This window comes from Lissotriton vulgaris, chromosome 3_2 (genome assembly GCF_964263255.1).
Source record: "Lissotriton vulgaris chromosome 3_2, aLisVul1.2, whole genome shotgun sequence".
In the NCBI taxonomy this organism is placed as follows: Eukaryota; Metazoa; Chordata; class Amphibia; order Caudata; family Salamandridae; genus Lissotriton; species Lissotriton vulgaris.
Genome location: NC_141690.1, coordinates 296,395,221 through 296,539,399, shown reverse-complemented (window position 1 = coordinate 296,539,399; position 144,179 = coordinate 296,395,221). Strand labels below are relative to the sequence as shown.

The 144,179-nt window shown below is 46.1% G+C and overlaps 1 protein-coding gene across 1 annotated transcript; it reads left to right on the top strand.

Moving 5' to 3' along the window:
- The first annotated feature begins 44,299 nt into the window (after nucleotides 1–44,299).
- Nucleotides 44,300–140,307, top strand: LOC147725746 (extracellular calcium-sensing receptor-like). The gene is made up of 3 exons (XM_086964490.1): nucleotides 44,300–44,352; nucleotides 124,951–125,242; nucleotides 139,402–140,307. Exons 1-3 carry the CDS (start codon nucleotides 44,300–44,302, stop codon nucleotides 140,305–140,307), a joined length of 1,251 nt encoding a protein of 416 aa, XP_086820616.1.
- The last annotated feature ends 3,872 nt before the right edge of the window (nucleotides 140,308–144,179 follow it).

Genomic DNA, 144,179 nt, shown 5'->3' with positions numbered 1-144,179 from the left:
GCTGATGTTGAAGGATGAGATAAGTTCAATCAGGGGGGTCATATAAAGGTTAAACAGAACCGGGCTTAGACTTGAGCCTTGTGGTACCCCTGTTTTTATGATTTTTTCATCCGAGCAGTAGTTTCCTAACATGGTGACTTGTCTCCTATGGCTTAGGAAGTTTTTAAGCCATTCGAGGGCAGTTCCTGCTAGTCCTGACTCTGTCAGGCGGCCTATCAACACGGGGTGTGAGACCGTGTCGAAGGCCGCCGACAGGTCGAGCAGGATCAGGACGGCCTTTTTCCCCTGGTCCAGTGCCATCTTGAGGGTCTCTACAGTATGTAGGAGGGCTGACTCCGTGAAGTGTTTGGCCCTAAAACCAGCCTGGTTTGGATGAAATAGGTGGTTTTCCTCTAGGTGTTTAGTCAACTGTTTATTTACTGCAGCTTTGGTCAGTTTAAACAGTAGTGGGAGCAACGAGATGGGACGAAGGTTGGAGAGCGTAGTGGGGTCAGGAAGGGGTTTTTTCTGCAGAGGTCTAACTGCAGCGAGCTTCCACTCAGCCGGAATGGTTGCGGTGGCCAGAGAGGAGTTGATGATGGAATTTATGGCTGGATTTACCGTGTCCACCAGAGCGTGGAGCAGCATAGGGGGGCATGGGTCAAACGGGGAGCCTGACTTGCTGGAGAGAATTGCTTGCTGGGATTCGTCGAGACTGATGTGAGTAAAATTTTTCAGCTGGGGGTTGTTGTCGGATGGTCGTATTGCGTCGTAGGGAGGGGGTTCAGGGAGGTCCGGGAAGTCTGTGGTAAGTTTTAGTATTTTCTGTTCGAAATAGTCAGCTATATCGTTACAGAGAGCCAGTGAGGGTGGTATTTCTTGCCTTAGGATTCTGGGGTTCATGAACTCATCGACAATTTTAAAGATCTGTTTTTGATTATTGTTGGACCGATTAATTTTTTGGAGGAAATGGTCTTTTTTGGCGTTTTTTATCATGGAGTGATAAATTTTCCTAGCGATTCTGTAAGCAAGGGCTTCCTTTGGATCATAATTTTGACGCCATTTCTTTTCGAGAGTTCTGATCTCTGTACGTTTGGTTTTTAGCTCGGGGGAGAACCAGGGTGCGGATTTTCTGTTCTGTTTTTTCCTTACTTTGTCTGAGTTGGCCGGACCGCAGCACTCAGAGATCCAATTACAAAATGTTTTATAGTCGGATTCAGTGTCTCCAGATAACGATGGTTTAGATTTCTCTGCAGTGAGCAGGAAATTTGGTGAGCTGGCAAGCTTTTTCCAGTCTTTTTGCATTGGGACTTCGATTTTTTGGTTGGCAGTATTTGACATTTTCTTGTTGGTGGAGAGACTAAACGGAATTAGCCAGTGGTCGGTCCATGTTTGGATCAGCGGGTCTTCGACCGTTAGGGTTTTGGTATTGGTGCAAATGCAGTCCAGTATGTGGCCTGCTTTGTGCGTGGGCATTTTGGTCAGTATTTCCAGACCTAGGATATTGGTTAAGTCCTTAAGCCATATGGTATTGGGGTCGTTGGGTTTGTCTAGGTGGAAATTTAGGTCACCCATAACTGTGAAATTTGCGTATTTTAGTGTTAAGGTGCTGAGAGCATCTTCGAAGCTTTCGAAGAAGCCATTTTGGGGTCCTGGGGGGCGGTAGATGAGGCCTCCCGCGAAGGTATTTTCCTCATTTAGTTGGATGCAGAAACCCATACTTTCTGCCCCTTTTATGTCTGAGAGTTCGGTGGTAGTACATTTTAGTGAATCTCGATGGATGATGGCTAGGCCACCTCCTCTGAGTTCTTGTCTGTCGATCCTCTGAATGAGATATCCTTGGGGGACAGTTTGGGCTATGATTGGGTTGCACCATGGTTTAAGCCAAGTTTCGGTTATAAAGAGCAGGTCAATGTCGTTCTCCGTAATGAGGTCAAGAATGTGCTCCCCATTTTTGCAAATAGACCTCGCATTAATCAAGGCTCCTCGAAGCGAGGTTGCGTTGTTAATGTTGAGTGTCTGTTTTTCCGGAGTGAGTAGAGTTCTGCAATGGAGGCAGCATATGGGTCCCAACCATGTCTCGACATTGATAGTGTTCAGACAATGATTTTTATTGTGGTTTAGTGCAAGTAGATCAGCTCGGGTATAAGTGAGTAATTGATTGGTACGTACCGTAGGTTGGGCAGCGTGACCAGCCCTGGGCCCGGCCGTGGCACGGACGGGCACAGACGGGCTTGCCTTAGGCGCTCCCGCTGCGCTCCCGCTGCGCTCGTCCGCTGCGCTTCCTGTGCATGCACATTTATAGGGCGGGGGGGCGTGGCCTCTAGTGGGCGTGTCCGGCGAGCGCGCCTGCTCTAATGGCGGCCGCTTTGTGAATGAGGAAAGCACAACAGCGTATGCACCGCTGTGTACCACAAGAGGTCGTTGGCAATGTTTTAAAAGCAATATACAGTGCAGGTAAGAAAGTGACACCACACAAAGTTTTAAAAGTTCGATTTGCCAATGTTTGAAGAGAGTACCTCCAGCTCCCGGCTTCCGCCTCAGGACTGGGTCAGTGGTCGGTCGTTGCGCTGAGGATCAGCGTTTAAGTAGTGAAAAGGGGCGTGGCCTCTAGTGGGCGTGTCCGGCGAGCGCGCCTGCTCTAATGGCGGCCGCTTTGTGAATGAGGAAAGCACAACAGCGTATGCACCGCTGTGTACCACAAGAGGTCGTTGGCAATGTTTTAAAAGCAATATACAGTGCAGGTAAGAAAGTGACACCACACAAAGTTTTAAAAGTTGGATTTGCCAATGTTTGAAGAGAGTACCTCCAGCTCCCGGCTTCCGCCTCAGGACTGGGTCAGTGGTCGGTCTTTGCGCTGAGGATCAGCGTTTAAGTAGTGAAAAGGGGCGTGGCCTCTAGTGGGCGTGTCCGGCGAGCGCGCCTGCTCTAATGGCGGCCGCTTTGTGAATGAGGAAAGCACAACAGCGTATGCACCGCTGTGTACCACAAGAGGTCGTTGGCAATGTTTTAAAAGCAATATACAGTGCAGGTAAGAAAGTGACACCACACAAAGTTTTAAAAGTTCGATTTGCCAATGTTTGAAGAGAGTACCTCCAGCTCCCGGCTTCCGCCTCAGGACTGGGTCAGTGGTCGGTCGTTGCGCTGAGGATCAGCGTTTAAGTAGTGAAAAGGGGCGTGCCTCTAGTGGGCGTGTCCGGCGAGCGCGCCTGCTCTAATGGCGGCCGCTTTGTGAATGAGGAAAGCACAACAGCGTATGCACCGCTGTGTACCACAAGAGGTCGTTGGCAATGTTTTAAAAGCAATATACAGTGCAGGTAAGAAAGTGACACCACACAAAGTTTTAAAAGTTCGATTTGCCAATGTTTGAAGAGAGTACCTCCAGCTCCCGGCTTCCGCCTCAGGACTGGGTCAGTGGTCGGTCGTTGCGCTGAGGATCAGCGTTTAAGTAGTGAAAAGGGGCGTGGCCTCTAGTGGGCGTGTCCGGCGAGCGCGCCTGCTCTAATGGCGGCCGCTTTGTGAATGAGGAAAGCACAACAGCGTATGCACCGCTGTGTACCACAAGAGGTCGTTGGCAATGTTTTAAAAGCAATATACAGTGCAGGTAAGAAAGTGACACCACACAAAGTTTTAAAAGTTCGATTTGCCAATGTTTGAAGAGAGTACCTCCAGCTCACGGCTTCCGCCTCAGGACTGGGTCAGTGGTCCTGTTCCTATACTATTCCTGTTACTAACATTGATGAGCTGACCTATGCAGATCCTGCTGATTTATCTATGTCCGATTTACAAGCTCGTTTGGCTAACCAGTCCAGATTCTCTTTTGACTCTGATTCAGAACTTTCAAAGAAACCATTGACTATTGCAAAATATACCACGTTATTTAAAAAACATTTTTTAATTCCACCTTGGACATACGTTTGGCTGATACTATTTTCATTTTATCTTTTTATGTCAATTGGTTTTGTGTTTTATTTTTTCCGCCTGATCGATGGCCATTATGTGAAAGAAAGAACAGGAATTCGGTACCTTAATGGAACATCGGCCCCTCTTTCCTCCTCACATTCAGCACACAGGCTAAAAAGAGACTTAAATACAGTAGAGATTACTGCTTGGCCTGTCCTTGATGGGATTGTGTGGGATGCGGTTAGGTTTCAGATACATGGCCCCACAGAAGTTCTTAATGTTCCTAATGTGCTTAGAGTAAACATGGGAGATGTGATTAAGCAAAATATTCGTTCTGATGATTGGGATCTTCAGGCCGTAGAAGCATTGTTCTCTGATTTGAAATATTATGCGGCCTTTGATGCTGAGGATTTGTACTTAGATTCTGTCAATTATGGTGATTTGTTTTGTTATCAACATTATGGAAATCATTTCTTACACAATACAAGTTCCAGGAGGGTTCTTGTGAACTACACACAGTGGGAACATTGTCCTGCTCCTTTGCAGGGGAGCTCAAGTACATTTCTGGGAAAATACTCTTATTTTACAGATTTTAATCAATCAAATCCTGAGTCGTTTTATTTTAAAGTGAAACAGAAATTCATGTCCAAAGTTAGACTTACCGATACAAAATTGCTGTATTCGAAGTCCTTTCTAGACAGGTTAGCTATAGATGGCTATGAGTTATGGAAGGAGGCTATTGACCTTAAATCGGTTTGGGGTACCAAAGATTGGCAGGTACAAGGCACTGAGGCTTTGCATCGTGCATGTCTCATCCCGAATCACATGTTGTTTTTAAATTATACTATTTCCCAAACAACATGCTTTGGATTGGCTACATCTAAAAAATTGAATACACCTACTATCCCTGATTTGGAAGAATATTCAGGTTGGAGTAATTTCTCTACATTGTCCATCAGTGGGATACAAGCACTTTTGCACAATTCCTCCTTTAATATTTCCAGTTTTGATCCGGAGGGGTGGCTTTTGTGGCAAAGAAGCTCTGATTCTTGCCAACGTCGTTTTTTGGGTTTGTCTGAAGGTTTTACACACATCAGGCCAGATCCCCATTTTGAAACAGATCACACTGTTACTACTTATTCAGTAGGCAAATTGTGTCAGAACTGGTTACAACATTCCACTTTGGCTGCAGTTAAACTGCATCTGTCCCAGTTGAATGAGAATATAGAACTGAATGATTTTATAAAAGGCCCGGCTAGGGGTAGATCTAAACGCTGGCTTTCTGCTGTGTACAATGAAATTTGGAAATTTTCACAGATTGAGGCAGCTAAACGCCTGAGAGCTATTGATCAAGCAAATTTGGAAAAAGTGCTTGCAGTGGTCGATAACAGTATTAACATGCTTTCTTCCAGGATTTACACGTTGGATAATATTGTTTCTTCTGTTGTTGATATTGTACATGATGAAGTGTCCACGTTATACCATGGTCAAAATCAATTACGTTCTGTAATGCAGTTTGCATGGACCCTACAGACACTTAAGGCTGGTCGAGTTCCCTGGAACTCATTGAACGTTTCGTCCCTTTTCGCCCCTTTTAATCTGACTGAAAAGCAGCGCATGCTTTCAATGCGTGATGCTTCATTTTCTATGTTACATATTGAGAAGCTAGAATCCTTGCCATTCTCTGTTGCTGAAACCACTACTGCCACGTGGCTTATTCATGGATTAATTACATTACCATTTCCCTTATACAAATTTACTAATTGTATGCGATATATTGCTATAGGACGATATGAACCACTAGGCAATTCATTCCTCCATGAGGCATGGTCGTTACCATACACATACAGATGTCTGAAGGATGGAAAAGAAGTAAATCTTAATGGTGAGGAATGCACACAGTCACCTGACCATTCATTAATATGCAGACACATTCAGTTACACAGTTCTTGTAATCAGGACCGGCCAAATTTAGCATGTGTTTTAAAAGGCACGCCAGTTCCAGCTGTGGTTCCCACATTTACATTATTGACTAATGGTAGTTATTTGCTTTTAAACAACGAAGTATGTTGTGGGTTATTAATTGGTGTGGCTTATGTGGTAACTGTATCAGAGCGTGTGGTGTGTTGCAAAAATGTTCTATACCCACCCACGCATGGGTCTCCAGATGTCTCCATTTGGCCACGGATACCAACCTTGAAGGCGAAGTTCAATGGTTTAAGCAGAATAAGGGCCCTTTTGTCTCAAAAACAAGTGACCCTGAGTTCGGCATGGGAAAATTATGTCCTTCACATAGCTAACACACGCACAGAGGTGCAGGCGCTTTTAAATACTGACTTGCCGTTTCATTTCTGTGAGCTGGTGCACCAGATCTTTAATGCATCTTCCACGACTGGGCTCGCACATTTTTTTAAATTGGTTAGCAGTGGCCTTGTGACTACATTTGAGAAAATCTTTGGTATCATTCCCACGTTTTTCCATTCTATTTTTTCAAGTTTGTTTGGTGGACTACCTGTTTTACTGGCTGTGGCTGCGAGCTTTTTGTTATTGTTTTTCTTTATAAAACATGGATGCCCATCCTGCGCAAGAAGCCGTTCAACACCTCCTGACACTGTGCCGTAATCGGATGCTCAATTACTATGGAACATTGCCGCTTGCAGCATTAAGCACGGCTTATAGATTGTCATTTCGGTTCACTGACTTCACGTGTGTCCAACCTGTGTTTCACTGCCTGAGCTGCGAGTTCGATTGGGCCATTGATTTGTGCCTATGCTTGAGGACTGCTCCTGACGTCGATTTTGATCAGCTAATGCGTCCCGTAGTGGCTCACGAGCTGATTTGTTCTGGCGAAAGAGTTATGGCCTTGGCAGCGATAAATGGAGTACTGGGTCAATGGGAGATCTCTGCAGCGGCGCATGCCTTTCTGACACACAGCGTTCTGGTGAACCCACCGAGTTGTCCTCTGACGTTACAGGAGGATCCGATGCTGGAGGAGCACGTATGTTCTTTCCCATTGCTGAATTGGATTGCTGAACTATTTTCGGATGATGGCAGTGATTTCATACTGGAGGCTGTTGCAACTTACTTTGCATATACTGTCCAATCGTGAGATGCCTGGGAGGATTGCTTTGTTATGGAATATGACTTTCCCCTTGCTGGATTGGAGGGATGAACTGTGCTCAGATGATGGAGAGTTCAATCATGTGATGTCGCTGAAAATAACGTCAATGTGGCACATGACTTTGGATATCGGATAAGTGCCTTGCTTTTTCTCTTACAGACATTTGAATTAATGCGTCCTGGCCCTACATTTCATGTTTTGGAGACCTGGCGGATAACTTTTGGTTCGAAGGTTTTGTTTTTATTTTTAGATTTGAGGCCACTGTAGGCATTCATACATATTCATTCATACATATTTTTTAGCTTATTTTAGCTCAAAATTATTGAACTTTGCTTTCATTTTATGTATCTGATTTAGTATTGCCTTTTCCCTTATGTTTGACGGTGCTCGGATCATTGGGGGGGTGTCATTTGGATAATTCGTTACATATATTGTGTTAAGTTAGCATGAGTGTATTACATGTTTAAACAGCCATTTTTCCTTCGGCTTCAGTTTTGCACACGACACCTACTTGTTGTTGTAGCTTTCACCCTAGAAGCGGTGATGTGATTTATTTGAGAATAATATGTTATTACTATGCTATCAGCTTTGCCTGGTACACTTGGTACAACTGTCTGCACACTGAGAGCTGCACACTCTAAGAATAACCTAACACAAGGTTGCTGGGAGGCCTGATCCTCGCACCACATTAGACATAACACAAATAATGTTGATGCCAACATTTTGGGCTCTACGCGGGTTTAAGATAGAGTTACAGGGAATGAACGTAGACACTTGGTGCTGCGCATGAAGAGAGCTGGTAGCTGTTGATGTGATCTACTCCTACTGACATTTAGAGGTATGGCTCCGCCCTGCTAAAGCCCGAATGAGACCTTCTTAGATATAAAATAATATGCTAAATAGGGTGCGCGAAATATAGGTGATATAGATTTCTATAGATTTTGCATTGTAACATGCTATCACCTTTTGCTTATTATGGATTAGTGACTATGCTGCTAACTCTGATTTTTATAATCTGCATTTTGGTATTATACAAGATACTGCGTTTGAGAACCTTGCATTGAATAATAAATATTTCAAACTTGCACGTGTGTTCTTTGACTCTCAGTTTTGGTTTGAAATGATTATATAACGAAAGAGTGTTCATGTGTTCCACGATTCCTGAGGTATTCTAAAGATCATGTTCTGGATTGTCTAAGACATGGATCATTTCATAATGATCCATGAGACACTGTAGCTAGCTAGGTAAGGGGATTTCTGACACTGAGATGGGTTTTGGATCATCCTAACTCACTGAGGTTCTAGATCTCTATGCACAGTTCTGTGGGAGAACGGAAACCCTGCTACAAGACACCTCTTTACGTATTCCCCATGGCCTTTGGTGGCCCAACTGATGGTGTCCAGGCATCCTCCGAGACCCAAACTTACCTCTACAACCAGTGTCTACCTCCAGGAAGTCTCCCTGCCTGAGCCTACAACGTATTTTCCAAACCTAGGATTTCTATTGGAATCCACAGGGCTCCCAACGTCTACTTGGCACACTGCAACTGGCTGCCCCAGTACTGGTGGTGGTGCAGCTTCTGTGCTGATTGTTGGCCCCTGCAGCTCTGGTCCTAACCCCAGGAGCTTGGCTCCCCCTTGTTGAGTAGTCTGCTCGTAAGCAGACCCTTACCGAAGGCCCCCTTAGGCATTGGCTAACATTTGGTCCCTGAACTCTTCACCTGGCTGCCCTAGTGCTGCTGGTGGTGCAATTTGAGTGTCTATATGAACCTTGCGGATCTTGGTTCTATCCCCCAAAAGCAATTCTTAGAGGTCGTTTACTTACCTGCAAATGGATAACCTTCTTTTGCCCAATAGTAAGCAATGTTATGAGTTTTTGCTCCTAAACATGTTTTAAGTGTGGAACTGAGGTTTTGTATGGTGAACAGCAATTGTGTCTTGCACTAAGAAAAGTATTACTCACCATGTATTGCGGGACCTATGGTGTGGTATCTAGGCATACCACCCAAGAAGTAACGGTAACTAAAAAGTTATCTGTAAGTAGTCAAAAATGTTTAAAAATTACTCTGAACCATTTTAAAGCTATTAAAAACCTTTAAGAACTCCAATTTTCACTTCAATTGCATTCCTGTGTACAGCCTCTGAGTGTGTGGCATCAGTCTTGAGTGAGTGAATACAATAAATGCTTAGCACCCCCTCTGGATAAGTTTAACTGCTAGCTCACACTACCATAAAGAGAGATGTTGGTACTTACCTAATTTAGCCTCTGCTAAACCTCAGGGGATTCACTGGACTCTGTGCACACTATGCCTTACTTTGGTATACTATATACAAAGCCTGCTTGCTACACCTGCGGAACTGCAAACACTCACCTGTCCAGAAGAGGTTCCCCAGCGGTCCTGAGCCTGAATCCATTTAGGGGGACCCACCTCCCAGTCTTTTTGATGACACCTGATGCTCCTGCACCAACACCCCCATGACCGCGACCTGCCCGGTGAGGAGAAACCAGATGTCCAAAGACCCATTAGCTAACATTGGCGTCCTGCACTCAGTACCCGGCCGCCCTAGAGCTGCTGGTGGTGCACCTTGAATGCCAACTTGAACCTTGGGGTACCTTGGTTCTATCCCACAAAACTCTATCCCTAAAACCGTTTACTTACCTGTAAACTTAACACTTTGGGGCATATTTACAAGCCCCTAGCACCACAGGAACGTCACTTCCTGTGGCGATATGGGCTTTGCCTTATTTACAAGGCAGTATTAAGCCACTTCATGTGGCTTTACGCTGCTTTGCAAATAAAGCACCCTTTCACTGTATAGATAGCGTGAAAGAGGTGGGCAATGAGTTTTGCAGTGGGCGTTCTGCCACAGCACCCACTAGTTTTGACGCTGCCCCCTAGTTACAAGGGTGGCATAAATATGTGCAGCGCCAAAATAATACCAGGGAAAATTTAGTCAAACAGGAGCAACGAGGAGACATTTTTTATTTCTCCTTTTTTTTGCTGATTCTATGTGTGCTGCATGTTGCAGCACAAGCAGAAACATCAAAATCACCAGGAATGATTGTTTATGTGCAGGAAAGGGACACCTTCCTGCACATAAACAATAATTTAAAAAATGATGATTTGAAACTTCTATGTGTGTTACAAATCACCGTTTTAGATTGTTTACGTGCAGGAAGGGGCACCTTCCTGCACATAAACAATCATTCCTCCCAACACTGGCACCCTTGCAGTACAGTGCAGCACAGGGGGAAACGCAGGACTTCACCAGATTGTTGTAAATACAGTACAGCCCTGAGTTTCAGAAGTGGCGGTGCTTGGCGTTAAGCCATGAAGGCTAATGCTGCGCTCTGTCACTTCCTTGTAAATATGTCCTATCATGTGTTGCTTAGTCTGTCTCATGCTCAACTAGAAGTGTAATTACAAAGTCATTTAATGTGTTTCCCAATGGGCTACAAACCCCATTCTTAATTCCAAAATGAATCTAAATGTTCCCTGTCTTTTGAAAAGTAACACTGTATGGAAAGTATCACTTACCTGCTACTAAGTATACCTGGTTCTAGAAATAAGACAACAAAATAAATAACAACTTGTAATACAAACAATTGGTTTAGATTCAGTCTTTGAGTGGGTGACATCATTTCTTGTCTGAGTGTGTGCAACAAATGCTTAACACTACTCTCTGATAAGCCTGACTGCTCAACCACACTACCGAAAAAGAGAGTAAGGTGTTATCTACCTTAGCCTCTGCTATACCTTTGGGATCCACTGGACTCTGTACACACTATACCTTACTTAGGTATAGGATATAGAGAGCCGGCTTCCCACAGCGGTTGTCTCTTGAACTAGCAGACCCTGCAACAGGCACACAGCTCTGCCCTTTGACCCCAGACTTCATATTCTGTAGTTGAAATGTCAGTTCTTTCTCGCACAAGGGTGCTTCGGCAGGAAATTCTAAAAATCCTCATATATTTCCCTTTTACTCCACCAGTGACAACAGGTACTAATAGCTGATTTCAACACCTGGCACATATCTTCATTTTTGCAGATTAGAGGCAGCTTGAGGACGCCAGGGAGGTAGAAAAGCTGCATTAACCCTCTGTGACCCAAGGCTAAGGACATCCTGAACAAAGCCCCTCGGGATGAGGCACATTCTGTTTTTCGCTGTGGTCTCAATGCTTCTTCAATGCACTGGCGGAGGTGCTTCTAAGCACACAAACATGTGTATCCTGAGAGCCAGCAAACAATCAATGATGTACAAGGCTGGAGACCTCATGATTGGAGGGGTCATACAGCGTCATTTGCAAAATCACAACTTTCAAAAAGATTTAAGTGAGCTTAAAAGTCCTTGGAAATGTTACTGGTGAGTGCTTTATAGTCAACCCCCTTGTAAAAACTGCTCTGCTTATAATATATGTTAATGAATATTCATATTTGTATCCTCGCTCTGTCGTGTCACATGGAATAGCAGCAAAGATGGAGGCACATTTATGAGCCCCCTTAGTCACTTGAGCGATTCTCTTTGTGACGACCAATCGGAGCAGACCTTGAACTCATATCTATGAGGCCACGCGAAGCCACCCTGCATGGCGTTGAAATGCCTCAGAGATAAGGTGTAAGGCAAGGCAGCGGAAATCACTCCGTTGCTTTACTCTGCGCATGCATGGGAGGCGTTCCATGGGTGTTGTGGTGGGTGTTCCCTCGCAACACCCATCGGGTCTCATTTACAAGAACTGATGCCTTGGCAGCGATGCGCCTGATTTCTTGCGCCTGCCACAAATGCCCTATGATGCCATGGATGCGCTATTTAAAATGCAGGGCTGCATGGCACAAGAATTCATGGATGCTTCAGAAATCCTGAAGCATTTGTAGGCGCATAAGTGCTGCATCGCTGGAGTTGGTCATAAGACTGACGCAATGCCAGCAATGCCTCTGGCAGCAGAGGCGAGTTCCATGTTTATTTATTTAATTTTTTTATTACGAGTTTTATAGAGCGCTAGCCAGACCCAAAGGTATAGGAGCACTTTACAACATGAATCACTCGTAGGATACATTAAGCAATTTAGTATAAACAATGTCCCAAGACGCATCGCATAATATCGACATGGAGTGCAAAATGTCACTCGTGAAGTAAGTTATCGCAGTAGAATGTACAGGGAGCATATGACGCCTTGCTAAGGTAGACATAGAGAACCCAGTGACTCACGGAGGGGTCGACCGGTAACTGTAAGGGGAGGCGGGAGGTAGTCATGCGGAGAGTGAGGTAGAGGTCATTGGTGACCAAGTGTCCATGTGCTATTGGGTTTTGTCTTTGGCGACTGGTTTGCAGCTATCCGTTTGGGGGAGATCGGTTGAGGAGGAAGTCCTTGAGTTGTTTTTTGAATTTTATGTACGAGGGGTTAGTCCTGCTATGGACTGGAAGGGAGTTCCACATTTTCAGCGCACTTCCGGCAAAGGCTTGAGGTGCTTTTTTTTGTCTGCGAGATTTCAGGGGGATAAGGAGCAGAGTGTTTGTACTCCTTAGGGTTCTTGACTGACCGCCCTCTGGAGTTTAGCAGCCAGGTAGGCGGGTTTCCCTGTGTGCAACACTGTGTGCGTGAGGCAGGCAGTTCTGAAGTTGGCAGGCATTTCCACAGGAAGCCATTTTGGCTCTCTGAGTGCAGGCGAGATGTGATCATATTTCTTTACTCCGGTGACCATTCTGGCTGCTGCGTTTAGAGTTAAACTGAGTGGAGCAAGATGGGATTTTGCTGCGCCTGTGAGGGTTGCAAACCGTAGTCCAGTCTGGACAGTACCAGGGATTGTGTAGCTTGTTTGAGGTCACTCGGAGGGATGAAGGGTTTGATTTAATTGAGTAGTTTAAGGTTGAGGAAGGCACTCTTTGCAGTGTTTTTGATGTGTTTATTAATGTCTGGTTTGGGGTCCAGAGTGATTCCCAACGATTTTGCAGAATCTGCTAGCGTGAGGATGTGGTTAATCTGAGGAGTTGGCCTGGCATATGCTGTCCACTATTCTAGTGGGCACCTTGCAACAGTCCAAACGGCCCATATTGATTGTAGGTTTAGACAACCTTTATAGAAAGTTATCCTAGTGGTAGCTATGGAGAGCAGCCTTCAGGCGAAGTCTTGAAGGAATGTAAAGAAGCTTGTTTTACCAGTCTATAATCTTGTGAATGACCAAATGAAAGGAGAACCACACCAGGTATATATAATATATATATGTATTTATTCTAAACACACCCTACTAGTCTCTTTATGAGGCTAGAGGCAAAAGTAAAAACAGTAAACTTAAATAGCACACGGTAAATTAGCACAGTATACGTTTTGATCTAGGGGCCTCACAAACCATGTACTAAGAAAGTGGTATAACTACCGCCGTGAACATAGAGACAAGGCCTAGGGCCTGTAGAACTGCTGGGGCAACCAGGAACCACCCAAGGTAGGGACGCAGGGGACTCACGGGGGACGTGTGCAGTGTCTAAACACAGCCGCGAATCACCATTGACTCCTATGGAGAAAGTTGTGATTAGATTTTTAAAGAATAAGGATACTTAGTAGTGGACTAGGAGCAAACCCCTTCAGTACTGGACACTTCAAGAGTCTAGACCCATGGGAGCACCGAAGTACTTGTGTTACCTCACCCAAGGAAGCCGGGTGCATAGGTTTCTTTTCGTGTCGGGTTTCGGCGTCGTTTCCCATGGAGAGCTGCAAAGAAGTGCTGCAGGCGACCAGATGAAAAGTGTCCGGATGGATCAAAGATCTGAAGAACCTGAAAGCAGAGGGGACAGAGTGTGGGTCACTAGCCAGTAACCAGGAAGACGACAAGAAGATGCCAGCTGATGTGGGGTGATTTCAGGTGATGGAGGTGAAGCTTGACTCTTCAGCCATGAGGACCAGGAGGCATCGACGACAACCAGGAGCTGGATTCGAGCTGGCCCATGTCGGATGTTGAGTGCTACGGTGTCGGTATCCGGATTGGTCCCAACAAGCCATGGTAATAGCAACCCACGCACAATGGAAAGATTGGCCTCGGTGCGGAACAGCAAGGTCTGAGGGACTCACAATTTTGAAGGGGAGTTGTAACGACCGGGTTCTCGAACCAGATGGGATCAGCTCCTTGGAGCACCTCCAACCCAGCCAGAACGTAACCACCTCCCTCCTCAGGACCCATCTATCCAGGCACCTGGGTACCTACCTGAGGATGGGGAACTCGCAATATACAAGCTCATATCATCAGAAACACCACTAAATCTATAGGGATTACTAGGAATACTCACTGATTACTAAGGACATTCATGCCCTACACCACACTCATACCTCATAGTCTCGCGACCACATGGGTCCAGACTAATCTACCCTTGGGCAGTTCTGATTATGTACCATTACACACTGCTCACCCTCATTGCTCACTCGACACGCAATCTGGCGTGCCATAAACACTGGGCTGCAGCCCCAGTGCTCTCTCTCTCTTTATCCGGTCCACAATCCGGCAGACCTAAACACTGGTCTCCCTCCCAGTGCTCGCTCACTTACAACCCGATCCGCAATCCGGCGAATCTACACACCAGTCTCCTACCTGGTGTTCTCATTAACGCCACTTACCAATGATGACCACTTTCCTATGAATACCTTCAGCTCTCTCTCTATGTTGGGAAGTCTCTCTCACTATTCACTAAGGGTTCGCTACTACAATAATATTATGGGATGGCCGAATCTCTTAGTGTCAATAATTCCCTAGCTCAAGGGCTCCTCTCTCTCCCTGATTATTCAGTGGCTACTTACCGGATCAGGGGCAGCATCTGTTCTGGCTGTAACACCTGACTAGAAGGAAAGGTTACCTGTGCTTTAAGAACAATAGACACACACTATATGCAAGAGTAAAAACGCTCTCTATCAGAACAACACATGCACACTAGTTCACTAAGAACTGGGGTATCTTTATTACAATAACAATAGAATACACATACACAGATCTGCGGGGTCTCTATAACTAACAGGAACTTTAACACACCGCTGAAAGACAAGGATTAGACATACAATATAACAGGGACAATGTTATCTGTGGGGTCTCTGTGACTAACAGGAACTTTTAACACACCGCTGAAAGAAAAGGGATTATGCATACAATATAACAGGGACAATGTTATCTGCGGGGTCTCTGTGACTAACAGGAACTTTTAACACACCGCTGAAAGAAAAGGGATTCGACATACAATAGCCTAGGGAATAAAGACAAGATTAAGGTGTAAGTGTAAAGTAAGCTAATTTAGACTACCTCACCTATTAGAGGGAATATCTCTCTCTCTGGTAGGATCAGGGCTCTCTGTCTCTCCCTCCGTCACCACAGCTCCACGCCTCTGGCTCAACTGCTTCAGCTGACAGCCTCAACTCCTCCATCTGCTTTAATGCTCTCTTCAGCTTCAGCAATTATCTGCCTTCTTTCTCCATTCCAGAAAACAAATAGAACTGCACTGCATTCTGCAGCTCCAGCAGACATCCTACTCTCCACTCTTCAAGAACCAAACTGACCACTATTCCTCTCCTGCAATTCGCTAATATGGATTCCTCTCCTCTAGTGGAAATTTCCAACAGAGGGCTGCCTCCCACCGAATTCCTGTGCTAGCTCCAGAGCTCTCTGCGCAACCGCAGTGGCCAACTGCATGTTACGTCTGGGCCCAAGAGACAAACACATTCTTCCGATAAGAACCAGTCCTGGCTGGTTTTCCCCTAGCACACAACAGGCTTAACTATAAACATTACCTTTCCCCTTCAAGCATCTCAGCTCTGCAGGGATAGAAAGCAAAATGGAGTCTCTCTAGTTCTGGGCCTTGTAGGCCTGACAAGGATGAAATAACCCTTAGCTCCGTCAGAGTACCTACACAAACCATACCAATATGTAATATAAAGTCAGGACCACAGGATCCACCCTCTACTATAGGCAAAATAATGAAAGAACACATAACTATGCTAAAGCCAATAGGAAATAGATGGATTAGAGTCAGGAATAAGGGATCTATCATCATATAAAGCAGCTATCCTCTTCTAGGTCTGGAAAAAGGGCTTAAAAGGGCCAACACAAGGTAAGAATACAGATCCTAGATGTGAGCAAGCTTAAAGTCTTTATCACTCCGAAATAGAGCCAAAAAGCCTGTCAAGACATTCCACCCTAGACTTTATCTTGCGAACATCTATAAACAACAACAAACAAATAAACAAACATCAACATAATCTATCAACAAAACCAAAAACCAAAAGACTCTCTAAAATAAATGACAACCGAAGGAAATTTCACCTAAAACTTGATGTAGGGAATACAAATCTAACAACCAACTGAAAACAAATCAAAGCACCCTTGACCTGAATGCTGAAACATAACTAAGATTGATCTGATAACAACAGAAACTAACCAAAGCACCCTCAAACTAAATGTGCCTCAACTTCTAGTGATAACTGATGAAATCTATTGATGTAGGGACTTGTTTGTAGAATGAAAACAGCAAGGGGCCTAAATGGGGCCTACCTACTTCGGTCAACATAAGAACTAAATGTACCTCAACTTCTAATGATAAAACAACAAAGGGCCTAAATGAGGCCTACCTACTTTGGTCAACTTAAGAACTAAATGTGCTTCAACTTCTAATGATAACTCATGAAATCTATTGGTGAAGGGCCATGTGTGTGGAAAAAAAATAACAATGGGCCTAAATGAGGCCTGCCTACTTTAGTCAACTTAAGAAAGAATTTGGTGAAATCTGACAAATAAACATGACAAAGGGTCCTCAAGGTCTGGGCAAACATTACTAATAGATGTAGGACATAACCTGACTAAAAGACACACCTCCCAGGACAACTTAAAGTCTAGGGTAACCACCCTTGGAACTAATCCCACTGTTCTAATTATGGGTTGATGAATCAAAGTGAAAGTGTAATAACAGGAAAATAAGGATAACCCCATTCCTACAAAATAGCTGGTGTAGCACTATGCATATCAAGCAATAAGTCAAAGAAAATTATCTAAGTGTGGTGCATATCTAAAAGATAAATTTGAACCATGCCAAAGGCAATAGGTAAAGGACACACTATCACAAAGCAGTTAGCACCTAGTTCCTCACTGTATCACACTGTGGAACACATGTGTGCACCATCATTTTTTTTATCCTTCCATTGGCAAGACTGTTTTGCAGAAAACAGGAAAACTATGGAATAGGTGAAAGATAAACCAGTGTATCAATAATGAAATGGCATAGCATACTAAACGCAAAATATATATGATTCATGTGGAACTCCATACACATCAAAACCATGAACAGGACTGTGAAACTCTTTTGTAAGTGGGGCCTGTATATGGTAACTGCAAAAGTGGCATAATGTCCATCTGAAATAAAAACATGGGAAAAATGCAAGGCTCAATAATGCAGCCAAGTAATTACTTTTCCGCATTTCATCATTAGGGATCATAGCACATGACTCGTGCAATATTGTAATTTAATGTTCAAGGCAGTCAATTGTGGAAAGACAGTCTGTTGATTCATCAGTGTAGGTCACCACCCTTCATCTTCATCTGTATCCGGTGCCAAGGAAGCACTTCCTCCGATCTGGTCATTAGTCACCAGCTTCCGCCGCCGTTCATCCGCCACCAATCCGGTCTGGTCCGGTTCCATATTCCAAAAACAACAAACTAACATAAAAAAAATGAAAACAATAAAGTAAAATAACAAAGGGAGTGGGAGGGGGGTGGGCCGACGCACACACCAAACACCACAACCCAACAACCTGAAACGAAAAAACAAGTATCATTAATCTAGCAAAAATAAATTTTCCATTTAAAAAGCACTCCAAGTGCTTTTTATTGTCGAAAGAAACCTCCTAATTAATAAAAGTAAGTCTTCTAAATTCAAGGAATGATTTAAATCATATTCTTTTAAATTTGTTTGGGCAAAATCCAATTTTGTCATACACAGCCAGAAGGGCTGGGGCCTAGCTACTCCTAACTCATCTGAGAAACAGCCCCTCCCTTAAGAAAGATGTTCGCGCTCAGAGTTTTGAATCCGATGCAATCAAAATAAGCAGAAGCCAGGCTACAGTGCGATGTCATTTTGAATCACTGCCAAGTGCTGATCTCATTGCAGGAGCAAGGCTACTGCCAACCATTCTGTCTAAGCATCTCTAATCTCTAGTCAGGGAAGCTCACTTAGGCCTATTGTATTTATCTAACTCCAAGGGCCATGCGTCTGCCAATTATTCTGCAAGGATCCCTTATCTGAAGTCAATGAAGCTGTCTGCGCCGACAGCAAGGAAGAGCGACTTGACACCCCCTTACATAAACATTTCTCCGCGGAAAGAAATTGGAATATAGCCAAGAATAACAAGCTGGCTCTCTCTGCTCTCAGAAGTTACCCATCTTCTACCCTTTCAAAAGTCAGAGCGTGAACAGATGCAGGGCTCATATCAGTCAAGGTCAAAAGCAGTTGCCTTGAAACTGAAAACATTACAGCTTTTCCCAGGCCAGAAGCACTGAATATTATTTTCTAACTAAGTGAAGCAGATTGAAACGTGGTAAAAAGCAAATTAATACAGACATATTTTTTGTAACTAAGTCACATGCTAGCATTTTAAAATAAATCTATCATAAAAACAGCTACTGGCTGAAAGGGAAAAATATTAGAACAACATTGCATGCAAACACATTTAATTGTCCTTTTGAAAATAACATGTGAAATTAGAGGAGGGGCAACATGTAATTTTGCATTGCAGAACCAAGAATTCATAATTTAGTGTGCAAGCATTTCTACTCTACTTATTAAAAAGGGCCAGATTCAACATCATTTATTTTTCAAATAGCCAGTTTTTCAAACTGAGTGGGTTATTTTTCACACGCTATTCTAAGGGGCAGCTTGCATTGGAAGTGAAAAAAAAAATAATCATGTATAATTTCTAGCACACATTTTTTTTTAAAGCACACAGTTGCATTTCACTAATTAAAAGCACATTCTATGATGGGTCTGTTTAACATTTTCTTCTCCACAACCATTAACGCACTAATTCTAAAACACTGGTTCGTGTGCCATCCACAGCTGAAAACCCTTATCTCAATCCGACTGGTTGATTTATAACTTTCCGACCTCTGAGTCAGACACATTAAATCATGTGTTCCAAGGCAAACCCACACAAATTCGTGGACGCATTTCAAATAAAATGTTAAACGAACACTGCTTATTTCTCCATGCAAGATGTAACCATTCTGTCAGCAAGCTGACAAAGCACATAGGCAAAACCCAGCAACCAATGAAAGTGAAATCTAAGACCATTCATCTAAACACTCACTGACTTTTAGTGTCAGCTCACATAACCATGCATGTTAAACAGCATGTTAAAATAAATACTGCTGCCACAATTCAAGATATTAACCCTTCGGCAGCTCAAACACAATCATTCCCCAAAGTCTGCAGTACATGGGAAATTCAAGTACTTATCACTCCACGTTTTCAAATAACACATGCGCACATCTACAAAACAATTTCCCCAAGCATTTGAAAGAGATCCAGCTCTCTCCTGCCTAACGCAACAATAACATGCACTGTACAAGTCATATCCACATGGCGCTATTCACAAGCCATATTTACAAGAAAGTCAACAAGTCATAAAAAATGACACGCTCTTCACAAGGAATATATTCAAGGCGCAATTCACAAGGAACACAGCAAGTCAAAATGAGAACATATACCTCACAAGCCACATTTACATGGCGCTATTCACAAGCCATATTTACAAGAAAGTCAACAAGTCCAAAAAATGACATGCTCTTCACAAGGCATATATACAAGGCGCAATTCACGAGGAACACAGCAAGTCAAAATGAGAACATGCACCTCACAAGCCATAATTACATGGCGCTATTTACAAGGAACTCCACAAGTCATATTACATTGAACACATTTCACATTGCACAGCGTAAGCAAACGCAGCAAGCAATTTAATGGGCAATTTATAAGCATTTTTCACACACATTTGTACAATTGGACCATCACAAAGATGTAATTGGCTCCCTCATGTAATGTCACCCTTCAAGCCTGACAGTTCAAACACCAAGATGAAAAGCATTTATCCACCCTGCATGAGTCAAATGCCATGATGTACTGCAATCTCCTTACACTCCAACTGTTCAAGCCCATAGGCCAATTTTCGTGCCAAGTGCAAACCATCAAGATAAAAACCAATACAGCGCACACAGGCTTCGTAAACGGTTCGTTGACGCCAGATGTAACTGGCGATTAGGGCACTCCCCCACAACTTATGGGAAACTATCCAAAGACATGACTAGGGCTCCCTCCTCTGCGCAACATGTGCGAAGCTGCCGACTACGCCAGATGTAACGACCGGGTTCTCGAACCAGAAGGGATCAGCTCCTTGGAGCACCTCCAACCCAGCCGGAACGTAACCACCTCCCTCCTCAGGACCATCTATCCAGGCACCTGGGTACCTACCTGAGGATGGGGAACTCATAATATACAAGCTCATATCATCAGAAACACCACTAAATCTATAGGGATTACTAGGAATACTCACTGATTACTAAGGACATTCATGCCCTACACCACACTCATACCTCATAGTCTCGCGACCACATGGGTCCAGACTTATCGACCCTGGGGCAGTTCTGATTATGTACCATTACACACTGATCACCCTCGGTGCTCACTCGACACGCAATCTGGCGTGCCATACACACTGCTCACCCTCATTGCTCACTCGACACGCAATCCGGCGTGCCATAAACACTGGGCTGCAGCCCCAGTGCTCTCTCTCTCTTTATCCGGTCCACAATCCGGCAGACCTAAACACTGGTCTCCCTCCCAGTGCTCGCTCACTTACAACCCGATCCGCAATCCGGCGAATCTACACACCAGTCTCCTACCTGGTGTTCTCATTAACGCCACTTACCAATGACGACCACTTTCCTATGAATACCTTCAGCTCTCTCTCTATGTTGGGAAGTCTCTCTCACTATTCACTAAGGGTTCGCTACTACAATAATATTATGGGATGGCCGAATCTCTTAGTGTCAATAATTCCCTAGCTCAAGGGCTCCTCTCTCTCCCTGATTATTCAGTGGCTACTTACCGGATCAGGGGCAGCATCTGTTCTGGCTGTAACACCTGACTAGAAGGAAAGGTTACCTGTGCTTTAAGAACAATAGACACACACTATATGCAAGAGTAAAAACGCTCTCTATCCACACCACAGCTCCACGCCTCTGGCTCAACTGCTTCAGCTGACAGCCTCAACTCCTCCATCTGCTTTAATGCTCTCTTCAGCTTCAGCAATTATCTGCCTTCTTTCTCCATTCCAGAAAACCAATAGAACTGCACTGCATTCTGCAGCTCCAGCAGACATCCTACTCTCCAGTCTTCAAGAACCAAACTGACCACTATTCCTCTCCTGCAATTCGCTAATATGGATTCCTCTCCTCTAGTGGAAATTTCCAACAGAGGGCTGCCTCCCACCAAATTCCTGTGCTAGCTCCAGAGCTCTCTGCGCAACCGCAGTGGCCATCTGCATGTTACGTCTGGGCCCAAGAGACAAACACATTCTTCCGATAAGAACCAGTCCTGGCTGGTTTTCCCCTAGCACACAACAGGCTTAACTATAAACATTACCTTTCCCCTTCAAGCATCTCAGCTCTGCAGGGATAGAAAGCAAAATGGAGTCTCTCTAGTTCTGGGCCTTGTAGGCCTGACAAGGATGAAATAACCCTTAGCTCTGTCAGAGTACCTACACAAACCATACCAATATGTAATATAAAGTCAGGACCACAGGAACCACCCTCTACTATAGGCAAAATAATGAAAGAACACATAACTATGCTAAAGCCAATGGGAAATAGATGGATTAGAGTCAAGAATAAGGGATCTATCATCATATAAAGCAGCTATCCTCTTCTAGGTCTGGAAAAAAGGGCTTAAAAGGGCCAACACAAGGTAAGAATACAGATCCTAGATGTGAGCAAGCTTAAAGTCTTTATCACTCCGAAATAGAGCCAAAAAGCCTGTCAAGACATTCCACCCTAGACTTTATCTTGCGAACATCTATGAACAACAACATAATCTATCAACAAAACCAAAAACCAAAAGACTCTCTAAAATAAATGACAACTGAAGGAAATTTCACCTAAAACTTGATGTAGGGAATACAAATCTAACAACCAACTGAAAACAAATCAAAGCACCCTTGACCTGAATGCTGAAACATAACTAAGATTGATCTGATAACAACAGAAACTAACCAAAGCACCCTCAAACTAAATGTGCCTCAACTTCTAGTGATAACTGATGAAATCTATTGATGTAGGGACTTGTTTGTAGAATGAAAACAGCAAGGAGCCTAAATGGGGCCTACCTACTTCGGTCAACATAAGAACTAAATGTACCTCAACTTCTAATGATAAAACAACAAAGGGCCTAAATGAGGCCTACCTACTTTGGTCAACTTAAGAACTAAATGTGCTTCAACTTCTAATGATAACTCATGAAATCTATTGGTGAAGGGCCATGTGTGTGGAATAAAAATAACAATGGGCCTAAATGAGGCCTACCTACTTTAGTCAACTTAAGAAAGAATTTGGTGAAATCTGACAAATAAACATGACAAAGGGTCCTCAAGGTCTGGGCAAATATTACTAATAGATGTAGGACATAACCTGACTAAAAGACACACCTCCCAGGACAACTTAAAGTCTAGGGTAACCACCCTTGGAACTAATCCCACTGTTCTAATTAGGAGTTGATGAATCAAAGTGAAAGTGTAATAACAGGAAAATAAGGATAACCCCATTCCTACAAAATAGCTGGTGTAGCACTATGCATATCAAGCAATAAGTCAAAGAAAATTATCTAAGTGTGGTGCATATCTAAAAGATAAATTTGAACCATGCCAAAGGCAATAGGTAAAGGACACACTATCACAAAACAGTTAGCACCTAGTTCCTCACTGTATCACACTGTGGAACACATGTGTGCACCATCATTTTTTTATCCTTCCATTGGCAAGACTGTTTTGCAGAAAACAGGAAAACTATGGAATAGGTGAAAGATAAACCAGTGTATCAATAATGAAATGGCATAGCATACTAAAGGCAAAATATATATGATTCATGTGGAACTCCATACACATCAAAACCATGAACAGGACTGTGAAACTCTTTTGTAAGTGGGGCCTGTATATGGTAACTGCAAAAGTGGCATAATGTCCATCTGAAATAAAAACATGGGAAAAATGCAAGGCTAAATAATGCAGCCAAGTAATTACTTTTCCGCATTTCATCATTAGGGATCATAGCACATGACTTGTGCAATATTGTAATTTAATGTTCAAGGCAGTCAATTGTGGAAGGACAGTCTGTTGATTCATCAGTGTAGGTCACCACCCTTCATCTTCATCTGTATCCGGTGCCAAGGAAGCACTTCCTCCGATCTGGTCATTAGTCACCAGCTTCCGCCGTTCATCCGCCACCAATCCGGTCTGGTCTGGTTCCATATTCCAAAAACAACAAACTAACATAAAAAAAATGAAAACAATAAAGTAAAATAACAAAGGGAGTGGGAGGGGGGTGGGCCGACGCACACACCAAACACCACAACCCAACAACCTGAAAAAAAAAACAAGTATCATTAATCTAGCAAAAATACATTTTCAATTTAAAAAGCACTCCAAGTGCTTTTTATTGTCGAAAGAAACCTCCTAATTAATAAAAGTAAGTCTTCTAAATTCAAGGAATAATTTAAATCATATTCTTTTAAATTTGTTTGGGCAAAATCCAATTTTGTCATACACAGCCAGAAGGGCTGGGGCCTAGCTACTCCTAACTCATCTGAGAAACAGCCCCTCCCTTCAGAAAGATGTTCGCGCTCAGAGTTTTGAATCCGATCCAATCAAAATAAGCAGAAGCCAGGCTACAGTGCGATGTAATTTTGAATCACTGCCAAATGCTGATCTCATTGCAAGAGCAAGGCTACTGCCAACCATTCTGTCTAAGCATCTCTAATCTCTAGTCAGGGAAGCTCACTTAGGCCTATTGTATTTATCTAACTCCAAGGGCCAAGCGTCTGCCAATTATTCTGCAAGGATCCCTTATCTGAAGTCAATGAAGCTGTCTGCGCCGACAGCAAGGAAGAGCGACTTGACCCCCCCCTTACATAAACATTTCTCCGCGGAAAGAAATTGGAATATAGCCAAGAATAACAAGCTGGCTCTCTCTGCTCTCAGAAGTTACCCATCTTCTACCCTTTCAAAAGTCAGAGCGTGAACAGATGCAGGGCTCATATCAGTCAAGGTCAAAAGCAGATGCCTTGAAACTGAAAACATTACAGCTTTTCCCAGGCCAGAAGCACTGAATATTATTTTCTAACTAAGTGAAGCAGATTGAAACGTGGTAAAAAGCAAATTAATACAGACATATTTTTTGCAACTAAGTCACATGCTAGCATTTTAAAATAAATCTATCATAAAAACAGCTACTGGCTGAAAGGGAAAAATATTAGAACAACATTGCATGCAAACACATTTAATTGTCCTTTTGAAAATAACATGTGAAATTAGAGGAGGGGCAACATGTAATTTTGCATTGCAGAACCAAGAATTCATAATTTAGTGTGCAAGCATTTCTACTCTACTTATTAAAAAGGGCCAGATTCAACATCATTTATTTTTCAAATAGCCAGTTTTTCAAACTGAGTGGGTTATTTTTCACACGCTATTCTAAGGGGCAGCTTGCATTGGAAGTGAAAAAAAAAATTAATCATGTATAATTTCTAGCACACATTTTTTTTAAAAGCACACGGTTGCATTTCACTAATTAAAAGCACATTCTATGATGGGTCTGTTTAATATTTTCTTCTCCACAACCATTAACGCACTAATTCTAAAACACTGGTTCGTGTGCCATCCACAGCTGAAAACCCTTATCTCAATCCGACTGGTTGATTTATAACTTTCCGACCTCTGAGTCAGACACATTAAATCATGTGTTCCAAGGCAAACCCACACAAATTCGTGGACGCATTTCAAATAAAATGTTAAATGAACACTGCTTATTTCTCCATGCAAGATGTAACCATTCTGTCAGCAAGCTGACAAAGCACATAGGCAGAACCCAGCAACCAATGAAAGTGAAATCTAACCACCATTCATCTAAACACTCACTGACTTTTAGTGTCAGCTCACATAACCATGCATGTTATACAGCATGTTAAAATAAATACTGCTGTCACAATTCAAGATTTTAACCCTTCGGCAGCTCAAACACAATCATTCCCCAATGTCTGCAGTACATGGGAAATTCAAGAACTTATCACTCCACGTTTTCAAATAACACGTGCGCACATCTACAAAACAATTTCCCCAAGCATTTGAAAGAGATCCAGCTCTCTCCTGCCTAACGCAACAATAACATGCACTGTACAAGCCATATCCACATGGCGCTATTCACAAGCCATATTTACAAGAAAGTCAACAGTCCAAAAAATGACACGCTATTCACAAGGAATATATTCAAGGCGCAATTCACAAGGAACACAGCAAGTCAAAATGAGAACATATACCTCACAAGCCCCATTTACATGGCGCTATTCACAAGCCATATTTACAAGAAAGTCAACAAGTCCAAAAAATGACATGCTCTTCACAAGGCATATATACAAGGCGCAATTCACAAGGAACACAGCGAATCAAAATGAGAACATGCACCTCACAAGCCATAATTACATGGCGCTATTTACAAGGAACTCCACAAGTCATATTACATTGAACACATTTCACATTGCACAGCGTAAGCAAACGCAGCAAGCAATTTAATGGGCAATTTATAAGCATTTTTCACACACATTTGTACAATTGGACCATCACAAAGATGTAATTGGCTCCCTCATGTAATGTCACCCTTCAAGCCTGACAGTTCAAACACCAAGATGAAAAGCATTTGTCCACCCTGCATAAGTCAAATGCCATGATGTGCTGCAATCTCCTTACACTCCAAATGTTCAAGCCCATAGGCAAATTTTCGTGCCAAGTGCAAACCATCAAGATAAAAACCAATACAGCGCACACAGGCTTCGTAAACGGTTCGTTGACGCCAGATGTAACTGGCGATTAGGGCACTCCCCCACAACTTATGGGAAACTATCCAAAGACATGACCAGGGCTCCCTCCTCTGCGCAACATGTGCGAAGCTGCCGACTACGCCAGACGTAACGACCGGGTTCTCGAACCAGATGGGATCAGCTCCTTGGAGCACCTCCAACCCAGCCGGAACGTAACCACCTCCCTCCTCAGGACCCATCTATCCAGGCACCTGGGTACCTACCTGAGGATGGGGAACTCGCAATATACAAGCTCATATCATCAGAAACACCAATAAATCTATAGGGATTACTAGGAATACTCACTGATTACTAAGGAAATTCATGCCCTACACCACACTCATACCTCATAGTCTCGCGACCACATGGGTCCAGACTAATCTACCCTTGGGCAGTTCTGATTATGTACCATTACACACTGATCACCCTCAGTGCTCACTCGACACGCAATCTGGCGTGCCATACACACTGCTCACCCTCAGTGCTCACTCGACACGCAATCCGGCGTGCCATAAACACTGGGCTGCAGCCCCAGTGCTCTCTCTCTCTTTATCCGGTCCACAATCCGGCAGACCTAAACACTGGTCTCCCTCCCAGTGCTCGCTCACTTACAACCCGATCCGCAATCCGGCGAATCTACACGCCAGTCTCCTACCTGGTGTTCTCATTAACACCACTTACCAATGACAACCACTTTCCTATGAATACCTTCATTTCTCTCTCTATGTTGGGAAGTCTCTCTCACTATTCACTAAGGGTTCGCTACTACAATAATATTATGGGATGGCCGAATCACTTAGTGTCAATAATACCCTATCTCAAGGGCTCCTCTCTCTCCCTAATTATTCAGTGGCTACTTACCGGATCAGGGGCAGCATCTGTTCTGGCTGTAACACCTGACTAGAAGGAAAGGTTACCTGTGCTTTAAGAACAATAGACACACACTATATGCAAGAGTAAAAACGCTCTCTATCATAAGAACAACACATGCACACTAGTTCACTAAGAACTGGGGTATCTTTATTACAATAACAATAGAATACACATACACAGATCTGCGGGGTCTCTATAACTAACAGGAACTTTAACACACCGCTGAAAGAAAAGGATTAGACATACAATATAACAGGGACAATGTTATCTGCGGGGTCTCTGTGACTAACAGGAACTTTTAACACCCCGCTGAAAGAAAAGGGATTAGGCATACAATATAACAGGGACAATGTTATCTGCGGGGTCTCTGTGACAAACAGGAACTTTTAACACACCACTGAAAGAAACGGGATTAGTCATACAATAGCCTAGGGAATAAAGACAAGATTAAGGTGTAAGTGTAAAGTAAGCTAATTAAGACTACCTCACCTATTAGAGGGAATATCTCTCTCTCTGGTAGGATCAGGGCTCTCTGTCTCTCCCTCCGTCACCACAGCTCCACGCCTCTGGCTCAACTGCTTCAGCTGACAGCCTCAACTCCTCCATCTGCTTTAATGCTCTCTTCAGCTTCAACAATCATCTGCCTTCTTTCTCCATTCCAGAAAACCAATAGAACTGCACTGCATTCTGCAGCTCCAGCAGACATCCTACTCTCCACTCTTCAAGAACCAAACTGACCTTTCCTCCTCTCCTGCAATTCGCTAATATGGATTCCTCTCCTCTAGTGGAAATTTCCAACAGAGGGCTGCCTCCCACCAAATTCCTGTGCTAGCTCCAGAGCTCTCTGCGCAACCGCAGTGGCCATCTGCATGTTACGTCTGGGCCCAAGAGACAAACACATTCTTCCGATAAGAACCAGTCCTGGCTGGTTTTCCCCTAGCACACAACAGGCTTAACTATAAACATTACCTTTCCCCTTCAAGCATCTCAGCTCTGCAGGGATAGAAAGCAAAATGGAGTATCTCTAGTTCTGGGCCTTGTAGGCCTGACAAGGATGAAATAACCCTTAGCTCTGTCAGAGTACCTACACAAACCATAACAATGTGTAATATAAAGTCAGGACCACAGGATCCACCCTCTACTATAGGCAAAATAATGAAAGAACACATAACTATGCTAAAGCCAATAGGAAATAGATGGATTAGAGTCAAGAATAAGGGATCTATCATCATATAAAGCAGCTATCCTCTTCTAGGTCTGGAAAAAAGGGCTTAAAAGGGCCAGCACAAGGTAAGAATACAGATCCTAGATGTGAGCAAGCTTAAAGTCTTTATCACTCCGAAATAGAGCCAAAAAGCCTGTCAAGACAGGAGTCAGGGCACATCTAAAGCAACCAGGAAAGCCCAAGAAACAAAGGATTTACCTTCGAGCCGCGAGCAGGAATGCCAAAAGCAGGCCCAGGGAACACTCGTGGAGTGTAGGCCCACAGTCTTAAGTGAAAAAGATGCTCAGGGCTTGGACTAGAAGTAGTCCAATGCACAACTTCTGGAAAGCTCGGGAAGTCATTGCACCAGCAAATGTGCTGATTGTCCAGTATTTCTGGTCCCACGTCTCTCGTGATGGCTACAGGTCTCAGCTTTGCTGGGGACTGGTGACGGCCTTTGAGATGTCTGGAAGTCCATGTCCTATGTCACAGATTCTTCGGGACCTGGCTGGAGCCTCGAAAATGCAGACCGGCAAGATGCTTCTTTGGTGCCTGTTTGAACAGGGGAGTCACTCCTTGACCCCAAGGGAGATTTCTTTCATCTTCTAGTCGATATAGAATGTCCAAGGTCCAAGATATATGTTGCAGAAATTCGTCCAGGGTAATATAAAGTCCTAGTGACTGGGTTCCTATACTTATACCAAGTTTAGGGTTTGATCTAACTCTAAGGTCCCAGCTATGGGAGGACCTGGGGAGGGGAGGTTACAACCCTTCCCCTTTGTCCAGATTCATGCCAGAGCAGGGGTTTGGTGCCCTGCAACCGGTTTGAACTGGGGTATGCACAGGGACATCTTGTGTGCCCTAGGCAGTGTCTGAAAAGCAGTCACTGAATGCACCCACCCTGCCCCAATACACTAAAGCCTGTCTGGGGAGGTGGTTACACCTCCCTGGATAGGAAACCTATTGTCCAGGCCTCCCCTGCCGGAGTTTCGTCTAGCAGCAGGAGGTCAGACTCATGTCTGTAGCAGCAGCATCCATTTTTTGATGCTGGGGCTCTTTTAAACTTCTACCGGTTAGACCAGTGTGTACATGTCTTCTCCCTCTAGAAGGGTGGAATGCTACCCCCGCCCCCAGAACTAGTGGGGGTGGGGTAGTATTCTAAAGTGTTTGACACCAAACACGACATGTTTTGATGCAGCCATTCCAAAGCTGACATTAACCGCGAGGTTATAATGCACTTAAGAGTATATGGCATGGCTGTATCACAGAACAGCTCTAAGGAAGGGATTCCGAAAGCTGCCGAGGGGCTCAGCTCATGCTTGGGCACCCTCTCACACAAAATCAAGAACTCTGCCTTCAGGATTGTCAATGCCTGCCATAGGAGTGACTTATAGGTTTATATGTGTCTGTTTTAAAGGGTAGATATAGGTATACTATATCTACCACCTTACCCAGGCTGCAGGTGCAGACCTGTGGTGCCATTTTGGAAGGCTTACCAGGGGTGGCATAATATATGCTTCAGCCCCTGGTAGGCCTCTGGGGTACCTATGCCCTTGGTACCTAAGGTACCATATACTAGTGACTCACAAGGGTAATCCAATAACCAATCTGGAGTGCACCTAATGTACATGCAATACATTTAGAGAGAGAACAGGTAGGCTGGGGTCCTGGTTATCAGGGCCCCAGCCAGACTAAAGTCGATAAATCAGTGAAACACCAGCAAAAAGTGGGGATAACCATTGGAAGTCGATCCTACTCTCCTAGAGTTGAGAGCCTCAATGTTTTTTATCCATTCTGTGATTTGGGGGTTCTCCTCTTTGTTGGAGATGAGGAGGATTACCATCTTGTCCTGATTTAGTTTAAGTGGTTGCGTGAGAGCCATTGTTGGACTTCTCATAGAGTGGCGTTCAGTCTCTGGATGTCTTCGCTGGAGGAGGTTTCCAGATAAATTTGGGTAGCTTCTGTATAGAGGTGTAAAGGAATTTTGGTTTTTTTGAGTGTGGAGGTAAGGGGCTCCATATGAATGTTGAAAAGTTGTGGGGAGAGAACCGATCTTTGGGGGACACCCCTCCACACGTGGAGTGGGTCAGACGAGAAGTTCTCGATTTTATACTTTGGGCGCGGTTCTGTAGGAAAGAGGTGAACCACTATAGGACCACCTCCTCTGCTCCCGCCCTTTCTCGAAGTACTTTGATGAGTAGTTTTTGGTCAACCGTTTCGAAGGCTGCCGATAGATCCAAGAGTATGAGTAGGCAGCATTGGCCATTATACCGAGATTTGTGCATATTGTCTATTACATTTAGAATCCCTGACTCTGTACTGTATCCTTTTCCGAACCCCGATTGATGAGGATCAAGATAGTTGGTGCTGTCTAGGTGCTGAGTTGGAGGATAACGTATCTTTACAGAATTTATGCTAGGAGAGGGAGGTTAGAGACGGGTCTGAAGTTGTTCAGATCGTTTGTGTCAGAGCCAGGTTTTTTCAGAAGAGGAGTGACTTGGCCGACAGTCAGGGATGACTCACGTACTCAAGGAGCTGTTTATAATCTTAAGCCAGTGCTGGGCTAGGCATAGTTTGAGCTTTTTGGCCAGTTGGGCAGGTAAGGGATCCATGACATATGCTGAAGGTTTGGTGTTGGAGATCATTTTGATTACCTCTGCTTCGGAGATGGGGTTGAAAGATTTCCATAAGTTAGGAGTGAGAATTTGGCTTGGGTTCACACTCTGCAACTCTGGGCAATAGCTTGCTTAATCTCCACTACGGCCCCACCGCGATGGGATGCCTGGCTTTCACCTTGGGGATGCCCAGTAGGGGTTATCTCGCAGGGAAAAGCCAGGACGGGTTCCCAAAGCAAGCGCCTTGAGACCTTACGGTGAAAGGCGCTATATACGAATGTATGATTTACTATTTTTTATTTATTTTTATCTTGGTGATTTTGTCATTGAAGAAATTGGCAAAGTTGTCACACAGGTCTTAGGAGGCCATAACTTGTGTCATAGGGGGTTTGGAGGTTTATTGCTTGATGAGGCTGAATAGTTCCTTAGGTCTGTCCTTTGCTTTGTCCAGGGAGTTGCAAAAGAAGGACGTTTTTTCATTTTCTATGTGTTTTTTGTATCTCCCTCTTACTGCTTTGAGTCTAGCTCGTAGGATTGTGGATGGGTTGTTTTGCCACAGTCTTCCTGCCACGTTTGGTTCTCTTCTTTCTGAGTTTAAGTCTGTATTGCACCATGATCTGGAAGGAATATTAATGGCTCTTTTTAGTTTCAAGGGGGCTATTTGTCCATAATGGAAGTCATAGTGGTGTTGTACTGAGAAGTGAGTTCTGTTGTTGAGCATTCATACGTGTGGATGGGGAGGAGCTTACCCTCTCCTCCTGTGGTATTGGGTTCTCCAGGCCTACATACTCCGCATAATACCCACTACACCGTAAGAACTGTTGGCACAGAAACTGGAAAATGCAAAAGACAAGTTTATTAAGACCCCAGGGGGTGGTGGTACATTCCTACAGCACCCTTCGGCAATGCAAGAAGTATCACACCGAACATCGGTGCGAGTCCTTCTTTTATACAGTTTTCAAACATAAGAAAGGTAGGCGGTACATGGTTACAGAGTTTTAGGTACATATATGGTCATTTTTGGAACACAGCCAACTCATGGGAGGGGTTACAACACCACTGGTCAGTTTGGCGGAACATTCCTAAGGGGTGACTGGTCAGTCGGAACTGCGCATGTACAGGCTTGACCGTTACTAAAAATAGCCTGTTGCTGGGCAAACTCGAGTGGTCAGTGGCACGGACAAAGGACTAAAGGGCACGCCGGCCACGAGGCGGCTCATTCTCCAAAATGGCCGCCGTAACATACAAAATGGCGTTTTCATGTAAGGCCAAGATAAGGGTAATAACGTGTAGCAAAGCTAAGCGCTAACCCAGCCATCGTCAAATTACGACACTCCAGGTCTGCAAGTGGAATTTGGCTTATATTTCTCACTCATTGCGGAGGGTCCCGTGTGCAGGGTTGGTCTTGGATCCTTTGGTTTAGGTGGAACAGAATGATATGGTGATCCGACCAGTCCACATGCAAGGTGAGGTTGATGGAGACTGTATCTGCATTAGCGATAATGGTGTCGAGAATAGAGCCTTTGATGTGGGTTTTCTCTGCGCAGTGTTGGGTGAGATTGAGGTTGCTTAGGAGATCATTTAGGGTTTTGATTAGCGCAATGTTTTCATCTTTCAAGTTTAAGTTGAGGTCGCTTAGAGTTATGTTGTTTGAGCCATAGAGTGAGGAATGAGTTAATAGGTTGGAGAGGTGTTCTCTGAAGGAGGAGGTGTTTCTTGGCAGATGGTAGAGGAGATGACAAAGTAGTGATTTGGCACTCATCTTAACCACATCGATGCTAGGCATTTTCCCCTGCTGTGCTGGGGATGATCCAAAGTAATGGTTTCATGACGAGCTCAGCTCGTCATCAGTGTACCAGCAGTACACTGCATGACGAGCTTAGCTCGTCATGAGTGTCGAAGGTGTTAATGCTTGTAGTAAGACATTCGAAAGAGTTATATTTGAGGGCATCGGTTTCCGTTACAGAGATGCTGTTCTTATGTATGATTGCTATGCCCCCTCCTCTCTGTTTTTTTTCTGTCTTTGTGTATGATAGCAAAGCCCGGGGGCAGAAGTATGTTCATAATTGGGGGAGAGAACTCGTTTAGCCAGGTTTCGGTGATGAACGTGATGTCAATGTCATGTGTAAGGATGGCCTCTGCCAATTCGGTTGCATGTTTGGAGGCTGACCTATAGTTAATGAGCATGCAGTTGGTGTTGGATCTCTCGGTATTGGGATTTTTCATTAAAGGAGCCCTGGGGATATTATTGAGGAGGCCTGGGGGCGTTGAGGGTCTGGTGGGCGGGCGTTCTCTTCTCATACCAGTGATCACCTGAATCTTAGAGCTAGAGGCGACAGTAGTGGTTGTGTCAAATGTGTAGGCAAGATCGATCGCTTCTTTTGTGGACATGGATGTTCTTGTTCTTTTGGGTCTCTGAGCCTGGTTTGTGAGGGAGGATGTATTCACGTTGGGTCTCGTGAGGCCTTGAGTGATTAGTGCTGGCAGATGGGGGTGTCGGATATGGATGTTGGGCGGGATTCCTGAGTGTGGTCCAGAATGACCATTTCTAGCTGGCTTTTCAGCAGGGCCAGTCGCTGGTTCGTCTTTGTGTAGGGAAGGGAAGAGGCGTCTCGGGCGGGTGTTGCGACTCCTTTGTTTCTGGGTCTCTGAGACTGAGGCGACTTGGGGGTCGTGGTTGAGCTCAGCAGTTGGATTTTTTGGAGCTTTGCATGACTGGTGTCAGTAAAGGAGGGTGTCAGGTATGGGTGTGGGCTGGGCTCTCGGAGTTTGCTTTTGGTGTTGGAGTTTCCCCAATTATCTCTATGGAAAGTCCTGTTTTTTGAGGGTGGGCGGTCTAGGCGGGGTTCCCGCTGCCCTCTCTTGTGTGGCAGTGGAGGGAGAGAGATAGGCATTAAGGGTAGCGCCTTGTGATCGTAGGTTGTTTGTTGAGAGTGGGGGATTAGGGGTAGCGCCTTATGATTGCAGGTTGTTTGTTGAGAGTCCGGGGTTAAGGAAGGTGGGGTGGGTGTTGGCTGGGGGGTTGGAGGTCCTCATCTGTGTCGGGGTTCCGATTAGGTTTGGGGGGTGGGAGAGAATTGGTTGCTGTTGGGGAGGTGTAGACAGAGTGGAGGATGATGTTTGGAGGGAGGAGGCAGGCTTGCATGGCAGAGGTCTTGTGGGGTAGTGGGTTATGGAAGGGGAGGTGGATGTTGGTTGGTAAGGCGCTGGAGAGCCTTGTCTCTGTCGGGGCTCTGTTTTAATAGTGAGGGTGGGAGAGAGTTGAGCCCTCTCTGGGAGGGGTAAACGGAGTGTCGGATGGGTCTGGAGGGAGGAGGTTGTCTTGCATGGCGGAGGTCTTGTGAATTTCCTGTGCAATCGCATGGAGGGGCGGTCTATTAGGGAAGAAGAAGATGGATGGGTGGGAGCTATGTGAATGTGGAGAGGCATTGCTGAGCGAGGGGAAGAGGGAGTCAAAAGCTTTTATGTTGTCGTTATTGGCTTGGATCAAGACTGTGCCGTTGGTTTAGATGGTTACAGAGGTGTTGCTGCTGTTTAGGGCGGTTAGGGAGTGTGATCGTGAGTTTGCAGCTGTGGGTGGTGTTGGGTATTTTGGATATGTGCAGATGTGTCTTGAGGATGTTATTCCAATTAGCAGATCCCATGGTGTTGAAAATGAGGTCCATTTTTATCTGGCCTTTGGAAGAGTAATAGTATGTGTCTGCGGTTAGGTTTTCTGGGTGTTGTCTAATCAGTCGGTGTTTAAGGTTTCTTTGTGCTTTAGGGATGAGGTTGGAGGGGAATGATGGAGAAGGAATTCAGGCCGTGTGGTTTCAGTCCTTTAGGTAAGGGGGGTGGGATGAGGTGGGGGGTGCCACAGTGTCTTCAATCAATTGGTCGAAGTGGATGCGCTTGTAAAGGGTTATGGGTGGGATTAAGCACAGAAGTCTCCCGACTGTGTCAGCTCTAGAACTAAAGAGAAATTATCTTACCTACTGAGACGAAACCCAGGTTAAGTGCCTTGAGGACTGTAAGAAGCTTTTAGAAAAATCTGTATCTTACCTCAGTGGTTGACTAGGGTGTTGCTATCAGCCCACGGTAAAGCCCATGTTAAAGCCCCTGACTCAATCCCTATGCCTGGTTTTAGAAGGTGCAGGGAGGTTGATGCATTCAAGTCTTTGAGTGATGCAGTCAAGGTTTACATTTCACTGTGTAAGTTGTAAGTACATTTCTTTCATGGGAGCACCTACCCTGCATACATTATACGCGGTGCAGGTATGATGCTATGTCGGGCTTTACCGAATGACGCACTAGGCCCCATGCATTAGTTTATAAATATGGAGCAGTGTGGAGCACTGATTGCGCTTCTGCTGCATCAGTGGCACAAGGGGCTTGTAAATAGGCCCCATGGTTGTTAACACTTCCACAGATTCATCGGACTGTGTAAACCTGCGGAAGTGTCGAAACCTTATGACTGCTGAGTTGAGGCGTAACAAGGAGAAATAACTTTATTTCTTCTCATTTATTCCTCTCTCCTTGAATGCTGCATTCTGCAGCACACATAATCAGAGGATTGTTTTTGTGCAGGAATGTGAACCTTCCTGCACAAAAATGATGCTACTTACGATGCAAGCACTCTGGTACCACTCTGGCACCAGGGCATCAGAGCAGGGGGCAAGGACAAGAACGCACCTCATTAGTTAAATACATTGCATTCCTGCCCTTTCTCTTTGGCGACTCGCTGCACTGCCCTGCATCAAATCCTCATAAATGAGGCCCATGGTTTATTGTGGGCAGCCCTGCCATGGTTTCTAGAATTCCAGTATTTTTTTTATTTTTTTTTATTTTTGTAGCAACATTCAGTCAAACAATATAGTAACACAAAATTAACCGACATATTTAACAAATTTCAGAAATATTAAGAATCAGAGCAAGGTAATAATGCCTATTAATCAATATCTACTTCAGCTGTTAGGAGAAAATAGAAAAAAACAAAACAGAAAAATCAACATATCCAAGATTATATACTCAATACCGTATTTTCTACAATATTATCTTAACAAATCAAGATATCGTAATCAGAGTAGGAGACTTCACATTAGAATACCAGTTAGAAATTGGGGCCCAAATCTGGTTCCCGAAAAGTCTAGTTTTTTTACCCCTAGTATTATAAATTGAAATCTCTTGTTTATATGTGGCGAGGAAACGACCAAGCCACATCTGAAATGTGGGTGGCTCCAGATCTTTCCACCGGGCAGCAAGAATGATTCGTAAGATTGCAGTTGCTAAGAACATGGATCTTTGCTCCTCGATGCTATGGCCCAGAGAATCATCATGGCCCATCACATAGAGGGTTACTGAGTCTTTTATATTCCGACCAAAAACCTGGGCCCAAAATTTCATTATCATCGTTTTTAATAGATCTAATTTGGGGCATTCGGCAAACATATGGATTAAATTTGCTTGAGGTTGTTTACATCTTGGGCAATGATCATCGGCTCGTAGGCCCCATGAGAATAATTTGGCTGGTGTATAATACAGGTCATATATAACTCTATAATATTGAGCTTTAAGGTTGGAGGCGATAAACAATTTTGATGATAACGCTAATGAAAGATCAATGTCTATATTTGGATTAGTCAACCTTAGAGCCCAGGCTTGCTCTACTCGCTCCAAATCATCTTTAACATTTTCCATAAGCATTTGATATAGGATGCCTATACTGGTAGATTGTTTCCCAACAATAGAAAAAAAATGAAAGTGGTTTAGTTCAATTTTGGGAGTGCAGTTACGAATATATGTAGAAATTTGAAAATATTTAAGAAAGTCAGTGGCTGGAATGGTGTATTTCTGTTGAAGCCATTCAAAGGTAGTAATACCAACTGGATTTAAGAAATCTGCCACTGTCTGAATACCTATATTCGCCCATCTCCGGGAGGTACTATCGTTAAGGCAAGCCGGAATAATTGAACTATCCCACAAGGGAGTATATTTAGTAAACTTAGGGATCTTCAGTTGTTTTGATGTAAATTTCCAGACCTTCCAGGCATCAACAACCACTTTGAACTTAATTTTTTTTAAATAAGATGGTTCAATCTGCCTCAGAAATAACCCCTGACATTTAGTCCCCAGGCTAAGCTCATAAATAGAAGGGATATTGTAATGTTCATTATTACGTATAGTACGTGAATTTAACAGAGGGACCATGTGTTGGATCAGTGTTGCCCATAAATATAATGTTAAGTTAGGGATAGCCAATCCCCCCCTTTCTAAAGGTAGAGTTAGGTATGGTAGAGCCCTTCTAATTTTACCGTAACTCCAAATAAATTTAGACATGGAGGAGTCAAGAGTCTTTATATAGTTACCTCCGGCCAAGAGTGGTGTTGTTCGAAATAGATAGAGTATTTTTGGGAAGATGTTCATTTTTAAGTAGTTGGCCCTTCCGATAATAGACAGATGTAAGTTGTCCACTCTTCTAAGATCTTCTTTAATCTTCTTATTCAGGGGGGTATAGTTAAGGTGATTAATTTCGCTCACGTTGGAGGATATAATGACCCCTAAATATGTGGCTTGTTTAACTTTATAAGGGCTTTCAAATATCGTATTATTCGTACATAGGACCATTGTTTTATCCCTGTTAAGGGAATAGCCTGAGTAAATACCAAAAGTATAAGTAATTAGTTCAATTTCGCTAATTGCCTCAGTTGGGTTTGTTGTTAGAACAGCCACGTCATCGGCGTAGGCCAAAATTTTTGTTGAGAATCGATCCACCATAACAGGTTTAATAAGAGGTGAGGAAAGAAGTTTTAAAATAAGGGGGTTTATATAAAGGGCAAATAATAACGGGGAACAGGGACAGCCCTGTCTTGTACCTCTTTGTATCTCGATAAACTCCGACTGCGACCCACATATGTTAAGTTTAGCTAGTGGTCCAACATATAGGGCTTTTATAGCATTGATGAATTTGTACCCGATGTTGTTCAACGCCAGTATGTTCCACAGAAATTGCCAGGAAACACGGTCAAATGCCTTTTCGGCATCGAGTAGGATCATCGACATCCTACCCCCCGTGGCGCCCATGATGTCAAAAAGGGCAATGGCTCTGCGGGTATGATCTGTGGTACCCTTCCCCGGGATAAAGCCATGTTGCCACGGGGAGACAAGACGTTCGATGACCCGACTCAACCGATTAGCCAAGACCTTGGCATATAATTTGGAGTCGGAGTTTATAAGAGAAATGGGTCTGTATGATGATGGGAGCTGTGGGGGTTTGCCTTTTTTAGCAAATATTGCTATATTGGTATGTTTCCAAGATTCTGGTGGTATTGAATTACATTGGACCCCTAGAAAAAGATCTAATATGTAGGGTAGTATTTGTTTATTTAATATTTTGTAGAGGTCCAAGGGAATTTTATCAGGACCTGCAGCTTTGCCATTTGCGAGCTCTGCTAGCGCCCATTCCAGTTCTACAATCGAGATGTCCCTATCCAATTCTTCTTTAATTGATTCATCAATCAGTGGGTTGTGGCCTATCTCTAATAGCAAGTTGTTAAGAAAAGTTTTTAATTCTTTGCTAGAGTATTGATCTTCATTTTGATATAATTTTTGGTAGTACCTCTGGAATACTCCTATTATATCCTGTGCGGAGGTATATTGGTGACCCTCGTACTCAATCATTTTTATGTTATTGTATGATTGTTTTTGGCGTGTACGTAAGGCTAACTGCCTGCCAACATTTTCCCCGGACTCATATAGACTTCTTTTGTTTGATTCATATGTTTCTGCAGCTTTCCTACTTAATGAGCTGTTAATTTCAGTTTTCAAAACTGTTATTTTATGAAGAATATCATAGGCTAGGTTTCCTTGATGGACCTGGGTTGCATGTTGAACTTCGAGATTGGACAACTCCAGATTGAGCTCATAGTTGTTGATGTCTTCCCTCTTTTTCCTTTTGGCAACAAAAGAAATAGTTTCACCCCTTAGTGCTGCTTTAAAGCAATCCCATACAATTAATCTAGATGCACTAAATCTATTACAGTAAAAAAAACCCTGAGCCCAGGATGTTATATGGGTTATATATTCCGCATTGACAAGTAACTTTCTGTCAAAGGTCCATTGTGATTTGGGTATATTATGACTAGGCAGATTGATGATAAAGGTAAGTGCATTATGGTCCGATATTGTTCTTGGGGATTTGATTATATCTAATATTTCCGGATCCATCAAGGAGGTCATGATGTAATCGATTCGGACATATTTGTTGTGAGGGTATGAAAAGAAAGTTAAACTAGAGTCATGGTGTTTTTTCAAGTCCCAGACATCTCGCAAATTATGGTTATCCATTAATTGGCGTATGGCCCTATATACCTTAGGCTTACGGCCATTGTAGTTCAGGGGCAATTGATTAAGAACATAACCCCCCACTGAAATATTAAAATCTCCACAGAGGATAAGAGGAGAAGGCCAGGAGGCTAGTTCTAGATCCATATCCCTGAATGTTGTAGGGTCATCTAAGTTTGACCCATAAATTGCACAGATCGTGAGACCCTGTTCTAATTGTACTATAGCCCACCTTCCGTGTTTATCAGCTAATTTGCGTCTAGGATTACCAAGCAGTGGTTTGGCCAGAATTGCAACCCCCCTGGTTTTAGTTGTTTGGGAAGTGGCTACGATCACATTATACCCTGGGATCTTCAAGAGATCTTTGTCTGAATCTGCTATATGAGTTTCTTGCAGGCACAGTATGTCCACTGGATCTTGCTTCAATAGTTGATATAGCTGTGCCCTTTTTTTCCTGTCATTCAAGCCTGCAATATCCCAATTACAAAGTTTTAATCTCCCCATTTAATATGGCAATTCTGAACTTAGACTTAACCGCATGGTAAGGTATATATATACACATGTTTCAATCCACATGTTCCTATTCTGATTTGTCACTTTCCTCCCTTTAGCCATCACATGATCTCGTATTCTAGGCAAAAAGTATGTTTGAAATTGATTTATTTGTCTGAAGTTGCTATTTTTTTTATTTCTCCCCCCCTGCCCCCACCCTCAACTCCCCTCCCCCCACTCACCAATCCATGAGGCATTTAGACTCTGATAGAGTCTATAGTGATGGTGAGATGGTCTCTGACCAGTACCAAAAGCAACCATAAACAATACATGCATAGTTAAACCCATTAGCTTAGAAAAGCATGTACACAAGAAAATAAGAGTGCTCAAATAGTGTATCAAAAAAAAAAAAAAATTAGAGAAATAGGATTATTTTAGAATCTACTGCCCTGTTACATAGCTAACAAGAAATTATTAGAATATATAGCTAAGCTAAGCGCGATGTCTAAATAAAAAGAGACTACAATATATAGGTTTTTCTAGGCTTATGTTAGACTGTCTAGATACTCTTTGGCTTTAATCTCAGACGTGAAGAATTTAGCCTGACCTTTGTAGATAACTTTCAATTTAGCAGGGTTATTAAGATATACTTGGGCGTTTTTGTCCATAAATGGTTTAATCATTTGACGAAGCCGCCATCTTCGCTCCACGGTAGTGTGGCAAAAATCAGGCCTGACAAACTAAGAGATATCATTTCTAGTTCGCCGGGCTTCGGGTTTTGCTTTGTCAGCAATGGCCTGACGGAGGAGAAAGTTACCAAAGTATACCAACACTGCACGGGGATACTTTCCTTGTAATGAAGACGCCATCATCCTAGATGGAACTCTGTGTACTCGCTGCACTTCCAAGTCCCAGTTCCAAGAGGCTAGTTCCGGTAAAGTGTCTTTGAATAGTTGAATAATAAAGGAGCGTATGTCCTCTCCCTCACTTTTTTCCGGAATCCCAAGGACGCGGAGATTATTGCGTCGAAGATGATTCTCCATGTCCTCCAGCTTCCATCTAACGTCTTTCAATTCTTCCTCATGGGATTCAACTTGCTCTTGAGTGGCTGTGGCATTAGCTTCGTTGGCTACTGTACGATCCTCAATCTCCGTCATCCTTGCGTTCGATGCTGCAACAGATTTTGATAGTTTACGAACCACACCTTGTACCTTATGTAGCGCTAATTGCGCTCTTCGACCATCCCTCGAGGTTTGCTCACGATGGGAAGCAATTGCCTGTAAAACTGTATCCATTACTGTATTCAGTGTGGCATTTTGTTGTTCATTAGGTATACTTGGCTCAGTTAGAGATGTAGAAGCATGCTCTTGTGAGTTCAGAACCGGCGCTGTTGATGGAGAATAATCCCACTGTAGATCTGCAGCACCATGGTGGGTCCTTTTTTTCCTCCGTACTGTCCTCTTGCCCTCTCTGGAGCCATTTCGAGCTGGGTCGTGGTCACTCTCTATCGCACTAGTACCAGAGTCAGTGCCAGTGTCAGTGCCTGTATTGATCTCCGATTCCACCTCTGAATTATGTGACCATCTCAGGTCATCGGCCCCTTCAGATATGGAATAGAAATCAGAGGGATCTCTATCTGTGTCCAGTGAATCGGACACAGTATAGTCCTTGCACTCCTTATGTGGTTTTAAAGATTTTGTTGCACTTCCTTTAGGTTTATTTTTCCCCCCTGCATCCTGCCCCTGATGTATAGCCGATTTTGCAGTGTCAGTTTCAATTTCTATCTCACGATCGTGCTCAAGCTCTGGCTCTTGCTCATTACTCACAGTCAAAGTCATAGTGTCTATTAGAGACAAAGACCCATCAGTATCTTCAGTGTTTGTGGGAGCAATGGTGGCACAGGGAGATGTATGTTGGTTATTGTCTTCTGTAAGCTTCAGTTGTTTATTAACAGGTTCAAAAATCGTTTGTTTTGACTTCTCCCCCTCCCGACTAGGTTCACAAGCACCATCTGCTGTCCCGCTCCCCGTCTCACCTGTAGTTTCCAATCCTGGAAAGGAGGGATCATCCATCGCTGTAGTCGTAGATAGGTGAGGGGTAGACGGGGTAGACGGGGCTGGTATTTTTCTTAACAGGTCAACCACTGAAGGGCCAGGTCGGGGTGTAGTTTGATGCTGCTTTAAAGATTTAGCTTGCTTTGACGGTGCCAAATTTTGTATATTTTCAGGGCTAGGGCTAGGGCCAGAGCCCGGAGTACCGCCTAATCCTTGTGTGCCAGTACGTTTCATTGCCAGTTCCCTGTCACGGAGAGCCTGTTTTGCTGCCCGAGTTTTAGAGGAGAATTCCAGTATTTTTAACAAAGTGTTTTGTGGCCCTCCTTGGTGTTGGGTGGTGGTGCTGGTGCTCAGGAAATGACTGCAACAGAAAATCAGCTGGGCACCAAAATAAAAGTGGGTGCCATTATCGAATGGAATAGAACTAAAATGTGTGAATCAGGGCAGTTTTTTTACTTATAAAGAGACACTACCTTGGTGTTTTGCAGAGTAAGAGACACTGCATGTATTTGTGCTCACCACAGACAATGTTTGTGGTAATATCAGTGGAAATAACAGTGAAAACCAGTCCACCAGAGCACAAAGCAGGCCCACAATCAGCCAAATCCAGCCACACACTGACCTGTCCTACCACCCCTTCTAGCACTGCCAGGTTACCCTACTGGGCAGTGTGGCCCTCCTGGTGCCGGTCCATGTGTTTGTGCTGGTGCCGGTCCAGGTGCTGGTGCTGGTGTTAGTGCCAGTGTAGGTGCTGGTCCAGGTGTTGGTGCAGGTTGAGGTGTTAGTGTTGGTGCCGGTCCAGGTGTTCGTGCATCTGTTGGTGTAGATGTTACTGCTGTGTTGGTGCTTGTGCCAGCCGGGCAAGGGTTTAGTGTTGGTGCTGGTGCACATGTTGGTGCAGGTTGAGGTGTTGGTGCTTGAGGAGGTGTTAGTGTTGGTGCCGGTCCAGGTGTTGGTGCAGGTTGAGGTGTTGGTGCACGTGTTGGTGTTGGTGTTGGTGCAGATGTTAGTGCTGTGTTGGTGCTTGTGCCGGCCGGGCAAGTTGTTAGGGTTGGTGCACGTGTTGGTGCTGGTTTTAGTGTGGATGCTGAGCTGGTGCTGGTGCTGGTGTTGGTCCTGGTGCAGGTCCAGGTTTTGGTGCTTGTGTTTGTGCTGTTACTAGTTTTAGTGTGGATGCTGAGTTGGTGCTTGTGTCGTTGCTGGTGCTGGGCCAGGTGTTGGTGCCGGTCCAGGTGTTAATGTCAGTGCAGGGGTTGATGCAGGTGCTGGTGCCATCCCAGGTACTGATGCAGATGTTGGTGCTGGTCCATGTGTTGGTGCTGATGCCGGTCCAGGTGCAGGTGCTGGTGTTGGTGCAGGTGTTAGCACTAGTGCTGGTCGAGGTGCAGGTACCAGTTTTAGTGTGGATGCTGCGGTTGACACTGCTGCCAGACATGGGCCCCACCAGCACTGTACACAGAGGCAGTGTTAAGGGTCCATTGTCTCTGAGTGCACATACCTGAGGGAGGGGTAGAGGGACACATTCCCACTGTGCGTCTAGGGGTCCAATGTCTCTCAGTGCACAGACGTGAGGGAGGGGTAGAGGGACACATTCCTACTGTGCGTCCAGGGGTCCATTGTCACTGAGTGAACATACGTGAGGAAGGGGTATAGGGACACATTCCTACTGTGCCTCCAGGGATCCATTGTCTCTGAGTGCACATACATGAGGGAGTGGTAGAGGGACACATTCCTACTATGCGTCCAGGGTTCCATTGTCTCTGAGTGCGCATACGTGAGGGAGGGGTAGAGGGACACATTCCTACTGTGCGTCCAGGGGTCCATTGTCTCTGAGTGCACATACGTGAGGGAGGGGTAGAGGGACACATTCCTACTGAGCGTCCAGGGGTCCATTGTCTCTGAGTGCACATACGTGAGGGAGGGGTGGAGGGACACATTCCTACTGTGCCTCCAGTGGTCTGGCATATCTCCTTGTCTGTGATGGAGTTGGTGATTTGCACTTCCTGATCTCAAGCCTGGTGTTTTCGTAGATTTGTGGAGCTGTTCTCCTGGGATGCTTCATGTTTCTGCCAGGTAGGGTGGTAGACTGGCTGTTGCTGTCTTGTAGATGATGCAGTGGCCCTTGAAGGTGGTGTAGGCTAGAAACGGATAGTGCAGGTCCAGCAGGGAGGCAGCAATGGCAGGGCCTAGCTTCCATTGGTGCAGCAGGTGCGGTGGCACCGGAGTCCAGATGCCTGAGGGGCCCACTGAACCTTGATTACTGCTGTATTCCACACTTCCGTGGGAGGAGCGCCGGGTCAGCAGTTTAGTCGCTGGGCCAAACGTCAATTTTCTTCGCTACAAAGGCACAATAGACCTGTGTGAGGCGGACCACTCATTTGCACAGAGTAAGTCTCCTGGTCGCTTTCTTTTAAAATAATTGAGAATCCTTTTAAATTCTTTTAAAACTCTATTGCATTGTGTGTTGTGTTTTTACTGTGGGGGCAGAGCTGTGTTCAATGCTCTGGGGAGCATAGGGGGCACAAACACTTCTGTAGGCGGAGCGCTGGGTCAGCAGTCTGGTTGCTGGGCCCAACGTCACTTTTCTCCACTACAAAGGCGCGTGATGACGCGACCGCACAGCGGGCGAGCCGATGGCACACCAAAGGCGCGCCTAAGGCAAGCCTGTCTGCGCCTGTCCTTGCCCGACCGGGCCCCCACACCCGATCAGCATCAGTACTCAAGCACACAGCTTAAACAGCTTAATGAACCCATTGTAACTTCCTGCATCCACTCCGTTGCCCCAGAAAACCTCCCAGATCAATGCCCTCACTGTTAGCCCGATGTGTCTTTGCTGGGTCTCAATATATGAGCTCCAGTGGATTTTGAGAAATTAACGTTTTAAAAAACAGATATATCTGTGACAGCGTCCTGGATAGCGCACTAGTTCGCGTACTATTCGCGTAACGGAGCTTTGCGAAGCGAAGCTGATTGGCTCTCCGGTGTTTGTCAACATTCTAAACAGTCTGTAGCGGCCGCCATCTTGTCTCTCGGTAGGATCGAGAGACAAGAGGAGGCCAGAACGAAGGGGCAAATGCCCATAAGGGGGCATAGTAGATCCTCCTTGACCCCCTAGGTTTGATGTGGAGGCTTTAAAAGGGCCCCGCCGTGAAAAAAAAAAAAAAATGTTTTTTTTCGTGGGGTGCGCTTGGTACGCGTACCCGAAAGCGGTCTGGGGAGCGTACTATAAGGAAACAAGAATGATTGACTTTTAACTTATTGTATGTGTAGGAGAGTAGGGTCTGCTATCCTATGGTCACCCCAAATTTTTGCTTTTTGCTTCACTGGTTTCTGACTTAATGTGGCTGTGGGCCTGCTAATCATACCCACAGCCTGCTGTTCTCTCTCTAAATTGATGCCAATGCACTTTAGGTGCATTACGAATTGGAACTGGTTCACCTTATGAGCCCCTGTAATAGTGCACCCTAGGTGCCCAGGGCATAGGTGTATCCAAGGCCTACCAGGGGCTGCAGCACGTATTGTGCCACCCCTGGCCTGGCCTCCATCTTTGACACAACTGGCTGATCACTCAGCTGGGGTAAGTCGGTGTAACCACCTCTTACTTAGGTACAGTATGTCTGTGCCTAACCCTAAACTGGACACATATGTTCCTATCAGCCACTCCTATGGAAGGCCTCATCAATCCTGGAGGCAGAGTGCTTGGAAATATGTGAGATGGTGCTCTGGCATGAGCTGAGCCTGTCTGCAGCTGTCGGGAACAACTCCCTAAGCTGTTCCGGGATATTGCCATACCATATACTCTTAAGTGCATTATAATCCTCGCGGTTAAATGCTATCTTTGGTTTGGCTTTATCAAAACATGTCGAGTAAGGTGTCATACGAATTGGAATACTATCCCCTCGCCAATTCTGGCGACGGGGATAGCATTCCACCCTTCTAGAGGGACACGACATGTGCGTAGCCTTAACCCCGGTTAAAGTTAAACAGAGCCTCAGCTTCACAAAATGGACGCTGCCACCACAGACACAAGTCTGGCCTCCTGCTGCTGACCGAAACTCGGCAGATGGTGGCCTGGACAAAGGGTTTCCTGCCTTGGGAGGTGCGAGCACCACCCCAGACAGGATTTTGTGTATTAGGTAGGACAGGGCTGAAAAGAATCAGACATGCCCGGGGCACACAAGGTGTCCCCGTGCATAGGCCAGTCCAAACCGGTTCTGGGGCCTTCCAGCTCCAGTCCTGGCGCGGAGCTGGACAAAGGAAAGGGGGTGTAACCGCCCCCCTTCCTGGTTCCTCCCAGAGGAGGGACCTAGTAGGTGATCCACCCCCAGTTTGGGAATAAGAGGGGGAGCAGTGCCATTGCACAGGAGATCATCCCGAAATCAACTTAAAACTAAGAAGAAGACTGGACTTCAACATTCTGCTGCACAGAAGACTGAAGAAGAATCTCCCTTGTGGCCAAGGAGTGACCACCCTGTGAACACAGGTACCAACCAGCGACTCGACGTCTGCTTTGCCGCCGCCTCCCGCCGGAGACCGAGCCCAGAGCCCGACAAGAACCAGACTCCCAGACCTCTCAGAGCCCGATCCACAGTCCCTGCGAAGAAGGGACCCGTGGAGGCACCGAGTGACGTGGGACCGGACCTCTTGGAAGACACTCGACAAGCTGACTGCGCAGCTTCTGAGGTATCCTCGACGTTGTGCTTTGGGGATTGAGAACCCCCACCACCGAGCAGCCCTTGCACCGAAGATCAGCCCTCCAGCATCTCCACGATCTGCGTGGGGCCCTTTTGCATTGTGCCACTCGACGCGCCATCCCGGCCACTAGCCACGTGGCCAGCGGCCATCTTGGCGACGAACCCGAAGATTTAAACAGCAGGTCTGGTTGCTCCAGACCTACCCAAGCTCCTGTGAAAAGGAGCACCCGCTCTGACCTTGCTGGTCCGAGTGAACAGCATCTTTCAACTTCTGCGTGGCTTGCATTTGCCAAGGCCTGTTTGCTCCGATCAGGTCGCCGACACCGCCAACAGCGAGAAGCCTACGTGGGACAGCTCGTGACCGACTCCTGGACGTCCTCGACCCCGGGTATCCACGTGGCTGCAGAAAGAAGCTACCCGACAACGCCTGTTTGCACCCGACATCGCCTGGTTCCAATCTGGTTCCACGGTAGTCACTGGCTAGTGACTTTGAACACTGTCCCCTCTGCTTTCAGGTCTTCAACTCTTCTGATCCACCCTTGGATCCACCGGAACTCTTCTCATCGAGCCGCCTGCAGCATCTTCAGCTCCAAGCACCATCGACCAGCGTGACGAAACCCGACACATCTTCGACCCTGTGCACCCGCTTCCTGTGGGTGAGGTAACTCAGCTCCGCCGGTGCTCCTGCACTGGTACACATCCCAAGGGCCTGTGTTTTAAGTTTCAGCTCCGTAGGTCACTCGGAAGGTTCCTAACTTTCTAACTTTGTGCTTTTTACGCACCATAGACTTTGTATTGAGAAGTGCGTGCACTTTGAACACTGCACCCGAGTCCCGTGGGCCTTTCCCGACTTAGTTAACTCCAGTCTCGAATAGCTCCAGCGATTCCCAAGGCCCTAGGCCTCTTCACTTTCCTCTAGGTATCTCTTATACCACTTTTTTTAGTATATGGTTTAGGTGGCCCCTAGGGCTCATCCATATTGTGCAACTTTTGTGTATTTTAAACTGTCTTGTGATTTTACGCTTGTGCTTCTGTGCTCATAAAGAGTCCAGGGGATTTTAATAGTTAATAAATCAATATATATTTTCAATATATATCTGTGTGGTGTCCCTTTCATTTGGTATTCAAGGGGGTTGTGTATGGTATAACAGCTGGCTTCACATGCCTTTCAGAGTTTAGCCTAAGACTGCTTTGTCCACGTTACCACTAGGATAACTGGTCTACAAGGTTGAATTACAACCATCATCATAAGGGTTGCTTGGCATGGTACAAAGTGATCACTAGAATTAGTGAGCATTATATACCAGGCCAACTTCTCACATTGGTGAGCAGCGGATTGGGATCTGAGCTTGCTGTTGTTTTACCATTACAATCTTTGAGATTATCATTTGAAAGATCATACAGGTACCTGCTAGGTACATATAAAACAAGACTAGTATACATAAGTTCTACTGAACTTAGTTGTTGTAGAGCAAAGGGAGTAGCACACCCTAGCTACAACTACTAGATAGGTTTAGTAGGTAAACACCAGTGTAGGTAGATTGCAACACATCCACCCACACTAGAGCAATGTCTGGAGCAGAGGGGTCCAGTGGACTTACTCCTGTTGAGAGTGACCCTCCAAGGGCACCATCCAAATTTGCTATTTTTTCCTTTAAGGAATTAAGACAGCTTTGTGTCTTAAGGGGTCTGAAGACAGGGCCTTCCCCTACTACAGACCACCTAAGAGAGCTCTTGGACCAGTCTGAGACTCTAAAGCCCTCTAAGGCAAACCCCACAGGGGATGCTGAAGGAGGCCATCCTTCAGAGGATGACACTGTAGACACCCCTACCCCTATCATCCTAGTAGATGAGGAAGCCTCCACCACTGGAGCTCCTCAAGTAGATGTAGAGGAAGAGGAAGAAGAAGAGGAGGAGGAGGTGGAAAGCAGTGAGTCAGATGATGACAGAGATAGTCAGGTGCTGGTCAGTAGACTGAACCAGGCTAACTTAAGTCAACTTGGGAATGAATCAGGTAACAACCCATTCAGACCCCCAGGTGGACTTAACCAGGGCCATGGGAGGAGAAGGCATCACTCAGGTGAATCCAATACCTCCCATGTCTCTAGAGGCTCTCATGGTCACTCCAGAAAGGAGATGACTAGCCCTCAGAGAAGGGAACATGAGGCCAAGATGAGAGAGGCTGAGCTTAGGATCCAGAGGCAAGAGTTAGAAGTTGCCCTGGCTAAGGAGAAACTTGCTAGAGCAAGACAGCCTAGAGAGAGTGGGGTAATAGAACCCACTGGTGGCAGCAATATCCACAAGGATAAAGACAGGTCTTTTGATAATAGAAACCTGAGTAAGATTGTGCCCCCCTACAAAGCTGGGGATGACATCCATAAATGGATTACTGCAATGGAGAGAGCCTGCAGAGTACAGCAGATCCCTCAGGAGCAGTGGGCAGCAATCTTGTGGCTCTCCTTTGAAGGTAGAGGCCGAGACAGACTCCTCACAGTTAGTGATGGGGATTCTAGAAACTACCTGGTCCTGAAGAGTGCTCTGATTGATGGGTTAGGCTTAACCACTGAACAGTACAGGTTAATGTTCAGAGATACCCAGAAGACACAGACTCAGGACTGGTCTGAATTTGTTGAGTGTGCCACTAAGGCTCTGGAGGGATGGTTGCTGGGAAGCAAGGTTACAGACTATGAAGGATTGTACAATTTGCTGATGAGAGAACAAATTTTAAATAATTGTCAGAACCAGCAGTTGCATCAACATTTGGTTGACTCAGATTTGACCTCTCCCCAAGAATTGGGAAAGAGGGCAGATAAATGGGTAAGAACCAGAGTTAAGCAAAAGAACCAGAACCAGAACCAGGGTGGTGACCAGAAGAAAACAGACCAGAAGGGTGGGGAGCAGAAAGCTAAAGACCAGAAGTCTTCAACAGGGCCCCAAACTGAGACAGAGGGTGGGTCCCAAACTTCCAAGAAGAAGAAGAAAGAAGGTCAGAAGAAACCCTGGTGTAAAACTTGTAAGAACACCTCTCACTGGACAAGTGAGTGTAAAAAGGGTGGAGCCCCCAGCACTGCAGCCCCTAAGGCACCTGCACCCACTAGTACAGTTAGCAGTGTTGGTCCTCAAGCCAAGGGTTTAGTGGGAATCACTTTGGGAACTGAAGGAGATTCTGACCTAGTCAGAACCCTTACACAGGCTGTTCTGGTTTGTGAAGGGGACATAGATTTGACCCCTGACATAAGTCCCAGTAACCTGGGCAAATACAGACAGACACCTTTGATTAACAACAAAGTGGCTCAAGCGTACAGGGACACATGTGCCAGTGTCACTATGGTGACACCTAACTTTGTGGACCCTGGACAATACATGCCAGGCGATGATTACCTGGTGACCAATGCCAGCAATGTCACTACTACACATAGTGTGGCACTTGTTAACTTTTCCTGGGGAGGGGTAACTGGCCTAAAGAAAGTTGTGGTTAGTGCTGATCTCCCAGTAGAATGTTTGTTGGGCAATGACCTGGAGAACTCTCTATGGTCAGAAGTTGAGTACAGGACTCATGCAGAGATGTTAGGGATATCATCACATGTCCTTGCTGTGACCAGGTCACAGGCCAAAAAGTGCCTCTCTGAACCTCAGGTCTTGGATCCTGGAACAATGGACCAAGTACCTCCCAAGAAGAAGAACAGGAGGGTTAAGGCTGCGCCTTCCCAACTGCCTACAAGTGAGGATCAGGCTTCACAGGAAACTGATCTTGAGACCCCTGAAGGAACTGTCCCTGAAGAACTTGAACCTGATCAGGTTGAGTTTCTGGGGACAGGGGGACCTTCTAGGGCAGACTTGGGGCAGGCTCAGTTAACCTGTCCTTCTCTTGAACCCCTCAGACAGCAGGCTGCTGCTGAGGCTGCTGGGAATGCTCAAGGTGCCCATAAAGTATATTGGGACGATGGACTCCTTTATTCAGAGGCTAGAGACCCCAAGCCTGGTGCTACCAGGAGGTTGGTTATACCTCTGCAATTTAGGGGCTTCCTACTCACCTTGGCCCATGATATTCCTTTAGCAGGACACCTAGGCCAGAACAAGACTTGGGACAGGCTTGTCCCTCACTTTCACTGGCCTCACATGTCTGAAGACACCAAGGAGTTTTGTCGCTCCTGTGAAACCTGCCAAGCCAGTGGTAAAGCAGGTGGAACAACAAAGGCCCCCCTGATACCACTACCTGTGGTGGGGGTTCCCTTTGAGAGAGTGGGGATTGATATTGTTGGTCCAATGGATCCCCCTACAGCATCTGGGCACAGATTCATACTGGTGGTAGTGGATCATGCCACCAGGTACCCAGAGGCAATTCCCCTTAGGACCACAACAGCTCCTGTTGTGGCCAGGGCCTTACTTGGAGTTTTCTCCAGAGTGGGGTTTCCTAAGGAGGTAATATCAGATAGAGGTACCAACTTCATGTCTGGATATTTGACAGCTATGTGGAAGGAATGTGGTGTAAACTACAAGTTCACCACTCCTTATCACCCACAATGCAATGGGCTTGTTGAGAGATTTAACAAGACCCTAAAGGGCATGATTAAAGGATTACCTGAAAAGCTCAGGCGAAGATGGGACATCCTTCTGCCCTGCCTTTTGTTCGCTTACAGAGAGGTCCCTCAAAAGGGGGTTGGCTTCAGCCCCTTTGAATTGTTGTTTGGGCACCCTGTAAGAGGACCCCTGTGTCTTGTGAAGGAAGGATGGGAGTTACCTCTCAAAAAGCCTAAACAGGACATAGTGGACTATGTACTTGGTCTCCGCTCCAGGATGGCAGAGTACATGGAAAAGGCATCCAAAAACCTTGAGGCTAGCCAAGAATTACAAAAAGCTTGGCATGACCAAAAGGCTGTCCTTGTTGAGTTTCAGCCTGGACAGAAGGTATGGGTGTTGGAGCCAGTGGCCCCAGCAGCACTCCAAGACAAATGGTCTGGACCCCATACAATTCTGGAAAAGAAGGGAGAGGTTACCTACTTGGTGGACCTAGGAACTCCCAGGAGCCCCCACAGGGTGCTCCATGTGAACAGATTGAAGGCATATGTCAGCAGGGCAGACATGGGCTTGCTCATGGCTACAGATGAGGGACAGGAGGAAGAGAGTGACCCTCTCCCAGACCTGCTCACTCAGAACCCTGAGGATGGCTCAGTTGATGGTGTGGCCTTAGGTGGCAGCCTCACTGAACATCAGCAACATGACTGCAGACAAGTTCTACAGGCATACAGGCATATGTTCTCATTGACACCCAGTCAGACTAACTGGTGTACACATGTGGTGGACACTGGTGACAGTCTTCCTGTGAAGAGCAAAATTTACAGGCAACCTGACCACGTCAGGGACTGTATAAAGACTGAGGTGCAAAAGATGCTGGAATTAGGTGTCATTGAGCCTTCAGAGAGCCCCTGGGCTAGCCCAGTGGTTCTGGTCCCCAAACCTCACACCAAAGATGGCAAGAGAGAGATGAGGTTCTGTGTGGATTACAGAGGACTCAATGCTGTCACCAGGACAGATGCACACCCTATTCCAAGGGCAGATGAGCTCATTGACAAGTTGGCTTCTGCCAAATATTTGAGCACATTTGACTTGACAGCTGGCTACTGGCAAATCAGGTTAGCTGAGGAGTCTAAAGCCAAGACAGCATTTTCTACCCCTAGTGGGCATTATCAGTTTGTGGTGATGCCCTTTGGTTTGAAAAATGCACCTGCCACCTTCCAAAGGTTGGTGAACCAAGTCCTCGCTGGGTTGGATGACTTTTGTGCAGCTTATCTGGACGATATTGCTGTCTTTAGCTCCACCTGGGAGGATCACCTGATCCACCTGAAGGAAGTGCTTGAGGCTCTGCAGAAGGCAGGCCTCACTATCAAGGCAACAAAGTGCCAGATAGGGCAGAGCAAGGTTGTATACCTGGGCCACCTTGTAGGTGGAGGCCAAGTTCAACCACTGGAGAGTAAGATCCAGACCATCAAGGACTGGTCCCCTCCAACTACCCAGACTCAGGTCAGAGCTTTCTTGGGCCTGACTGGGTACTACAGGAAGTTTGTTAAGAACTATGGGTCCATTGTGACTCCTCTTAATGATCTGACATCCAAGAAGATGCCCAAAAAGGTTCAGTGGACAGAAATCTGTCAAAAGGCATTTGATGACCTGAAGAAGGCCATGTGCTCTGCACCTATCCTGAAGAGTCCTGACTACTCAAGAGAGTTCATTGTCCAAACAGATGCTTCTGAGTTGGGAGTGGGAGCAGTGGTTTCACAGCTTAATGTAGATGGCCAGGACCAGCCCATTGCTTTCATTAGCAGAAGGCTGACCCCCAGAGAGAAACGTTGGTCAGCTATAGAGAGGGAGGCCTTTGCTGTGGTGTGGGCCCTGAAGAAGTTGAGACCATACTTATTTGGCACTCACTTCAAGATTCAGACCGACCATAAGCCCCTCCTATGGCTTAATCAGATGAAGGGTGAAAACCCCAAACTACTCAGGTGGTCCATTTCCCTACAGGGGATGGACTTTACAGTGGAGCACCGCCCAGGGACTGACCATGGCAACGCAGATGGTCTCTCCAGGTACTTCCACTTAGAACATGAAGACACAACTGGTCAAGGTTAGTCTAATGTCCCTGCGTTTGGGGGGGGGTTATGTAGGAGAGTAGGGTCTGCTATCCTATGGTCACCCCAAATTTTTGCTTTTTGCTTCACTGGTTTCTGACTTAATGTGGCTGTGGGCCTGCTAATCAGACCCACAGCCTGCTGTTCTCTCTCTAAATTGATGCCAATGCACTTTAGGTGCATTACGAATTGGAACTGGTTCACCTTATGAGCCCCTGTAATAGTGCACCCTAGGTGCCCAGGGCATAGGTGTATCCAAGGCCTACCAGGGGCTGCAGCACGTATTGTGCCACCCCTGGCCTGGCCTCCATCTTTGACACAACTGGCTGATCACTCAGCTGGGGTAAGTCGGTGTAACCACCTCTTACTTAGGTACAGTATGTCTGTGCCTAACCCTAAACTGGACACATATGTTCCTATCAGCCACTCCTATGGAAGGCCTCATCAATCCTGGAGGCAGAGTGCTTGGAAATATGTGAGATGGTGCTCTGGCATGAGCTGAGCCTGTCTGCAGCTGTCGGGAACAACTCCCTAAGCTGTTCCGGGATATTGCCATACCATATACTCTTAAATGCATTATAATCCTCGCGGTTAAATGCTATCTTTGGTTTGGCTTTATCAAAACATGTCGAGTAAGGTGTCATACGAATTGGAATACTATCCCCTCGCCAATTCTGGCGACGGGGATAGCATTCCACCCTTCTAGAGGGACACGACATGTGCGTAGCCTTAACCCCGGTTAAAGTTAAACAGAGCCTCAGCTTCACAAAATGGACGCTGCCACCACAGACACAAGTCTGGCCTCCTGCTGCTGACCGAAACTCGGCAGATGGTGGCCTGGACAAAGGGTTTCCTGCCTTGGGAGGTGCGAGCACCACCCCAGACAGGATTTTGTGTATTAGGTAGGACAGGGCTGAAAAGAATCAGACATGCCCGGGGCACACAAGGTGTCCCCGTGCATAGGCCAGTCCAAACCGGTTCTGGGGCCTTCCAGCTCCAGTCCTGGCGCGGAGCTGGACAAAGGAAAGGGGGTGTAACCGCCCCCCTTCCTGGTTCCTCCCAGAGGAGGGACCTAGTAGGTGATCCACCCCCAGTTTGGGAATAAGAGGGGGAGCAGTGCCATTGCACAGGAGATCATCCCGAAATCAACTTAAAACTAAGAAGAAGACTGGACTTCGACATTCTGCTGCACAGAAGACTGAAGAAGAATCTCCCTTGTGGCCAAGGAGTGACCACCCTGTGAACACAGGTACCAACCAGCGACTCGACGTCTGCTTTGCCGCCGCCTCCCGCCGGAGACCGAGCCCAGAGCCCGACAAGAACCAGACTCCCAGACCTCTCAGAGCCCGATCCACAGCGCCTGCGAAGAAGGGACCCGTGGAGGCACCGAGTGACGTGGGACCGGACCTCTTGGAAGACACTCGACAAGCTGACTGCGCAGCTTCTGAGGTATCCTCGACGTTGTGCTTTGGGGATTGAGAACCCCCACCACCGAGCAGCCCTTGCACCGAAGATCAGCCCTCCAGCATCTCCACGATCTGCGTGGGGCCCTTTTGCATTGTGCCACTCGACGCGCCATCCCGGCCACTAGCCACGCGGCCAGCGGCCATCTTGGCGACGAACCCGAAGATTTAAACAGCAGGTCTGGTTGCTCCAGACCTACCCAAGCTCCTGTGAAAAGGAGCACCCGCTCTGACCTTGCTGGTCCGAGTGAACAGCATCTTTCAACTTCTGCGTGGCTTGCATTTGCCAAGGCCTGTTTGCTCCGATCAGGTCGCCGACACCGCCAACAGCGAGAAGCCTACGTGGGACAGCTTGTGACCGACTCCTGGACGTCCTCGACCCCGGGTATCCACGTGGCTGCAGAAAGAAGCTACCCGACAACGCCTGTTTGCACCCGACATCGCCTGGTTCCAATCTGGTTCCACGGTAGTCACTGGCTAGTGACTTTGAACACTGTCCCCTCTGCTTTCAGGTCTTCAACTCTTCTGATCCACCCTTGGATCCACCGGAACTCTTCTCATCGAGCCGCCTGCAGCATCTTCAGCTCCAAGCACCATCGACCAGCGTGACGAAACCCGACACATCTTCGACCCTGTGCACCCGCTTCCTGTGGGTGAGGTAACTCAGCTCCGCCGGTGCTCCTGCACTGGTACACATCCCAAGGGCCTGTGTTTTAAGTTTCAGCTCCGTAGGTCACTCGGAAGGTTCCTAACTTTCTAACTTTGTGCTTTTTACGCACCATAGACTTTGTATTGAGAAGTGCGTGCACTTTGAACACTGCACCCGAGTCCCGTGGGCCTTTCCCGACTTAGTTAACTCCAGTCTCGAATAGCTCCAGCGATTCCCAAGGCCCTAGGCCTCTTCACTTTCCTCTAGGTATCTCTTATACCACTTTTTTTAGTATATGGTTTAGGTGGCCCCTAGGGCTCATCCATATTGTGCAACTTTTGTGTATTTTAAACTGTCTTGTGATTTTACGCTTGTGCTTCTGTGCTCATAAAGAGTCCAGGGGATTTTAATAGTTAATAAATCAATATATATTTTCAATATATATCTGTGTGGTGTCCCTTTCATTTGGTATTCAAGGGGGTTGTGTATGGTATAACAGCTGGCTTCACATGCCTTTCAGAGTTTAGCCTAAGACTGCTTTGTCCACGTTACCACTAGGATAACTGGTCTACAAGGTTGAATTACAACCATCATCATAAGGGTTGCTTGGCATGGTACAAAGTGATCACTAGAATTAGTGAGCATTATATACCAGGCCAACTTCTCACATTGGTGAGCAGCGGATTGGGATCTGAGCTTGCTGTTGTTTTACCATTACAATCTTTGAGATTATCATTTGAAAGATCATACAGGTACCTGCTAGGTACATATAAAACAAGACTAGTATACATAAGTTCTACTGAACTTAGTTGTTGTAGAGCAAAGGGAGTAGCACACCCTAGCTACAACTACTAGATAGGTTTAGTAGGTAAACACCAGTGTAGGTAGATTGCAACACATCCACCCACACTAGAGCAATGTCTGGAGCAGAGGGGTCCAGTGGACTTACTCCTGTTGAGAGTGACCCTCCAAGGGCACCATCCAAATTTGCTATTTTTTCCTTTAAGGAATTAAGACAGCTTTGTGTCTTAAGGGGTCTGAAGACAGGGCCTTCCCCTACTACAGACCACCTAAGAGAGCTCTTGGACCAGTCTGAGACTCTAAAGCCCTCTAAGGCAAACCCCACAGGGGATGCTGAAGGAGGCCATCCTTCAGAGGATGACACTGTAGACACCCCTACCCCTATCATCCTAGTAGATGAGGAAGCCTCCACCACTGGAGCTCCTCAAGTAGATGTAGAGGAAGAGGAAGAAGAAGAGGAGGAGGAGGTGGAAAGCAGTGAGTCAGATGATGACAGAGATAGTCAGGTGCTGGTCAGTAGACTGAACCAGGCTAACTTAAGTCAACTTGGGAATGAATCAGGTAACAACCCATTCAGACCCCCAGGTGGACTTAACCAGGGCCATGGGAGGAGAAGGCATCACTCAGGTGAATCCAATACCTCCCATGTCTCTAGAGGCTCTCATGGTCACTCCAGAAAGGAGATGACTAGCCCTCAGAGAAGGGAACATGAGGCCAAGATGAGAGAGGCTGAGCTTAGGATCCAGAGGCAAGAGTTAGAAGTTGCCCTGGCTAAGGAGAAACTTGCTAGAGCAAGACAGCCTAGAGAGAGTGGGGTAATAGAACCCACTGGTGGCAGCAATATCCACAAGGATAAAGACAGGTCTTTTGATAATAGAAACCTGAGTAAGATTGTGCCCCCCTACAAAGCTGGGGATGACATCCATAAATGGATTACTGCAATGGAGAGAGCCTGCAGAGTACAGCAGATCCCTCAGGAGCAGTGGGCAGCAATCTTGTGGCTCTCCTTTGAAGGTAGAGGCCGAGACAGACTCCTCACAGTTAGTGATGGGGATTCTAGAAACTACCTGGTCCTGAAGAGTGCTCTGATTGATGGGTTAGGCTTAACCACTGAACAGTACAGGTTAATGTTCAGAGATACCCAGAAGACACAGACTCAGGACTGGTCTGAATTTGTTGAGTGTGCCACTAAGGCTCTGGAGGGATGGTTGCTGGGAAGCAAGGTTACAGACTATGAAGGATTGTACAATTTGCTGATGAGAGAACAAATTTTAAATAATTGTCAGAACCAGCAGTTGCATCAACATTTGGTTGACTCAGATTTGACCTCTCCCCAAGAATTGGGAAAGAGGGCAGATAAATGGGTAAGAACCAGAGTTAAGCAAAAGAACCAGAACCAGAACCAGGGTGGTGACCAGAAGAAAACAGACCAGAAGGGTGGGGAGCAGAAAGCTAAAGACCAGAAGTCTTCAACAGGGCCCCAAACTGAGACAGAGGGTGGGTCCCAAACTTCCAAGAAGAAGAAGAAAGAAGGTCAGAAGAAACCCTGGTGTAAAACTTGTAAGAACACCTCTCACTGGACAAGTGAGTGTAAAAAGGGTGGAGCCCCCAGCACTGCAGCCCCTAAGGCACCTGCACCCACTAGTACAGTTAGCAGTGTTGGTCCTCAAGCCAAGGGTTTAGTGGGAATCACTTTGGGAACTGAAGGAGATTCTGACCTAGTCAGAACCCTTACACAGGCTGTTCTGGTTTGTGAAGGGGACATAGATTTGACCCCTGACATAAGTCCCAGTAACCTGGGCAAATACAGACAGACACCTTTGATTAACAACAAAGTGGCTCAAGCGTACAGGGACACATGTGCCAGTGTCACTATGGTGACACCTAACTTTGTGGACCCTGGACAATACATGCCAGGCGATGATTACCTGGTGACCAATGCCAGCAATGTCACTACTACACATAGTGTGGCACTTGTTAACTTTTCCTGGGGAGGGGTAACTGGCCTAAAGAAAGTTGTGGTTAGTGCTGATCTCCCAGTAGAATGTTTGTTGGGCAATGACCTGGAGAACTCTCTATGGTCAGAAGTTGAGTACAGGACTCATGCAGAGATGTTAGGGATATCATCACATGTCCTTGCTGTGACCAGGTCACAGGCCAAAAAGTGCCTCTCTGAACCTCAGGTCTTGGATCCTGGAACAATGGACCAAGTACCTCCCAAGAAGAAGAACAGGAGGGTTAAGGCTGCGCCTTCCCAACTGCCTACAAGTGAGGATCAGGCTTCACAGGAAACTGATCTTGAGACCCCTGAAGGAACTGTCCCTGAAGAACTTGAACCTGATCAGGTTGAGTTTCTGGGGACAGGGGGACCTTCTAGGGCAGACTTGGGGCAGGCTCAGTTAACCTGTCCTTCTCTTGAACCCCTCAGACAGCAGGCTGCTGCTGAGGCTGCTGGGAATGCTCAAGGTGCCCATAAAGTATATTGGGACGATGGACTCCTTTATTCAGAGGCTAGAGACCCCAAGCCTGGTGCTACCAGGAGGTTGGTTATACCTCTGCAATTTAGGGGCTTCCTACTCACCTTGGCCCATGATATTCCTTTAGCAGGACACCTAGGCCAGAACAAGACTTGGGACAGGCTTGTCCCTCACTTTCACTGGCCTCACATGTCTGAAGACACCAAGGAGTTTTGTCGCTCCTGTGAAACCTGCCAAGCCAGTGGTAAAGCAGGTGGAACAACAAAGCCCCCCCTGATACCACTACCTGTGGTGGGGGTTCCCTTTGAGAGAGTGGGGATTGATATTGTTGGTCCAATGGATCCCCCTACAGCATCTGGGCACAGATTCATACTGGTGGTAGTGGATCATGCCACCAGGTACCCAGAGGCAATTCCCCTTAGGACCACAACAGCTCCTGTTGTGGCCAGGGCCTTACTTGGAGTTTTCTCCAGAGTGGGGTTTCCTAAGGAGGTAATATCAGATAGAGGTACCAACTTCATGTCTGGATATTTGACAGCTATGTGGAAGGAATGTGGTGTAAACTACAAGTTCACCACTCCTTATCACCCACAATGCAATGGGCTTGTTGAGAGATTTAACAAGACCCTAAAGGGCATGATTAAAGGATTACCTGAAAAGCTCAGGCGAAGATGGGACATCCTTCTGCCCTGCCTTTTGTTCGCTTACAGAGAGGTCCCTCAAAAGGGGGTTGGCTTCAGCCCCTTTGAATTGTTGTTTGGGCACCCTGTAAGAGGACCCCTGTGTCTTGTGAAGGAAGGATGGGAGTTACCTCTCAAAAAGCCTAAACAGGACATAGTGGACTATGTACTTGGTCTCCGCTCCAGGATGGCAGAGTACATGGAAAAGGCATCCAAAAACCTTGAGGCTAGCCAAGAATTACAAAAAGCTTGGCATGACCAAAAGGCTGTCCTTGTTGAGTTTCAGCCTGGACAGAAGGTATGGGTGTTGGAGCCAGTGGCCCCAGCAGCACTCCAAGACAAATGGTCTGGACCCCATACAATTCTGGAAAAGAAGGGAGAGGTTACCTACTTGGTGGACCTAGGAACTCCCAGGAGCCCCCACAGGGTGCTCCATGTGAACAGATTGAAGGCATATGTCAGCAGGGCAGACATGGGCTTGCTCATGGCTACAGATGAGGGACAGGAGGAAGAGAGTGACCCTCTCCCAGACCTGCTCACTCAGAACCCTGAGGATGGCTCAGTTGATGGTGTGGCCTTAGGTGGCAGCCTCACTGAACATCAGCAACATGACTGCAGACAAGTTCTACAGGCATACAGGCATATGTTCTCATTGACACCCAGTCAGACTAACTGGTGTACACATGTGGTGGACACTGGTGACAGTCTTCCTGTGAAGAGCAAAATTTACAGGCAACCTGACCACGTCAGGGACTGTATAAAGACTGAGGTGCAAAAGATGCTGGAATTAGGTGTCATTGAGCCTTCAGAGAGCCCCTGGGCTAGCCCAGTGGTTCTGGTCCCCAAACCTCACACCAAAGATGGCAAGAGAGAGATGAGGTTCTGTGTGGATTACAGAGGACTCAATGCTGTCACCAGGACAGATGCACACCCTATTCCAAGGGCAGATGAGCTCATTGACAAGTTGGCTTCTGCCAAATATTTGAGCACATTTGACTTGACAGCTGGCTACTGGCAAATCAGGTTAGCTGAGGAGTCTAAAGCCAAGACAGCATTTTCTACCCCTAGTGGGCATTATCAGTTTGTGGTGATGCCCTTTGGTTTGAAAAATGCACCTGCCACCTTCCAAAGGTTGGTGAACCAAGTCCTCGCTGGGTTGGATGACTTTTGTGCAGCTTATCTGGACGATATTGCTGTCTTTAGCTCCACCTGGGAGGATCACCTGATCCACCTGAAGGAAGTGCTTGAGGCTCTGCAGAAGGCAGGCCTCACTATCAAGGCAACAAAGTGCCAGATAGGGCAGAGCAAGGTTGTATACCTGGGCCACCTTGTAGGTGGAGGCCAAGTTCAACCACTGGAGAGTAAGATCCAGACCATCAAGGACTGGTCCCCTCCAACTACCCAGACTCAGGTCAGAGCTTTCTTGGGCCTGACTGGGTACTACAGGAAGTTTGTTAAGAACTATGGGTCCATTGTGACTCCTCTTAATGATCTGACATCCAAGAAGATGCCCAAAAAGGTTCAGTGGACAGAAATCTGTCAAAAGGCATTTGATGACCTGAAGAAGGCCATGTGCTCTGCACCTATCCTGAAGAGTCCTGACTACTCAAGAGAGTTCATTGTCCAAACAGATGCTTCTGAGTTGGGAGTGGGAGCAGTGCTTTCACAGCTTAATGTAGATGGCCAGGACCAGCCCATTGCTTTCATTAGCAGAAGGCTGACCCCCAGAGAGAAACGTTGGTCAGCTATAGAGAGGGAGGCCTTTGCTGTGGTGTGGGCCCTGAAGAAGTTGAGACCATACTTATTTGGCACTCACTTCAAGATTCAGACCGACCATAAGCCCCTCCTATGGCTTAATCAGATGAAGGGTGAAAACCCCAAACTACTCAGGTGGTCCATTTCCCTACAGGGGATGGACTTTACAGTGGAGCACCGCCCAGGGACTGACCATGGCAACGCAGATGGTCTCTCCAGGTACTTCCACTTAGAACATGAAGACACAACTGGTCAAGGTTAGTCTAATGTCCCTGCGTTTGGGGGGGGGTTATGTAGGAGAGTAGGGTCTGCTATCCTATGGTCACCCCAAATTTTTGCTTTTTGCTTCACTGGTTTCTGACTTAATGTGGCTGTGGGCCTGCTAATCAGACCCACAGCCTGCTGTTCTCTCTCTAAATTGATGCCAATGCACTTTAGGTGCATTACGAATTGGAACTGGTTCACCTTATGAGCCCCTGTAATAGTGCACCCTAGGTGCCCAGGGCATAGGTGTATCCAAGGCCTACCAGGGGCTGCAGCACGTATTGTGCCACCCCTGGCCTGGCCTCCATCTTTGACACAACTGGCTGATCACTCAGCTGGGGTAAGTCGGTGTAACCACCTCTTACTTAGGTACAGTATGTCTGTGCCTAACCCTAAACTGGACACATATGTTCCTATCAGCCACTCCTATGGAAGGCCTCATCAATCCTGGAGGCAGAGTGCTTGGAAATATGTGAGATGGTGCTCTGGCATGAGCTGAGCCTGTCTGCAGCTGTCGGGAACAACTCCCTAAGCTGTTCCGGGATATTGCCATACCATATACTCTTAAGTGCATTATAATCCTCGCGGTTAAATGCTATCTTTGGTTTGGCTTTATCAAAACATGTCGAGTAAGGTGTCATACGAATTGGAATACTATCCCCTCGCCAATTCTGGCGACGGGGATAGCATTCCACCCTTCTAGAGGGACACGACATGTGCGTAGCCTTAACCCCGGTTAAAGTTAAACAGAGCCTCAGCTTCACAAAATGGACGCTGCCACCACAGACACAAGTCTGGCCTCCTGCTGCTGACCGAAACTCGGCAGATGGTGGCCTGGACAAAGGGTTTCCTGCCTTGGGAGGTGCGAGCACCACCCCAGACAGGATTTTGTGTATTAGGTAGGACAGGGCTGAAAAGAATCAGACATGCCCGGGGCACACAAGGTGTCCCCGTGCATAGGCCAGTCCAAACCGGTTCTGGGGCCTTCCAGCTCCAGTCCTGGCGCGGAGCTGGACAAAGGAAAGGGGGTGTAACCGCCCCCCTTCCTGGTTCCTCCCAGAGGAGGGACCTAGTAGGTGATCCACCCCCAGTTTGGGAATAAGAGGGGGAGCAGTGCCATTGCACAGGAGATCATCCCGAAATCAACTTAAAACTAAGAAGAAGACTGGACTTCGACATTCTGCTGCACAGAAGACTGAAGAAGAATCTCCCTTGTGGCCAAGGAGTGACCACCCTGTGAACACAGGTACCAACCAGCGACTCGACGTCTGCTTTGCCGCCGCCTCCCGCCGGAGACCGAGCCCAGAGCCCGACAAGAACCAGACTCCCAGACCTCTCAGAGCCCGATCCACAGCGCCTGCGAAGAAGGGACCCGTGGAGGCACCGAGTGACGTGGGACCGGACCTCTTGGAAGACACTCGACAAGCTGACTGCGCAGCTTCTGAGGTATCCTCGACGTTGTGCTTTGGGGATTGAGAACCCCCACCACCGAGCAGCCCTTGCACCGAAGATCAGCCCTCCAGCATCTCCACGATCTGCGTGGGGCCCTTTTGCATTGTGCCACTCGACGCGCCATCCCGGCCACTAGCCACGCGGCCAGCGGCCATCTTGGCGACGAACCCGAAGATTTAAACAGCAGGTCTGGTTGCTCCAGACCTACCCAAGCTCCTGTGAAAAGGAGCACCCGCTCTGACCTTGCTGGTCCGAGTGAACAGCATCTTCCAACTTCTGCGTGGCTTGCATTTGCCAAGGCCTGTTTGCTCCGATCAGGTCGCCGACACCGCCAACAGCGAGAAGCCTACGTGGGACAGCTCGTGACCGACTCCTGGACGTCCTCAACCCCGGGTATCCACGTGGCTGCAGAAAGAAGCTACCCGACAACGCCTGTTTGCACCCGACATCGCCTGGTTCCAATCTGGTTCCACGGTAGTCACTGGCTAGTGACTTTGAACACTGTCCCCTCTGCTTTCAGGTCTTCAACTCTTCTGATCCACCCTTGGATCCACCGGAACTCTTCTCATCGAGCCGCCTGCAGCATCTTCAGCTCCAAGCACCATCGACCAGCGTGACGAAACCCGACACATCTTCGACCCTGTGCACCCGCTTCCTGTGGGTGAGGTAACTCAGCTCCGCCGGTGCTCCTGCACTGGTACACATCCCAAGGGCCTGTGTTTTAAGTTTCAGCTCCGTAGGTCACTCGGAAGGTTCCTAACTTTCTAACTTTGTGCTTTTTACGCACCATAGACTTTGTATTGAGAAGTGCGTGCACTTTGAACACTGCACCCGAGTCCCGTGGGCCTTTCCCGACTTAGTTAACTCCAGTCTCGAATAGCTCCAGCGATTCCCAAGGCCCTAGGCCTCTTCACTTTCCTCTAGGTATCTCTTATACCACTTTTTTTAGTATATGGTTTAGGTGGCCCCTAGGGCTCATCCATATTGTGCAACTTTTGTGTATTTTAAACTGTCTTGTGATTTTACGCTTGTGCTTCTGTGCTCATAAAGAGTCCAGGGGATTTTAATAGTTAATAAATCAATATATATTTTCAATATATATCTGTGTGGTGTCCCTTTCATTTGGTATTCAAGGGGGTTGTGTATGGTATAACAGCTGGCTTCACATGCCTTTCAGAGTTTAGCCTAAGACTGCTTTGTCCACGTTACCACTAGGATAACTGGTCTACAAGGTTGAATTACAACCATCATCATAAGGGTTGCTTGGCATGGTACAAAGTGATCACTAGAATTAGTGAGCATTATATACCAGGCCAACTTCTCACAGTATGTTTATCAATTGTTTGTTTTGTTGTTTTTTTTTAAATTTTTTTTATTTACGTAGCTACATGTACCGATGCAGAGTCTATAAATTAATAAACGCCGTCTCCTTTGTAGATATCTTGCTTGTTGTTAAAGAAGTTATTGTGGTATATGGAATTCATACCATAGTCTGTCTGGAAAGCCGAAACAACATGGAGGCAGGAGATGATAAAGAGATGTTAAATACACATTGGGGATTATATAGTGGGAGAAAGGAAGTAACTATGAACAAAGTTAGTATGTAACACCAAAAAGTTGCACAGTATATTTAAAGTCTGACTTCACGTTATAATCAATTTGCTACTAGTTTTCAATATACATATAAAAATAAATAATGTGTCAAACAATTTTTGAATTAAGAAATACAAATTTATTTTTCAGATTGTTTTTCAAAATTTAAAAGAAAATCTAAAAAATTGTGATCATTTTTTTCTTCATTTTTCAGTAAAAAATCTACCGCATCTACAGATTGCACAAGTTCATTGTTTATTGTATCGTCGTAGAAATCCTTGTCAACTGCTGTCTCCATTTGTTTTTCTGTTTCAGTTTTCAAGTTGTTTTCTTGTCCTTCCATTTTGAATTCTGAAAAATGAATTTTTAAAAAATATATCAGTACAGATAGGGCACTGTTGGGTTTCAGTACAGACAGGTAGTTTGGTTATTTAAACAGTGTTTTTTTCTTTGGGCAGTGTATGGTATCAAATTGGAAGTAGAAATATGAAGAAAATTATCAAATAAACTCTTAGTCAATTCTGAATTATACTAGAGAAGTCTAACTCTATCCTTAATTCAGGGCCGGCACTAGGCATGGGCAGCGTGGGCTGCCGTTCAGGACCTCGCACTTAGCCCACCAGCATGGTGCCACGCACTGGTGATGTGTCATTTTGTTTTCCTGGAGATCTATCACAAAGAAAGGTGTCGCCTGCAATTAAGGTCTATTGCAGGGGGCCCCCTCCTTGGGCCTCTCATGGATGGTGTCAGGAGGTATAGGGGAGGGAGAAGGAGACGCTCTTTGAATTGCAAGGAGACCATTCACAGACACTGTGGGGGGCCCATTGTCCAGCATTTTGGCGCACCCTCAGTTTTAACTTTTAGACCACAATCAATTCTCACACCTATGAAGGTGTGAGAAATGCGTGTGGATTAAAAGTTAAAACTGTGGGGGCGTCAAAATGCTGGACAGTGGGGCCCCCACAGTGTCTGTGAATGTTCTCCTTCTAAGTGGTCACTTATGTAATTTGGAGGGGGCCTTGCGCACGTTCCCTTTTAGCCCAGGGCCTCGCAAATCCTTGGACTGGCCCTGCCATAACTAAAACAGAGAAGTCTATTTTATTCTATAAGTATTACAGAGTGATAGAATATAACTCTCTGAAAATGTTTTTCTAATTAGCTTTCAGTACAGAACATACTTCAGTTTTATAAATAATATCTTACCTTTTAAATATAATTTGAAGTTATCAGTTGATTTTTTGTTGTTCTGCACTTCACGAAGTAGTAGTCAAAATGGCTGTGTTTCTCTCTCTTTGTTTATATATATTCAGGTACATAACCAATCAAATGTCATGATATAATAGTAGAAATTGAAAGTAATATTTTAATTGGTTGTCATTTCCAACACTTCCGATATGTTTTGTGAAGTAATTTACCTCAGGGATTTTAGAGAGTTCTACATGCTAAATGGCTAAATGGTATTCCAACGAAATTTGTGAAAATGGTAGGGATTGGTATGTAGTATGAGCTACTGTTTAATTGGTGAAAGAGTCTCCAGTGGTTTTTCTGTAAATTACTTTCCCACCTTTTTTGAGCGAGTGCTTGTCAGTGCGTTTCCCGGTACGCAAACTTGCAGCGTTACGGGATTCCTCCATTTTGTGTTTCGGTAGAATTGAGATGTAAGATGGAGGGTAAATAATGTTCAGAATGGGTAGATTGGGGTACTTTAGACGTATCCTGTTTCCCTAAGTTTTCTGAGGGTGGCTGAGGAGGCTCATATATGTCGAGAGAAAAAAATTGATTTTTTCGCGTGGTTAGCTGCCGGTACGCGAACTGGGTAGCGTACCGGGAAGCAAATATAGGTGAAAATAAGTGAAAAAAGGTACATTCGAAATTTCAAAAGAGTACACTAAGTTATGGTAGCTCTGAAAAGAGCTTTTGGGTTCTGTGTAAGTTCTAGAAACTTATAAGTAGGAACCAATACACATTCTTAAATTTAGTATGAAAACTCTGTTCCCCTCATCTGAGAAATGCACGCCATCTCCTCTGTAGATATCTTGCATGTAGTAACGCAAGGTATTGTTGTAGATGCAGCCCATTCCATGGTCCCTCATGTAAGCTGAAACAGACTTATTTACATGCTTCCTCGATTTCTCAATTTGTGGACAAAATTGATTGGACCACCTCCATTTTTGTCTTTGGCATATATTGGAATATACCAAGGCAGTTTGAGGAAAAAGTGTCATCAATTGCTCAAAGGTGTCCTTTAAAAGCATTTCCAGACCTACCCCAGTCAAAGTGCCCAAATCAACATCGTCAAGGAATTTGCCAACCCCTCAGCCAACTCCAACAACATCACCCCCTCTCAAGCCCTCTGCGACTCCCTAGCCCAAGATTGCAGACATCCACAACAGCTTCGACAACCGACCCGAAGACCAACCCACCCAACCCTCTGCAGGACCCCCAACCCCCTTGAACATCCTCAATGATTGGAACCCAATCTCCAATGAGGACACTATCCGCCTGATGAACTCTATCCACTCAGGATCCCCCACAGACCCATGCCCTCACCACATCTTTAACAAAGCAGACTCCATTATAGCACCGCACCTCCGAGACGTCATCAACTGCTCCCTCAACTCCGCCACCTTCCCAGAAAGTTGGAAACATGCCGAACTCAGCGCCCTTCTGAAAAAACCCACAGGTGACCCCACCGAACTCAAAAACTACCGCCCTATCTCGCTCCTTCCATTCCCGGCCAAAGTCATCGAGAAAGCTGTCAACAACCAGCTCGCCGCCTTCCTCGAAACCAACAAATCCCTCGACTCCTCACAGTCCGGCTTCCGAGCCAAACACAGCACTGAGACCGCACTCATCGCAGCAACTGACGACATTCGAACTCTGCTAGACAACGGAGACACAGTCGCCCTCATCCTCCTCGACCTCTCCGCAGCCTTTGACACAGTTTGTCATAGCACCTTAATACAACGCCTCAGAAACATCGGAATCCAAGGAAAAGCACTGGAATGGATCACCTCGTTCCTTGCCGGAAGAACTCAGAGAGTCCGCCTTCCACCATTCAAATCAGAAGCTACCGAAGTCATCTGCGGCGTGCCACAAGGATCTTCACTCAGTCCCACCCTCTTCAACGTATACATGAGCCCCCTCGCGGCCATCGCACGCCAACACAACCTCAACATCATCTCCTACGCTGATGACACTCAACTGATACTATCACTCACCAAAGACCCCAACACCGCCAAAACCAACCTACATGAAGGAATGAAAGAAGTAGCCGAGTGGATGAAGTACAGCCGTCTAAAACTGAACTCCGACAAAACTGAAGTCCTCATCCTTGGTACCTCCCCCTCCGCCTGGGATGACTCTTGGTGGCCAGAGGCCCTTGGAAAAGCACCCATCCCGACGGACCACGCACGGAACTTAGGTGTCATCCTGGACTCCTCACTCTCTATGAACAGACAAGTCAACGCCGTCTCATCTTCTTGCTTCAATATTCTTTGCATGCTCAAAAAACATTTCGCTGGATCCCCACCGAAACTAGAAAAACGGTCACCCACGCACTGGTCACGAGCCGCCTGGACTACGGAAACACCCTATATGCCGGTACCACAGCAAAACTCCAGAAAAAACTCCAACGCATCCAGAACGCCTCAGCCAGACTCATACTAGACATCCCGTGTAAAGACCACATCTCTGGACACCTGAAAAACCTCCACTGGCTCCCCGTTAACAAGAGGATTACTTTCCGCCTCCTCACCCACGCACACAAAGCACTCTACGAACTTGGACCCGAATGCCTCAACTCACGACTTTCCTTCTACACCCTTTACCGCCACCTACGATCCACCAACCAAGCCCTTGCAACTGTACCTCGCATCAACATCTGCCACCATGGGAGGCAGATCCTTCTCCTACCTGGCAGCTAAAACCTGGAACTCACTTCCCACTCACCTTCGCCTCACTCAGAACCACCTTACATTCAGAAAGCAACTTAAAACCTGGATATTCGACAAGTAATTTTCCACCCTTCCTCAAGCGCCTTGAGACCCTCTGGGTATGTAGCGCGCTATATAAATCACTTGACTTGACTTGACTTTCCGCCACAGTGCACTATTATGAGGTCAGGGGTTGGCAAATGTAAAAAGGTTTTCACCAATGGTATCAATTGGTGACATTTCAATCCTCTTCGACCAATCCATTTGATTTTCACATTTTGTAAATTGAGGTTGTGTAAATTTCTGTTATCAGCATACCTGTGAGCCCAGTGGATGTAGCTATGTCCAAGAATCCAGACTGAAAACATAGCTAGAGGAGATTTTGCTGCAGTCAGATGAAGTGTGGGAATGAAATGGCAGTTGAAATAGTGATGTTTGTAATGTAAAAAACTGTGGAGTTTAAGTGCAAATGATTCATTAGCAGTGATTGGTGTATTTCCATTGCTGAAAACAGAAAGTTAGGGTGCATGGATGTGTTCTTTGAAATATGTATTTTGAATGGTTATTTAAAAATGTTGTTATGAAAGATTGCAGTGGATTAGCAGGTGTACTGAGAGTTCAGAGTTCACTTGAAACATTGTTGTGTGAACTTGTGGCCATGACAGGTCTGGCAGGGGGTAGTTGCTATGGAAAAGAGGTAGAAAGGGCAGAGGGGGGAAGGGTGTTGATTTGAAAAAAGTGAGGGAAGAGTTTTTATTGGCTGACATGAGAGATATGTGTGTTGAATATCAGCGTTTCGGTGCCTTTGTTGGTTCCAGCCTCTGGAGTGCATACCTTTAATTCTGCTAAAGAATAATTGGTGTGTTTCTGAGACTGTTTTGAATTTCAAAAAGAATTTGTAAAGGTGAGTTATCGTTTATATATTTTAGATAAAGAGTAGTATGCTTTATTGCGTAAATAAGAAAGTCAGCTGTGTATTTAAAATGATGTTTTGCGTCAAGTGTTTGCATTCTGCTTTCAAAGGCGATTTTGCATTCTTCATTTACAGAATCGGAAAAATTATTGGTTCGGTAAAATACCGAATCGGTAATTTTACCGATTCTGTAAATTTGCTATGTAGGGGGGGCTCTTCTGAGTCCCAAATGACTTAACGAATTGGTATTTTAGCATGAAATCAAACTTCATGGTAAAATACCGATTCCGGTGTGCATGCACATGTGTGCATGCACACGTATGTCATGTGAAAGGCAGACCTGCCCTTAGGGCAGGTATGCCTGCCACATGGCACCTGTGCCTGTTTTGAGGGTGCCAGAGGGTGTCAAAGTGATACCCCCTGCACCCTTGTGAATTCTTTAATAATCGATTTGGTAAATACCGAATCGGTAATGCCTAATCATTCCTATGGGCTTGAAAGCCCATAGGAATGATTAATTGTTTGAGTTACATAACCATGTTAAAAGAAAATGATGTATAAGTGTTGCACGGGCATTGTAAATACCCTCCTATGTGTGCTTAGCAATTTCAAGTCACTTTCCCTGGGTTCAAGGGCCTTGTAAATACGTCCCCATGTGTGTCTGGCCATTTGAAGTCACTTTCCTTGTAGTGCAAGGCCCTTGTAAATACGCCCCCATGTGTGCCTGGCAAATTTTCATTTTGATTGTTTGAGTTACATAGCCATGTTAAAAGTTATTGAAAAAAAGGTGCAAGTCCCTTAAAAAAACGTTTTCATGTGTATTAGGGCATTTTAAGTCTGTTCCCCATGAATGTAGGTGTATTATTGTTTTACATAAAAGGTTTTAAAACTTTGTTTGAAATCAAATGCATGCACACTTAGGGCCGATGTAGGTGGTCGTTTCAGGCCATTTACCGACCGGTTACGGCCGATTTCGGCCGTTTCCGACTTGTAAATGGCCAATCGGTATGTAGGGGCCTAAATCCAAGGCCACATGTAGGTAAATCTACATTTACAGAATCGGAAAAATTATTGGTTTGGTAAAATACGATTCAGTAATTTTACCGATTCTGTAAATTTGCTATGTAGGGGGGACTCTTCTGAGTCCCAAAGGCCTTAACGAATCGGTATTTTAGCATGAAATCAAACTTCATGGTAAAATACCGATTCCGGTGTGCATGCACATGTGTGCTTGCACACCTATGTCATGTGAAAGGCAGACCTACCCTTAGGGCTGGTTTGCCTGCCACATGGCACCTGTGCCTGTTTTGAGGGTGCCAGAGGGTGTCAAAGTGATACCCCCTGCACCCTTGTGAATTCTTTTATTTTATTCATTTTTATAGCATTGTTGAATCTAATTCTTACTGTTAATGATTTACTGTTTGGTAATAGTGGTTAATACAATTTTTTATTATATTTCACCACAGATTCAACTGCAGATTATTTGGAAATTTGACAATGCCGTCTAAGGATAGAATTCGAAAGGCTATGAAACGTCAAAGACAGCAGTTGACTAACATTTTGCAGCCGTCCTCTACATTAGAATTACCTCAACGGACGAAGAGAACACCGGGTAAGAGAACGAAATCATTCCTTAAAAACATTTGTAGAAACAAAAGTATAACTACAGAACAAGTTTTAGTCCAGAAAAAGAGAGACAATTTAAATGGAAAGGAAAGGCCCGTCAAAAAAGTTTGTGCTAGAGCAGGAGATAACTCTGTGCATGGCAGTAGAAGGGCAAATATATTCAGGGACATTCATAAGCGAATGTTCCGCAACAGGGTAACTGTCAATTTGCTAAAACAATTTAAAAAAGGTCAACAGAAAGTGTCATTTTATAAGAAAAAGAAAAATGTAGAGAAAATTATTGATCAGACTTTAGAAATTAAGCGAAAGTTATTTATTTTGGTAATTAATAGAATTAGGAAACTAAACAAGGTAATCTATGTTTTCAAATCTAATAGTAGATGGAAGAGAGAAGTTAATCGAAGTAATTTTTGTGAAGTTTTCTTAGGAGAATGGATGCATAGTTTAAATAGTGAGGCATTTTTTAATGAGGAGAGTTATTTTCAGGACAATGTTTTGGTGCATGCAGTTGACAGCAGTGGTCGAGCATATGAGGTAAAAGATGGTCATCCGGTTGAAAAAGAAATACTTGTGTCTGCAGATGCAGAAGAGGCGCTAAGTGATGAGGTTTTAGGGAGACGTCCTAAGGGACCAGTGTACACCTGGAAGTGTAGTTCTATTTGCAGTGTGCGACAGGATTCCATCAATTTGCTTTGTGATTTTATACGGACATTTCATAAGAAAAGTGTAAAGCAAAAAATGAAGTTGTTGCAAGAATTAGATCCTTGCAGAGTGAGAGAAGTAACAGGTTTGCGTGGTCATTCACTGGCTTGTCTTTCTAGGAGAGTATGCCAGAGTGTATTTCATCATTTCAGGATGCTAGCAGTGCATCATAATAAAGTGAGTAAATTAGTTAGAATGTTGTATTATGCTTAGAGTCCAGCAATTATGCTTAAACCATTAAGCAGAGCTCTTTTGCATGGTTCTGAAGTAGATGTGAAGAATATTTGTCAAGAAATTGAGTTCTGTTACTTTGCTGGTAAAGAGAACAATGTTGATATTGAACCACTAGAAGAAGGTAATGTGGAAGACAGTGTACAGATTTTCAGTACACATAAGTTTCACAAGGAAATTTCCACGTTTATGGTGAAATCAAGTGAGAGGCCTTCATAGAATTGGTAAAACTGTCTAAGACCCACTGGATACTAATTTGCGTTTGTGCCATTAAAACTGTTTCATCCGCATTAAGGAGAGCAGGTATAGAATGACCACCAGCTTGAGGTAAGTCTTGACCCTTCCTAAGTAATGCTTCGCCCAATCCAATAATATAAAGGTTAAAAAGAAAGGGGGCCGGCACGCAGCCTTGCCTGACCCCCCTTCTAATGAGAAATACGACTGTACTCTCCTCACGCAGACCATAACGCACGCTGGCTGATGCACCACTATAAAGGCGCTTAAGAAAAAGAATAATGTGCGGGTCAACCCCCGCAACCTCAAGGACCTCCCACAATTTATCATGCCTTACGGAATCAAAGTCCGTGGTGAGGTCCACAAATGCCAGGAACAATCTACCCTTTTTCACACTAGTGTTTTTCCTCACCAAGATAGCCCAATTCGAGCTTTGTTCAATTGTCTCCAGCCCCTCTCGGAAACCCTACTGTATGTCGGATAAAATCCAGCTTTCCTCTGCCCAATCTTGCAGACGTTCCAGGATAACAGACTCAGCCACTTTAACATGGAGTCAAGTAAAGAAATAGGTTTATAACAACCGGGATCATGACGGTCCCTTTTCTTAAAAATTGGGACAATAATAGACTCCACCCAAGTCTGTGGTGTTGAGGCTTGGCATTGGCAACTAGCATTAATCCCCTGGGTTATTATGTGCCCCTAAAGACATTAGACTTGAATAAGTCTACTGGGACACCATCTGGTCCGGCGGCCTAGCCACCCAGGCTAAGTGTAAGAGCTCTATTCACTTCCTCCAAGGTGAACTGCAGATCTACCTTATCATTATTTTTCCACTGCTGTATTGCTGGGCTGCAAAGTAGAATGTCCTTGTCCATTACAAACCTTTGAAAAATGCTTAATCCAAGACTCCTCGAATATAGCAATGTCTATTGAGGGACAATCTCTAGGTAACAGGATTGAGGACTTCCCTGCCCTCCAGAATGTGGCACTGTCTTTCTGTTGTGACGCTCTAAGAAGAGATTCCCAGGCCTCATCAATCATGCCACACCTTCTTTCTTTAATAGCCTGCCTTACTCCAATCTTCGATTTAGAAAAGGGGGTGGTGATGAACAGAGTGTCTGAGTTAAACAGACCACTCTTACCCAGTCCAAAGATCAGGGCTTGATCCATCACCGTTATTTATCTCACTGCCCCATCCCAGCTCAGAACCTGGCTATATGCAAATCAGTCTGTCCCTGGCCCAGTGCATCATGGGAACAGGGCAGACTAAACTACCAAGCCAATTCTTCACCAGAAAGGAGACAAGCTACCGGGGACCGGTTTCTGGCATTTCAGCCTTCTTCGGCCCGGCTTGCTTGAATCCTGATGGAGCAGTGAGAAAGGGACTCATGTCTGAGTATACCCTGCCACACCTATAGTGGCCAAAATCGATTTAGAAAAGGGGGTGGTGATGAACAGAGTGTCTGAGTTAAACAGACCACTCTTACCCAGTCCAAAGATCAGGGCTTGATCCATCACCGTTATTTATCTCACTGCCCCATCCCAGCTCAGAACCTGGCTATATGCAAATCAGTCTGTCCCTGGCCCAGTGCATCATGGGAACAGGGCAGACTAAACTACCAAGCCAATTCTTCACCAGAAAGGAGACAAGCTACCGGGGACCGGTTTCTGGCATTTCAGCCTTCTTCGGCCCGGCTTGCTTGAATCCTGATGGAGCAGTGAGAAAGGGACTCATGTCTGAGTATACCCTGCCACACCTATAGTGGCCAAAATCGATTTAGAAAAGGGGGTGGTGATGAACAGAGTGTCTGAGTTAAACAGACCACTCTTACCCAGTCCAAAGATCAGGGCTTGATCCATCACCGTTATTTATCTCACTGCCCCATCCCAGCTCAGAACCTGGCTATATGCAAATCAGTCTGTCCCTGGCCCAGTGCATCATGGGAACAGGGCAGACTAAACTACCAAGCCAATTCTTCACCAGAAAGGAGACAAGCTACCGGGGACCGGTTTCTGGCATTTCAGCCTTCTTCGGCCCGGCTTGCTTGAATCCTGATGGAGCAGTGAGAAAGGGACTCATGTCTGAGTATACCCTGCCACACCTATAGTGGCCAAAATCGATTTAGAAAAGGGGGTGGTGATGAACAGAGTGTCTGAGTTAAACAGACCACTCTTACCCAGTCCAAAGATCAGGGCTTGATCCATCACCGTTATTTATCTCACTGCCCCATCCCAGCTCAGAACCTGGCTATATGCAAATCAGTCTGTCCCTGGCCCAGTGCATCATGGGAACAGGGCAGACTAAACTACCAAGCCAATTCTTCACCAGAAAGGAGACAAGCTACCTGGGACCGGTTTCTGGCATTTCAGCCTTCTTCGGCCCGGCTTGCTTGAATCCTGATGGAGCAGTGAGAAAGGGACTCATGTCTGAGTATACCCTGCCACACCTATAGTGGCCAAAATCGATTTAGAAAAGGGGGTGGTGATGAACAGAGTGTCTGAGTTAAACAGACCACTCTTACCCAGTCCAAAGATCAGGGCTTGATCCATCACCTTTATTTATCTCACTGCCCCATCCCAGCTCAGAACCTGGCTATATGCAAATCAGTCTGTCCCTGGCCCAGTGCATCATGGGAACAGGGCAGACTAAACTACCAAGCCAATTCTTCACCAGAAAGGAGACAAGCTACCGGGGACCGGTTTCTGGCATTTCAGCCTTCTTCGGCCCGGCTTGCTTGAATCCTGATGGAGCAGTGAGAAAGGGACTCATGTCTGAGTATACCCTGCCACACCTATAGTGGCCAAAATCGATTTAGAAAAGGGGGTGGTGATGAACAGAGTGTCTGAGTTAAACAGACCACTCTTACCCAGTCCAAAGATCAGGGCTTGATCCATCACCGTTATTTATCTCACTGCCCCATCCCAGCTCAGAACCTGGCTATATGCAAATCAGTCTGTCCCTGGCCCAGTGCATCATGGGAACAGGGCAGACTAAACTACCAAGCCAATTCTTCACCAGAAAGGAGACAAGCTACCGGGGACCGGTTTCTGGCATTTCAGCCTTCTTCGGCCCGGCTTGCTTGAATCCTGATGGAGCAGTGAGAAAGGGACTCATGTCTGAGTATACCCTGCCACACCTATAGTGGCCAAAATCGATTTAGAAAAGGGGGTGGTGATGAACAGAGTGTCTGAGTTAAACAGACCACTCTTACCCAGTCCAAAGATCAGGGCTTAATCCATCACCATTATTTATCTCACTGCCCCATCCCAGCTCAGAACCTGGCTATATGCAAATCAGTCTGTCCCTGGCCCAGTGCATCATGGGAACAGGGCAGACTAAACTACCAAGCCAATTCTTCACCAGAAAGGAGACAAGCTACCGGGGACCGGTTTCTGGCATTTCAGCCTTCTTCGGCCCGGCTTGCTTGAATCCTGATGGAGCAGTGAGAAAGGGACTCATGTCTGAGTATACCCTGCCACACCTATAGTGGCCAAAATCGATTTAGAAAAGGGGGTGGTGATGAACAGAGTGCCTGAGTTAAACAGACCACTCTTACCCAGTCCAAAGATCAGGGCTTGATCCATCACCGTTATTTATCTCACTGCCCCATCCCAGCTCAGAACCTGGCTATATGCAAATCAGTCTGTCCCTGGCCCAGTGCATCATGGGAACAGGGCAGACTAAACTACCAAGCCAATTCTTCACCAGAAAGGAGACAAGCTACCGGGGACCGGTTTCTGGCATTTCAGCCTTCTTCGGCCCGGCTTGCTTGAATCCTGATGGAGCAGTGAGAAAGGGACTCATGTCTGAGTATACCCTGCCACACCTATAGTGGCCAAAATCGATTTAGAAAAGGGGGTGGTGATGAACAGAGTGTCTGAGTTAAACAGACCACTCTTACCCAGTCCAAAGATCAGGGCTTGATCCATCACCGTTATTTATCTCACTGCCCCATCCCAGCTCAGAACCTGGCTATATGCAAATCAGTCTGTCCCTGGCCCAGTGCATCATGGGAACAGGGCAGACTAAACTACCAAGCCAATTCTTCACCAGAAAGGAGACAAGCTACCGGGGACCGGTTTCTGGCATTTCAGCCTTCTTCGGCCCGGCTTGCTTGAATCCTGATGGAGCAGTGAGAAAGGGACTCATGTCTGAGTATACCCTGCCACACCTATAGTGGCCAAAATCGATTTAGAAAAGGGGGTGGTGATGAACAGAGTGTCTGAGTTAAACAGACCACTCTTACCCAGTCCAAAGATCAGGGCTTGATCCATCACCGTTATTTATCTCACTGCCCCATCCCAGCTCAGAACCTGGCTATATGCAAATCAGTCTGTCCCTGGCCCAGTGCATCATGGGAACAGGGCAGACTAAACTACCAAGCCAATTCTTCACCAGAAAGGAGACAAGCTACCGGGGACCGGTTTCTGGCATTTCAGCCTTCTTCGGCCCGGCTTGCTTGAATCCTGATGGAGCAGTGAGAAAGGGACTCATGTCTGAGTATACCCTGCCACACCTATAGTGGCCAAAATCGATTTAGAAAAGGGGGTGGTGATGAACAGAGTGTCTGAGTTAAACAGACCACTCTTACCCAGTCCAAAGATCAGGGCTTGATCCATCACGTTATTTATCTCACTGCCCCATCCCAGCTCAGAACCTGGCTATATGCAAATCAGTCTGTCCCTGGCCCAGTGCATCATGGGAACAGGGCAGACTAAACTACCAAGCCAATTCTTCACCAGAAAGGAGACAAGCTACCGGGGACCGGTTTCTGGCATTTCAGCCTTCTTCGGCCCGGCTTGCTTGAATCCTGATGGAGCAGTGAGAAAGGGACTCATGTCTGAGTATACCCTGCCACACCTATAGTGGCCAAAATCGATTTAGAAAAGGGGGTGGTGATGAACAGAGTGTCTGAGTTAAACAGACCACTCTTACCCAGTTCAAAGATCAGGGCTTGATCCATCACTGTTATTTATCTCACTGCCCCATCCCAGCTCAGAACCTGGCTATATGCAAATCAGTCTGTCCCTGGCCCAGTGCATCATGGGAACAGGGCAGACTAAACTACCAAGCCAATTCTTCACCAGAAAGGAGACAAGCTACCGGGGACCGGTTTCTGGCATTTCAGCCTTCTTCGGCCCGGCTTGCTTGAATCCTGATGGAGCAGTGAGAAAGGGACTCATGTCTGAGTATACCCTGCCACACCTATAGTGGCCAAAATCGATTTAGAAAAGGGGGTGGTGATGAACAGAGTGTCTGAGTTAAACAGACCACTCTTACCCAGTCCAAAGATCAGGGCTTGATCCATCACCGTTATTTATCTCACTGCCCCATCCTAGCTCAGAACCTGGCTATATGCAAATCAGTCTGTCCCTGGCCCAGTGCATCATGGGAACAGGGCAGACTAAACTACCAAGCCAATTCTTCAGCAGAAAGGAGACAAGCTACCGGGGACCGGTTTCTGGCATTTCAGCCTTCTTCGGCCCGGCTTGCTTGAATCCTGATGGAGCAGTGAGAAAGGGACTCATGTCTGAGTATACCCTGCCACACCTATAGTGGCCAAAATCGATTTAGAAAAGGGGGTGGTGATGAACAGAGTGTCTGAGTTAAACAGACCAGTCTTACCCAGTCCAAAGATCAAGGCTTGATCCATTACCGTTATTTATCTCACTGCCCCATCCCAGCTCAGAACCTGGCTATATGCAAATCAGTCTGTCCCTGGCCCAGTGCATCATGGGAACAGGGCAGACTAAACTACCAAGCCAATTCTTCACCAGAAAGGAGACAAGCTACCGGGGACCGGTTTCTGGCATTTCAGCCTTCTTCGGCCCGGCTTGCTTGAATCCGGATGTTGTAAATATTTTTGTCCACCCTAAGCGTGGAAGGGTATTCTCAGATGTGAGACCCTTGCTCATTGCACCATCAGGATTCAAGCAAACCGGGCCGAAGACGGCTGTAATGCCAGAAACCGGTCCCCGAGAGCTTGTTTCCTTCCCAGTGTAAGAATTGGCTTTTGTAGTTTGGTTTGCCCTGTTCCCACCATGCACTGGGACAGGAACAGACTAATTTGCATACAGCCGGGTTCTGAAACTGGGATGGTGCAGTGAGCTAAAAAACGGTGTTGGATCTAGCCCTGATCTCTTGACTGGGTGAGAGCTTTCTGCTTAATTCAGAGACTCTGTCCCTCACCACCCCTTGTTGTAAATATTTTTGTCCACCCTAAGCGTGGAAGGGTATTCTCAGATGTGAGACCCTTGCTCATTGCACCATCAGGATTCAAGCAAACCGGGCCGAAGACGGCTGTAATGCCAGAAACCGGTCCCCGGGAGCTTGTTTCCTTCCCAGTGTAAGAATTGGCTTTTGTAGTTTGGTTTGCCCTGTTCCCATCATGCACTGGGACAGGAACAGACTAATTTGCATACAGCCGGGTTCTGAAACTGGGATGGTGCAGTGAGCTAAAAAACGGTGTTGGATCTAGCCCTGATCTCTTGACTGGGTGAGAGCTTTCTGCTTAATTCAGAGACTCTGTCCCTCACCACCCCTTGTTGTAAATATTTTTGTCCACCCTAAGCGTGGAAGGGTAATCTCAGATGTGAGACCCTTGCTCATTGCACCATCAGGATTCAAGCAAACCGGGCCGAAGACGGCTGTAATGCCAGAAACCGGTCCCCGGGAGCTTGTTTCCTTCCCAGTGTAAGAATTGGCTTTTGTAGTTTGGTTTGCCCTGTTCCCATCATGCACTGGGACAGGAACAGACTAATTTGCATACAGCCGGGTTCTGAAACTGGGATGGTGCAGTGAGCTAAAAAACGGTGTTGGATCTAGCCCTGATCTCTTGACTGGGTGAGAGCTTTCTGCTTAATTCAGAGACTCTGTCCCTCACCACCCCTTGTTGTAAATATTTTTGTCCACCCTAAGCGTGGAAGGGTATTCTCAGATGTGAGACCCTTGCTCATTGCACCATCAGGATTCAAGCAAACCGGGCCGAAGACGGCTGTAATGCCAGAAACCGGTCCCCGGGAGCTTGTTTCCTTCCCAGTGTAAGAATTGGCTTTTGTAGTTTGGTTTGCCCTGTTCCCATCATGCACTGGGACAGGAACAGACTAATTTGCATACAGCCGGGTTCTGAAACTGGGATGGTGCAGTGAGCTAAAAAACGGTGTTGGATCTAGCCCTGATCTCTTGACTGGGTGAGAGCTTTCTGCTTAATTCAGAGACTCTGTCCCTCACCACCCCTTGTTGTAAATATTTTTGTCCACCCTAAGCGTGGAAGGGTATTCTCAGATGTGAGACCCTTGCTCATTGCACCATCAGGATTCAAGCAAACCGGGCCGAAGACGGCTGTAATGCCAGAAACCGGTCCCCGGGAGCTTGTTTCCTTCCCAGTGTAAGAATTGGCTTTTGTAGTTTGGTTTGCCCTGTTCCCATCATGCACTGGGACAGGAACAGACTAATTTGCATACAGCCGGGTTCTGAAACTGGGATGGTGCAGTGAGCTAAAAAACGGTGTTGGATCTAGCCCTGATCTCTTGACTGGGTGAGAGCTTTCTGCTTAATTCAGAGACTCTGTCCCTCACCACCCCTTGTTGTAAATATTTTTGTCCACCCTAAGCGTGGAAGGGTATTCTCAGATGTGAGACCCTTGCTCATTGCACCATCAGGATTCAAGCAAACCGGGCCGAAGACGGCTGTAATGCCAGAAACCGGTCCCCGGGAGCTTGTTTCCTTCCCAGTGTAAGAATTGGCTTTTGTAGTTTGGTTTGCCCTGTTCCCATCATGCACTGGGACAGGAACAGACTAATTTGCATACAGCCGGGTTCTGAAACTGGGATGGTGCAGTGAGCTAAAAAACGGTGTTGGATCTAGCCCTGATCTCTTGACTGGGTGAGAGCTTTCTGCTTAATTCAGAGACTCTGTCCCTCACCACCCCTTGTTGTAAATATTTTTGTCCACCCTAAGCGTGGAAGGGTATTCTCAGATGTGAGACCCTTGCTCATTGCACCATCAGGATTCAAGCAAACCGGGCCGAAGACGGCTGTAATGCCAGAAACCGGTCCCCGGGAGCTTGTTTCCTTCCCAGTGTAAGAATTGGCTTTTGTAGTTTGGTTTGCCCTGTTCCCATCATGCACTGGGACAGGAACAGACTAATTTGCATACAGCCGGGTTCTGAAACTGGGATGGTGCAGTGAGCTAAAAAACGGTGTTGGATCTAGCCCTGATCTCTTGACTGGGTGAGAGCTTTCTGCTTAATTCAGAGACTCTGTCCCTCACCACCCCTTGTTGTAAATATTTTTGTCCACCCTAAGCGTGGAAGGGTATTCTCAGATGTGAGACCCTTGCTCATTGCACCATCAGGATTCAAGCAAACCGGGCCGAAAACGGCTGTAATGCCAGAAACCGGTCCCCGGGAGCTTGTTTCCTTCCCAGTGTAAGAATTGGCTTTTGTAGTTTGGTTTGCCCTGTTCCCATCATGCACTGGGACAGGAACAGACTAATTTGCATACAGCCGGGTTCTGAAACTGGGATGGTGCAGTGAGCTAAAAAACGGTGTTGGATCTAGCCCTGATCTCTTGACTGGGTGAGAGCTTTCTGCTTAATTCAGAGACTCTGTCCCTCACCACCCCTTGTTGTAAATATTTTTGTCCACCCTAAGCGTGGAAGGGTATTCTCAGATGTGAGACCCTTGCTCATTGCACCATCAGGATTCAAGCAAACCGGGCCGAAGACGGCTGTAATGCCAGAAACCGGTCCCCGGGAGCTTGTTTCCTTCCCAGTGTAAGAATTGGCTTTTGTAGTTTGGTTTGCCCTGTTCCCATCATGCACTGGGACAGGAACAGACTAATTAGCATACAGCCGGGTTCTGAAACTGGGATGGTGCAGTGAGCTAAAAAACGGTGTTGGATCTAGCCCTGATCTCTTGACTGGGTGAGAGCTTTCTGCTTAATTCAGAGACTCTGTCCCTCACCACCCCTTGTTGAAAATATTTTTGTCCACCCTAAGCGTGGAAGGGTATTCTCAGATGTGAGACCCTTGCTCATTGCACCATCAGGATTCAAGCAAACCGGGCCGAAGACGGCTGTAATGCCAGAAACCGGTCCCCGGGAGCTTGTTTCCTTCCCAGTGTAAGAATTGGCTTTTGTAGTTTGGTTTGCCCTGTTCCCATCATGCACTGGGACAGGAACAGACTAATTTGCATACAGCCGGGTTCTGAAACTGGGATGGTGCAGTGAGCTAAAAAACGGTGTTGGATCTAGCCCTGATCTCTTGACTGGGTGAGAGCTTTCTGCTTAATTCAGAGACTCTGTCCCTCACCACCCCTTGTTGTAAATATTTTTGTCCACCCTAAGCGTGGAAGGGTATTCTCAGATGTGAGACCCTTGCTCATTGCACCATCAGGATTCAAGCAAACCGGGCCGAAGACGGCTGTAATGCCAGAAACCGGTCCCCGGGAGCTTGTTTCCTTCCCAGTGTAAGAATTGGCTTTTGTAGTTTGGTTTGCCCTGTTCCCATCATGCACTGGGACAGGAACAGACTAATTTGCATACAGCCGGGTTCTGAAACTGGGATGGTGCAGTGAGCTAAAAAACGGTGTTGGATCTAGCCCTGATCTCTTGACTGGGTGAGAGCTTTCTGCTTAATTCAGAGACTCTGTCCCTCACCACCCCTTGTTGTAAATATTTTTGTCCACCCTAAGCGTGGAAGGGTATTCTCAGATGTGAGACCCTTGCTCATTGCACCATCAGGATTCAAGCAAACCGGGCCGAAGACGGCTGTAATGCCAGAAACCGGTCCCCGGGAGCTTGTTTCCTTCCCAGTGTAAGAATTGGCTTTTGTAGTTTGGTTTGCCCTGTTCCCATCATGCACTGGGACAGGAACAGACTAATTTGCATACAGCCGGGTTCTGAAACTGGGATGGTGCAGTGAGCTAAAAAACGGTGTTGGATCTAGCCCTGATCTCTTGACTGGGTGAGAGCTTTCTGCTTAATTCAGAGACTCTGTCCCTCACCAACCCTTGTTGTAAATATTTTTGTCCACCCTAAGCGTGGAAGGGTATTCTCAGATGTGAGACCCTTGCTCATTGCACCATCAGGATTCAAGCAAACCGGGCCGAAGACGGCTGTAATGCCAGAAACCGGTCCCCGGGAGCTTGTTTCCTTCCCAGTGTAAGAATTGGCTTTTGTAGTTTGGTTTGCCCTGTTCCCATCATGCACTGGGACAGGAACAGACTAATTTGCATACAGCCGGGTTCTGAAACTGGGATGGTGCAGTGAGCTAAAAAACGGTGTTGGATCTAGCCCTGATCTCTTGACTGGGTGAGAGCTTTCTGCTTAATTCAGAGACTCTGTCCCTCACCACCCCTTGTTGTAAATATTTTTGTCCACCCTAAGCGTGGAAGGGTATTCTCAGATGTGAGACCCTTGCTCATTGCACCATCAGGATTCAAGCAAACCGGGCCGAAGACGGCTGTAATGCCAGAAACCGGTCCCCGGGAGCTTGTTTCCTTCCCAGTGTAAGAATTGGCTTTTGTAGTTTGGTTTGCCCTGTTCCCATCATGCACTGGGACAGGAACAGACTAATTTGCATACAGCCGGGTTCTGAAACTGGGATGGTGCAGTGAGCTAAAAAACGGTGTTGGGTCTAGCCCTGATCTCTTGACTGGGTGAGAGCTTTCTGCTTAATTCAGAGACTCTGTCCCTCACCACCCCTTGTTGTAAATATTTTTGTCCACCCTAAGCGTGGAAGGGTATTCTCAGATGTGAGACCCTTGCTCATTGCACCATCAGGATTCAAGCAAACCGGGCCGAAAACGGCTGTAATGCCAGAAACCGGTCCCCGGGAGCTTGTTTCCTTCCCAGTGTAAGAATTGGCTTTTGTAGTTTGGTTTGCCCTGTTCCCATCATGCACTGGGACAGGAACAGACTAATTTGCATACAGCCGGGTTCTGAAACTGGGATGGTGCAGTGAGCTAAAAAACGGTGTTGGATCTAGCCCTGATCTCTTGACTGGGTGAGAGCTTTCTGCTTAATTCAGAGACTCTGTCCCTCACCACCCCTTGTTGTAAATATTTTTGTCCACCCTAAGCGTGGAAGGGTATTCTCAGATGTGAGACCCTTGCTCATTGCACCATCAGGATTCAAGCAAACCGGGCCGAAGACGGCTGTAATGCCAGAAACCGGTCCCCGGGAGCTTGTTTCCTTCCCAGTGTAAGAATTGGCTTTTGTAGTTTGGTTTGCCCTGTTCCCATCATGCACTGGGACAGGAACAGACTAATTAGCATACAGCCGGGTTCTGAAACTGGGATGGTGCAGTGAGCTAAAAAACGGTGTTGGATCTAGCCCTGATCTCTTGACTGGGTGAGAGCTTTCTGCTTAATTCAGAGACTCTGTCCCTCACCACCCCTTGTTGAAAATATTTTTGTCCACCCTAAGCGTGGAAGGGTATTCTCAGATGTGAGACCCTTGCTCATTGCACCATCAGGATTCAAGCAAACCGGGCCGAAGACGGCTGTAATGCCAGAAACCGGTCCCCGGGAGCTTGTTTCCTTCCCAGTGTAAGAATTGGCTTTTGTAGTTTGGTTTGCCCTGTTCCCATCATGCACTGGGACAGGAACAGACTAATTTGCATACAGCCGGGTTCTGAAACTGGGATGGTGCAGTGAGCTAAAAAACGGTGTTGGATCTAGCCCTGATCTCTTGACTGGGTGAGAGCTTTCTGCTTAATTCAGAGACTCTGTCCCTCACCACCCCTTGCTGTAAATATTTGTGTCCACCCTAAGCGTGGAAGGGTATTCTCAGATGTGAGACCCTTGCTCATTGCACCATCAGGATTCAAGCAAACCGGGCCGAAGACGGCTGTAATGCCAGAAACCGGTCCCCGGGAGCTTGTTTCCTTCCCAGTGTAAGAATTGGCTTTTGTAGTTTGATTTGCCCTGTTCCCATCATGCACTGGGACAGGAACAGACTAATTTGCATACAGCCGGGTTCTGAAACTGGGATGGTGCAGTGAGCTAAAAAACGGTGTTGGATCTAGCCCTGATCTCTTGACTGGGTGAGAGCTTTCTGCTTAATTCAGAGACTCTGTCCCTCACCACCCCTTGTTGTAAATATTATTCCAATCTTGCCTGCTTGACGTTATTAGAGATTCTATGCTGCCTGTGTAATTCATACTTTAGGCTGGAGTACGCTTGTGTGCATTTTGTATTGAACCACCCCTGTTCTTTAACTTTATTATGATGCTGGACGGATAATGATTTCCTGACCTCAGTTGATATTTCAAGAATGGATGATAGAATACTATCATGGGAGGCAAATTCACTCAAACAGGTGTCAATGGCAGGTTTACAATTCATTACTATTAGTTTTGTCACCGCAACAGGGTCCTCCTTTGACCACCGTAAAGTGTAACCCTTAGTACTATTGGGTTTTATATTTCCTGCAACCTTGCTGGCGTTGTCAACCCTTTTGGACCCATATGATGGCAAATTAACCATCAAACATAAGGAGAAATGGTCACTCATAAGGTTATCACCAACCTTAAAGGAATGCAATCTAAATGCATAATTACATGAGGCTAATATGTAGTCTATGGTTGAGGCAGGGTGAAGATGCAGATTCCTAGGACCAGACAAAATTCCCCGAGCCGGAGGGGCCAATCCCTTGCATAGTTTTATGGGTGATGCACAGGCCCTTGAATATGATTCGTTCCGGCACTGGAAAAGAAGCAATGTCACCTGGCTCTAATTAAACTTTAGTTTCTGGAGAACGAACATGTAGCTTGGAGGCTAGCTATGTTTTTGAAGAAGGTACTCCATCAAAGGAAAAGCATTATAATTGATGAACTATAACTCAATTCTTTTTCTCAACTTTTTATATTGTTACTTGATTATTGTTTACATTTTGTGCAATTTAATTTATATATGTTATATTTTTTATGTGCCTTATGATTGTTTAAAAAACAGTTGAATAAAGCTTTCTTTGACTTTAATTCTAACTGCAGATATGTGGCTACCTTGGAGCTTGCCTAACTGGCCCAGCCTTTCCCGACTGACAGTCTACAGCTGCTGCCATCAAGACAGGAATTCGACCCCCTGACAAGAGGTGTGAACAAAACCAAGAGTGAGAAACAAAATCATGGAGGGGAAGGAGGTGACACCTCCATCTCTTACATGATGACTAGTGAAGTAGCTCATCAAGGCGGTGAGCATTAAAGTTTTCACTGCTTTTGACATGCATTCGACTGCCTCCCAGAGGAGGAAACAGACACCCCCTGCCCCAAGCACATTTTGCTCCAGGGCAGGTGTGAAGATTAGGTAGTCAGGAGGTGTACACCCCAAAATGCTAACCACGTCCTTAATGTGGGCTAACTGGTCTGTACAGCCATGGAAGGTTTCTGCCATTTTTACAGATAGTAGACCAGAGGTTTCTGGGGAAGCAAAAGGTGACACCCCTCCCCCCAGATGTGGTCACTCCAGGGGCGGATTAGCCGCTGGAGGTAGTAGCCCATTGTCTACTTGCAACACACCCCTAACAACTCTAAATTTGGGATTTGAGGGACAACCATGGCACCAGATCCTCAAATCTTATTCTGTACCAGAGGCCAGTTTCTGAGGCATGAGAAACTTCTCTTATGGTCAAAGGCAACTCCATAATTCCAATGGAATACAGACACTAAACCCCTGACGCGGGCAGACACTGAAAGGTCTGGGAACCAAAGACTCACTGGCTATCGGCCCACTGAGGAATCGCCAAAAAGTTAATGGTTAAGTGCATTGCGGGAAATGTCGTTCTGACCTCCAGCAGGTTTCAGGTAGCTATTGCGTTCACCAGGACTACAGGACATTGAAGTATCTTCAAGCTTCGCTTGCTGCTAACAAGGCTTGTTGGTGGAGAGTCTGGCTACCACAAAATGTGTTCGACACTGCACCTCGCTGGAACTCTGCAGCATCTTCAGGGGGCCAAAGGCTAACATGGACTAGCATCGGGGCACCCCAAGGTTGCCAGTGCCATTATAGTTCCACTGAAATATGTCATGTTTGGTATCAAATAGCTTGTCTTATTAAACCCGACCTTATTCTAAAGTCAGATTTAATGTAACTGCAGATAGGTGGCTACCTTAGAGTTTTTCGAACTGGCCCAGCATTTCCTGACCGACACCCTGCAGCTGCTGCCTAAATACTTCAAGAATTCACTAACCCATCTTGCTTTAAGCAAGAGATTATACCCTCGCAGAAACTATGTGATGATCGGTCGGAATATTTTGAAAGTAAGATTAAAACAATTGTAGATGGGACTGGCAAACCTACTGCATTAAAACAGGCTATCTTACACGCTCATAGCTCTGCTCAATCTGGACCGCCTCCTCCTTCAGACCTCACCCCATGACATTGACTAGGCTAGATCCTATCTCTGTCAAGGTTTTTAAAACTTTGTACAGGGTCATGAAATCAGGGTCAATGATGGACCCTATGTCACCAAAGCAATGGCTAATATGGGAAAATGAGCTTGCAGGCCGTCCCTTACAACTTTGTAACCATTACCTTGAAACCGAGAATGTGCCTGACGCTTGGAAGAAAGCTATAGTTAAGCCATTATTAAAAAAAGGTTCTGTCTGACCCCTCAGATCTAGCTAATTTCAGACCTATTTCCCTTTTTCCCTTTCCAATAACAACCGCTCTTCTGTCCAGACTCATGGCAGTGGGTGTGGGGGGCCCGATGTTAAAGTGGCTAAAATCCTATCTGTTTGGTCGCCGTCAGGCGGTATCTCTTCCCCTTTGTTTTAACCAAATTTAGAATGACAAAAAAAAGTGTCTCCCAGGGATCTTCCCTCAGCCCTATTCTATTCAATATTTATATCAAACCCCTCATCTCACTTATTAAGGACCACAAGATTAAGTTAATTAACTATGCAGACAATACTCAGCTAATTCTGTCACTGAACAATGACCAGGGGGACACCAAAGGCAACTTCCAGGCATCCACTCTTGACATTTGTGGCTGGATGAATACAAATTCACTCAAGATGAATGGAAGCAAAACTGAACTCCTTTGTTGCTCATCCAATAAATTCCTGGTATCTCTATCGCCTAACTTCTGGCCTCTACCCACGGAATTGCCATTGGGCAACAGGTGGTAAAACAAATTAGATGTGGTTATAGATCAAGGTCTGTCTAAGGAAAGTCAAGTGAACAGACTCCCCAAGACATGTTTCACACTGATCCGGGCCCTTAGGAAGATCATTGGTTTCCAGAGGTGTAATACTAAGTAGGCTGGACCATTGCAACGCCCTGGTATTAGGAGCCCCTAGCTATTTGGGAAAGAAGCGAGAACACATCCAGATAATTACAGCTAAGCTAACATTGAACAGACCTCGATACTCATCTGCCACAGAGGCCTTAAAGGGGCTCCACTGGCTGACCATCAAACAGAGAATAATCTTTAAATCTCTCTGTATTGTCCATAAGGCACTACACAAAAAGGACCAAAACCCCTACAAAACAAACCAAGAAAATATACTCCTGACAGAAACCTTCTGTCAACTACAGGCAACTATGTCCAAGAACTCAGATTTCAAAAAGTCCGAGAAGGAGGACGTACTTTTACCGTCAATGCAGCATGGATATGGAATAAATTACCAGCTCCATTAAGATCCCCTTCTGACTTATTAAAATTCAGGAAATTACTGAAAACTTGGCTGTTTCCTCATTAATAACCTGCTTTTCAGATCTCCATCAGTTGTTCTTCTTACACAGTGGTTATAACTACCACCAGGATACCTTTTTTGGTCACAGTGCGCTTTATAAATATCTCATACAATCTTCAGCTTGTCACCTCGTTGGACCCGTGGTCAAGTATTTGCATCGTTTCTTCATCAGCATTGTCTACGTAGTAGAACCAGCTCCATCATGGATGCCGTTTCAGTACCAGGGACAGCCAGCACCATTCCGCAGCTGGTCCTGCGAGCCTCGTATAATTTGCCTGACTGGTGAGGCCTGACTCACATAACCTTCATCCTCCGTGATTTCCACTGAATTCAACCTGCAAGTGACCGATTGTCACTTATCCATTTCCCCATTGACCATAACGTTAAAGTTTCGCAGGAGTGACTTGCACAGATGACATTCTTTTTTAAGAATCCATTACTCCGGTTATATTCACCTAACTGTGTGCATTTTGGTGTCTAAATGTATATTAAAATGCGCATAGTGATGATGAGCGGAGTGTTTTCTCTAGCGCAGCTCAACAACTGTAAGTGCGGGTGCTAGACCTCCCCTCAATGAGATTTTTCAAATCGGGTAGTTGCTGCAGTTTCGCAGCAGTTTGGGAATGCTCGCAGCCACTCGCATTGAGAAAACTGCTGTTTGTGTTGAGGAAGATGCCTAACGAGTAGAATGTCTACATGAGCAGTACAAAGCAGTAGCGCCCTCCTGCGTGACACGGAGTGCCATTCTGGCAGATTTTACAAACTTCTGGCAGATAAAAGCACTGAGACTTAACATGCTCCGGCAGAATTCCGAGGAGCGCAGCTGAGTTTTTCTATCATTTCGTGGAGTTCCTTGGAGTAGAGCTCTGCAAATCATCGCAGGCCTAATTGTGAGTGTAGGAAGCTGTAGGAAAGTGCCATTTGTAACATGGTTAACCCCCACTTGTTGCCTGGTATCTGATGCAATGTTGACTGAAAGTGTACTAGGTTGCTGCTAACCAGGTCACTAGTACCAATGTTCTTTCCTGAAACTGTACCTTTTTCGACAATTGACAGCCCTTTGGGCTTCATGTAGCTCCCTAGTAAATGGTAACCATGGACCAAAGAGTATTCCCAAGGGCTGCAGCACAAACCGCACCACTCTAAGGTATCCCTCACCAAAAGCGTGCAAACAGCCATTGCCGCCTTGGTGCCTTGGAGCCTTGGAGCCTTGGAGCCTTGGAGCCTTGGAGACTTGGAGCAGAGAAAAGTGCAGAGTCAACATGGCACACACCTCTGTGTGCCGTGCCAGCCAAGCACCAGGTGTGGTACAGGTGAGTCGCCCCTACAGCAAGCCTTACAGTCTAAGGCAGGGTGCACTATACCCCATGTGTGGATAGGAATGGATGCATTCCTTGGTATCTGAGCAAAACCTTAGATATCACAGGTGCACAGGAAAGCCACAACCAGTACATGGGCTGGACAACGGCCATTAGGGACTCCCCAGCTCCATGATGGTTTCACTGTAAGCTCCAATGTTTGTTACCAACCAGCTTGTATTGATAAACCCTCTCTGACGCCAGTGTCAGATTTATTAATAAATGCACCCAAAGGGCACCTTAGAGGTGCCCCTTTAAACCTACCGGCTACTAGAGGGGTTATTAACTGGTCTCGGCCAGCCAGCCACCACAGACCAGTTTCTGAACTTCTGAGGTGAGAACTTTCACTCTCGGAAGCCAAGAACAAAGCCTGCTCTGGGCGGGCACGTCTTTCACGTCCTCGAGGCAGGAACAGCCATTCAGGGTGGGAAACTCCAAAGGCATACCCACCTCTGAAATGCAACCCAGGCCTTTCCTAATACCAAGAAAGCCAACCCTCCCCTGTTCTGACCACACTTTTTGGAAGCAAGGCAGGTGAGAAGATTAGTAGGAGTAGAAGGTAGACCTACACTTAGCCAGCGCCACCACTAAGGTGGAGCAGTTACTTTTCAAATTCCTCCATATTGAACTTCCAGGAAATGGTATTCTAGGGTTAGGGCTATGCCCATTTCCCCACAGGAAGTGGTCATTGAGAGGGTGTAGACACCCTAAAGGTAGGCAGCCCATTGGCTACTACATGTCACCCCCCTTAACATCCAGAAATTGAGTATTTAGGTGGCACTCCTAAAACTAAAACTTCAGATTTTACAGACCTAAAGGCGGAGAGGACAAAGAAGAGATGCTGAACCCAAGAACGGAGTAGCTGCTGTGGACATTTTGTTCAAAACCCTGCCCGCCCACTTCAAGCCCGACAATTGAGGTGAACTGTCTTGTCCTGCTGCTGTGTGGCCACTAAACAAACCAGAGGACCACCCATCCACCGCAAATCATCACAGAACTCCCTTGGAGAGGAAGAGCTACTCTCCTGAAGCCTGCAGGGGGAAACAACCTTTACAACGCAACTTTTACAACGCACTACCATTACAACGAAACGTTTACAACGCAACGTCCATTACAACGCATGTCATTACAACCCATGTCATTACAACGCATTTCATTACAACGCATGTCATTACAACACATACCATTACAACGCATAACATTACAACACATAGTACCCTTACACTATCCAACACTTACCCTACTGTTGCACCCCCTGGAGTTAGAATAGTAATTTATACCCCTACACTATCCAACACTTACCCTACTGTTGCACCCCCCTGGAGTTAGAATAGTAATTTTTACCCCTACACTATCCAACACTTACCCTACTGTTGCACCCCCCTGGAGTTAGAATAGTAATTTTTACCCCTACACTATCCAATACTTTCCATACATGCAATGTAATGATATGCGTTGTAATGGTATGCATTGTAAAGGTAGTATGCGTTGTAATGGAATGCGTTGTAATGGTAGTTTTTAAAAATTCGTTGTAATGACATGCGTTGTAATGGAATTCGTTGTAATGGAATGCGTTGTAATGGATGTTGCTTTGTAAAAAATGTGTTGTAAAGGTATGCGTTGTAACGTCATACATTCCCTGCAGGAACCACAAAGCAGAGTCCGGACTATCGACTTGCAGTTCCCAGGCCTGGCGAACACTGCAGCCACCCAGAAAGTGGTGCCTGTGCTCTGGGAGGTCTGATCTTTCTCCACATCGAGTGGGAAGACATCAAGAACTACCAGAGCCGAGCCTCACCAATACCCAGGGTACCATATGCACTGCATCAATCATCAAAAGCTATGAGCCCCAGTGGGACTCCAACTGTACCCAAGCCCATCAGCCACTGAGGGTCATCATTCCCCTGAAAACCGCTTTGAGAGTGGACCAGCAGTCCTGATTTTCCCTTACCAGATATTGCCCCCTAACCACAAGGCGTGCCTTTGCGCCACACAGTCTTGCTAAACTACTTGCCCTGCACCCAACCTGCCCAGCCTGGGTACCAATGAACCAGCTGTGCCCCCTTGTGGCTCCCGCCCCCACTTGGTAGATGTCGGACGCACTTACAAGCCCCCCTGTGCACTCTGTTTTTAGATTCCCCCGCTTCTTTGTACTGCACCAATTTACCTACAGCACCAGCACTCTGCTACCGGACATATCAGGGAAGCTCCAGAGGAATTGCTGGTAGTACTTTGGACCTTGGCCTACTGAAACTCTTATCTTAGAAGATGAAGGCCTGAAACCACCTGCACTTACTGTATATGGATATATGCTTTTTCTTCCCATAGTATTGCATTGGGCATAAAGCGCACAGCTTTAAATGTTATGTTTTTTTGTAAAAATTAATTACATAAAAAGAATTTACTCTTGAAAAAAGTATTTGATGTCCAAAAATATATTTTACATTTTTTTTTATTTTTCTGAGTTGGTCTCAGATTTATTCTTGAGTGTGTGTTTCATGTATTGCTCCTGTGAGTGCAACAAATCTTCAGCACAACCCTCTGATAAGCCTGACTGTTCACCAAAACTACCATAAAAGAGAGAATTGGTATTATCTACTTTAGCCTCTTTAAGGCAACTGGGGACTCACTGGATTCTCTGCATAGTGTACTTCTTTTTAGTGCACTAAAGTTCACGGAAAAAATCGACAAAGCCAAAAATTCAAGTATGCAATTGTACGACATCACGAGAACACTGTCAGGTAACGCACCTGATCTCACTCCGCCTGCTTCTCAATCCTTTTGTGATGAATTGGCTAAATTCTTTTTTTCCAAAGTTAACGATATCTATCAGGCTTTTTCCTCAAACCCTATAAACTCAGCCTCCCCCAATCTGGTACCTGACAAAGATCTGGCTAGTTTTAAACCGCTGACTACAGACCAAACTAAAAAAATAGTATCTTCTATTAAGACCGGATCAATATTGGATCCGTGCCCTTTTTCAGTTCTTCCTCCTGTGATGGACACACTTATCCCGGCTATCACCTCAGTCTGTAACTCTGTATTAGGCTCTGGAATCTTTCCTGATTCCTTAAAGAATACGATCGTGAAGCCTCTGCTGAAGAAAGCTAGCTTGGACAAGACAGATCCAAAAAACTACAGACCGATTGCGAGCCTACCATTCCTAGCCAAAGTGATTGAAAAGGCTATGAACCAACAGTTGGTTGAGTTCCTGGAGACACACCACCTACTGGACGAATCACAATTTGGCTTTCGAAGACACCATGGCACCGAAACCGCCTTAATCAAGGCTGTGGACGATATCAGGACAATTCGAGATCAAGGCGGGACAGCAGTCCTGGTTCTGCTAAACCTGTCGGCGGCCTTTGACACGGTCGACCATAAGACTCTTGTCGACCGTGTCGAAAAGATGGGCATTCGTCTTTCAGCGAGTAACCTGATTGCATCCTTCCTAGCCAACAGATCACAGGCAGTTACTCTTGGCCCTTATCAATCCACCAAACTGTCACTACCATGTGGGTTCCTCAAGGCTCATCCCTAAGTCCGACACTATTCAATATCTATGTGTCGGACCTTGCTAATGTCATCAAAGCATGTGGGATGAGCGTAACCTCCTACGCTGATGACACCCAACTGGTTTTGGCTATTAAAGACAATGGACCAGAGGTGGCAGACAGATTTCAGCACGGAATGCTCGCAATCAGTGAGTGGATGGCATCTAATTGCCTTAAGCTAAACTCTGATAAGACGGAGGTGCTTATTTTCGGACCCCTTCGACCTGATTGGTCGTCAACATGGTGGCCATCAGCCATGGGAGAGCCGCCTATGCCAGCACTTAAGGTTAGGAACCTGGGAGTAACATTCGATGTGGACATAAATTTTATGGCACACGCGAATAAGGTAGCGGCAACAGCCCATCATTAATTAAAATTGATCAGGAAAATTCTTCCATTTCTTCCTGATACTGCTGCAAAAACCCTGATCAGCTCCCTGGTTTTAACATCTCTTGATTACTGCAATGGGCTATTTCTAAATACCCAAGCCAGGATAATCAACAAGCTTCAGTCATTGCAGAATGCAGCAGCACAGCTTCTTTCGGGAACAACCAAATTCTCTCCAATTTCTGACACCATCAAGAAATATCACTGGCTAACGATCCGCAACCGAATAAAATTTAAATCTTTATGCATAGTGTACAAAGAACTGCATGATCAGTCTCCCCACTTTTTTAAGGAACAGTTGACACCTTATAAGCCAACCAGACTGCTCCGATCGACCACGTTGAACCAACTAGTGGTCCCTCGATCCGAAACAGTTTCTTGGGGAGATCGTCGCTTTCTGGTTGCGGCATCTAAGTTATGGAATACCTTGCCACACTGCATCACGACGTCTCCTTCACTTCTGCAGTTCCGTAAATTACTAAAAACCTGGTTGTTTGATCAGTAATCTAAGACAGTTTCTATGAGCCACTAGGGAAATAACGGAATCACTTATCGCTGAGACGCCCACGGGTATTCGCCGCGCTTAACAAATTATAAAAATAAATAAATAAATAAATAAATAGAAAGTCAGCTTCGTACAGAAGCTCCCTTTTTAGGTCTCGGCAGCGAGACCTATTGTCGCCGAGTTTGCTCTCATGGGAGATAGAGCGGTGCACGAGCCTACCAGGGTCTGTGGACGTGCTTACGCAGGCCGGCCGAAGGCAGCACACATACAGAGACACACACACACACACACACACACACACGTAGACACACACACACACACAGACACACACACACACACACCCTCCCTCTACCCCCACTCACCGGGCTCTTTCCCTCCGCAGCGGGTCAGTCACGGCAGCAGGCAGACTCGGTGTCTTCTCCAGCGATCTTCAGGTGATGTGCACGCTCACGCTGCGTCTCATGCGCGCCCACCACGCTGTTTCGCGCCCGTTGATCCTCAGTTTGTCCTCTCCTTCTTTCTGACTCAGTTGGGTTTGCCGGCTATGTTTTGCATATACTCTTTGTGAGAAGTTGGCCTGGTATATAATGCTCACTAATTCTTAGTGATCACTTTGTACCATGCCAAGCAACCCTTATGATGATGGTTGTAATTCAACCTTGTAGACCAGTTATCCTAGTGGTAACGTGGACAAAGCAGTCTTAGGCTAAACTCTGAAAGGCATGTGAAGCCAGCTGTTATACCATACACAACCCCCTTGAATACCAAATGAAAGGGACACCACACAGATATATATTGAAAATATATATTGATTTATTAACTATTAAAATCCCCTGGACTCTTTATGAGCACAGAAGCACAAGCGTTAAATCACAAGACAGTTTAAAATACACAAAAGTTGCACGATATGGATGAGCCCTAGGGGCCACCTAAACCATATACTAAGAAAGTGGTATAAGAGATACCAATAGGAAAGGGAAGAGGCCTAGGGCCTTGGGAATCGCTGGAGCTATTCGAGACTGGCAATGACTAAGTCGGGAAAGGCCCACGGGACTCGGGTGCAGTGTTCAAAGTGCACGCACTTTTCAATACAAAGTCTATGGTGTGTAAAAAGTACAAAGTTAGTTTAAGGGCACTTCCGCTGAACCTAGAGGAACAAAACTTAAGACACAGACCCTAGAGGTGTGTACCAGTGTAGGGACACCGGCTTTGCAATGTTACCTCACCCACAGGAAGTGGGTGCACAGGGTCGAAGTGGCGTTGGGTTTTGACACGCAGGTTCTTGGCGCTTGAAGCTGAAGATGCTGCAGGCGATGTGAAGGAGAAGTGTCCGGTGGATCCAAGGGTGGATCTGAAGTGGTGAAGACCTGAAAGCAGAGGGGACAATGTTCAAAGTCACTGACCAGTGACCACCGTGGAACCAGATTGGAACCAGGCAAAGTCGGGTGCAAACAGGTGATGAGGTGTTGCTTCTCTCTGCAGCCACGTGGACACGAAGAGGTCAAGGACGTCCAGGAGTCGATCACGAGCTGTCCCATGAAGGCTCTAGCTGATGGCGGTGTCGGCAACTCGATTGAAGCAAACAAGCCTTGGCTAATGCAAGCCACGGGGAAAGTGAAAAAGGCTTATTACTCGGACCAGCAAGGTCAGAGCGGGTACTCCTTTCTACAGGAGCGAGGGCAGGTCTGGAGCAACCAGACCCACAGTGTAACTTGTAGGTTTCGTCGCCAAGATGGCCGCTGACCACGTAACAAGCGGCCGGGATGGCGAGTCGAGTGGCACAAAGCAAAAGGGCCCCACGCAAATCGTGGAAATGCTGGAGGGCTGATCTTTGGTGCAAATGCTACTCGGTTGTGGGGCTTCCTAAACCCCAAAGCACAGAGTCGAGGGTGCCTCGGGTGCTGCGCAGTCAGCGTCTCGGGGGTCTTTCAAGATGTCCGCTCCCACGTCTCTCGGTGCCTCCACGGGTCCCTTCTTTGCAGGGACTGTGGATCGGGCTAGGAGAAGTCTGAGAAGCTGGGTCTTGTCAGGCTCTGCACTCGGGCTCCGGCGGGAGGCGGCGGCAAAGCAGACGTCGAGGTGCTGGGTGATGCCTGTGTTCACAGGGTGGCCTCTCCTAGGCCACTAGGGAGATTCTCTTCAGTCTTCTGTGCAGCAGAATGTCGAAGTCCAGTCTTCTTCTTGTTTAAAGTTGATTTCAGGATGATCTGCTGTGCAATGGCACTGCTCCCACTCTTATTCCAATCTGAGGGGTGGATCTCCTGCTAGGTCCCTCCCCTATGGGTGGGACCAGGAAGGGGGGTGGTTACACCCCCTTTCCTTTGTCCAGCTCCTCGCCAGGACTGGGGCTGGAAAGCCCCAGAACCGGTTTGGGCTGGCTTATGCACAGGGACACCTTGTGTGCCCCAGGCATGTCTCAATCTATTCAGCCCTGTCCTACCCAATACACAAAACCCTGTCTGGGGTGGTGCTCGCACCTCCCCAGGCAGGAAACCCTTTGTCCAGGCCCTCCTCGCTGGAAGGACTCCCAGCAGCAGGAGGTCAGACATGTGTCTGTGGTGGCAGCATCCATTTTGTGATGCTGAGGCTCTGTTTAACTTTAACCAGGGTTAAGGCTACACACATGTCGTGTCCCTCTAGAAGGGTGGAATGCTATCCCCGTCGCCAGAATTGGCGAGGGGATAGTATTCCAATTTGTATGACACCTTACTCGACATGTTTTGATAAAGCCAAACCAAAGATAGCATTTAACTGCGAGGATTATAATGCACTTAAGAGTATATGGTATGGCAATATCCCGGAACAGCTTAGGGAGTGGTTCCCGACAGCTGCAGACAGGCTCAGCTCATGCTAGAGCACCATCTCACATATTTCCAAGCACTCTGCCTCCAGGATTGATGAGGCCTTCCATAGGAGTGGCTGATAGGAACATATGTGTCCAGTTTAGGGTTAGGCACAGACATACTGCACCTAAGTAAGAGGTGATTACACCAACTTACCCCAGCTGAGTGATCAGCCAGTTGTGTCAAATATGGAGGCCAGGCCAGGGGTGGCACAATACATGCTGCAGCCCCTGGCAGGCCTTGGCTACACCTATGCCCTGGGTACCTATGGTACACTGTTACAGGGGCCTATAAGGTGAACCAATTCCAATTGTGTTATGCACCTAAGGTACATGGAGTCCATTTTAAGGAGAGAGCAATCAGCCTGGGGCCCTGAATAGCAGGATCCCAGGCCAACTAAGTCAAAAACCAGCTAAACACCAGGCAAAAAGTTTGGGGGTAACCATAGTCAGATATCCACCTTCCTACATAACCCCCCCCCAAACGAAAGGAGATAAGGCTATCCTTGACCAGGTAAGCCTATATTGCCTAAGTGGCCATATAAGGAAGTACCAGCTCTGGCTTGGTAACCCCCTGTCTCATGGTCCACTAAGCAATCCCTCACCCTAAGGGTATCGGAGGGTCTCCACCATAGGGAATCTCTACCTGTGGTGTGTCTTTGCAAAGTCAAAGGCTGGTGTTGAGATGGAGTACTGAAGTGAGTTTCCTCTGTAGGGCTCAGCTTCCTCCAATCACTCTCCACCATGTGTGCCTTTCTTTCTCTGACTGAGTTGCACTGTGCTCTCAGGGTCAACCTCTGGCTACCTAAAGCTGGAGGCTGGGTCCCTCTGTTTGGCTTACTGGAGGGACAGGTCAGGTTTGGGCCCTTAGGGTCCCAGGTTTGGCTGTGCCCAACAATATCCATCTGGGGGAGGTCCCTAACTACTTTTAAGGGGGATCCCTCAGGAGTTTTTAAAGCTTGCACCTCACTAGGGCTACTAGTTTCGGTGCCCCTAATCTGCTGATGGGGGTGCTTTATTTGACAGGGGGCCCTTTGGGTCTCACTGTCCTTCTTGTCCTCTGCAGCCCTGGGCTGAGTAAGGCAAGGTAGAGAGGGGCAGGTTGCCTGCTCCAGACTGGGTCCCACCTGAGAAGGGTCCACTGCCATCAGAGGCTCTGTTAGGCCAGGCCTAACAACCTCTGGGACAGTTCCTTCATCAGGGGTAAGATCAGTTCCCTGAGGAGGCTGATCCTTTCCTAAAGTCTGGTGGGAGGGAGATTTCTCTTCCTCCTCAATGCTCTCTGTTTGGGTGGAGTGATCCATCATTTCAGGCTTCACTACCCATGTATCAGTTTGAGTTTGGGCTGTGGCCATCACAGCCCCACCAACCTTTTCAGGAGGAGACTCAGTTTGGGTATGGGCTGTTACTAGTACAGCCCTGCTACTCTTTCCAGGAGGGAAGTTATCTAAAGATGGGGCAGAGGTTTGCTCAGCCCTCCCAACCTTTTCAGGAAGGACATCTTGAATTGGGGCTGTAGCCATTACAGCCCCACTAACCTTTCCATTGAGATTTGCCATTCTAGAATGGGTTTGCTGTTCAACCTCAGCCCAGGCTGAGATTTCCAAATCATTACCCAGTAGGCAATCTACAGGCAAGTTTGCTGACACTGCCACTCTCTTTGGGCCAGTGACACCTCCCCAGCTAAGATTGACTACTGCCATGGGATGATTGGTTTCTATGCCATCAATGTTTGTCACCTGATATCTGGCATCAGGTAAAAGTTGCCTTGAGGGGACTAGACATTCAGCCACCATGGTGATGCTAGCCCCTGTGTCTCTGAAGGCCTCAACTTTCAAACCATTGATGAGGGGCTCCTGTCTATACTTGCTCAAAGTGTTTGGGCAAGCAGTGAAATTGGCAAACCCCATGCCAGTCTCATAGACAAGAGTATCTGAGTTAGGGGACCTGGATAGGCCAGAGTCCACCTGTCCTCCAAAAGTAAACCCACCCAAATTCTTGGGGGTGCTCCCACCACCTGGGGGGCCACTGCTAACAGTGACAGGAGGTGTTGGAGCCTTACCTGGAGGTATATTCTCTTTATTGCCATTCTTGGGACAACAGCTGTCTGTTTTGTAATGCCCCACCTGTTTACAGGTATGACAATAAGGTTTTTTCTGGGTTGTAGAAGTGTCTTGGGACCCACCCCCATTCTTGGAGTTTTGGGGCCCTGGGGAAGTCTTTTCCTTACTTTTATCCCCACCCTTCTCTTGAGGCTTGGTAGTCTCTTTCTTTTGGTCACCACCCTGGTTCTTAGGCCTGATCCTGGTTCTGACCCATTTGTCTGCCCTCCTACCCAATTCTTGTGGGGAGGTCAGATCAGAGTCAACCAGGTGCTGATGTAGAAGCTGATTTTGACAATTACTTAAGATTTGCTCTCTCATAATTAAATTATACAATCCTGTATAGTCAGTAACCTTACTTCCCAGCAACCAGCCCTCCAGAGCCTTAGTGGCACACTCAACAAATTCAGACCAGTCCTGAGTCTGTGTCTTCTGGGTATCTCTGAACATTAACCTGTACTGTTCAGTGGTTAAGCCTAACCCATCAATCAGAGCACTCTTCAGGACCATGTAGTTTCTAGAATCCTCATCACTAACTGTGAGGAGTCTGTCTCTGCCTCTACCTTCAAAGGAGAGCCACAAGATTGCTGCCCACTGCTCCTGAGGGATCTGCTGTACCATGCAGGCTCTCTCAAGTGCAGTCATCCATTTGTGGATATCATCCCCAGCTTTGTAGGGGGGCACAATCTTACTCAGATTTCTTGTATCAAAGGACCTGTCTTTATCCTTCTGGATAGTGCTGCCACCAGTGGATCCTAATCCACTCTCTCTAGGCTGTCTTGCTCTAGCAAGTTTCTCCTTGGCCAGGGCAACCTCTAACTCTTGCCTCTGGATCCTAAGCTCAGCCTCTCTCATCTTGGCCTCATGTTCCCTTCTCTGAGGGCTAGTCATCTCCTTCCTGGAGTGACCATGAGAGCCTCTAGAGACATGGGAGGTATTGGATTCACCTGAGTGACTCCTCCTCCTCCTATGCCCCTGGTTAAGTCCACCTGGGGGTCTGAATGGGTTGTTACCAGATTCATTCCCAAGTTGGCTTAAGTTAGCCTGGTTCAGTCTACTGACCAGCACCTGACTATTTCTGTCATCATCTGACTCACTGCTTTCCACCTCCTCCTCCTCTTCTTCTTCCTCTACATCTACCTGAGGAGCTCCAGTGGTGGAGGCTTCCTCATCTACCAGGATGATAGGGGCAGGGGTGTCTACAGTGTCATCCTCTGAAGGATGGCCTCCTTCAGCATCCCCTGTGGGGTTTGCCTTAGAGGGCTTTAGAGTCTCAGACTGGTCTAAGAGGTCTCTTAGGTGGTCTGTAGTAGGGGAAGGCCCTGTCTTCAGACCCCTTAAGACACAAAGCTGTCTTAATTCCTTAAAGGAAAAAATAGCAAATTTGGATGGTGCCCTTGGAGGGTCACTCTCAACAGGAGTAAGTCCACTGGACCCCTCTGCTCCAGACATTGCTCTAGTGTGGGTGGATGTGTTGCAATCTACCTACACTGGTGTTTACCTACTAAACCTATCTAGTAGTTGTAGCTAGGGTGTGCTACTCCCTTTGCTCTACAACAACTAAGTTCAGTAGAACTTATGTATACTAGTCTTGTTTTATATGTACCTAGCAGGTACCTGTATGATCTTTCAAATGATAATCTCAAAGATTGTAATGGTAAAACAACAGCAAGCTCAGATCCCAATCCGCTGCTCACCAATGTGAGAAGTTGGCCTGGTATATAATGCTCACTAATTCTTAGTGATCACTTTGTACCATGCCAAGCAACCCTTATGATGATGGTTGTAATTCAACCTTGTAGACCAGTTATCCTAGTGGTAACGTGGACAAAGCAGTCTTAGGCTAAACTCTGAAAGGCATGTGAAGCCAGCTGTTATACCATACACAACCCCCTTGAATACCAAATGAAAGGGACACCACACAGATATATATTGAAAATATATATTGATTTATTAACTATTAAAATCCCCTGGACTCTTTATGAGCACAGAAGCACAAGCGTTAAATCACAAGACAGTTTAAAATACACAAAAGTTGCACGATATGGATGAGCCCTAGGGGCCACCTAAACCATATACTAAGAAAGTGGTATAAGAGATACCAATAGGAAAGGGAAGAGGCCTAGGGCCTTGGGAATCGCTGGAGCTATTCGAGACTGGCAATGACTAAGTCGGGAAAGGCCCACGGGACTCGGGTGCAGTGTTCAAAGTGCACGCACTTTTCAATACAAAGTCTATGGTGTGTAAAAAGTACAAAGTTAGTTTAAGGGCACTTCCGCTGAACCTAGAGGAACAAAACTTAAGACACAGACCCTAGAGGTGTGTACCAGTGTAGGGACACCGGCTTTGCAATGTTACCTCACCCACAGGAAGTGGGTGCACAGGGTCGAAGTGGCGTTGGGTTTTGACACGCAGGTTCTTGGCGCTTGAAGCTGAAGATGCTGCAGGCGATGTGAAGGAGAAGTGTCCAGTGGATCCAAGGGTGGATCTGAAGTGGTGAAGACCTGAAAGCAGAGGGGACAATGTTCAAAGTCACTGACCAGTGACCACCGTGGAACCAGATTGGAACCAGGCAAAGTCGGGTGCAAACAGGTGATGAGGTGTTGCTTCTCTCTGCAGCCACGTGGACACGAAGAGGTCAAGGACGTCCAGGAGTCGATCACGAGCTGTCCCTCAAAGGCTCTAGCTGATGGCGGTGTCGGCAACTCGATTGAAGCAAACAAGCCTTGGCTAATGCAAGCCATGGGGAAAGTGAAAAAGGCTTATTACTCGGACCAGCAAGGTCAGAGCGGGTACTCCTTTCTACAGGAGCGAGGGCAGGTCTGGAGCAACCAGACCCACAGTGTAACTTGTAGGTTTCGTCGCCAAGATGGCCGCTGACCACGTAACAAGCGGCCGGGATGGCGAGTCAAGTGGCACAAAGCAAAAGGGCCCCACGCAAATCGTGGAAATGCTGGAGGGCTGATCTTTGGTGCAAATGCTACTCGGTTGTGGGGCTTCCTAAACCCCAAAGCACAGAGTCGAGGGTGCCTCGGGTGCTGCGCAGTCAGCGTCTCGGGGGTCTTTCAAGATGTCCGCTCCCACGTCTCTCGGTGCCTCCACGGGTCCCTTCTTTGCAGGGACTGTGGATCGGGCTAGGAGAAGTCTGGGAAGCTGGGTCTTGTCAGGCTCTGCACTCGGGCTCCGGCGGGAGGCAGCGGCAAAGCAGACGTCGAGGTGCTGGGTGATGCCTGTGTTCACAGGGTGGCCCCTCCTAGGCCACTAGGGAGATTCTCTTCAGTCTTCTGTGCAGCAGAATGTCGAAGTCCAGTCTTCTTCTTGTTTAAAGTTGATTTCAGGATGATCTGCTGTGCAATGGCACTGCTCCCACTCTTATTCCAATCTGAGGGGTGGATCTCCTGCTAGGTCCCTCCCCTATGGGTGGGACCAGGAAGGGGGGTGGTTACACCCCCTTTCCTTTGTCCAGCTCCTCGCCAGGACTGGGGCTGGAAAGCCCCAGAACCGGTTTGGGCTGGCTTATGCACAGGGACACCTTGTGTGCCCCAGGCATGTCTCAATCTATTCAGCCCTGTCCTACCCAATACACAAAACCCTGTCTGGGGTGGTGCTCGCACCTCCCCAGGCAGGAAACCCTTTGTCCAGGCCCTCCTCGCTGGAAGGACTCCCAGCAGCAGGAGGTCAGACATGTGTCTGTGGTGGCAGCATCCATTTTGTGATGCTGAGGCTCTGTTTAACTTTAACCAGGGTTAAGGCTACACACATGTCGTGTCCCTCTAGAAGGGTGGAATGCTATCCCCGTCGCCAGAATTGGCGAGGGGATAGTATTCCAATTCGTATGACACCTTACTCGACATGTTTTGATAAAGCCAAACCAAAGATAGCATTTAACTGCGAGGATTATAATGCACTTAAGAGTATATGGTATGGCAATATCCCGGAACAGCTTAGGGAGTGGTTCCCGACAGCTGCAGACAGGCTCAGCTCATGCTAGAGCACCATCTCACATATTTCCAAGCACTCTGCCTCCAGGATTGATGAGGCCTTCCATAGGAGTGGCTGATAGGAACATATGTGTCCAGTTTAGGGTTAGGCACAGACATACTGCACCTAAGTAAGAGGTGATTACACCAACTTACCCCAGCTGAGTGATCAGCCAGTTGTGTCAAATATGGAGGCCAGGCCAGGGGTGGCACAATACATGCTGCAGCCCCTGGCAGGCCTTGGCTACACCTATGCCCTGGGTACCTATGGTACACTGTTACAGGGGCCTATAAGGTGAACCAATTCCAATTGTGTTATGCACCTAAGGTACATGGAGTCCATTTTAAGGAGAGAGCAATCAGCCTGGGGCCCTGAATAGCAGGATCCCAGGCCAACTAAGTCAAAAACCAGCTAAACACCAGGCAAAAAGTTTGGGGGTAACCATAGTCAGATATCCACCTTCCTACACTCTTTCCTTGCAATAGATCTACTCCTTCTATTTTGGCAGTTGTCTTTATATCAATCTCGTCTTTTTGTTGCTTTTCTTTTTTAGCAGTCTCGTTTTAGCTCACCCTTCACCTTTTGCATTGTGTCTTTCCCATTCATCTCGTTTCTCCTACGTTGATCTTTCCGGCGTTCATGCTTTATACTAACCCCCTCGCCCCGCCCGCGTCCAGACAACAGATCCCCCTCCTGTGCGCCGTCGCACGGCCACGCGCATTCCATGTCCTGCACCCGCTGCACAGGGATCTTTGGCACCCAGTAGCCTGCGCGCTCAAGCAGTCGCTCCCGTGAAGATCACTGTGCTGCAACATGCGCAGTGTGGGCGCGGGGAAGCCGATCCTGATGGGGAGCCAACATTTTGCATAAGACCGGTTCTGCTCCGCCCCTGTATTACGCAGCGCCGCAGGGAGCAGGGGCACACCTGGCCCACGCTGTTCTCACCGAGGCTGCCTGTTGTCCCTTTGTCTGGCTCATCTTAACGTCACTGAGACGTGGAGCCGGGAGTCCTGCGGGCTGCATTGAATGCTGCAGGTTGAGTTCCCTACGCCAAAGCTACATGTTGCTCTGTGTAATCACTGACGGGCGAAGAGACTGGTTTAGGTTTATTGTTTGTTTGCTTTATTTATTACCTCTGATGCAGATGGTGTGGATTCCAAGGGGGCTGCCATTTTGGAAGAGGATGAGGAGGCTGCTCGGGGTGCTGGAGGGTGGTCCATGCTGGTTGTAGTGGTGGAGGGCCGGTTTAGAGGGCTGGTTCGGTGTTCGTGGGGCCGGCTTTAGGGGGCGCTGTATTTACCAATACCTTATGATTGGAGATGTGAGGGACACTTGTGCCCGGTGGTAGTGAGGTCATGGAGTGTGGGGCGCATGGTTGTCACACCGGGCGCCACCAGCGCTAAGGCTGGCCCTGGGTGTCCAGGCACTGAGGCTCAGGGCGATGGAGGGGGCTGAGCTGGAAGGCCGGCCCTGGGTGTCCAGTCACTGAGGCTCAGGGCGATGGAGGGGGCTGAGATGGTGCCTGTGCCGAGAAGGCTGCCCTGGGTGCTGAAGCCACGTGCCCAGTTTGAAATGATGGTGGGCGGTCCATGCAATGGACACTTGGGTGTTTGCGATAAGTGTCCAGGCTAAAGATGCTTGCCGCTAGAGCGGGTCAACACTCGAGGAACTGGAGGGTGCCCAGCCAGGGTGCGGGGAGGCCCTTGGTACTGGAGGGCTAATCAACTTGGGTGCTGAGAGAGATATCAGGCTGGTGAGGTGTCCAGCTCGGGTGCTGTGTGGGTTGTCCGGCCCATGGTACTGGAGGGTGTCCAGCTCGCGGTGGTGCTCGGGGGAAGACAGGCCTGTTATAGCAGTTGGGGTGTTTGGACACGCGGTCCTGTAGGCTGACAAGAGGGGGGTAGTCTTAGGGTGCTGGAGTGGTCCGGGGTGCAGGGTGTGCACGGTCGGGATGATGCGGGGTGCACACTCGTGGTGATGGCTGGGGTGGAATGTACAGCCACAGGATGCTGCGGTGGACGCCACCCCACAGGCACTCACTGGCTGCTGGCGGGAGGTTTACATGCTCAGTATCCCTTCAGTACCGCTCAGCTCGTTACTGTTCACGTTTTTACTGCCTGTCCGGCTATCCTCTCGATCCAGATCCCTCCTCTCGCTCCCTCTTTCTCTGTACTAGTTGCTTCATTACTCCACGCCCTCCCCTGTGACCCGTGTGATGTGGATTCCGTGCTGGAGTGGGTTCAGATTTGGCCTTAAATTGCTGCGTACCCATGACTTTGTTTTATGCTTGATATAACTTCATACATGATCACATGTTTTCACTCTTTCTATAGTGCTGGTGTAACTTGATATTTGTTTGTAAGGCACCTTAACACCTACTGGTAATGTCAGCACTATATACAACTGTGTAAATAAATAAGCTAGTGAGAAGGGTGGCTCAATGGTTAGAGCGGCAGACCCTGATGCAGAAGTCTAGCCCGGGACCAGGGTTCAATTCCCCGCCTCGGCGGGTCTTGGGCTCAAAATTGCACGGACCTGATAATTCTCGCCTCGGTGCCTATTCCAACCATGGAGTCCCACTCTGCAACTCTGGGCAATAGCTTGCTTAATCTCCACAATGGCACCCACAACGCTAAGGATGCCTGGCCTCCACCTTGGGGGTGCCCAGGAGTGGACGCCTCACAGGGAAAGCCAGGATGGGTTCCACAGCCGTATTCGTACAAGCGCCTTGAGACCCTTGCGGGTGAGTAGTGCGCTATACAAGTATCAATTTACATTTACAAGGGTAGGGGGTAAAACCCATGTTTCTGTAAGGCTGTCCAGGGAGAATATGCCGGGGGAGTGGCAGAGCTCGGGCTGTTGGGGGTTGCTAGTTCGGGTGGTACACAGGTTGTGGAGGGTCAAGATTCAGGGTGCTTCTGGGGCTGCATGAGCCCAGGATGCTGGAATGATGGGCTCGGGTTAAAATGACAGAAGGTTGTACAGACTTAGGATGCTGCCGGGAAAGAGGTGCACATAGTCTTTGGGTCAGACAGTCACAGGATGGTGCTGGGAAGTGGATGAGCTCAGGATGCTGGGGGGCTGGCGACGAAAGGCGAGTGCTGGAATGGTACGCAGGCACGAATATGCTGCTGGCGTGTCTAGACTCTGGGTGTGTCCCCGTGAAGCTGCCCCTCCTGTTCCTAGCTCCGCTCCCTTTTCTGACCCCCCACCCCCCTGTTCCTCGTTCCGCTCGCTTTTCTGACCCCCAACCCCCTGTTCCTCGTTACGCTCGCTTTTCTGAACACCCACCCCCCCTGTTCCTCGTTCCGCTTGCTTTTCTGACCCCCACCCCCTGTTCCTCTTTCCGCTCGCTTTTCTGACCCCCACCCCCCTGTTCCTCGTACCGCGCGTGTGTGTGTGTTTGTATGTGGGGGGGCTCTGTGTTTGGGTCTCTATGTGTGTGTGTGTGGGGCGCTGTGTGTGTGTGGGGCGCTGTGTGTGTGTGAGGCGCTAACTAACTAATACTCTACTACTTACTCTACAACTCTCTAATACTCCCTAATAGATTTAGTAATAAAAACAAATGCTCTACGGTACTCACTCTAATACTCTACACAAGACAGCCTACTACACACAATTTACTACACACTACTACTCGCTCTTTACTACTAACTCTGTAATATTCTCACTACTCACTCTACTACTTACTCTACAAATATCTAATACTCTATAATCACTGTACTACTCAATATCAACTACTCACTAGTACTCACTCTACTACTCTACTACTTACTCTACAACTCTCTAATACTCCCAACTCACTTTAGTACACACAAAAACTACTCTACAGTACTCACAATAACACTCACTCTCAAATATTATCATTACTCGCTCAACTACTTACTCTACAACTCCTTACCACTGTCTACTAACTGTAATACTCACTATCAACTACTCGCTACTACTCACTGTACTAAATAGCATCTAATGTATAGTACTGTAATACTGTACTACACACTCTGCTACACTCTCTACTACTCAACATTACTCACTCATAATTAGTCACTCTCTACTACTCACTCTTTACTACTGAAACTAAAAATACACTTTGTATATGTAAGGGTGTGGCTGTGCATGTAAATGTGTGTGACTCTAGGACTCTTTAATACTCACTCTTTCACTTTTTTCTATTCGCTCTCTAATACTCTCTTTACTAATCACTCTCTCCTACTCACTATCAACTACTCACTCTACTACTCTACTACTTTCTGTGTGTGTGGGTGCAAATGCAATAGGTCTCACATATGCGAGCGATTAAGCTGTTGGCAATGTAAATGACAATGAAACTATAGATAGAGGACTTGCACTGCGTAATTTCAACCTTTATATTCACAGTGTACTTCTGTAGCGTGCAAACAGGGTAGGACGCTGTCTGTGCCTGCCAGCGAAAGTCGAAAACTAATACACAGCTCCTCCCATTGGAAGGAGACACCCTGTTGCACAGCTTTTATGATACAGACATGTCAGTCTTTCTCATTTGTCATCAAATTGATTCTTCCTCATGTTGGGGTTCCAAAAAGTATTTTATTTTCCATCAAGTTTTCCCAATAAATGTCAGTTTCCGATTATATATCCAACATTAACATGATCCACTCGCATTCCTTCCCCAATGCATTTCGGGCTGTAAATGACAATGCCATTTATTTATGATTTAAAAAAATAAAATAAAAAATGTCATGAGCAATGCCAATAGCTCTACCTTTAATAATGCCGAGACCATTGCATTGTAAATGCTTGTTCTTTACGGTTGCCAATGTAAAAAGTCCATACGACCCTCATGAGGGTTACGAGGCTTACTTTAATAATCCCAAGCGCTCTATTAGTGATATTGTGGCCGAGCAGCTTAGGTTTATCACAGGGGAGAGTTAAGCATTTGTTGTACAAATACAAGCAATAAATGGTTTACACACTCAATAACAAATCCAAGACCAATTTAATGAAAATAACATCGATTTTTCGATATATTTATAAACCAATTTATCTAGAATAACTTTAGGAGACATTGTTTTTAAAAAGAAATAGAAGAGTCATTCAGCGCCATATTTGAGGCACGAGCCTCGAAATCTACAACGTTAACGTATGGAAGGAAAAATGCATGTAGCAAATGGTACTTTCAGGTGAAGTTCAGGGGTGCCCTTTGGGACTTAGGGTGCTAAGGGGGCCAAAGTCCAAAGGGCCACCAGCAGTCCAATGTCATGCCTTAGTGTGTCTGGATGCAGAGGTGCTGGTTGGGATGGTGGCCTTGAATGCTGCACCATTGAAGTCTATGGGGGCCTGGCACAAAGGCTGCAAGGGGACTTGTGGTAGTCGGGTGAAGCAAAATGGAAGCTCAGGTCGCGGGGAGCGACAGGACCCAGTCAGTAGTCGTGAACCTGGGCCATGGAGTGCAGGTGCAGAGGTGCTTGGCTGGCTAGCCACTTGAATTTGAGGCTCTCACAGTTGGTGTGAGCACCTGTAGAGGGGAGAAAAACAAAACAACAGGGACACTCTGGTAGGGATTCTCACCTGTCCTCGTGTCCCTCAATGTGCAGGAGAATATCCAAAGGAATGATTTCTGGCCTAGACGCAAACCAAGGCCTTCACTGGGTTGAAAGTATTTGACTGTCCTCCAAGCGTTGGGCAGGATGCACGGCTGCAGGATGAGGAGACAGCAGCAAGGCAGGGTTTGGGTCCATGTTCTGTGTGGGTCTTCGGTTCTTACAGTATTGTCTCCTCTTTGTCCTTCTAATGCTCCCAGGTAGTTGAATCTGTGGGGCTGGCATTGGGGAACCCCTAAATACCCAGGCATTTAGAGAAGTATGAGACAGTAAAATGAGCTACCTACCCCTGAAGTGACTGTACCCCCTATATGACCATTTGGTGTGTGGAGTGGGTATATCCCTTACCCAGAGATCTCTCATTTACCAAACACCAAGATGGTAAAACCCTTCTTTGGCTATTCATTTCTGGTCGCCCACTTTATGGATGTGACTAGCTTGTGAGTGAAACACGCCTCTTGGATATATGGTTTCCTGCCTGCCCTGATGCCGAATAGGCCCCAGGACAAGAGGTGGCATCCCCAGGTCTGGGGGAAGCTGGGGTTGACTTTTTAAAAGCAGCTGAGGCTTTAAAGCCTCTTACCTTCATATGCTAATTCAGTAGCAATCCTGCTGCAGGAGGTGAGAGCAACTTCTGCTGAGCAGGCATTGCTCCTAGTCTCTGACAGTGTGGGCTCTCCCTTGCAGGTGGCAGGAAACCCTTCTGTGGTGGCAGGCCGGAAGATAGCAATCGGCCAACACACTAAGAGAATAGTAGGGCTACAGGGGGCACCTCTAAGGTGCCCGGAGTGCATGTCACAATACTTTTGATAATGGCATCTATACAAATGTATCAAGACAAGGTGTTTGCTAGAAGCACTATTACTTCCAGTGAAGCCATCATGTATCTGAGTAACTTGTTATGACCATTGCCCAGTACATGCCCTCAAAATAGCATCCTGAGCACTTACAATGCCCAGCAATAGATGGGTATAATGCACCCTGTCTTAGGGCTCTAAAGCCTGCTGTAGGGGTCGCTTACATATAGTACATGCGGTGGACTTGTGCATTGCACTCAGGGAGTGTGCAATGCTGTGTTTTCTAAATGGCTTGAACCATATCACAGACACCTCAATGACAGACTGCATTCAGTTTGAGTGTGGGTCCCTTGGGGTGGCCTAATAAATGCTGCAGCCACTAAGGGAACCTCTTTAGTGCCCATTCTCTGGTTGCCAGGGGTAACATTTACCAGGGTCTTTTGGGTAACAATTGTCATTTGTGTAGTTTTTAGGGAGTGAGCACTGGCACTGAGGCCTGGTTAGCAGGGATCCACCATCAGTACCAATGGGCAAAAAGTGGGAGTGACCGTGTCTATAAGAGGCACTTTCCTACAGTGAGAGCATTACATAGTGAACCTAACCAGCTTCACTGCATAATACTCCACTTTCCTACACCTGGGAGCTCTCAGTGGAAACATAGCAAATAGATCATTGAATTTGGGTGCAGCAGTCATGTTGATCATCTCCACCCTACCCCAAGAAGGTAGGTGCTTCCATTGTCTGAACTCTTGTTTAGTGCGGGCTATAAAAGAAGGAGATTGTGTTCCACCACATGTGTAAGGCCTTTATTAACATGAACACCGAGGTACAGAAGACCTTCAGGCTCCCACCTCATTTCATATCCATGGAGACTGGTGCAAGTAGAAGCTAAAGACGCAGGGACACAGCGGGAGGACCCCACACTTGCTCCAATTGATCTTGGAGCGAGATAGAAATAGTGAATTCATTGTAATGACTGTGTCATAGATGTTTAGTTAACCAATGTGAGCAGTATGTTTTCCACATATAGGAATGTCTCCCACCTCATTAGAGATATTCTCAAAACAGGGAGTGTCAAATAGTAGTTCTAAAGCCAGAAGAAAAAGAAGCAGAGATAAAGGGTATTCCTGTTGGCTGCTGCACTCCAGCCCAGAGATGCTGGACAGACGTCTTACACAAGTGACACACACTGTGGAGGATGGTTTAGTGGAAGATCATCGCCCAGTATCATTTTGGATGGGTTTGAAAGAGGTACTGCCACTCCACCCAGTCAAATGTTTTTCTGCATCTAGCAAAGTATTAGGGCCTCTGACATGCTATCTTTTGTTTGGGACCTACACATGGTTATGATATGACCAATTTGGCAAGAAAAGCCAACTTGCAATTCATGGGGCAGCCAGTCACTCACACTCAGGTGATCGGACACCAGTATATTTAAGACTGTGTTAATAAAAGAACCGGACCGGGAGCTAGAGGACTGCGGGTGTCTTTATTGTCTTCAAGTGAAAGGGTTATGGTGGCATTATTGGATAAGGCTCCAAGTGAGTCAGAGGTCTCAACTTCTCCAAACAGCTGGCATACCAAAGGAAATGGAGAAGGTATACACATCTTATAATACACACCAAGGAAACCATTTCTCAACATGATTTGCACATCAGTAAAGCTACGATAGACTGAGCTAGCTCCAATTCCATAATCCCTCCTGCAAGAAGTTATGGGCTTTCATCTCACAAAGAGGGAAGCCGTAGGGGCCTCAAGAAATCATCGATGTGTTCAGTCAACAACAGGCCGTCTGAAGAATATACATATGTACAATAGGATGCAAAATAGTCTTCTATGTCCACGAGATGCATCTCTAAGCATCCATCAATGTTCCATAGCAGGAATGGTCAGCTGGAAATATATCTGAGGCCGCTGGGCTGCGTGGAGACTCCAAGCCTTTTCCCGTTGGTCATACGGTCACCAGCATAGCCTGACATGGCTCTCTTCCTACAGGCAGATCTTAGCTGCCTGTAGGAAGCCGCCTCCCTATATAGTGCATTAAAAAGATGTACACTGTGTAGAGAGTCCGAGGAGCTCCTATTGGTTTACAGAGGCAAAATTAGATACTACTAACGCTCTATCCATGGTAGTGTGCCCGAGCAGTTAGGCTTATCAGAGGGCGGTGCTAAGCATGTGTTGTATTCACAGAGGCAAGATTCGATAATACTAACGCTCTATCCAGGGTAGCGTGACCGAGCAGTCAGGCTTATCAGAGGGCGGTGCGAAGCATGTGTTGTATTCACAGAGGCAAGATTCGATAATACTAACGCTCTATCCAGGGTAGCGTGACCGAGCAGTCAGGCGTATCAGAGGGCGGTGGTAAGCATGTGTTGTATTCACAGAGGCAAGATTCGATAATACTAACGCTCTATCCAGGGTAGCGTGACCGAGCAGTCAGGCTTATCAGAGGGCGGTGCGAAGCATGTGTTGTATTCACAGAGGCAAGATTCGATAATACTAACGCTCTATCCAGGGTAGCGTGACCGAGCAGTCAGGCGTATCAGAGGGCGGTGGTAAGCATGTGTTGTATTCACAGAGGCAAGATTCGATAATACTAACGCTCTATCCAGGGTAGCGTGACCGAGCAGTCAGGCTTATCAGAGGGCGGTGCGAAGCATGTGTTGTATTCACAGAGGCAAGATTCGATAATATTAACGCTCTATCCAGGGTAGCGTGACCGAGCAGTCAGGCGTATCAGAGGGCGGTGCTAAGCATGCGTTGTATTCACAGAGGCAAGATTCGATAATACTAACGCTCTATCCAGGGTAGCGTGACCGAGCAGTCAGGCGTATCAGAGGGCGGTGCGAAGCATGTGTTGTATTCACAGAGGCAAGATTCGATAATACTAACGCTCTATCCATGGTAGCGTGACCGAGCAGTTAGGCGTATCAGAGGGTGGTGCTAAGCAGGTGTTGTATTCACAGAGGCGATACATGAGACACACACTCAAGAATTAATCCGAGACAAATTAAAAATAATAATGCTTCTTATATATATTTTCGAAACAAGACATTTGTTCAAATGTAGGTATTGAATTTCTAAGCAATTTACATGGGGCGAGTTAAATAATTAAGTAGTGCCCTTTACTGCACAATGTATTCCAATGGAAAGGAAGAGCGCATAGCAACAGAATACAGGGCATGCGGTATCCAGGGTTCATCTTCCAGTTTCAAAGTAGTCGGGAGCCAAAGTCTGAGCTTCTGCCAGCAGTTTCTTGGGAGTTTTCCAAATTCAACCGGGAGCTGGGTGCTGAGGGAGCTGGTAGGTGAGGTTAGGGAGAAAGGGGGCCTCCTAAAAAACACCGCACAAGTGGGCTTGTAGGCAAGGCCAGGGCTCTCAAATGGGGGCTGAGGTCACAAGGACCTTAGGAACATTGCAGCATGACTAATGTGTCGTTAGCCAGGCCGGGCATGCTGGGTGCAGAGCAGGTAGGTCATCTTGACTTGGGGCATAAAAGTGCTTCTCGCGGTCAAGGGAAAACAGCCGGCAGGGATGGTTTCAGGGCTCCTGGACCACTCACAGAGGGGCTGATGTCCCATGACTGGTGCATGCTTTCTGGGCAGTTGTAGCCCCACTGGACTCTTTCCTGTCTGTCTTCTGTTCAGCGCGACTGGTACTCCTTGGGAGGCTCTGGTGGGCCCCAGTTCCTTCAAACTTCATAAGGAGACAGATTTGATTCTCCAGAGCACAAGTACCTCTTCCTGGTAAGGTCCTCGATGTTGACTTCCAATGACTGTTGGTTAGTGTGGAGCCTCTGCTTCACAAGGGCCGTGTTGTGCATTAACCTCCGTCTCAAGGCTGCTTTACCAGCAGCCGATAATACCCTGTGCGATGCCACTGAGCTTTTATTAGCTTTTAGGATGAGTAAATATATTATCCAAAGTGTAACTTGTCCTGAGGTTACATATCTGGAGACTCCATGGGCCTCATTTACAAGAACCCTCGCATTGCTGGATTGCTTTAGTATGGATGCACTGTATTTACGATATGGCGCACCATGGGGTAAGGTCCGACCTCTGTGCAAAAACAAAATTGATGCTTCTGAGTGCGTGATGTCACAGCAAAAAATGATGCATCAGGAACAAAAGTCGGATTAAGGCAGGTTTGATGCACTTTATTATTATTATTATTGTTCATTTGTGAAGTACATCATTCACCTGTTAGGCATCTTGCCGCTCTCCGCGTTCATTCGAGAAGGTCAAAATATTTAGGATAGAGCTTGGTTTTGAGTCTCTTCCTAAAGCTAATTGATCTGTGTTTGATCTGAGGGAGATAGGCGCCTATTCCAAACTTGAGCTTCCTTCATTTGAAAAGCTCCCCCACCATCCCTAGTTTTCCTGAACCGCGGCCCCTGCACTCGGTTAGCTGAGAATGATCTCAACCTCGCAGGTTCTAGTAGGTACATTTATCTTGTAAGAGTCTGGGTCCTGATCCATTTAGGGCGGTATGGACTATAGCTTTGAACGTGCCTCTCTCTTTCACTGGCAGCCGTTGGAGTTCCTTCAGAGTTCCAGTAGTGGAGTCAGCCCATCTTTTGTTGAGGGCTAGTTTGGTCGCCGCTACTTCTTTTCTACATAGTCAATTTAGTAGATAGGCTGGAAGTCCCAATAAAAGGGCATTGCAGTAGTCAATCTTGCTTAGAATTATACACTGCACCACCAACTTTCTGGCTGACTGTGAGAGCAAGGGGACAATTTTTCTAAGGTTTCCAACCCATGACATGTGGTCACTGTTTTATTAACCTGAGTCTCCATGCAGAGTTTTGTATCAATCTGCAATCCTAGATTTAGCACTGATTTAGACATGTTCAGATCCACAGCTTTTGTGCATGGCCATAAGTTATCTGGAAGTTGATTGGGAACTATATTGAGGGAACAACACAGGAACTCTGTTTTGTCCCCATTAAACTTTAATGTATTGTTACTGAGACAATTTGCCATTTCAGTAAGACAATCATGGATGTTATTCAGCCAGTTCGTGTCCTCCTTATCCAGGGATATGATTAACTGTGTGTCGTCTGCATACTTTATGAAAGTTAACCCAAAGGATTTATTTAGGGTTAATAAGGGGCCTAAATACACATTAAATATAACAGGGCATCAGTACTGACCCCTTTGGCACTCCATGCATCAGCTCTTTGGATTCTGATATGAAAAGGGGGGGGGGTGGCCTGCCATCTCTCTGATAAATAGTTTTGAATCCATTTTAGGAAAGTGCCTTCCACCCCAATCGCTTTTGGTCTGTTGGGTAGGATTCGGTTGTTGACTGTGTCGAACACCTCTGATAGATTCAACAAGATCAGGACTGCTCGTCAACTCGCCCCCTTAACTCATCTGTTGGTGGGATTCGGGCGGATTCTGTGCCATGGGCTGGTCTAAAGCCCATCTGTTCGGGTTTGAGAAGGTGATTCTGGAAAGTATGATGAGATTTTACTGGTTTGCCTGGTTATAATCGGGGAGCTGCGTGATGGGTCGGAAGTTGCTATGGTCTTGTACGTCAGCTTGGGGTTTCTTCCCCAAGGGGGTGACTGGGGCTTTCTTCTACTCTGCTGAGACCAACCCTTTTGCACGTGATTGGTTGCATATTATTCGTAAGGCCGGTAATAGTTCAATCCCCCTATCTTGCTGGATCTGCTTTGGCCAAGGCAACTCCTTTTCTAACTAGTTTTGATAGTTGCCTTCAATCTGATGGCACTTTCTTAAAAGCTTTTAGAAAGTTATTTGAGTATATTAATGAATATATTAATCTGTGAAAAGTCCACGGAGAAAACATTTTATTATGCTAAGAAAATTGACATCTTTGACTTGTTTCCATCAATTGGAAGCAGAAACTACTAGGATAAGTCGGTTTGTTGTTCATGCCTTACTTCATTTACTGAACCTATTAATTTGGGACCTCATTTATGAGGCCTTGCGTCAGTTTTGTGCTTCTGATGCCTCACCTTTTGTGACGCATCGACGGCGTAAAACATGCCTCCTGTTGCGCACTATTTACAAAGTGACGCATCTAAGCAGATGTGTCACTTTGTAAACCCCTGCGCTGCATTATACCTGCGTCAGGTATAATGTATGCAGGGGGGACGTTCCCCCACAAAAACCTCTTAGAAGTGACGCAGTGAAATCTATGAGGTTTCGCTGCGTCACTTCTAGGATGCCATTTCGTCAAAATCTTGCGCCTGCCTCACAGCAGGCGTAAGACTGATGCAGGCCCTTTCACATGGGGCTTGCCCCATGTGAAAGGACGCATTGCTAGCGATGCGTCACTTTTGTGACACACTCCAGCAATGCGTCAATTTTGCGCTTACAGATACGTCAGAAATACTGACGCATCTGTAACTCCTTGCGACATGATGCGTCATTGTCATGACTGCCGGATCAGGAGGTTGCAAATTCCTGAGACGCCTCTCTAGATTCTCCCGTTAGATGCGCTTGCGCAGGGATAGGCAGAACAGGTTAATGCCCTGCCTTTCCCGAGTGCGAGCGCTTCGCGTTCTAGTATTCCCGTACCTGATCTCGTCACTTCCGGTGCGTCTCGCGCCCCTCACTTGCGTGTCGTCGGCGTCCTGGTTTCTCATCGGGGCGTGAGTCCCTATTTTCTGTATTTTTGGCTGCAGGAAGTCTTGGAAACCGGTATAGAAGGATGAATTTGACTGCCGTGGTCACGGTATTCAGCGCTCTGCGCTGTTATCTTTATTTTGTCAGCATTGTGTTATTTTACAATGGGATACTTAAGATAGTGTCATGAATAGAAAAGAATAGAAGCATCTATACCTTTGCCACAGTGGTGCTGAATTTAGTATAGCCTCGGTGATATTCTTTTCTGTTATACATATTTCGGAAGTTGCAAGAACTATTGCAGGTGGGCAATCATAAGAAGGGGACATATGGAAAACGTTTGGAGATTTATATTTCTTGTAATAATATACTTTGAATTGCAGCATTACTCAGATCTGACCTCATTCTGAACCTCCTCCATGCTCCTGGTCAAAAAGGGGGAAATAGGTATATCTTTGCCACCACACAGAGACATGTAATGATAAGTAGAGGTACTTACTTTCTAATTATGTTTCACTCATTTTCAGTCCTGTTTGCCTAGAAGGACCAATTCCAGCTGTATCCTGGGAGTGAAGTATTTTGGCTGTTCCAGGTTGACGGAGGAGTGTCTCTCCCCATCCTCTCCTTGTTTTGTTTCCCCTCTTCACTTGATTACCTGTTGTAGCCTGTTTTTAAATAGGCGCGAGAGGTGGTTGGGGGACGTTGTGGACCTATCCTGCAGTTCTGTGGTGTTCCTGTAGATAACAGGTGAGACCTTGACAGTCATACAGTAAATATAACGCATCAGGTATGTCGCAAGGAGTGTGCACTGAGAAATGACGCATCACTGATTTCACGCAGCGATGCTTCATTTCTCATAAATGAGGCCCTTGGTGCTTTGGGAGAACAGAACATTTTTCAGAGTCCTCCAATTTTTGACTGATACTGGTGTTGACTGACTCTGATAGTTCCCTGAGCCCAGGTATCCAGGCCCAGGCCCAGTGCTCTGTTAAAAGGTACATGGTAATTAGTAGGCCTGGGTGGTAAATTCCGTTACGCTCGCGGAATTTGGGTAATGCCGCATTCCGCAGAGAAAGCGGAATTGCCAAAAAAGGCGCAATCCGCGGCTTCGCTGATTTTTTTGCTTTTTTGCGTTTTCAAAATGCTTGTTCGTGAGATATTTCCCCCAAGCACACAAACAGCGTTCGCAAACAGGAAAAAAGCATCGCGAATGGGCGGAACAAGCAATTCGGCATGTTCGTGGAACTCTGCGTGCTCGCAGAGATTTTTTACCGTTTTTCAGAGCTTTGCGCAGCGTGACTACGCAAATTACGCCCACCCCTAGTAATTAGGTGCAATTATAATTGGTTCTTACAGCCTACCTGCAAGTCCCTAATATACGGTAGGGCATGTAGGTTTAGAGGCCCAGTAGATTTCATACACTTAAGGGTGCACTGCTGTGCTACCTACTGTCATTTTAAAAGCCAGCCCTGCCTTGTAGGCTGATTTTAAAATAAAACTATGTCCAATTTTGACTTTGGTATTGAAGGTACATCTGATGTCCTAAACTACTTTAGTTTACATATAAGTTACCCCTAAGGTCTGCCTTAGGTGCCCCAAGGGTAGGGTGCCAAGTCATAATAAGCAAGGACATTATACAATATGTTTTATATGTCCTTGTGAGGGAGAAAGTGCAAATTTAGTTTCTCCCCAGTTGAGTACATTAGCTCCATAGGCTAACATGGGAAGGCTTTATTAAACTTTAGTTTAGTTTGACTATTGACAGGAGTGAGCTAAAATACTAATTCAAGGTGTCTAAATAATAGTTACAATAAATCCAACAACGTACCAAGGTTAGATTTATTATAACTATTGTAGAAAAGAAGTTATAGAACATGCTTTTCTGAAGTTTCCAAACTCAGCCCTGTAACATCCTCCTCTTATTGGCCAGCCGTTGAAAGGCGAAGCCAAGCTGCTCTGATTAGGTTAAAGTGGACTGAAGTGGACACAGGAGACATTTGGTGGGATGAGATCTGTAAGATGCAGATGCCAGAACATGAAGGGGGCTGGGTAGCCAGTATTGTCCTCAAAGGGAGGACAGTTAAGACAAGAACCAGGCCCACCCCTACTTACTGCTCCCACAGCCAAACAGGAGCAACAGTCATTTTATTAGGAGAGGGACAAGCGAGAATCTTGTATAAATATAGCAGAACTGCCAAACACCTCAGATCCCTGCCTGGAAATGACAAGAGAAGAACGGCTGCCCTACTGAACTCCTTGTATGCACCAAGACAGAAAATCAGTCACAAGCACTGTCTGGGCTCCACAAAAAAGGGCTTTGACTTGCTTCAAAAGATCAAGAAGTGGACTCCTTGAAAGCAACAGGTAGAAAAGAGCTTAAAGAAGTCATCTGCATCAGCTCCACCAAGAGAAGCCCAGCTAACCAGTTTCACCTAGGTTTTAACCCCTCCCATGCTCATGACGAGCTCAGCTTGTCATGAGTCACGGTGGCCATGTGCTCATGACGATATGAGCTCGTCATGACCATTGCGCCTCGCCCACGCAGGGATAATTCCCCTGCTGTGCTGGGCGTTCCATTGGAACGGGCGTGGTCATGACAAGCTCAGCTCGTCATGAGCACAGCACCAGCGTGCTGCATGATGAGCTGAGCTCGTCATGAGCACCGGGGCGCTGCGCACGTCCCCCTCCCCCCAGCACAGCGGGGGAATCAGCCCCGCAGGGAAGGGGTTAAAGGATTTGATCAAGTGCATTGATCAAGTGCATTGTGGCACTTGTAATCCTAAACCTCCAAGAGGCAAATCAGAGCTTCTTGACCCTCAGATGGTGTTGTAGACCCTTAAAGACCCAAAGGAGACATCTGGAGAAGAAGGACTTCCCTGCAGGACCCTCGGACTGCACAAGAGAGGACTCCACTCATAAGGCCTGCACCTGCTTCACTCACAAGGTTTCACAACAAAAGGACTTTGCCTATCTTAAACGATAAGGAGTACGCTCCCCTGATCAGTAACAGGTAGAAAAGTGCTGTAAGGCCTACCTGCATCTTCAACAATGAGAGCAACTCCTGCTGACAAGCTTCACCTGGAATTTACTTGGTTGGCCAGTTCCATTATGGCAGTTGTTGTCCCAGACCCTAGGAGGCAAATCAGAGCTTATGAACCTGTAGCTGGTGCTGTGATCCACTTTCCTGCATCATGAAACACTTCTGGAAGTAAGTGTAAAAGTGTTACATCACGGGCGGGATGATTCTTGAGTTTGCCCCTGTCCAGCGCAACCTTTTTCAACCCATTGAACGCTATTTGCTTCTTAGCACTATTTTTACTTTTAATCTTTAAAAATCCATATTTCCCATTCCATACATTGAATTTTTGTCATTTTGGTTACATTTTAGTCTCAAAAGTATTTCTTATCTTTATAAATTGGTCTTAGATTTTTTTATTGTGTGTTGTGTTTTATTTATTTGCTGTATTGTTGTTTTTGAATGCTTTACACACCTGTCTCCTAGGTTAAGCCTGTCTGCTCACAGCCAAGCTACTACGGGTTCAGCAAGAATTAATTCATTGAGAACTTGTCTGGACCTTTTTTGTGATTGTGGTGTTATTACTAGCTGAGGGTACCTGCCTGCCCTTACTATTAAACCACCTTACAACAGGTGCTAGTAATTGAACATATCTGGAAGATGGAAGATAAGAAAGAAGATTCTTTTTTTCTCATTATAGTTTTGGTCCGGAAACGGGAAGTGAGCATACAAGTTTCTCAATGTCAACCTTCCAGAATACGGATAGCACATTGAAGAATAGTCAACAATCATGAATTATTATACTGAACTTCACTAAAGTATGTAATTACAGCAGGATCAACCATTATTACAGATTGCAAAGTAATAATAATAAATGTGGCCCAGATTTTATTTGGACATTTTAAACCCATTAGTCCTTTTGCTTGTACAATTGCAGCTTCTAGTTCGGAGTAGTGCCGAAAGACGATGACATCACTCATCTATGGTTGAGGTGTAGAGTTGATCCACTCATGTTCTTTACAAGCTCTATCAATGATTTTAAGAATGGACACAAAGGCACACTTAGAATGTTCCATTGGTGCAGAACATAATACTTCTTGTACTTAGTACTATGTCTGTCCTTATCTAATAGTGTGCCAATCTAGGAGCATCTGGCCTCAATTTGATAATGAATGATTAATCAGCAGACATGTATTTGTCATCAGCCTTTTCATACCCACATCTAGAGCACTTACAATGCACATTAACCTTCTTTTCAAATAGTTTATGGCTGTATAGTACAGTCCGTTATTAACAAATAAAGTGTCGCAACTATGAATTAACACATTTGATTTTCTTATGGCCCATGGGGATCACACACACCACGTCTTCTGTGCTCACAGTGCTGCCAAACTTCTAAGAAGCATGTGTCAAGCAAGTCATTCTATTTGTTTTAAGCTTTCATAGTCTGGTGGATTAGAGGTGACAAAGGACTCTTTTTCTAAGAAGAGCCTTTGCAAGCAGGAGCTGGGAGCAGCCATTTGTCTGATAATGGAAAAGAGCGCTGCACAAGTCAGGGGTGGACTCCTGAACCAAGCCAGAACCAAAGAACGGAGGCCAAAGAACCTTATAAGAAGGATAAAGAATTCAGGGGCATATTACCAAGGACCGGTGTTAAAATTATTGCCGTTTTATCGGCAGGAAACTGCTGCTTAAGCGGCGATAATGGGCTTGATAATATGCCCTTGTGAAGTCCCATAGAAGCCCATGTTAACACCAGAACCTGGGCTGCTATGGGAATTCACAAGGACATATTATCAAGCCCATTATCACCGCTTAAGCAGCAGTTTCCTGCCGATAAAGCGGCGATAATTGGCTTGATAATATGCCCTGGAGAATTCCAATAGAAGCCCAGGTTAACACCAGAACATGGTTTTTTATTGTGATTCACAAGGCCATATTATCAAGCCCATTATTGCCGTTTTCTGCCGCTAAAACAGCGATAATTTTTAACACCCTGCTTGATAATATGCCCCCTAGTTTCCATCTTGGTTCACCCTTTAAAGAATAAAGACTATACTCCAAATTGCACACCGCATAACATTTAGCCTCCACATCTCACACGTGGGAGTGCCTCTCTGTAACCAAACAGAAGCAAAACACAACCTTGCCACTGCTGTGGCCATGAAAATGAAATACTGAACTTTGTAAACCCCCTGCCCCTGTAAAGAAGCATCCCCCACACCTAATAACATTTGTTCAGATTAAATATTAATACCAATCCCAGTGATCTTGGTCAAAAACCTATCAATATGTCGCAACAGTTGAGCTAAGTTGGTGCACGCATAGAAAATATGAACAATCTCAGCCTCCTCTGCCCCACAACGCAAACATTTCCATTTGTACCACCCCATTTTAACATTTTTGCAGGAGTATGATACAAACTGAATATTGACTTATATTGTTGTGCTTTTAGCTGGGCAGAAACCAAAATTGTTTCAGCCAACTCTATAGCTGGCCCCATAAATATCCCTCGCCGCCCCAGCCGATGGCTCCATTTAAGATCCTGAGTGAGTAACTCATCCTGCTGAGTATCTAACAAGCAGTTGTATAGTACACCTATCTTAGCCTGACCCCTTATAGCCTCAACCAAGGGATTGGTTTCTACCCCTTTCAAAGTCTGCTTTCTATATAGAAAGTCCCTGACCTGTAAATATTTAAATCAGTTCTTCCCAATCCATATTTTTCAGTCAGAGGAAAAAGAAGCAAGGTCTCTCGTAAACGTCACCAATTCGCCTTATTCCCTTGGACCGCCAGCTATCCATTATCAGATCCCAAATGTTAGCAGGTAATAGGGCCGCAGCATCCGTGGGTGTATAACAACATATCCCCATGATGTGAAAGCGGCTCCGGACTGCCTTCCAAACTTGCAGTTATCCGGACTTTAAACCTAGTTTTTTTTTAAATAACTTGGTTCCAAAACAATGAAGCAGTTCTTAGCTGTTGCCTTGAGCAGCATCTGATATATTGATGGTGCTTCAGCCTCATTATTCACATCCTCCCCTGTTAACAGGATACGCATATTTTGTAAAATACACGCAAAAAATTGAAATGTAAAATTAGGTACTGCCGCCCGTGACTGCATGGTAGTGTCATGAATTTAAATGCTCTGCGGGACTTGCGCTGAGCCCAATTACATTTAGCACAAATAGAGCGCAAGCTTTGCCACGGTACCTGTGTTACCTTAAGCGGGACTGCTCTAAAGAAATACAGGACTTTGGGTGGCGCCTTCAGTTTTAAGAAACTTGCTTGTACTCAATGCTCTCGAAATAACATTTAAATTATTAATCAACATGTTTTGTGTAATTAACAAGCGCATTACACGACGTTTCTAGCATCTATGGGAAGCTTGTCTATGAGCTTTTACTAACAGTAACTTGAGTGATCTAATATGGCCGCCGAAAATGCGGGAACTCTTCTGCGCATGCGTCTGCCACATCCACGTGGTGTGACTTCTTTCTGCTTTTGGTGGGAAATCTTTGCAGCTGCGCACTAATGTTAAAGATGGACGCTTCATGTCTCACACTATTACGCACCTGCTATTGCTTGAGCTAAACTTTGTTCTTTCTGCTTAACTATTAATGCTTTAGTTAAAATATAGTAATGGGAATAGAATAGAAATAAGTGGTATACAGTGCATTCATTTATTTTTGCATTTCAATGTTTCTTTCTTTGACTTTATCATTAGCTCGTATTTGGGCCTGGAGAATGACTTGTAATGCCATATTGAAAGCCACACTGCGCATGAGTGAAAGTATCGAGAGTCCTCGAGTAGTGTCATTGAACTAATGACAATGACCGTCTTGCCTGCGATGCGCCTGGGAAAGTGACCCCGTGAACTTCCAAGATATTGCTAGGTGGAATAAAATCATGGGAAAGTAAACTATGGGCGGGAACATTGATCAACGTTATTGAATGAAAATGATCTCATACTGGTCTGTTGTGATGACTTCTCCTCGACTTTCTGACCAATCAAATCAAGGGAATACTCAAATTTGCAACACCAGGGGGTGGTACATTGCCCTGGAAAATGGTATAACTAAGGTAGGCTTAGCCAGTTAGTTTGCTGGAGGAAATCGAGAGCAGAGGTGCTAGTCGAGCATTCTTTGAGAAGAATCGATAATTTACTGAGGGAGAATAATAGATGACCCATTCGGGGTCCGAGTGTTAGCTGCAGAGAGAGAGGGGTGTGACGCCGGCATTGCACTCAGCTGAGGTCCTGTCCTGATCTGCACCTGTCCTATCCTGTCCTGATCTGCACCTTTCCTGTCCTGATCTGTACTTGTTCTGTCCTGGTGGCACCAGACTATTGTAAACCTTGTCTTTGCCCCAGCGCGTGGCCAGGGTTGGTCTTCACACCATTCTAGATAAACATAATCTGTGTGGTATGTCTTTGTACCGTTTCCCTTTCTCACCCTTCCCAGGTATCAATGTCTAAAAGAAATGTCATAATCTTCCTACAGATCGTTGCTTTGGTTATCATATTCTACTTGAACAGGCTTTAGCTGCACTTGTATCCTCATAGATGCGGCGCAAACATCCCTCCCCAGTGCTGCGCTGTCCATTGGAACTAGTGCTGAATGGACGTCCAATGGTCGTGCACAGCACTGGGGAGGTAGTGCTGCCGTCGGCCAACGCCCCGACGCAGCACTTAAGGGGGTATGGACTCTTGCAAACAAGAATTTACATAGATAAAGTGTTTAAATCTTTCCCGAGTCTGTGGCTATTTGTGAAGGTAAATGTTATATGCTACCCATAATGCTAACACCGCATTTGATCCGTTAGGACTTTTATTGCAGGTGACAAGGATTGGTACGTCTAAGGTAAAATCCTAGAGAATTAAACCTGATCGGTAGAGCAGGATCACCTGTTTATGGTGTGTATTTAAGTGGGCCCAGGTGAGTCTGGTAAACTGCGCAGGTATTTCCCACGCGCCAACACACGCACCCACCCATGGACTTTGGCACATTCCCAGCTTTACCATTCCCGGTAGACCAGGGAATGCATGAAAATGCTGCGCCTCCCAAATGAGGCGTAACAAGATGTTCATATGCGGCTGACACACAGACCATCTTCTCTCTGTAATTGGCACAGAACCATTAAGCGTCTTTTTTGAACCCGGGCTTGAGTAGAATTTCCTTACGGATCGATAAGTACTCCCTCAAGCTTGATGGTGACAAGACTGAGGTCATGGTTCTGGGTAAAAACGCCTCTCTTTGGGGCCCTCGACACTGGCCGGAATTCTTAGGGACCCTGCCCAGCCCGCCTCCTAATGCTCTTTCGCCTGCTGAGATCTGCCTCCGTTTCTCACTCGCTGCAGTAACTGCATTGACTCAGGCTCACTAAGGATTTCAAGCATTGCGCTTTATGTTCAAGAGCAAACGCTACGAGAAGTGGCAGTCCCTTACCCGCAGACCTGTCCCTTGAGATCATCAAATCGAGCCGTGTTCCCTGTACCGAGGTTCCGTTTAACTAGCATACGAGGCTGCTCTTTCTCATATCTTGGTTTGAAATGTGGTAACCTCTTCTGGAAGCTTAAGAAATTGTCATATATTGATGGCCTTTCGTATAGGCCTGGCAATTTTAATTAAATTTACTTGGATGCCCTACTTGCGTCTGCTCTGCGCTGGGAAACTCATCTGGGTAGCTGCGCTCATTACAAGACTCATAATAATGAGGAGAAATATCTTTATTTCTCCTCATTCTTTCCCCTTTCTATGTCTGCAGCACAAATAGAAAGAGGAGAACACTTCTCAGGACTGTTTTTGTGCAGGAATCTGTCCCTTCATACTCAAAACACTCCAGCCTACAACGCAGGCACCCTTGCACCAGGACACAAGGGTGTCTGCGTTGGCGCTGGGCATTCAAAGGTTGCCAGCACTAGGAAAGGGCAGGCATGTCCAGTATAACTTTAAACACAGTGCTTTCCTGCCCCTTCTCTTGCATGCAGCACGGCACAGCACAGCGCAGCACAGAGCAGCAAGGCGTCTTGCTGCGTTATGCTGTGTGAACAAATCATAAATATCGGTCGAAGTATTGAACCTGTAGGCGGCGAGCATGCACTCACTGTGTGGTGAGAGCTAACCAGCTGACACCACGGAGTTCAATCCTCGGATGGATAATCACAAGTGGTTCATTTCTTTCCTAAGAATGGAAAACAAATGGTGCTGGGGAGTCTAACTACTGCCAACCGCTATTCAGATTGGTTGTCAAAGAGCCAATCGGAGGCGTTGGAAAATAGAGATGAGCTCTAAATGTTTTAGGTAGTTTGGATTGCTGATTCAGTCAGAGTTGCTTCTATGTTAAGACCATGCTGATTGGCCGCTGGCCCTTGCGCATGGGTTACCTGTGATTGGATAGATCAGTGGGGACTATTCCCTCCTATTGCAGCAGTCCATGGCTTGCAGAGAGATTCCTTCCATGGCTTTCCTGTCATCTGAAGTTGTGCTAGAGTAGGCATGTTTTCTAGATTGTCCACTTCTAGACAGACAATGACGCATTTTGCTCATCCTATCCCAGAACTAGACAGAAAACGAAAAGGAAAGCGTCACTAGTCTTGATATAGACTTTTTATGACATGCAAACAAACTCCTCTTCCATATAGAGCCTTTCTTATTGTTCCTATTCTTATTTTCTAAAGTGGTCATTTTATTTAGATTTTTTGTGAAAAATCAATAATTTTGTTCTATGTTATCCACTCTTTAGGGCTTCTTTGCAGTCCGTTGTGAATGGCCTGGTCTTCATCTACGCCATGGAGGAGATTAATAGAAACCCTACTCTCTTACCAAACCTCACGCTGGGGTACCATTTATTCGACTCCTGTGCTAGTGAGATAAAAGCTCTTCAGAGCACCCTGAGCATCATGTCCAAGCAAAGTGAGCCAGTTCCAAACTACAGGTGTAAGAGTGAAGGTGCCCTGGTGGGTTTCATCGGAGACACGTCCTCATCCACGACCTACTCCATGGCCCAACTCCTGGCGCTCTACAAATATCCGCAGGTAGGAGGATGCTTTACTTCAACTCTTTCATTATATTTTTGTCGTAAGACACTATAAGGTTTTAGATATGAGGAGGAGTGAACCTCACCTGGCACAGACATCAGAGCTTTGATATTTGCATATAAAATTATGGTCAAGATGCAAAACCTGCCAAGAAACTGACAAGGTGTGAATTAGACCAACCCATATCCTGTAACCTTGGGCCGGATTCTGCAAAGCTCAAAGCTCTGCTGCTCATCTTGTAGATCCTGTTTCTTCCACAGGGACGTATTGCAGGGGCGCATTTGGAAGTGGAGGTCGGTCTTCATCTGATGTACCTTTGTGTGGTTGTCTAGAGTAAAGAGAGTTAGAAAGAATTCTCATTTAAACACTTGTGTAGCCCATTCGGCTCTTCAATAAAGACAAGGGTTTGGTAACTATGGGTAAGTGTATTTATTACAGCTTGATAAACAAACAAAAAAAAGGTATGATGGAAATGAAGCATTACAACAAATATATTAATGCATCATTGAGGATTGTGGCGAGACAATAGTAGGCCTATTAATAGCGCAGATGAAAAAACCCAAATACATAAGAATACAATTCAATGTTCAGCTTAAAAACTCTGCTCCGCCTTCCTCACCATGAATAAAGCTAACAGTCATCTAGCGGGAATTCCAAAGCTAAATTTGGGGATAGGAGTCACTGTGTGAGCGGACCCAATACACCTCACACAGGATGTCTTGAGTTATCTGTTAATACACTGAATAGCATTCTTTACCGAAAATTAAGTGCAGCTCGTAGCTGGATTTGTGCCTCACTGCCTTACCGCTGCCACAGGACTCGGGACTCCAAGGACCAGCAGCCCCGTAATTACCTTCACCTGTGCCTGCCACCTATATTACTGCTCGCGGCTCCTGCTTCGGGGGACACGTGGGGCGCGTGCCGGGCGAAGTCCGGGCCAAGGGCGGGCACGTTCAATCCTGTTTGAGCCTGGAGGAGACCGGACCGGGCCCCCCCTCTAACATTTACCATTTTGAAGCTGGTCTATTGTCCTGTAAGTACTTTTAGATTACTTGCATTTGGTCTACATAATGGCTGGGCGCGAAGGAAGGGGGAAGAAAAGTGACGACGGGCGGCTATGTAGCTGGATCGCTAGATCAATTTAAGACGAGGGCCACGTCTGTCTTGACTCATGAGACAGCCTTAACAGAGCGTCGGCTCTCTCAGGACCCAGTCTTTACCAAAAGATCTTCGCTAGGAGCTCTGTCGAACGCTCGTACACCTGAGCGGCATCAGCAAAGGGCCGCTGTTGCTGGGTCCCCGAGTCGGATTAATACCCAGTCATTACAAGATTTGGACAACATTTCCCTGATAGGAGAGTTGGCACAGCTGACGGCAAGGACTGATAATTTACTGACAGATCCCAACGACATTACATTAATATGTAATTCTGAAGCACCTAGTACTTCTTCACGATACAGGGGCACTCCGAAGGGGCTATCCCCAAAAGGAAGCGGGGAGGAGCAGTCCAGCGGGGAAGAAAGCCAAAGATACCAAAGCTTAATAGCAATAAGGACTCTCTTACTGTGGGGCCAAAATCCATCGAAGGACTGCTGGAGACCCCACCGTCAATAAGCATTCTCCACGCGGATAACACTGCGCATATACCATGTATGGCAGAAGAGTATTTTTTGTTGAAAGTGGGTGCTCTTATATTATCATCATTGCAGCCCCTGGAGGGAAGATTATTATTAATAGAGAAAAGGTTAGCAAAAATTGAAGCACTCTCTAGGTCTAGCTTGGAACTTATTAAGGATAAATCGGTGGACTATGGCCAAAGACAATCAAAGCACGTGTCTGAAGGGCTTTTGGGTTCTAATCCTTCTTTGGCTCGTGGCCGACCTCCCAACCTTCAGGATTCCACTGTGACTAGGGTAATTTCAACCGACCCAACTACTATCACTGGTACAGAGGACTGTCCAGCCATGAAAAGCAAGCAAAGCCCTACAACAGCCGGGAGAGGGCCAGTTGAAAATTGTAGATGGCATCACAAATGGTAAACCTAATGCTGAAGATACAAAGATTACCCTTCCACATATCGACCTACCCGCCCGAAAGCTCACCCTATGTTGTTGTTCTAGCTGGGGTTCCCGAAGTGGGCAGTGGTGGAATTGAATCCCATATTGAACTAAAAAACATATCTATTCACTGGCTGAACAATAATAGACCTCTTCCTAGAAATGTTCAATGTCAAATTGTATTTGTCAGAAGAGTGGGATGGGTAGGACGCAGACCCAAAGATATGGAGGGGGATTGTATTGTCATTAATTTTAAGGATAGTAGGGCGGTGGAGCATGTTTGTATGGGTTCCCCTAAAAACTCCCACTCTATAATCCAGACTTTGGACCTAAGTTATTTCTATCCTCCCCCTAACCATGGTGTGAATTCAGGCTATTATGGTAAAAATAGGGGATGGCAAGGCCAACATGTTAGGCAGAGTCTTAAAGAAGAGGTGGGTAGCAATCTGCACTTACTAGGTGTACCAGTAAGTAATAGATCTAGTGTATTAGATCTGGTGGATTGTCTTCCATTCACTTCCCCTCCCATAGCCATAACACTTAAGAGGCAGAGGGATATACATAGTGGAAAGATGCCTGGGGGAAGAACCAAGATCTTTTGATCAGTGAGGTAACAGGGCTTACAGATAGTGAAAGAACACCTATAGTTGATTCCGATGTAGAAGATGTGAACCTTGTTCCACCAACGGATACATATATCCCACCCAGCGAAGTTAGATTATCCCCCCAAGTAGTAGTCCCTCTCCTTTCCTGTATTGATCTCCCTGAGTTGTTGGATACCGCAGGGCCAAAGGTAAATGCAGTGAGTGGCCCGGAAGGACTTCCTGGGGGCCTTAGAATGATGTCATGGAATATCGCGGGCCTTGCTGCTATACTTGACTTGCCAAATGGGGGTGATTATATTGACTCTCATAGGATTTGCCTCTTTCAAGAAACCTGGGCCCTAAGCCCCATTTATAGAGTGGGGTTTGTGGCATATTGTGATTCAGCTGTCAAGGGCCCCAGAGGTAGACCATCGAGGGGCTTATGTATATGGGTGGGAACTCACCTCGGATGCGAGGTGAGAAGAGTTGATACTCACTCTCCAGACATTATTTGAATCCTTTTGACCCACAGAAATTTACCAAAACTGGCCATTATTAACGTTTATTCTCGGCCATTTCAGCATGGTGGGACATCCTCAACCCTAGATTCCCTGGCCAGTCTTCTCAGGTAATGTGTCCTTTTTTATTGGTGGGTATTTTAATTGCCACTATGAACCCCTTGATGGGTTTATGAAACCTATTACTATCGATGAGGATGCAATCTGGTCAATCCCATCACCCAATACATATCCGATAAAGGGGTGGACCCCACTAGTCCTCCAAATGACCTGCCTTACACTTACCTTCTCTCTGAGGGCCTGTAATGGGCGATTCCCAAGAGACATCCCAGGGCATCCAACCTTCAAGACACCAGGACAGGCATCAGTAATTGTCTATTTTTTATCTAGTGTTGACGTTTGGCATAAAGTGGCAGATTTTAGCCTTGATCAGCGCTCCGAAAGTGACCATAACCCTTTGGTCACCCTGCTAGATTTTTGTATGATTGAAACAGATCAAGGTACTGTAAACCCCCCTAGAAACGATCTCAGAGTAGTTGACGGAGGGAGACGTATTCACTGGGCCACAATAAATCAATCCCCAGAAATGTCAAGAATGTACAATAGTGTTATTCCCCTCCTAGAAAAGCTAAGCTTTGCCCTAGGAAACCCTGCCAACCCAGGACCCGGTGAAGATCTGGGGAAATCCACCCGGAAATGGTTGCAGCCTTGGGGGACTTCTTTTATAGTAGTAAGCCTTCCAAGTGTAAACACCGTGGGGATAAAAACCCCTGGTTTAAGCAGGGGGTGTAGGGTGGGAAAGCATACTCTATTACTATCCCTTAAGGGGGGTGACAGCCTACGTATTAGGGAAGCTAGGGCCTTTTAAAAAAATTTTTTTAAAGCAAAATCAGAATGGGAAGCAGATAGATGGCAGGCTATTAAGATCGCCCTAGATTCAAAAGATGTTAGAGTTTTTCGGAATTCGGTCCACACTGGGAAAACAGAGGGCAAGACCACTATTGAAGCAAATATTGGTGAGGGTACACAGACAAAATATCGATTTTTAAATATCGATATACAAAAATATCGAAGTTTAAATATCGATGGGACAAAATATCGAAGGTAAGTAATATCGACAGTCTTAATATCGATATTAGTATGATATCAGTAATATCGAAGTTTTAAATATCGATGTCAATAATATCGAAATAAATAACTTCGATGTTACTAATATCAATTTTTAAATACATTTTGTGTATATTATATTGTATTTATTATGTTTTATTATTTATTTTTAATGTAATTTAATTAAATATTGTCTTTTACTTCTGTAGCGGGTTGTGGGTTTATAGGGGAGTAGGGTGGGAAGTAATTTAATTATGTTAAATTAAGTATTAATTAGTAGGAATTATTAATTAATTAATTGAGAAATAATTTTTAATTAATTTTAATTAATTGATTAATTGATAAATATGTTCTGTAGCGGGTTATGGGTTTATAGGGGAATAGGGTGGGAAGTAATTTAATAATAATTAATTAATTAATATATGTTTGTACATATTTTAATTATTAATTAATTGGTAATTAATTTAAATTAATTAGTTAATTAATTAATATAATTTTGTACATATTTATAATTATTAATTAGTTGGTAATTAATTAATATTAATTATTTAATTACATTAATTATAGTAATTTTTTTATATATAATTTTTTGTTATTCTTAATTAATTTGGAAAATTAATATTAATTATTAAATTAAATTAATTACAGCTAATGTGCTAATATATTTACTTTATTGTTATTGTTAATTAATAATTAATTGGTAATTAAATAATATTAATTAATTTTGGGTAAAGGAGTATTTTTAGGGTTCAGGGTCAGTTTTCAGTTTTTGGGTAAAGGGGTATTTTTAGGGTTCAGGGTCAGTTTTCAGTTTTTGGGTAAAGGGGTATTTTTAGGGTTCTGGGTCAGTTTTCAGTTTTTGGGTAAAGGGGTATTTTTAGGGTTCAGGGTCAGTTTTCAGTTCATGGGTAAAGGGGTATTTTTAGGGTTCAGGGTCAGTTTTAAGTTTTTGGGTAAAGGGGTATTTTTAGGGTTCAGGGTCAGTTTTCAGTTTTTGGGTAAATGGGTATTTTTAGGTTTCAGGGTCAGTTTTCAGTTTTTGGGTAAAGGGGTATTTTTAGGGATAAGGGTCAGTTTTCAGTTCATGGGTAAAGGGGTATTTTTAGGGTTCAGGGTCAGTTTTCAGTTTTTGGGTAAAGGGGTATTTTTAGGGTTCAGGGTCAGTTTTCAGTTTTTGGGTAAAGGGGTATTTTTAGGGTTCAGGGTCAGTTTTGGGTTTTTGGGGTACAGGGATATTTTTAGGGTTCAGGGTCAGTTTTGGGTTTTTGGTGTACAGGCGTACAGGGTAAAAACCAAAAAATATTACATTAAATCAAATAAATAACATTAAAAAAAATAATTACATTACATTATTAAGCGTTTTATTTATTTTAAATGTATATGTATTAGTTTTAATTTTGTTTTAATATTTTTATTTAATATTTGTAAAATTATATGTATTTTAAAATTATTTTTACATTATTATTAATACATTTAAAAAAACGATATTTTTGATTCCGATATTTTTGTACTACGATATTATTTTTTCGATATTTTTGTACTTACCTTTATGAAGATAGGATTCCGATATTTTTGATGTCGATATTTTTGCTCCGATATTTTTGTATTTCGATATTCTGTCTGTCGATATTATGTCAGACATTCCTTGGTGAGGAAGCCTGGCGTCTATATTTTAAAGAGTTATATTTAACTCTGCCAACTGAACCAAGTGTGCCTCCAGTCTGTTGTTTGACCACCGATCCTTCATGGAATATACCACCTTGCACCTTGGCTGAGGTCCAAATAGCCTTAGCCAAGCTCCGACTGAACAAAGCTCCAGGATTAGATAGAATTCCTGAGGTCCTGTACAGAAGCGAACAGGTAGTGTGGGCTCCTTATCTTCAATCACTTTTTAACGCAATTCTCCATGGTCTTCCTGCCCCTCCCACGTGGGCTGGGGCAGAGATTGTCCCTATTTATAAAGCCTCATTGATGTATTGCAACATTTCTTTGCAAGGGTGCTATTCGAAAGACTACAGGAATGGATTCAAGACCATGATATTCTGACCCTTTTGCAAGCAGGTTTTAGGGCCAAAACTTCCACTGTAGATCAGTTATTTCAGCTCCAGTTAATCTACTGGAAGCACGTAGTTCTGGAAGGTGGGAGCCTATATCTAACCTTGTTGTGTCACAACTTTTCACATAAATATGGTTACGGTCACCACACTTGGGGTTATGTGAATGTTTTTCTCAAAAATTGTTTTCAATGTTTACTTAATGTTTTTGTGTGAAATGTATATAAATTTCTGACTTTTGTAGAAATAAAGTGCCTAGTTCAGTGAAATAGGCTATAACCATTGGGTTGTTCAGTGAGCTTGTCAGTGTAAAATGTAATGATTGAATCATAGTAATATATAGAAGAGATCACCAGTATATAGTTTTCTATCGGGCAGGGCAATCAATCAAATTGCCACAAACTGTTATCAAACATTTTAAATGAGTTCCTTGTGAACGTTGTTTCTTTAGTACAACTGTACTTACCCAGTTTGCAAGGACTTATGGGCTGCTCTTGTTTTGTTTAATAATAATAATAATAATAATAATATATAAACAGGCCAGGCGGAAATGGATTATCCAACTTTGTAGGAACCGGGGCGTTAGGAGCTATTATGAAATTTTTAGGATCCTAAAATCAGACACTGACCCGGTTTATGTGGTTGCAATTTCGAAATTTCTGTTTTCTATGTGGTCAACACGAAGGAATTTGGTAAAATCAGATCAGACCACAAGTAATTTGTAGCATTTCATCTTTTCCCATACCCGCCACTTTGAATAAATCCTGGAATTATTATTGTCAGTACGAGGTTGACGGAGGTAAACCCTAAAAGTTACAGTAATATACATTACTGTGCTGGAATGCGATCACATGCTTTTTTAATGAACACTTTTTACTTAATGATATTCTCATTGTATGTTTTAACTAATGAAATTCCCAAAATGATGATGTTATAGTTTTAATTAGTGGTATTATCTTTTTATTTATGCCTAGATTCTAATGTTTCCTATGATTTTGTAATTTTAATCTAGCATTGATTTGGAATTGATGTAAATTTAATGTGCTTTTATGGCTATAATAGTCACAATAAAGTTTTCTTGAATGAAAGAATGAAAATTACTCCATCCCATTGGACACAAATTGCACTCCATTATCAGAGACAATTTCTTTGGGACAACATTCCCTCATAAACAACTTCTGTAAAGATTTAATATCAGCATACGTTGTAGGCTTCCACATGAAATATACCTCCCATCACTTGCTGTGGTGATCCACTATAACTCAAGCATGCTTGGGTATTTGTGGTGAAATGTTGAATGGACCTATGAAATCGCTAGGCAATTTTGACCACTCCCCAAAAGGTAACACACTGGGCTGAAGTATCATGGTCTCAATCTTCATGCTTTTGTCACTATTAGCACAAAAGACACATGTTCTAACATTGGCATCAATCTCAGAGTCCATACCAGTGATGGCGCGGGGATTACAAGCTCAGTTTACCATACTCACCTGTGCCCATGAAAATTCACACCTTTAAACGGTAATGCGACTTAACTACCTGCCTATCAGAATATTATTCCTCCTTAGGACTTATACCTGTACACCATGACTTACCAAATCCTTGTCACTTGTGCTCTAAGGCCTAAATCTCGTGGATCAAAGGAGTTAGAATAATAGGTGGTAAATAACATTTACCTTAATGAAAATAACCACAGACTCGGGTAAGTTTTAAACACTTTATCTGTGCAATATATTATGAGTCAGCTGCCACAGTAGTGATATTAGGGGCTTTACAAGTAAGAAAAGAATAATCAAAGCATAATATTTGCAAGACTTTAAGATAATACCTTTAGACATTGGTACCAGGGAAGGGTGAGAAAGGGAAATGATACAAGGACATACCACACAGATTATATTTTCCTAGAATGGTGCAAGGACCAACCCTGGCCACAGACTGGGCCGAGAAAAAGGGCTGCTGACTAATCAGGTGCCAACGGGACAGGACAGGTGCAAGACAGGACAGGTGTCCTCTGCTAAGTGCCACACCAGCGTCACACCCCTCACTGCAGCTACACTTGGACCCCGACTGGGTAGATCGAGTCTCCTTCCTCAACAAAACTCCCCGATTCTTCTGTCAGGGTGCTCAACCAGTACTCTGCTCTCGATTCTCCTTCAGCATACGTTGAGTCAGTGACAGGTCTGTGACAAGTCGGACAATCTAACTGACTAAGCCTACCATAGTTATACTATTTTCCAGGGCAATGTACCATAACATAGCATAACAGGTGTATTTGTAAAGCGCACGATTACCCGTCGGTGTCCTGGCACTGAATAACAGATGTTTATTGTTACCCAACTCAATGGTACTCATGTACCACCCCCAATGTTGAGAAAATGTGTATTCACTTTATTTGATTGGTCAGAAAAAGGAGGAAAGGTCATCACGCCAAAACAGTGTGAGGTCATTTCCATTCGATATAGTTGATCAATGTTCCAGCCCATTATTTACTTTCCTATGATTTTATTTCCACCCAGCAATATTATTTCAAATTCGTATACAACGTATAAATACAATCAATATTTCTTCCTCTCGTGGGGTCAGACGGTCAGTTTCCCAGGCACATCGTGGGCAAGATGAACTTTGGCAGTCTTTCGATGCCAGGGCTTCAAGGTTCTCTGAGTTTGAGTGTGCATGTACAGCAGATTCAAAATGGCTCTCGTGGGGTCAGACGGTCAGTTTCCCAGGCACATCGTGGGCAAGATGAACTTTGGCAGTCTTTCGATGCCAGGGCTTTGAGGTTCTCTGAGTTTGAGTGCGCATGTACAGCAGATTCAAAATGGAATTTTCAGACACACTTCAGGCCCAAATACGAGCTAATAATAAAGTCATAGAGAGACATATTAGAATACAAAAATAAATGAATGCACTGTATACCACATATTTCCACTCTAACCACATTACTTTATTTTAACTATATCATTAATAGTTAAGCAGAACACACAAGGTTTAGTTCAGGCACAGCATATCCATTAGCATGTGAGGTTTGAAGCGGCCATCTTTGGCACTAGTGCGCAGCTACAAAGAATTCCCACCAAAAGCAAAGATACGTCATACTACGTAGATGTAGCAGACGGATGCGCAGAAAGGTTCCCGCGTTTTCGTGCCATTTTAGGACACTCGGGTTACTGTTAGTAAAGCACAGAGGAAAGCTTCCCGTAGATACTAAAATGTTGGTTAATTTGTTACATGTTATTTCGAGAGGATTGAATCCAAGCAAGTTTCTGTACCTATGAAACCTTGCTCCATCACCAGGCCACCAACAACTCTCTCTGATCTTCCTTTTAGCAATGGTTTGTTCCAGATGACCCTCATGTCGATCAAAATAATCTTGTAATCTTGCGTCTTAACCCACTGAAGGGAATTAACTTATCAAGTCCAATCAGCATTTCTTTCTTTTCAACAGACAATTTATCAGCCACCTTGACATACGTCTGTAATCCAACAGGAACAGACTGCTCTTTAGGCCATCCTTGTGTCACCCGTTTCTTTACACATACCAGAACCTCATCTTCTGCCATGCTGTAATTCCACTCTTCCTCAGTAAATGCATTACCCTCGCATACATCTGCACTCGCTATCAGGCACTCTTCATCCCAATTAATAGGCTGACCGTTATCATTTATGGAAGATCGCTATAAATAATCTGCCTGGAAATGTTTTCCCCAGAGATGTATTGTGTGATAAAATCATTTAGCAACAATTTAGAAGTTAAGGGCATATTTACAAGAGTTGCTGCTAAGCCGTATTTTCATTGCTTGGCTGCATTATTACAATAGATTGTTACATGGCGTTGGGATCAGCTCCACCAGATTGCAGAATAGAGCAGCCAGGACCTAGTTCAGCACAGGTCAACCACCCCCAACCCACCTAACAGTCAGGATGACCCACCAGAGCCCCAGAGGAAGAGGATATGCAGAATCAGGGCCCCATTTATGAAAAGTGGTGCATCTTTCTGACCCCCTGGAGACCGATGCCTGGAAGCATAGATGGTCCCCGGTGGCTCCATGTGAGAAAGTGAGTTCCTGATGCAGTACCCCCCCCCCCCTCACTTTTTGCCTGATACCTGATGCACTTTTCCTAGGTGTGCCCTGGGTCCCAGCCAATCAGGTACCCAGAGCCTGTGTTCCTTCCCTAAAAACTATACTAAAGCCTAAACCCAATTGGCATCTCTGGCCACATATCAGCCCCTAGTAAATGGTACCCTAGGTACCCAGGGCCTTGTGACCAGAGAAGACCCCTAAGGGCTGCAGCACTTATTGTGCCACCCTTAGGGGCCCTGTACCCTGACACCAACACACTGCCTTTGCAGGCTGAGTGTCTAGGTGCAGAACTAAACAAAGAGTCGACATGGCAGACATCCCTGTGTGCCATGCCCACAACCCCACTGCCCTGGCATACATCAGCCACCCCTCTAGCTGGGTGCCCTATGCCAGTGGTGTGGGCAAAGGTGCATGAGCCCTTTTCCCCTACAGTACCCAGGGCCATTCCTGGGCACTGTAAGTACAGTGATGCCATTAAGAGTATATGGTTCTGCGAGGTTGTCATTCCGAACTTCACAGCACCATAATGGCTACACTGAACACTGACAAGTGTTATATCAAACTTCTCAGCACATTAAACCCACACTGATGCCAGTGTGGGATTTAATGTAAAATGCACTACAGAGGGCATCTTAGAGATGCCCCCTGAAACCTAACCTACAATCCACATCTGGGCTGAGTGGCTGCAGAGGCTGCCACACAGCAGACATGTTGCTGGACCCCTGGGTGGAGAGCCCCCACTCTCCTGGGCCTGCAAGAATGCACATCCTTGGGCGAGGTGCTAGGTCTCCTCCCCCAGGATAGGCAGGGGGAAGCTTCAAAGGCATACCGCGTCCCTGAGCTTCTCCAGACCATTTGCTGTACCCAGCAACTGGCCCCCACCAGTCCTGACCCCCACGACCCCGGGCTGAGGCCATCTTGAAGATGAGGAGCCCTGCCCAATCACAGCTAGGCTCCTGACCCCTCCCACAGGAGAGGAGCAGTCTAGGGGGTGTACCCACCGCAGGACAGGGACCTTCTGGTCCCTGTCCTTGCCCTACCTGTAACACCCCTAAATTCAGTATTTAGGGGCTCCCTGAACCTTCCTTCCTTAGATCCAGATACCAAGAAACAAGAACAAGAAACAAGAAGACCTGCCGTGCAGCTGCTAAGAAGAGGAACACACCAACTGATTTGGCCCCAGACCTACCGGCCTGTCGACCCTCGAACCTGCTCCTGCTAAACCCCGGCGTCTCCAGTGGTCAGCAACCTAAAAAAACCCTGTAGGACCTGATGGCCTTGTGACTCTGACTAACTGGGTCTCCCACGAGCAGTGGTACTGCTCAAAGCAAGTAACAAGCCCTGGCATTAGCCCGGAACTGAACTGAGAACCCTGCACACTCTGCACCCACTAAGCCTGGCCTGTGCTGGAGTGAACCAAGACCCTGAGGACAGCCACACGGCGATTCTGACTCGGAATCCAGTGCCCAAGGACCCTCCTCGACGACCCAGACGACGCCTGCAGCCTCAGGACAAAGGACCCCTCCGACCGAGACCAGCCGGAGGTAAGATTTCCCGACCTCAAAAGACACCCACGCACCCGGCACCCCAAGGCCCCCTGTGCCCAACTCCTGGGTGCCTACCATCCTCCAAGATCCCAACTTACCCCTCAAAGTGTTGGTCGCTCCTGAAGATCCACCGTCCCCGAGCCTGCAGCCTTTGTTCCCTTTTCAAGATTCTCATTGGATAACATTGAGCTCCCGACGGCTCAAAAGCACCCTGCACCCAGCCACCGAGTGACCCTGGCAGTGCAACCTGTACCCTATTCTACTTCCCTATTTGCCCTGAGCAAGTGACCAGGAGCCCAGCTCCCACAGCCGTGCTAGCCAGCAGCCACCAACCGAAGGCCCCTGCCTCTCATTGGATAACATTGGGCCTAACCACCTCTGCACCCGGACACCCCTGTGCCGCTGAGGGTGTACTAACTGCACCTATATGACCCTGTGGGACCCCTGAGTCTATGCCCAGAACCTTAACTTCACCAGTCGAGTACTCACCTGAAAAAGGATGAGTCACTTTCCTGCCATAGGATAACATTGACTGGTTTGACTCGAAACATCTTCTGTGTGAAGTTTTGAAACTTTAAAATATTCATTTAAAATCAGCCGAATATCAAAATCCAAAGTACTCACCTGTAATCAGGAGAGAAGCCAGTACTGTACCTTGTAGCCCAGTACTGAACCACAAAAGTAATCACAACTGTGTTTACTAGTAATCTAAATTTCTGCCATAGGAAACCAATGACTGGTTTTCTGTGAATTTCTTCTGTCTACTTTTGAAAATTACAAATATTCCTTAAAAATCGTACCTACTACTGAAATGTAATTGCTTACCTGTTTTACGTAGAGACCCCAGTGCTGGACTTAGGAGCCCAGTCCTGGATTACCAAAGCAACGAGGACGTACTTTAACTGCAACTTGATTTTCCTCCCATTGGATAACATTGCCAGATCTTCATTGAAAAGTTTCTAAGTGTGAACTTTTGAAATAGCTTCATATTTCTTAAAAATCATAGCAATAGCCAAATCATTTTTGCTAAACTGTTTCCAGCTTAGACTCCAAGACTGACTCAATGGTCCTGTCCTGGTATTACAAAAGTAATCGATAAAGTAACTAGCTGCATTTGTGTAGAAAACCCATTGAGCTCAATGTTAAATTGTGTTTAGAATTGTGTTGCCTACTGCAACCATTGTACCTATTGTGTTTACGAAGTTTATTGCTTCTTTGCAAAGTAATTATATGAGAGTACTCATATCGAGAAAAGTAAATTTTTATACCTGTTGGTTCTAAAAATAAAACACTTATATCTTTTGATCTAAAAACAATTGGCCTGGAGTTCAGTCCTTGAGTGTGTGAAACCTTTTGCTGACTGAGTATGTACGACAAATGCTTCACACTGTCCTCTGATATTGCCTTACTGCTCGACCAAGCTACCACTTTAGAGAGTAAGGTCACACCTGGCTTTAACCTCTGTTATACCTCTGGGGTTTGTGGACTCTTTACACACTGCACCATATTCTGGTCCAGTATATATAGAGCCACTTTCTCACACCCCAAGCCTGTGGGCCCGTGGACGCGCTGTGCTGGTGACGGAGTGGTTCCGTCACGGCTCGGCCGCCGCACCTGGTGGCGTCAATTCCGCACCTGGGCTGAGCGTTCTGTTGAGCGGGCGGGACCGTCACAAGCACAGCGTGCCCATGACTCGTGATGGAGTTGTTCCGTCACAAGCATGTTGGCGATGCAGCCCTCCCCTCCCTCCCAGCGCCGCAGCGGAATTATCGCCACGGCCAAGGGGTTGAAAGCTGTTTCAAAAAACCTTTGAAAAATTAGTTTGTTGAAACTGTTTGATGGTTTGTATGAATTGTGGTGTTTTATGAACAAAGGGCCTGATTTAGAGCCCAGTGATTGGTTACTCTGTCCCAAATGTCATTGGATAGAATGCACCTGTATTACCGCAGACAGGATACATATCATGTTTGTGACAGCGTAACCCGTCACACGAACAATACATCTGGACCTAAACTGTTAAACATGTTATGACATTGTAAAAGTTTGTAATAGTCTGTTGTGATTTTTAATGAGAGCTGCGAATGGCACAAACTCATGATTCCTTTGCTGGTGCCTTTAGAGTTGAATATTTGTGGTATTCTCTGCCTCTTGCTTAGGATGTTGCCAGATTTTATTTAATGTTTATTTCACGCCTTTCTTCCTTGCAGATCAGCGACGGCGCTCAGACCCCTGTACTCAGTGACAGAACAAGATTTCCAACGTTTTACCGGACAGTCCCAAACGAGCTCTCCTTCTACGCTGGAGTTGCTCAGTTGTTGGAGTATTTCCACTGGACGTGGGTGGGTCTTCTGACCACTGATGATGACGGTGGGGAGAGGGCGCTGCGGGAACTGCGGGCGGTGGTTGGCCAGGCTGGAGGCTGCATCGAGTTCTCCTATATGATTCCTGCTTATTTTACTCTCACTTACGCTGTGAACTTGCAAACTGTCATGGACGCCATCAGGATATCCACCGCCAAGGTGATCATTGTCTACAGCAGCCCAATGGCCCTTACAAGTTATTTCACTTTCAAAGTTTGGGCTAGGTTACCTCGTAAAATCTGGATTCTGTCAGCGTCTACCTGCAACATTTTAGGCTCTTTTCTACTCTCCAAAATATTCAATGGAAGTCTAGCATTTTGTATCCAAAAAGGAGAAATGATTGGATTTCAAGATTTTGTCGATGAAGTAACTCCATCAAAGTTTATCGATGATACCGCTCTGACAGCTCTATGGCAGATGCAATTCATGTGCGTGGTAAAGGATGGACACGATGATGACTTCTTGGACAGTTCTTCTGATCTTCTTTGCTCAGGAAACAAGACGTTTCGGATGTTGAGAGAATTTCAGCGCATGAACTACAGAGAGACATACAGTGTTTATAAGGCCGTCTACACATTGGCGTGTGCTTTACATGACATGTATTCATCAGATCCTGGGCCAGGAGCTGACCGCATCGTTTGGAGCTCCAGGAAGGAACCATGGAAGGTAATCAAGGATCCCGTGCAAAAGGGAAATGTATCACATTTACAATTAAAAGAGGAAAGTGGTTTTTGGGATTACCAGGTTATCTGACGATGGTGTAGATTGCAGATTTCAGAGGTTGGTCTGAGAAAAAAACTTTGCTACAGTACATTTTGCAGAATGTACAAATATTTATTAATGGAGAATGTCTGACCAATTATCTGGAGCCAAGGAAACGTATGAGGAAATAAACAATTCTGTAACTAATATTCCCAGTTGCACATACAATTATGATCTCACTTAATTAGCAGTATCCTTTGAGGTGACCGACTCTCTGCTAAAGTAAATACGGCTGCAGAGGCTGAGTTCTCCTATCTCAGTTGTAAAGTAAAATTACTGTAGTGGTGGGCTAGGTTAAGTCCTCCATTGTTCATCTACCACATCCCCTTTTGGAGAGAATTGATGATCAAGGCAATTTAAGAATGGTCCAAGGAGCCCCCTCCTCTTGGTTAATTACATTTTACACTTTTCTGCTAAGGTGTGTGGTGGAGTCTTGCTGGAGTAGGCCTTCCGTACTTGGTAAATCCAAAGCTGAGTCTTGTACAGCAGCAGACGGGCTTCTGCCTGATCTTATGTGTCCACCAACAGGTCTTTGCATTATGATGTTTGCCTGGAAGTCCCTCCCATGCAGACAGCACGTTAACTATTTCACAGACCGCATCTCTGCGTGTGACAGGGTGAACCATGGTTGGCTTTGAAGGAAGTCACCCTAGTGCAGCATCTTCATGCTTCTCCCTAGGTTTAGGTCCAGATGGGCAGCAGTGGGCAGGCTACCTAGGGAACTGAAACCTCAAGTAGATTAAAACATGGCCATGCATCAGCGCCCATTCTTTCTACTCTATATCTTTGCGGTGCATCCAAAGTCTCTGCAGCATCTCATGGATTTTCATCAAGGCATGTTCCTTTTTTTTTGTTTTATGCTTCAAGTGTACAAAATATCACTTTGACCATTGGTCGGGGGTTGGAGTGTGAGTGTAATGCAGATAGTCTTGCTGTCCCTTATAAGAATTCGACTGATCTAAAGTGCTGCAGACATCATTGCATAAATAGTATTGGGGCAATAATTGAATCAGTCTGGCACCCTTCCTATCCGAACCCATGGAAATCAACTGCGGAATACCCAAAGGATCATCGCTCAGCCCCACTCTCTCCACCATCGTCGGACAGCACGGACTCATCATAGAATCCTATGCCGATGACACCCAGCTTATCCTCTCCCTCACCCAGGACCCCACCTCCACCAGGCTCCGCTTCCAGGAAGGAATGCAGGACGTTGCATCCTAGATGAGCAGCAACTGCCAGAAGCTCAACTCGGAGAAGACAGAGGTCCTCGTCCTCGGAGCCTCCCCCTCTGCATGGGACAACACTTAGATGTTCCACAAGAGGATGCGCACTGGCTGGGGGGTGTGAGGAACGAGTGCTGCCATGTGTGATCTGAGGGACCATGGAGGTGCCTGGCTGCTCATAGGGGAAGTAAGCACTATGTTATGTGAAGCGGTGGAGGAGAAAGGGTGCGCTATTTTGGAGAAACTGTATAGGCAGGGGAGCGGTGTGAGTAGACACAAGGTGGGGTTGGGGTTATGGCAGGTAAGGGGACAGACAGGTAGAGTAGGGTGAGGATAAGTCTGGACCCAAGGAGTGGGCTGGTAGCAGGGGAGGAGAAAGAGGAGGGAGGTATGGTAAGGTAGGAAAAAAGGAGGAGAAGATATGAAGTGGGGGTAGAAAGGGGAAGGCAGGAAAGAGAGAGAAAGAGGGGAATAGCGAGAGGTGGACAGGCAAGGGGACCAGTCACATAGGTAGAATAACTACCGGTTGGCACCAGGCAGTGCTGAGGATGAGTGACCAGGAGTCACTAAAGGATGTGTTGGGCGGGGATCTGAAAGGAGGAGAGAGGATGGCAGTGAGAGAGGGGGGTAAGGTATGTGCAAAGGACGCAGCTCTAGGGATGCGGGGCTGTACGCTGCGGGTCTAAGCTTGTGGGCTGAAACTTGCTGGGTGGCTTCCTTCAGGCAGCAGGGTTGGCAGAGAGGTGTTCAAGTCCGCAGGTGCCTTTGTGGCCAGGGCTGGCGTCACATTTGTGTGGGGGGGAAATTCAAGCTCTAGGGACCTGTGGAGGGAAGAGGTGTGTTGGTGGGACACAAACAGCTGTGCAACAAAGAGGGAGGGGGAGAAGAGACCTTTCAGGTGGACGCCTATTAATCCGGGGTGTCATCCATGGGCTGGGGTCCAGATGCACCCATTTGTGGGTACCCATGCCCAAGCCATGTGATGCAGCTGGTGAGGGGGGTCAGAGTGGGAATGAGGAAAAGTATAGTCAGAGCCTCGCACATGGCAGGAGGTGGGGGGTAAGCAGCACACAGTTGGGTCCTGGTGGACCCTCCAGTATGGGACTGGGCATGTATATGGATGTGTCAGTGAGCGAGGGTGACCCCAAGACTTGGATTCAACGAGGGGGATAGGGAATGGGGCGACGCCCTCGGTGGTCATGAATAGAGTCAGGCAGGAGGAAAAAGGAGACGCACCATCCAGTTCCAATAAATCTAGAGAGTGTGTCAGCAGTTTTGCACAAGGTCGTAGCCACTGCCGGTACTGAGGGGATGAGCGACAGTGATGTTCAGAGGGATAAGGCAGGAATATCATGGTAGGCCCTTGATGCTGCGCACGCGCGTCTGGCCGTCAGATGGAGTATCTCCTGGGGTGGAGGGGACTCCCGGGATCAGTCAACGCATGGCACGTGAGGCACATAGGAGATAAGATGCATGCATGTGGCAATCAAACATTGAGAAGATAAACATTAAAGTTTGCAAAGAAACAGTCTCTGAATAAAGTAAGCTGGTACTCAGCATCTGACATGTCAGGGCGGTTGTAATTCATCAGGTCTTTGGATGCACTCTCCTTGACAGAGATGGGCTTCAGGGGGGAGCGTGGCTTGTCCCTGTTGGGCTCCTGTGTGAGCGCGACCACCGCTTGAAGAGCCTGGGTCCTGTCACCCAGGGAGTGAGCAACTCTATAAGGGTCCCTGTCTCTGTATTGGGAGCCTCCCAAGTTCCGACAGAGTCCACTGGATGGGGTCAGGAAGGAGAGTGATGGCAGGGTGGAGCTGTCTCCAGAAGCAGAGTCCATATCCTGAGGGATGAGACCTTCCAGGAATTGACTGAGATTCTCTGGGTTAAAAAATTTCTTTGAGACACCATCCCTGGTGATCTGGAGGCATGCGGGTTCGAAGAGGCCATATTTAATGTCCAATTGCCAGAGAACAGGCCTAACAGAGACGAAGGCCTTGCGAGGTTTGTTAGTTTCCTTGGAGAAGTCCAGTGCTATTCAGATCTCATGTCCCTCGAATGTGTACTGGCAGTGGGTGCGGGCTGAGGATATCAGTTTCTGGGCCTGTTTGTGGTGTAGAAAGCAGGCTATATATGGTCATGGGCACGCGGACGCGCCCCGTCAGGGAGGTCCAAGATGGTGGGCCCTCTGCATCTCCAAGGGATGGTCAAAGTTTAGTCCTGTGAGTTTCTAGAGTGTGGCCCCAAGGAAAAATTTGATGTCAGGGCCTTCCACGGTTTTCTGGAAATCTGAAAAGCGGCAGGTCCTGTCTTCCAAGTCTATTGGACTGATTCACAAAGTTAGGCTTTCGTCTCAGTTTTCCTTTGTGACTCAGGCCCTATGACTTTACTGCATAGGAATAGGAGTTCCTGGTCTCGTTCCGGTATGATGTTGTGGTGCTCCTCCAGCACAGAAACATGCTGGGTCAGGCAGTCCATGCAGATCTTTAAACTGGCTTTATCCATATGGATGCACTTGGTCTCCATGGCCAGGGCGGAGATGGTTGTCTCCAAGACCTCCAGTCCACAGCCCAAGGCCCACAGCCTACGGCTGAGATTTCCTACAGTATTTGCTTCATGGTGCCTTCCAGGGTGGCAGCC

What these genes read in the sequence shown, in the direction of transcription:
- LOC147725746 (XM_086964490.1), top strand. Translation starts at nt 44,300, where the DNA reads ATGACGCGACCGCACAGCGGGCGAGCCGATGGCACACCAAAGGCGCGC. An exon ending in ACACCAAAGGCGCGCCTAAG is followed by an intron (nt 44,353 to 124,950) that starts GCAAGCCTGTCT and finishes TCCACTCTTTAG; the next exon opens with GGCTTCTTTGCAGTCCGTTG. An exon ending in CGCTCTACAAATATCCGCAG is followed by an intron (nt 125,243 to 139,401) that starts GTAGGAGGATGC and finishes TCTTCCTTGCAG; the next exon opens with ATCAGCGACGGCGCTCAGAC.